Source organism: Plectropomus leopardus, chromosome 19 (assembly GCF_026936395.1).
Source record: "Plectropomus leopardus strain MGB_pleo_1.0 chromosome 19, ASM2693639v1, whole genome shotgun sequence".
In the NCBI taxonomy this organism is placed as follows: Eukaryota; Metazoa; Chordata; class Actinopteri; order Perciformes; family Serranidae; genus Plectropomus; species Plectropomus leopardus.
In genome coordinates, this window is record NC_142194.1 from 21,255,234 (window position 1) to 21,361,686 (window position 106,453).

At 39.2% G+C, this 106,453-nt stretch overlaps 3 protein-coding genes across 6 annotated transcripts; 1 reads left to right on the forward strand and 2 right to left on the reverse strand.

Moving 5' to 3' along the window:
* The first annotated feature begins 4,759 nt into the window (after window positions 1-4,759).
* LOC148186356 (uncharacterized) lies at window positions 4,760-46,536 on the forward strand. The gene is made up of 6 exons (XM_088070430.1): window positions 4,760-4,916; window positions 7,508-7,777; window positions 9,216-9,335; window positions 9,483-9,629; window positions 45,533-45,659; window positions 45,785-46,536. Exons 2-6 carry the CDS (start codon window positions 7,522-7,524, stop codon window positions 45,903-45,905), a joined length of 771 nt encoding a protein of 256 aa, XP_087926556.1. The 5' UTR covers window positions 4,760-4,916; window positions 7,508-7,521; the 3' UTR covers window positions 45,906-46,536.
* mrtfba (myocardin related transcription factor Ba) lies at window positions 46,525-83,200 on the reverse strand. 3 transcript variants are annotated; one of them, XM_042507518.2, is made up of 18 exons: window positions 83,046-83,200; window positions 74,361-74,449; window positions 70,735-70,962; window positions 66,202-66,273; window positions 63,203-63,268; window positions 62,999-63,054; window positions 62,764-62,839; window positions 61,894-62,055; window positions 61,520-61,695; window positions 61,289-61,420; window positions 59,431-59,678; window positions 58,380-58,545; window positions 55,193-56,203; window positions 54,959-55,081; window positions 53,754-53,900; window positions 53,511-53,645; window positions 53,272-53,332; window positions 46,525-52,445 (listed from the first exon to the last, which is right to left on the reverse strand). In XM_042507518.2, exons 3-18 carry the CDS (start codon window positions 70,886-70,888, stop codon window positions 51,934-51,936), a joined length of 3,297 nt encoding a protein of 1,098 aa, XP_042363452.2. In that variant the 5' UTR covers window positions 70,889-70,962; window positions 74,361-74,449; window positions 83,046-83,200; the 3' UTR covers window positions 46,525-51,933. The 3 variants fall into 3 exon arrangements, with proteins under 3 accessions (XP_042363452.2, XP_042363453.2, XP_087926555.1); XM_042507519.2 differs by lacking the exon at window positions 66,202-66,273; XM_088070429.1 differs by lacking the exons at window positions 66,202-66,273; window positions 70,735-70,962; window positions 74,361-74,449; window positions 83,046-83,200 and adding an exon at window positions 65,306-66,080.
* A 1,368-nt stretch (window positions 83,201-84,568) lies between these two features.
* Window positions 84,569-95,862, reverse strand: ercc4 (excision repair cross-complementation group 4). 2 transcript variants are annotated; one of them, XM_088069707.1, is made up of 11 exons: window positions 95,747-95,862; window positions 92,286-92,500; window positions 91,237-91,417; window positions 90,916-91,111; window positions 89,780-89,987; window positions 89,273-89,453; window positions 89,046-89,177; window positions 88,787-88,891; window positions 86,441-87,107; window positions 86,234-86,346; window positions 84,569-85,677 (listed from the first exon to the last, which is right to left on the reverse strand). In XM_088069707.1, the coding sequence occupies exons 2-11, from the start codon at window positions 92,460-92,462 to the stop codon at window positions 84,938-84,940; spliced, it is 2,700 nt and encodes an 899-aa protein (XP_087925833.1). In that variant the 5' UTR covers window positions 92,463-92,500; window positions 95,747-95,862; the 3' UTR covers window positions 84,569-84,937. The 2 variants fall into 2 exon arrangements, with proteins under 2 accessions (XP_087925833.1, XP_042363987.2); XM_042508053.2 differs by lacking the exon at window positions 95,747-95,862 and having other exon boundaries at window positions 92,286-92,833.
* Window positions 95,863-106,453: the final 10,591 nt, after the last annotated feature.

The window sequence follows — 106,453 nt, forward strand, 5'->3', positions numbered from 1 at the left end:
AGTGTCTCTGATGCAGAACTGGATCCGTCCTCCCTCGCCTGTCACTGCGGCTGCAGACATCGTTTTTCATATCAGACCTGCATGCTGGCAGCGAGCCTGACATCCTCTCTCCTCCTCTCTTTATGTTTCTCTCCTTTCTCACTTACATAAACACACTCTCTCCTCGCTTCTGATCAGCCTGAGTGCTGCAGTGATCTAGCAAGTCCCAGTTTGATGACATCATTGCTGCCACCCATGCTCGGCCAACATGTTTGAGTGGAACCGACCGCTGTGAGTGTCAGGGTGTGTGTGTATTTAAATTCTCCTCCTATTACTCAGAGTCCAGCTGCAAGCTGCTGCGCAGGAAGTGGTTGGAACAATGGTTTTGTTTAGGAGAAGAGAACAGGAACACGCACACACACACACACACACACACACACACACACACACACACACACACACACACACACACACACACACACACACACACTGCCATACCAGGCTTGTGAGTGTCCACAATGTGGCGTTCATCACAACCAGCTTCATCTGTGCCTGCCAAGTCATAACCCGAAACAAATGTCTTACTGCACTCAAAATGACAAACATCAATGTTAAGATAGTTTATGTGAGAACGAGGATTAAAAGAAAAAGATATTTCATATTGGAAACAATCAAAACTATAAATAACTTAATAAAAGACAAAAATGACGTGGACATTATGGTAAAAGTATGTTTAAATTACAATTTAAAGGTCCCATATTTTGCTCATTTTAAGGTAAATTATTGTATTTGGGGTTTCTACCAGAGTATGTTTGCATGGTTTAATATTCAAGAAAGATGTTATTTTTCATATGCTGTCTGCCTAAATATACCTGCATTCACCCTCTGTCTGAAACCAACACATTGTTATTCCAGCTCATCAAATATTGCCACTTTGTCAGTGCGATTCACGTCTAAATAGGACACGCTAGGTATCCTCCTGCATCTGCTGTTGATGTTCCTGAATGGTGTGTCAGTTTACGCCTGTTACATGCATTGAGTCTTTTCAAAATAAACTTCCAGTGTCTGCTTGTCAGATGCATACAATGTTTTTTCAAAATATACTTGCAACATCAGTAAAACACCTTATATTGACATTTATTTCTGTGTGCAACAAAAGCATGTGGTTAGCTTTAGAAAAAAACATAATTTTTTGGCTGACTTTCATATGGGAAGTGAACAGTTAGCTCCTGGGTGAAAGTCTGGGGTTTGCTGGACCCATTCACCTCATTTCCCACCTGCCTTAGAGGGACTTCCCAGCTTTTTTATTATTATTATTATGCCATTTTCTGATTTTCCATTGACAGCATCTGGTGGCATGTCATACTACCATGAAAAGTGGCTTTTGACATTGTCTGAAAACAGAATCACAAAACAAGTGACAGTATTTGACGACATGAGACCACGCTGAGGCCTCTGGATAATCTATAAAGAAGAACTGGGAAAAAATATAGTTAGGACCCCATAAGTATAGGAATACATGTACACACAGAGTAATCTGTGCATGAGATAACCCTATCAGCGACGATATGACATTATCAGTGAGTTGTCCTCTGGGAGGAAGTGACCGAGGCAAACAAGCTGGACACACTGGACAACAAAGTATGTTCAAATCCTCCATCTCTTCATTTTCTACAGTAACAGTACAGCTGGTAAACACACACTGACCTATATATCACTGAGTGGAGGTATTTTATGGTGAAGTCTGAGGGAGCAGCTCTGTGTATCAGTTATGTAACAGCTCAGTGTTCTGGCTGGGGATTATAGAGGCGGCTCCAACACAGTGTAAAGAGTTTCACTATGTCTCAGTGTTTTGTCATTCATCTTTACAATATAAGAACCTTACTTTCATTTTGAACCACATTTTTCTGTTTACAAGCTCAGGCATGAACATGCTCACCCAAAACTGACAGCTTTTAAGATCCTTTTTCTTCTTTGGTGAAAAATATAGCTTTTCTATAACCCTTTGAAGTCTGAACAAATTGGCTTGATTTCTTTCAAAAACGTTTCAAAAAAATGTATAAAATAAATAAATAGTAATAAATCAAAGGTTTTTAAAAAAGGAAAGAGAAAGAAAGTTAAAAAAAAAACCAAAAAAAAACCCACACATACACAAAAAACCAAGGCAAACAAAACCTGGAAACAATTAAATTAAAAACCAAATTTTAAAAATACATTTATGATAATTAGAAATATAGTTTTTCCCTAGCTTTTTTTTCAATTTCTTGAGTTTACTCAATGATAGAAAAGGGGTCCCTTAGGGACTGTTCATTATTATGAGAGGGGAGGGAGTTGTCCAAAAAGCAGAAGGCATATTACATACATTTTAAGCACTGAGGAAGTACTTACGCTTTTTTTCTTCAATAATTTTTGATATTTTAAAATTATTATTATTATTATTATAATTAGTAGTAGTAGTAGTAGTAGTAGTAGTAGTAGTGTTCGTATTAGTATTGTTATTGCTAATTTCATTTTATTTAATTGTTTTGGCAACTTTAAAAATGATTTCTGGTTATTGTTTTAAATTTAATTTTCTGTAGGCATTTTTGCCAGGTTTTTGTCTTTAAGTTTTTTTTGCAGATTGCTCTTTAAAAGAAAAAATCTTGTAATTTTCTTTGAAAATCACAATCATATATCGCAGCCAAAACTGTAAAAGCATAAATTTTCCTTTTTTCAAATTTCCGTCAGTGCCTGAACATATTTACATATTGCACTGAACGCTTCCCCAAGTTACTCAGTGAGGCTCAAGGAAAAGTATTTGTATCTTCACCCCCCCTCCTCTGACAAATAAAGAACAGTCCCTTAAGGAAAAAGGTTGTGAACCACTGCTGTGTATAACACGCCAGGAGGAAACAACAGTCCACGTGTTTGTCTTTGACTCTGTTACAGTGATGCTGCGGTCTGAAGATACGTGAGAAGGTTTTGTTGCTGAATAATGAAGCTCACTGACCATCAATGACTGTGTGACTAATACCCTGACAGGTGATGCACACACGCAAACTTCACTGTCATTTGATATCTGTGCATCCAACACACACACACACACACACTGGAAGAAGAGAAATGTGCAGCTTGTGTAAAACTACTGAATATTTCAGGTTGGTGGAGGTCTGCCACTGCAGGACTGGTGACGTCATTCCTGTAAACTCAGTACATAATCCTCCGGAGGCCTGCCCTGATGCTTCACTGTGAGACACTGACATCTAGTGTTCAGCTCCTACAAAGACACATTTTAAAAGTGTTTATTATCCTCATTTACACTAAAGACACCTAAAAAATGTACAAGTGTAGAATCCTGAATCTGCAATTACTCACATCAGCACAGTGACCCAGATAACCTCCATAGAAACGTGAAGAAACACTGATGACGCACCTTATCACACTGATAGGGGGTATAAAAAGGCACAATCGTAAATTAAAACAGGTCACAGGTAAGGCTTATGAAATACACTAATTATCTTTTAATGCTGTTTATAGATGGAGTGATTTTATGTGTGTAATATAGGTCAGATATTATCTGCTCCGGGCTTTATTGATGCTACAGTGGCTGCATGGCTACTGTTTTATTGGGCCACATTTCACAGTCAAACAAGCAGGTTATTTTTAGACCAATAATCGACTGTGAAAATAGTATTTATGGATAGTGTGGCCATGAGCTTTGAACTCTTAATCGCTGTAAAATCTGTCGAGTTGATTTTACTTGAAAAGTCTGGGAAACAAATTGCCTTGAAAAAGATAAGTAAATATAAGTATTTTTTTCTTTTTTCTTTTCAAATTAAAAGTACAAAGAGAAAATATTGAATAAAAAATGCGTCCATAGTAACTACTAAAGGGGAAAAATGTGCGTAATATAAATTAGCAATTTTTTTTTTTTTTTTACAATTTTCTATTTGTTTTTTATCTGTTTGTTAGGTTGCAATAGCAAGTGAAATTTACTTGTTATTTCTAAGAACTTTATCAAGTTAATTTCACTAATTTTTAAATTTGAACAACTTAACAAAATTAAGTTAGTACAAAAAAAAACATTTCTGGAATAAACATAACTATATAACATAAATAAAACCAAATACCTATGTTTACTTACTTTTATTGAGGCAATTGGTTTGATCAGCAGTTTACACTGCAGAGTAACATGTATTTTAAAACAACAACAACAACAACAACAACAACAACAACAACAACAACAAAAAACAACAACAAGCAAAAAGAAGAAGAGTAATTTTTTGACCTTCATTCATCAGGTAGACAGAAACATGAAACAAAATGAGTCTGGTGCACACCGGTAAGCATTTTTTGGTTCCAAGAACATTCCTCAAATATTCCCAGTTGGTTATGAATATGTTCCCTTTGGATGTTCCGATAACGTTTTTTACACCAAGTTTTTGAAATGTTCCCAGAATGTTCTTTCCCTAGTTAGAAGAACATTATTTGACACATTTTCTTAAAATATCAAAAGAAAACATTCCTAGAACGTTCTGATGTAACATTATTTAATTTGTTAAATTGATTAATTTATTTAAGCAAGTTTTTTTTTTTAATTGCTCTTTGAACATTATTTACCCTTGTAAGGAAAACATAATTTGAGAATTTATGTTAAATAAATCTTATCTCAAAAACATTCTGTAACCTCCCACCAAATGACAGAAAATGCGCCTCGAAGCTCGTTGCGCAGCATTTCAAATAAAACTTGTCATTCACCCCCAAAAACTGTTTTCAGCTTGAACGTGCCCCCGCTCTCTCGGCCACGCCCACGTGGACAGGTGACACCCCTGCAGTCAATCAGCTGTGACGGGAACTGCGGCTCCTACAGACTACCGACACGAAGCCGCATTGCTTTGTCTCTCACATTTACAGTGAATTTCACGATTTCTATAAAGATAACCATAAAAAAACAACGCGTGAGTACAGTTTTCCCCTCAGTTATGGACGTTTAAAAAAGAGAAAAAAAAACCTTTCTAGTTTTAAGCACCACATATGTGAACAAACTCCCACAAAACTGTGAACTGCAACTGTGATTCTCTGAAATCAAGCTGCTGCCATTTATAACACCAAACATGTCTAACAATGCACTCTTTTTTTTGTATTTGACACTTACCTTAGTCTTACTTTTGTTGTCTTTTCTCCAGCTCTTTAAGCTTTTAATTGCGTGTAAATATCCGTTCATAATGTGTTTCTTTTGCCTTTTGACTCAACGCATTTGATATTTCGTGTGTAGCATTTGTTGCCGAAATCTGCTGTATAAATAAGCTTGCTTTTGTACCTTTTTCTTTAAGCTATACTGTGCAGAGTAAACCTTAAGTTAAGGTTGTTTCTGGCAAAGCAGTGATGCACAGTGTGTGTAGTCAGATGTCTGCCTCGTCTCAGGCCTTGGCATTCACTCCATTTGTGGTTTGTGTTGTTTTTGTTGTTTGTTTGTGAGGTTTGTCTGGACTGCAGGGAGCTTTGCTACACTAAGACTCGACTGATTGTCAAGAAGTGAAATACTAGGTTTAAATAATTCCCTCTCTGTGTTAAATTATCTAGTTTAAGTGATGGTAGACTGTATCACATCCTCCTGAGCTACATACTCACCAGAGCTCCCCTGACCTCCTTCATATATTCGTTCCAAAAAACAAGGACGCTTAGTAAAATGTAAATAAAAACCAAATGCAATGATTTGCAAGTCACTTCTGACCTATAATCGATGAAATACAGTACAGAGACAAGATACTTACTGTTCAATTTGATAAACTTATGTAAAATTGTTTTTTTACATATATATCCTCATTCTGAATTTAATGGCTGCAGCATGTCATTATAAAGTTGGGACAGGAGCATGTTTACCACATTGTGACATAACATTTTCCTCAACACTCAGTAAGTGTTTGGGAAATGAGGACTCTAGTCGTTGAAGTTTTGAAAGTTAAAATCTTTCCCATTCTTGCTTGATATACGACTTCAGTGTCTCAGCAGTCTGAAGTCTCTGTTGTCATATTTGTGCTTCATAACGCTCCACACATGTTCAGTGGCAGACAGGTCAGTCTGTAGCTGCACTCTTTTATCACGAAGCCGCGCTGTTGGTGCATGTGTAGAATGTGTCTTATTGTCTCACTGGAAGAAGCAGTGTCCCTGAAAAAGAAGTAGTCTTGATGACAGCAAATGTTGCTCTAAAATGTGGTGGTACGGTGCTTTCATGGATGTGAAGTTACTCATGATGCCATGGGTACTAACGTCCTCTTCTACCATAACAGATGCTTGTTTTGAATTTTGAGCTGGTAACAATCTGGATGGTCACAGCATCCATCATTTCCAACACAAATTTAAAATGTGGACTCATCAGACCATGTTTCAACTTTGTGTCAGTCTGGCTCAGATGAGTTCAGGTCCAGAGAATTTCTGCTTTCACAGTTTCTGGCCAAACAGTGTCATTTGGATGGACTTTTAAAGAAAATAAATAATCGGCAAAATACTTTTTAAAAAATTGCCAAAACTTTTAAGAAAGAAAAACAAAAAACTTGTTTAAAGATAAAGATAAAAAAATCACCCAATTTAAAAAAAAAAGAGAATACATGCCTTACAAACCCATGGCATGTTGTTTAAAAAAATATAGATAAATCAGCCAAAAAAATATATATATATAAAAAAAAGGCCACAAAGCCAGGATCAAAAGAATCTGGACGATCTTTTAGCTCTTAAGCTTGGAAGACACAACATCCCTGATTTCCAAAACAATCTGAAATATGGACTCCTCAGACTGCAGCACAGATGAGTTCAGGTCCAGAGAGGTTGGCGGTGGTTCTGGATGTTGTTTATATCTGGCTTTCACTTCGCGTGTTAGAGTCTTAACTTGCATTTGCAGACACAGCAATGAGCTCTGTTTACTTACAGTGTTTTCCAAAGTATTTCTGAGTTCATGTAATATTATCCTTTATACAGCTATGTTGGTTTTTAATATGGTGCAGCCTAAGGGGTCAAAGGTCACGGCCATTCAGGGTGTGTTGTTTTAACCAAATAACGCTGCTTAGGAACTATATTTCCTACTGAAACATAAATCAAATCATGTCCACAGTATGAGTGCAGTCTTCCTGTTAATGTCAGCTACTGTCCATTGTCCTGCATGAGCTGTAGGCTGACAGCATTTGCATGTTTTACAGTTTCATCTGTTTGTGCACACTGTTTCGGTCCTTTTAAAGCAACCTTTGAACCACATTCAGTGACGCCTGTGTTAAAGCTTCTTTCATGAGCCGAGACGGGCCAGATGATGATAAGGGATTGTTTGGATGAGGCTGTTTGTTTTTTGGGTTGGTTTTTTTTTTTTAGAGTAATTTAGGGAATGAAATATTTGACAGCACACAGCTCTCTGTTTTTCTGTGCTGCAAATGAAAATCTAAAGTTGCCTTAGAAGGACTTGAGCCTGGATTTTGGTTTTGAACTGTTTTTGGTTCATGGTTTATTTTTAACTTGAGGACTGAGCCTGTGGTTAAAACTTTTTTAAAAATCCTTGAATCAGGTGTTCAGAGCGTGATGTCCCAGGGCCCGGTGCGTCTTAAGGTGTACAGACGGACATCAAGCGTCGGGATGAGCACAGAGCAAGAGCAGCAGGATGACTCTGAACCTGACACCCAGCCTGAATCCAGCCAGGGGATACTAGAAACAGAGAACGCACCTCCATCGCAGGCCATCGAATTCCGCATAAAGCAGCTTCACAACAGGCATTTCCTCCTGCTGAAGATGCAGCGTCTCAGAAAGAAGGTGGAGGACAACGGGACCACAGGGGAAAGTAAGTCCTCGCAACTCAGTGGTTTCCAACATATATGTATTATGTTTGACTTCTCAGATTTTCATCTGAAAGACTTCATCATAAAGCTTTGAAGCACTTTAGACTTTTACACGATTAGAAGACATAGAAATAAACAATTTTTGTTAGGGACAAATACTTTCTGTTCTCAATCCTGTTAGTCATTATTAGACAAATAGATGCATCATTGTGCTCTTGTCTCTTTTCCGTGATGGAGCGTCCTACAGACAACATGAGTTGCTGCCTGGGGCATCAAAGTCCTGTCAAATTTGTAAATAAATAGGCTGATTTATCTTTGCTATTAATATGCCTGATTTATGATCATGTATTTTTTCAGACATATTTAAATTTTTGGAAAAAAAACCCCCAAAAAACCAAACTTAAATGTATTCACCAAACACTAAGTTGGTGCCCATAAGAGTTGGTGAGCATAAGTTAGAGGAAATGAGAAGGTGCAGTAAATTCGGAAATTGCACGTATTGTATGGTACATTTGTTATTTATTATTATAAGTTCTTTATCTGTGTTGATTTCTCCTTGATTTGTGTATACTAATTACTATTTGTAATTAGTAGTAGTAATAGAAGGAGGTTCATTGTTGTGTAAACAACAACAACAAAATTTAGAATTTAATATATATATATATTTAAATTTCCACTTTAAGAACTATGGAGCTCTTAAGTGATTGAGAATTCTTCTAATGGCGATAGAAAAAGTAAAAAAAATTTTTTTATAAATCTTTATACTTTATATACCCTTTTTTAACCAATCAGTCAATAAAATAAATGACAGCTTAATTTATTCTTTTACCAGCTTTTGACTTTACCTTTTATTTTTCAATTCATACAACATTCTTGCAAGCAAACCAACAACAAAAAAAAACATCCCCCTTTGTCACTCTTAGATTCATCTTTTACTATTTCATTTTCCTTTATTTGTATACTAATGTCTTTTAGTCAGCGAGCTAAAACCAAAACTGTTAAAACTGCTAATGATAGAAGAGCTGGCGTGTTTTTCTGTCCGTCTCAGGCTCTCCAGCTCATGATCGTATAATCATTAGGAAAATAGGAGATGTAAAACCAAAATATGTAAAAGAAAGATGAACAAATTTCAGCTTTCTGTATCTTTTTAATTTATTTTAACTGACAATATTATTCATTGTTAGTTATATTTTTGGCTTTCCTTATAACTTTGTGCTAAGTTTGGGGCTCTGTCATTGTACATACTATCGTACTTACTAAAATGGAATATACGTATAGTATGTGGAAAAATGTTAAGCAATAGTACAAATTAAAAACATACATCGTACATACTATGACATTTTTGCTAGTGCAATAGTTAAAAATGTGCAACAGGTGCAGTAGTGTGCTATCCATCTGTTTCTGCCTCTCAAACTCGCTCGCCCTGTGTGTCGTCATCAGTGACCTGTGAGGACCAACTGTGTGAGCTGGAGGCCATCCAGAGGGAGCTGCAGGAGCTGCTGGTTAAAAAGGACAAGTTGCAGAAACAGGGGAAACACTCCAAACTCAGAGTGGATGAAAGCATGTCTCCCCACTTTTTCTTTTTCTTTTGATTAACATATGAGTAGTTCAGTAATGACAACCGTGACTCTGGTGAAAAGAGTCTTTTTCACATTAAGAAGTTGCTTAATGCATCTATAATGACACTGCTCTTTTTTTTTAAATCAGGTCAACAGGATGCACATCCCTCCTGCTATAAAACTGTGACACCACGTGGGGGGATCTACATGTTACCACCTCCCCAGCAGGAGGACATCACAGTGGATCAGAGAGTAAAAACAGCGGCTGAAACATCAACAAGCACTGTCATTCCAGGTAAGTTACCATCAGATATTGCTATGTTTTTGGTTAGGGTTAGCAGTCTTATGGCATATTATTTTGTCACAGCCCAGCTCAAACGTTATGACAAAAAAAATGGAGACAAAATGAACAGTCATTTATTCACAAAAAAGAGTTCATTTAAACACTAAGTGGTGAACTGCATGTGTGGGTGCATGGCAGTGCATGTGAATAGAAAAAACTTTTTTTTTCTTATCATGCAGTCATGTTTGAACTTCTACTATGACATTTTTGCAGATTGTTTTTGAAAAACTATATTAGGATGATGATGATATTTACTATATTTACTACTATACTATACTATACTATACTATACTATATACTACTATATTTACTTTTTTTCCACTACTATATGCATATTCCTTTTTTAATATTTTCTTAAATCGTACATACTATGACATTTTTACTGGCTTTTTTTGCTTGATTTACTCTACTTAGTCATTAAAAAAAATCTCAATACTTTATGTTTGTTTTTTTTAAACAAAATTGTAATACTACATTACGTTTCAACAACAATTTTGACACAATGTAATTTTTTATGCCATTAATACAACATATTATACCATGACGATTTTTTGTTAGATTTTCCAACATAGTAAATTATGATGATTTTGACTACATATTTATGATATACTATATTTATAACATCTATTCAATTTTGAAGACATTTTGAGGCCTTACTAGACCATGTTGATTTCAAAGATTTTACACTTCAACATGACTATTTTTTATTAATACTGACTGTTATTTTTTATAATTATTATTAATAACAATTATCAGAATTTTTGTTTTTTTGATAAACAATACTATAATGTTTTTGTTGACATGGTATACCATGACATATTATAGGGAACTATTGACAATTCTTTCAAAGAATTATACTATGATAGTGTGGTATGTCATTAAATCGGCTGAAAACCATGATAGTATAGTATGTCGAAAAAATCTGCTCAAAAATGCATGTTATAATATGTAATAAAAGTCAAAACATCATACCGTAGTTTGCCGATCAAATGAGCTCAAAAAGGTCGTCTCAACAGGGTCGTAATATAATATGTCGAAAAATGGGCTCAAAAACGTCATAGTGTGATATGTCAACAAAGCCTGCAAATAACATCGTAGTAAAGTATGTCGGCAAAATCGGCAAAAAATGTCATAGTATGTTCACAAAATCTGTAAGAACGTCATAGTATATAGTAGTTTGTCGAAAACTTCGGCACAAAATCGTCATAATATTTTGTGTTGAAAAAATCTACCCCTTAAATAAAGTATAATCATACTATAATATGGCATTTTCGGTTTCAACATGCTATATTATGGTGTTTTGGGCTGTTTTTAGAACAATGCCATGACATGTCTCGGCATGCTATTTTATATACTTTTCAGTGGTTTTCAGCTGTTTTGGGGACGTCATATTTCGAATTTTTTTGGCATACTATAAGCAGGGCACTTACGGTCGTTTTTTCGACATGCTATATGATGGTGTTTTGGGACGTTTTTGCAACATTCTATGCCATGACGTGTCTTGGCATGCTCTTTTATGTGGTTTTCAGCAGTTTTAAGCTGTTTTTTGGATGTCATATTTTGACATTTTTTGTGCCTTACCATATTTTTCTGTCATTTTTTCAAGATGCTATATTCAGTTGGTTTTGGCAGTTTTGCAGCATTCTATACAATGATGTGTCACGGCATGCTAACTTACTTGTTTTTCAGCTGTTTTTAGTCGTTTTTTGGGCATGTCAAATTTTGACACGTTTTGCCATACTATAGTCTTGCTTTTTCTGTAATTTTTTTTACAATGATAAATTGTGGTGTTTTGGCTGTTTGCAATATTCTATGCTATGACATTTCTCTGAGTGCAATTTATGTGTTTTTCAGCTGTTTTTAGCCGTTTTTTTGGACATGTCAAATTTTGCCATTTTTTGCTATACTATAGCTTTGCTTTCTTGGTAATTTTTTTCAAGATGCTAAATCAAGGTGTTTTTGGCCGGTTTTGCAACATTCTATGTTACGATGTGCCTCGGCATGCAATTTTATGTGTATTTTTTTAGTTTTTTAGCTGTTTTTTGGACATTATTTTTTGCCATCTTGGTCATTTTTTCAAGATAGTATATCAAGGTGTTGTTGGCCGTTTTTTCAACATTCTGTGCTATGACGTGTCTCGGCAAGCTATTTTACGTGGTTTTATGCTATTTTGAGCTGTTTTTTGGGCGTCATACATTTTATGGACATTTTATCAATAATATAGCCTTGCTTTTTTGGTAATTTTTTCAAGCTTGTATATCATGGTCTTGGTCTTTTTGGCCTTGGACATGGATTATTAGGGTGTTTTTGGCCTTTTTTGCAACATTTTATGCTACAGTGTGCCTCGGCATGCAGTTTTATGTGGTTTACAGAACATTTTAGCCATGTCAAATTTTTACATTTTTGCCATACTATAGCCTTGCCTCTTCGGTCATTTTTGGACATGCATTATTGGGGTGTTTTTGGCCATTTTTGCAACTTCTTTGATATGGATGTGACTATTGGCATGCATTTTAAACTGTTTAGAGGTGGTTTCAGCCATTTTTTGAACGTAGCATATTTTGAAATTTTTGCCATACTATAGCCTTGCTTTTTTCGGTCATTTTTTGGACATGCATTATTAGGGTGTTTTTGGCTGTTTTTGCAAAATTCTTTACTATCCCGTGACTCAGCACGCAATTTAAAGCTGTTTAGTGGCGTTTTCAGTCATTTTTGGAACGTGGCATATTTTGACATTTTTGCCTTACTATAGCCTTGCCTTTTCTGTAATTTTTTGGACATGCATAATTAGGGTGTTTTTGGCCATTTTTGTAAAGTTCTTTGCTATGGTGTGATTCAGCACACTATTTTAAGCTGTTTAGAGGCGTTTTCAGCCATTTTTGGAACGTGGCATATTTTGACATTTTTGCCATACTATAGCCTTGCTTTTTTTGGTCATTTTTTGGACATGCATTATTGGGGTGTTTTTGGCCATTTTTGTAAAATTCTTTGCTATCCCGTGACTCAGCACGCTATTGTAAGCTGTTTAGAGGTGTTTTCAACCGTTTTTGGAACGTGGCATATTTTGACATTTTTGCCATACTATAGCCTTGCCTTTTTGGTCATTTTTTGGACATGCATTATTGGGGTGTTTTTGGCCATTTTTGTAAAGTTCTTTGCTATGGTGTGATTCAGCACGCTATTTTAAGCTGTTTAGAGGTGTTTTCAGCCATTTCTGGGACGTGGCATATTTTGACATTTTTGCCATACTATAGCCTTGCCTTTTTTGGTCATTTTTTGGACATGCATTATTAAGGTGTTTTTGGCCATTTTTGTAAAGTTCTTTGCTATGGCGTGATTCAGCACGCTATTTTAAGCTGTTTAGAGGTGTTTTCAACCATTTTTGGAACGTGGCATATTTTGACATTTTTGCCATACTATAGCCTTACCTTTTCGGTCATTTTTTGGAGATGCATTATGATGGTGTTTTTGGCCATTTTTGTAAAGTTCTTTGCTATGGTGTGATTCAGCACGCTATTGTAAGCTGTTTAGAGGTGTTTTCAGCCATTTTTGGAACGTGGCATATTTTGACATTTTTGCCTTACTATAGCCTTGCCTTTTTGGTCATTTTTTGGACATGCATTATTGGGGTGTTTTTGGCCATTTTTGTAAAGTTCTTTGCTATGGTGTGATTCAGCATGCTATTTTAAGCTGTTTAGAGGTGTTTTCAGCCATTTTTGGAACGTGGCATATTTTGACATTTTTGCCATACTATAGCCTTGCCTTTTCGGTCATTTTTTGGACATGCATTATTGGGGTGTTTTTGGCCATTTTTGTAAAGTTCTTTGCTATGGCGTGATTCAGCACGCTATTTTAAGCTGTTTAGAGGTGTTTTCAGCCATTTTGGAACGTGGCATATTTTGACATTTTTGCCATACTATAGCCTTGCCTTTTCGGTCATTTTTTGGACATGCATTATTGGGGTGTTTTTGGCCATTTTTGTAAAGTTCTTTGCTATGGTGTGATTCAGCACGCTATTTTAAGCTGTTTAGAGGTGTTTTCAACCATTTTTGGAACGTGGCATATTTTGACATTTTTGCCTTACTATAGCCTTGCCTTTTCTGTCATTTTTTGGACATGCATTATTGGGGTGTTTTTGGCCATTTTTGTAAAGTTCTTTGCTATGGTGTGATTCAGCACGCTATTTTAAGTTTTTTAGAGGTGTTTTCAGCCATTTTTGGAACATGGCATATTTTGACATTTTTGCCTTACTATAGCCTTGCCTTTTTGGTCATTTTTTGGACATGCATTATTGGGGTGTTTTTGGCCATTTTTGTAAAGTTCTTTGCTATGGTGTGATTCAGCACGCTATTTTAAGCTGTTTAGAGGTGTTTTCAGCCATTTTGGAACGTGGCATATTTTGAAATTTTGCCATACTATAGCCTTGCCTTTTCTGTAATTTTTGGACATGCATTATTGGGGTGTTTTGGCCATTTTGTAAAGTTCTTTGCTATGGTGTGATTCAGCACGCTATTTTAAGCTGTTTAGAGGTGTTTTCAGCCATTTTGGAACATGGCATATTTTGACATTTTGCCTTACTATAGCCTTGCCTTTTTGGTCATTTTTGGACATGCATTATTGGGGTGTTTTTGGCCATTTTGTAAAGTTCTTTGCTATGGTGTGATTCAGCACACTATTTTAAGCTGTTTAGAGGTGTTTTCAGCCATTTTTGAACGTGGCATATTTTGTCACTTTTGCCATACTATAGCCTTGCCTTTTCTGTAATTTTTTGGACATGCATTATTGGGGTGTTTTGGCCATTTTTGTAAAGTTCTTTGTTATGGTGTGATTCAGCACGCTATTTTGAGCTGTTTATAGGTGTTTTCAGCCATTTTTGGAACGTGGCATATTTTGCGATTTTTGCCATACTATAGCCTTGCTTCTTCGGTTATTTTTTGGACATGCATTATTGGGGTGTTTTTGGCCATTTTTGTAAAGTTCTTTGCTATGGTGTGATTCAGCATGCTATTTAAAGCTGTTTAGAGGTGTTTTCAACCATTTTTGAACGTGGCATATTTTGACATTTTGCCATACTATAGCCTTGCCTTTTCGGTCATTTTTGGACATGCATTATTGGGGTGTTTTTGGCCATTTTTGTAAAGTTCTTTGTTATGGTGTGATTCAGCACGCTATTTTAAGCTGTTTAGAGGTGTTTTCAGCCATTTTTGGAACGTGGCATATTTTGACATTTTTGCCATACTATAGCCTTGCTTCTTCGGTCATTTTTTGGACATGCATTATTGGGGTGTTTTTGGCCATTTTCGTGAACTTCTTTGCTATGGTGTGATTCAGCACGCTATTTTAAGCTGTTTAGAGGTGTTTTCAGCCATTTTTGGAATGTGGCATATTTTGACACTTTCTATAGCCTTGCCTTTTCGGTCATTTTTTGGACATGCATTATTGGGGTGTTTTTGGCCATTTTTGTAAAGTTCTTTGCTATGGTGTGATTCAGCACGCTATTTTAAGCTGTTTAGAGGTGTTTTCAGCCATTTTTGGAACGTGGCATATTTTGACATTTTTGCCTTACTATAGCCTTGCCTCTTCTGTCATTTTTTGGACATGCATTATTGGGGTGTTTTTGGCCATTTTGTAAAGTTCTTTGCTATGGTGTGATTCAGCACACTATTTTAAGCTGTTTAGAGGTGTTTTAAGCCATTTTTGGAACGTGGCATATTTTGACATTTTTGCCTTACTATAGCCTTGCCTTTTCGGTCATTTTTTGGACATGCATTATTGGGGTGTTTTTGGCCGTTTTTGTAAAGTTCTTTGCTATCTCTTGACTCAGCATGCTATTTAAAGCTGTTTAGAGGTGTTTTCAGCCATTTTTGGAACGTGGCATATTTTGAAACTTTTGCCATACTATAGCCTTGCCTTTTCGGTCATTTTTGGACATGCATTATTGGGGTGTTTTTGGCCATTTTTGTAAAGTTCTTTGCTATGGTGTGATTCAGCACGCTATTTTAAGCTGTTTAGAGGTGTTTTCAGCCATTTTTGGAACGTGGCATATTTTGACATTTTTGCCTTACTATAGCCTTGCCTTTTTGGTCATTTTTTGGACATGCATTATTGGGGTGTTTTTGGCCATTTTTGTAAAGTTCTTTGCTATGGTGTGATTCAGCACACTATTTTAAGCTGTTTAGAGGTGTTTTCAGCCATTTTTGGAACGTGGCATATTTTGACATTTTTGCCGTACTATAGCCTTGCCTTTTCGGTCATTTTTTGGACATGCATTATTGGGGTGTTTTGGCCATTTTGTAAAGTTCTTTGCTATGGTGTGATTCAGTACGCTATTTTAAGCTGTTTAGAGGTGTTTTCAGCCATTTCTGGAACGTGGCATATTTTTGACATTTTTGCCTTACTATAGCCTTGCCTTTTCGGTCATTTTTTGGACATGCATTATTGGGGTGTTTTTGGCCGTTTTTGTAAAGTTCTTTGCTATCTCTTGACTCAGCATGCTATTTTAAGCTGTTTAGAGGTGTTTTCAGCCATTTTTGGAACGTGGCATATTTTGACATTTTTGCCATACTATAGCCTTGCCTTTTCTGTCATTTTTTGGACATGCATTATTGGGGTGTTTTTGGCCATTTTTGTAAAGTTCTTTGCTATGGTGTGATTCAGCACGCTATTTTAAGCTGTTTAGAGGTGTTTTCAGCCATTTTTGGAACGTGGCATATTTTGACATTTTTGCCATACTATAGCCTTGCCTTTTCTGTAATTTTTTGGACATGCATTATTGGGGTGTTTTTGGCCATTTTTGTAAAGTTCTTTGCTATGGTGTGATTCAGCACGCTATTTTAAGTTTTTTAGAGGTGTTTTCAGCCATTTTTGGAACATGGCATATTTTGACATTTTTGCCTTACTATAGCCTTGCCTTTTGGTCATTTTTGGACATGCATTATTGGGGTGTTTTTGGCCATTTTTGTAAAGTTCTTTGCTATGGTGTGACTAAACACGCCATTTTAAACTGTTTAGAGGTGTTTTCAGCCATTTTTGGAACGTGGCATATTTTGAAATTTTTGCCATACTATAGCCTTGCCTTTTCTGTAATTTTTTGGACATGCATTATTGGGGTGTTTTTGGCCATTTTTGTAAAGTTCTTTGCTATGGTGTGATTCAGTACGCTATTTAAAGCTGTTTAGAGGTGTTTTCAGCCATTTTTGGAACATGGCATATTTTGACATTTTTGCCTTACTATAGCCTTGCCTTTTTGGTCATTTTTTGGACATGCATTATTGGGGTGTTTTTGGCCATTTTTGTAAAGTTCTTTGCTATGGTGTGATTCAGCACACTATTTTAAGCTGTTTAGAGGTGTTTTCAGCCATTTTTGGAACGTGGCATATTTTGACACTTTTGCCATACTATAGCCTTGCCTTTTCTGTAATTTTTTGGACATGCATTATTGGGGTGTTTTGGCCATTTTTGTAAAGTTCTTTGTTATGGTGTGATTCAGCACGCTATTTTGAGCTGTTTATAGGTGTTTTCAGCCATTTTTGGAACGTGGCATATTTTGCGATTTTTGCCATACTATAGCCTTGCTTCTTCGGTTATTTTTTGGACATGCATTATTGGGGTGTTTTTGGCCGTTTTTGTAAAATTCTTTGCTATCCCGTGTCTCAGCATGCTATTTAAAGCTGTTTAGAGGTGTTTTCAACCGTTTTTGGAACGTGGCATATTTTGACATTTTTGCCATACTATAGCCTTGCCTTTTCGGTCATTTTTTGGACATGCATTATTGGGGTGTTTTTGGCCATTTTTGTAAAGTTCTTTGTTATGGTGTGATTCAGCACGCTATTTTAAGCTGTTTAGAGGTGTTTTCAGCCATTTTTGGAACGTGGCATATTTTGACATTTTTGCCATACTATAGCCTTGCTTCTTCGGTCATTTTTTGGACATGCATTATTGGGGTGTTTTTGGCCATTTTCGTGAACTTCTTTGCTATGGTGTGACCTAAACACGGCAATTTAAACTGTTTAGAGGTGTTTTCAGCCATTTTTGGAACGTGGCATATTTTGACATTTTTGCCATACTATAGCCTTGCCTTTTCGGTCATTTTTTGGACATGCATTATTGGGGTGTTTTTGGCCATTTTTGTAAAGTTCTTTGCTATGGTGTGATTCAGTACGCTATTTTAAGCTGTTTAGAGGTGTTTTCAGCCATTTTTGGAACGTGGCATATTTTGACATTTTTGCCATACTATAGCCTTGCCTCTTCTGTCATTTTTTGGACATGCATTATTGGGGTGTTTTTGGCCATTTTTGTAAAGGTCTTTGCTATGGTGTGATTCAGCACACTATTTTAAGCTGTTTAGAGGTGTTTTCAGCCATTTCTGGAACGTGGCATATTTTGACATTTTTGCCTTACTATAGCCTTGCCTTTTCGGTCATTTTTTGGACATGCATTATTGGGGTGTTTTGGCCATTTTGTAAAGTTCTTTGCTATCTCTTGATTCAGCATGCTATTTAAAGCTGTTTAGAGGTGTTTTCAGCCATTTTTGGAACGTGGCATATTTTGAAACTTTTGCCATACTATAGCCTTGCCTTTTCTGTAATTTTTTGGACATGCATTATTGGGGTGTTTTTGGCCATTTTTGTAAAGTTCTTTGCTATGGTGTGATTCAGCAAGCTATTTTAAGCTGTTTAGAGGTGTTTTCAGCCATTTTTGGAACGTGGCATATTTTGACATTTTTGCCTTACTATAGCCTTGCCTTTTTGGTCATTTTTTGGACATGCATTATTGGGGTGTTTTTGGCCATTTTTGTAAAGTTCTTTGCTATGGTGTGATTCAGCACACTATTTTAAGCTGTTTAGAGGTGTTTTCAGCCATTTTTGGAACGTGGCATATTTTGACATTTTTGCCATACTATAGCCTTGCCTTTTCGGTAATTTTTTGGACATGCATTATTGGGGTGTTTTTGGCCATTTTTGTAAAGTTCTTTGCTATGGTGTGATTCAGTACGCTATTTAAAGCTGTTTAGAGGTGTTTTCAGCCATTTTTGGAACGTGGCATATTTTGACATTTTGCCATACTATAGCCTTGCCTTTTGGTCATTTTTTGGACATGCATTATTGGGGTGTTTTGGCCATTTTTGTAAAGTTCTTTGCTATGGTGTGATTCAGCACGCTATTTTAAGTTTTTTAGAGGTGTTTTCAGCCATTTTTGGAACATGGCATATTTTGACATTTTTGCCTTACTATAGCCTTGCCTTTTTGGTCATTTTTTGGACATGCATTATTGGGGTGTTTTTGGCCATTTTTGTAAAGTTCTTTGCTATGGTGTGATTCAGCACACTATTTTAAGCTGTTTAGAGGTGTTTTCAGCCATTTTTGGAACGTGGCATATTTTGACATTTTGCCATACTGTAGCCTTGCCTTTTCGGTCATTTTTTGGACATGCATTATTGGGGTGTTTTTGGCCGTTTTTGTAAAGTTCTTTGCTATCTCTTGACTCAGCACGTTATTTAAAGCTGTTTAGAGGTGTTTTCAGCCATTTTTGGAACGTGGCATATTTTGAAACTTTTGCCATACTATAGCCTTGCCTTTTCGGTCATTTTTTGGACATGCATTATTGGGGTGTTTTTGGCCATTTTTGTAAAGTTCTTTGCTATGGTGTGATTCAGCACACTATTTTAAGCTGTTTAGAGGTGTTTTCAGCCATTTTTGGAACGTGGCATATTTTGACATTTTTGCCATACTATAGCCTTGCCTCTTCTGTCATTTTTTGGACATGCATTATTGGGGTGTTTTTGGCCGTTTTTGTAAAGTTCTTTGCTATGGTGTGATTCAGCACGCTATTTTAAGCTGTTTAGAGGTGTTTTCAGCCATTTTTGGAATGTGGCATATTTTGACACTTTGCCTTGCCTTTTCGGTCATTTTTTGGACATGCATTATTGGGGTGTTTTTGGCCATTTTTGTAAACTTCTTTGCTATGGTGTGATTCAGCACGCTATTTTAAGCTGTTTAGAGGCGTTTTCAGCCATTTTTGGAACGTGGCATACTTTGACATTTTTGCCATACTATAGCCTTGCCTCTTCGATAATTTTTTGGACATGCATTATTGGGGTGTTTTTGGCCATTTTTGTAAAGGTCTTTGCTATGGTGTGATTCAGCACACTATTTTAAGCTGTTTAGAGGTGTTTTCAGCCATTTCTGGAACGTGGCATATTTTGACATTTTTGCCTTACTATAGCCTTGCCTTTTCGGTCATTTTTTGGACATGCATTATTGGGGTGTTTTTGGCCGTTTTTGTAAAGTTCTTTGCTATCTCTTGACTCAGCATGCTATTTAAAGCTGTTTAGAGGTGTTTTCAGCCATTTTTGGAACGTGGCATATTTTGAAACTTTTGCCATACTATAGCCTTGCCTTTTCTGTAATTTTTTGGACATGCATTATTGGGGTGTTTTTGGCCATTTTTGTAAAGTTCTTTGCTATGGTGTGATTCAGCACGCTATTTTAAGCTGTTTAGAGGTGTTTTCAGCCATTTTTGGAACGTGGCATATTTTGACATTTTTGCCTTACTATAGCCTTGCCTTTTTGGTCATTTTTTGGACATGCATTATTGGGGTGTTTTTGGCCATTTTGTAAAGTTCTTTGCTATGGTGTGATTCAGCACGCTATTTTAAGCTGTTTAGAGGTGTTTTCAGCCATTTTTGGAACATGGCATATTTTGACATTTTGCCTTACTATAGCCTTGCCTTTTGGTCATTTTTGGACATGCATTATTGGGGTGTTTTTGGCCATTTTTGTAAAGTTCTTTGCTATGGTGTGATTCAGCACACTATTTTAAGCTGTTTAGAGGTGTTTTCAGCCATTTTTGGAACGTGGCATATTTTGACATTTTTGCCATACTATAGCCTTGCCTTTTCGGTCATTTTTTGGACATGCATTATTGGGGTGTTTTTGGCCATTTTTGTAAAGTTCTTTGCTATGGTGTGATTCAGCACGTTATTTTAAAGCTGTTTAGAGGTGTTTTCAGCCATTTTTGGAACATGGCATATTTTGACATTTTCGCCTTACTATAGCCTTGCCTTTTCGGTCATTTTTTGGACATGCATTATTGGGGTGTTTTTGGCCATTTTTGTAAAGTTCTTTGATATGGTGTGACTAAACACGCCATTTTAAACTGTTTAGAGGTGTTTTTAGCCATTTTTGGAACGTGGCATATTTTGACATTTTTGCCATACTATAGCCTTGCCTTTTCGATAATTTTTTGGACATGCATTATTGGGGTGTTTTTGGCCATTTTTGTAAAGTTCTTTGCTATGGTGCGATTCAGCACACTATTTTAAGCTGTTTAGAGGTGTTTTCAGCCATTTTTGGAACGTGGCATATTTTGACATTTTTGCCTTACTATAGCCTTGCCTTTTTGGTCATTTTTTGGACATGCATTATTGGGGTGTTTTTGGCCATTTTTGTAAAGTTCTTTGCTATGGTGTGATTCAGCACGCTATTTTAAGCTGTTTAGAGGTGTTTTCAGCCATTTTTGGAACGTGGCATATTTTGACATTTTTGCCATACTATAGCCTTGCCTTTTCGGTCATTTTTTGGACATGCATTATTGGGGTGTTTTTGGCCATTTTTGTAAAGTTCTTTGCTATGGTGTGATTCAGCACGCTATTTTAAGCTGTTTAGAGGTGTTTTCAGCCATTTTTGGAACATGGCATATTTTGACATTTTTGCCTTACTATAGCCTTGCCTTTTTGGTCATTTTTTGGACATGCATTATTGGGGTGTTTTGGCCATTTTGTAAAGTTCTTTTGCTATGGTGTGATTCAGCACACTATTTTAAGCTGTTTAGAGGTGTTTTCAGCCATTTTTGGAACGTGGCATATTTTGACATTTTGCCATACTATAGCCTTGCCTTTTCGGTCATTTTTTGGACATGCATTATTGGGGTGTTTTTGGCCGTTTTTGTAAAGTTCTTTGCTATCTCTTGACTCAGCACGTTATATAAAGCTGTTTAGAGGTGTTTTCAGCCATTTTTGGAACATGGCATATTTTGAAACTTTTGCCATACTATAGCCTTGCCTTTTCGGTCATTTTTTGGACATGCATTATTGGGGTGTTTTTGGCCATTTTTGTAAAGTTCTTTGATATGGTGTGACTAAACACGCCATTTTAAACTGTTTAGAGGTGTTTTCAGCCATTTTGGGACGGGGCATATTTTGACATTTTTGCCTTACTATAGCCTTGCCTTTTTGGTCATTTTTGGACATGCATTATTGGGGTGTTTTTGGCCATTTTTGTAAAGTTCTTTGCTATGGTGCGATTCAGCACACTATTTTAAGCTGTTTAGAGGTGTTTTCAGCCATTTTTGGAACGTGGCATATTTTGACATTTTTGCCTTACTATAGCCTTGCCTTTTTGGTCATTTTTTGGACATGCATTATTGGGGTGTTTTTGGCCATTTTGTAAAGTTCTTTGCTATGGTGTGATTCAGCACGCTATTTTAAGCTGTTTAGAGGTGTTTTCAGCCATTTTTGGAACGTGGCATATTTTGACATTTTTGCCATACTATAGCCTTGCCTTTTCGGTCATTTTTTGGACATGCATTATTGGGGTGTTTTTGGCCATTTTTGTAAAGTTCTTTGCTATGGTGTGACTAAACACGCCATTTTAAACTGTTTAGAGGTGTTTTCAGCCATTTTTGGAACGTGGCATATTTTGACATTTTTGCCATACTATAGCCTTGCCTTTTCGGGCATTTTTTGGACATGCATTATTGGGGTGTTTTTGGCCATTTTTGTAAAGTTCTTTGCTATGGTGTGATTCAGCACGCTATTTTAAGCTGTTTAGAGGTGTTTTCAGCCATTTTTGGAACGTGGCATATTTTGACATTTTTGCCATACTATAGCCTTGCCTTTTCGGTCATTTTTTGGACATGCATTATTGGGGTGTTTTTGGCCGTTTTTGTAAAGTTCTTTGCTATGGTGTGATTCAGCACACTATTTTAAGCTGTTTAGAGGTGTTTTCAGCCATTTTTGGAACGTGGAATATTTTGACATTTTTGCCTTACTATAGCCTTGCCTTTTCTGTCATTTTTTGGACATGTATTATTGGGTTGTTTTTGGCCATTTTGTAAAGTTCTTTGCTATGGTGTGACTAAACACGCCATTTTAAACTGTTTAGAGGTGTTTTCAGCCATTTTTGGAACGTGGCATATTTTGACACTTTTGCCATACTATAGCCTTGCCTTTTCTGTAATTTTTTGGACATGCATTATTGGGGTGTTTTTGGCCATTTTTGTAAAGTTCTTTGCTATGGTGTGATTCAGCACACTATTTTAAGCTGTTTAGAGGTGTTTTCAGCCATTTTTGGAACGTGGTATATTTTGACACTTTTGCCATACTATAGCCTTGCCTTTTCGGTCATTTTTTGGATATGCATTATTGGGGTGTTTTTGGCCATTTTTGTAAAGTTCTTTGCTATGGTGTGATTCAGCACGCTATTTTAAGCTGTTTAGAGGTGTTTTCAGCCATTTTTGGAACGTGGCATATTTTGACATTTTTGCCATACTATAGCCTTGCCTTTTCTGTCATTTTTTGGACATGCATTATTGGGGTGTTTTTGGCCATTTTTGTAAAGTTCTTTGCTATGGTGTGATTCAGCACGCTATTTTAAGCTGTTTAGAGGTGTTTTCAGCCATTTTTGGAACGTGGCATATTTTGACATTTTTGCCATACTATAGCCTTGCCTTTTCGGTCATTTTTTGGACATGCATTATTGGGGTGTTTTGGCCATTTTTGTAAAGTTCTTTGCTATGGTGTGATTCAGCACACTATTTAAAGCTGTTTAGAGGTGTTTTCAGCCATTTTTGGAACGTGGCATATTTTGACACTTTTGCCATACTATAGCCTTTCCTTTTCGGTCATTTTTTGGATATGCATTATTGGGGTGTTTTTGGCCATTTTTGTAAAGTTCTTTGCTATGGTGTGATTCAGCACGCTATTTTAAGCTGTTTAGAGGTGTTTTCAGCCATTTTTGGAACGTGGCACATCTTGACATTTTTGCCATACTATAGCCTTGCCTTTTCGGTAATTTTTTGGACATGCATTATTGGGGTGTTTTTGGCCATTTTTGTAAAGTTCTTTGCTATGGTGTGATTCAGCACGCTATTTTAAGCTGTTTAGAGGTGTTTTCAGCCATTTTTGGAACGTGGTATATTTTGACATTTTGGCCTTACTATAGCCTTGCCTTTTTGGTCATTTTTTGGACATGCATTATTGGGGTGTTTTTGGCCATTTTTGTAAAGTTCTTTGCTATGGTGTGATTCAGCACGCTATTTTAAGCTGTTTAGAGGTGTTTTCAGCCATTTTTGGAACGTGGCATATTTTGACATTTTTGCCATACTATAGCCTTGCCTTTTCTGTAATTTTTTGGACATGCATTATTGGGGTGTTTTTGGCCATTTTTGTAAAGTTCTTTGCTATGGTGTGATTCAGCACGCTATTTTAAACTGTTTAGAGGTGTTTTCAGCCATTTTTGAACGTGGCATATTTTGACATTTTTGCCATACTATAGCCTTGCCTTTTCGGTCATTTTTGGACATGCATTATTGGGGTGTTTTGGCCATTTTGTAAAGTTCTTTGCTATGGTGTGATTCAGCACGCTATTTTAAGCTGTTTAGAGGTGTTTTCAGCCATTTTTGGAACGTGGCATATTTTGACACTTTTGCCATACTATAGCCTTTCCTTTTCGGTCATTTTTTGGATATGCATTATTGGGGTGTTTTTGGCCATTTTTGTAAAGTTCTTTGCTATGGTGTGATTCAGCACGCTATTTTAAGCTGTTTAGAGGTGTTTTCAGCCATTTTTGGAACGTGGCACATCTTGACATTTTTGCCATACTATAGCCTTGCCTTTTCGGTAATTTTTTGGACATGCATTATTGGGGTGTTTTTGGCCATTTTTGTAAAGTTCTTTGCTATGGTGTGATTCAGCACGCTATTTTAAGCTGTTTAGAGGTGTTTTCAGCCATTTTTGGAACGTGGCATATTTTGACATTTTCGCCTTACTATAGCCTTGCCTTTTCGGTCATTTTTTGGACATGCATTATTGGGGTGTTTTTGGCCATTTTTGCAAAGTTCTTTGCTACGGTGTGATTCAGCACGCTATTTTAAGCTGTTTAGAGGTGTTTTCAGCCATTTTTGGGACGTGGCATATTTTGACATTTTTGCCATACTATAGCCTTGCCTTTTCGGTCATTTTTGGACATGCATTATTGGGGTGTTTTTGGCCGTTTTTGTAAAGTTCTTTGCTATGGTGTGACTAAACACGCCATTTTAAACTGTTTAGAGGTGTTTTCAGCCATTTTTGGAACGTGGCATATTTTGACATTTTTGCCATACTATAGCCTTGCCTTTTCGGTCATTTTTTGGACATGCATTATTGGGGTGTTTTTGGCCATTTTTGTAAAGTTCTTTGCTATGGTGTGATTCAGCACGCTATTTTAAGCTGTTTAGAGGTGTTTTCAGCCATTTTTGGAACGTGGCATATTTTGACATTTTTGCCATACTATAGCCTTGCCTTTTTGGTCATTTTTTGGACATGCATTATTGGGGTGTTTTTGGCCATTTTTGTAAAGTTCTTTGCTATGGTGTGATTCAGCACGCTATTTTAAGCTGTTTAGAGGTGTTTTCAGCCATTTTTGGAACGTGGCATATTTTGACATTTTTGCCATACTATAGACTTGCCTTTTCGGTCATTTTTGGATATGCATTATTGGGGTGTTTTTGGCCATTTTGTAAAGTTCTTTGCTATGGTGTGATTCAGCACGCCATTTTAAGCTGTTTAGAGGTGTTTTCAGCCATTTTTGGAACGTGGCATATTTTGACATTTTTGCCATACTATAGCCTTGCCTTTTTGGTCATTTTTTGGACATGCATTATTGGGGTGTTTTTGGCCATTTTTGTAAAGTTCTTTGCTATGGTGTGATTCAGCACGCTATTTTAAGCTGTTTAGAGGTGTTTTCAGCCATTTTTGGAACGTGGCATATTTTGACATTTTCGCCTTACTATAGCCTTGCCTTTTCGGTCATTTTTGGACATGCATTATTGGGGTGTTTTGGCCATTTTTGTAAAGTTCTTTGCTATGGTGTGATTCAGCACACTATTTTAAGCTGTTTAGAGGTGTTTTCAGCCATTTTTGGAACGTGGCATATTTTGACATTTTTGCCTTACTATAGCCTTGCCTTTTTGGTCATTTTTTGGACATGCATTATTGGGGTGTTTTTGGCCATTTTTGTAAAGTTCTTTGCTATGGTGTGATTCAGCACGCTATTTTAAGCTGTTTAGAGGTGTTTTCAGCCATTTTTGGAACGTGGCATATTTTGACATTTTTGCCATACTATAGCCTTGCCTTTTTGGTCATTTTTTGGAGATGCATTATTGGGGTGTTTTTGGCCATTTTTGTAAAGTTCTTTGCTATGGTGTGATTCAGCACGCTATTTTAAGCTGTTTAGAGGTGTTTTCAGCCATTTTTGGAACGTGGCATATTTTGACATTTTTGCCATACTATAGCCTTGCCTTTTCGGTCATTTTTTGGACATGCATTATTGGGGTGTTTTTGGCCACTTTTGTAAAGTTCTTTGCTATGGTGTGATTCAGCACACTATTTAAAGCTGTTTAGAGGTGTTTTCAGCCATTTTTGAACGTGGCATATTTTGACATTTTTGCCATACTATAGCCTTGCCTTTTCTGTAATTTTTGGACATGCATTATTGGGGTTGTTTTGGCCATTTTTGTAAAGTTCTTTGCTATGGTGTGATTCAGCACGCTATTTTAAGCTGTTTAGAGGTGTTTTCAGCCATTTTTGGAACGTGGCATATTTTGACATTTTTGCCATACTATAGCCTTGCCTTTTCGGTCATTTTTTGGACATGCATTATTGGGGTGTTTTTGGCCATTTTTGTAAAGTTCTTTGCTATGGTGTGATTCAGCACGCTATTTTAAGCTGTTTAGAGGTGTTTTCAACCATTTTTGAACGTGGCATATTTTGACATTTTGCCATACTATAGCCTTGCCTTTTCTGTCATTTTTTGGACATGCATTATTGGGGTGTTTTGGCCATTTTTGTAAAGTTCTTTGCTATGGTGTGATTCAGCACGCTATTTTAAGCTGTTTAGAGGTGTTTTCAGCCATTTTTGGAACGTGGCATATTTTGACATTTTTGCCATACTATAGCCTTGCCTTTTCGGTCATTTTTGGACATGCATTATTGGGGTGTTTTTGGCCATTTTGTAAAGTTCTTTGCTATGGTGTGATTCAGCACGCTATTTAAAGCTGTTTAGAGGTGTTTTCAGCCATTTTTGGAACGTGGCATATTTTGACATTTTTGCCATACTATAGCCTTGCCTTTTCGGTCATTTTTGGACATGCATTATTGGGGTGTTTTTGGCCATTTTGTAAAGTTCTTTGCTATGGTGTGACTAAACACGCCATTTTAAACGGTTTAGAGGTGTTTTCAGCCATTTTTGGAACGTGGCATATTTTGACATTTTTGCCATACTATAGCCTTGCCTTTTCTGTAATTTTTTGGACATGCATTATTAGGGTTTTTTTTGGCCATTTTTGTAAAGTTCTTTGCTATGGCGTGATTCAGCATGCTATTTTAAACTGTTTAGAGGTGTTTTCAGCCATTTTTGGAACGTGGCATATTTTGACATTTTCGCCTTACTATAGCCTTGCCTTTTTGGTCATTTTTTGGACATGCATTATTAAGGTGTTTTTGGCAATTTTTGTAAAGTTCTTTGCTATGGTGTGATTCAGCACGCTATTTTAAGCTGTTTAGAGGTGTTTTCAGCCATTTTTGGAACGTGGCATATTTTGACATTTTGCCATACTATAGCCTTGCCTTTTCGGTCATTTTTGGACATGCATTATTGGGGTGTTTTTGGCCATTTTTGTAAAGTTCTTTGCTATGGTGTGACTAAGCACGCCATTTTAAACTGTTTAGAGGTGTTTTCAGCCATTTTTGGAACGTGGCATATTTTGACATTTTGCCATACTATAGCCTTGCCTTTTCGGTCATTTTTTGGACATGCATTATTGGGGTGTTTTTGGCCATTTTGTAAAGTTCGTTGCTATGGTGTGATTCAGCACGCTATTTTAAACTGTTTAGAGGTGTTTTCAGCCATTTTTGGAACGTGGCATATTTTGACATTTTTGCCATACTATAGCCTTGCCTTTTCGGTCATTTTTTGGACATGCATTATTGGGGTGTTTTTGGCCATTTTTGTAAAGTTCTTTGCTATGGTGTGATTCAGCACGCTATTTTAAGCTGTTTAGAGGTGTTTTCAGCCATTTTTGGAACGTGGCATATTTTGACATTTTTGCCATACTATAGCCTTGCCTTTTCGGTCATTTTTGGACATGCATTATTGGGGTGTTTTTGGCCATTTTTGTAAAGTTCTTTGCTATGGTGTGATTCAGCACGCTATTTTAAGCTGTTTAGAGGTGTTTTCAGCCATTTTTGGAACGTGGCATATTTTGACATTTTTGCCATACTATAGCCTTGCCTTTTCGGTCATTTTTTGGACATGCATTATTGGGGTGTTTTTGGCCATTTTGTAAAGTTCTTTGCTATGGTGTGATTCAGCACGCCATTTCAAACTGTTTAGAGGTGTTTTCAGCCATTTTTGGAACGTGGCATATTTTGACACTTTTGCCATACTATAGCCTTGCCTTTTCGGTCATTTTTTGGACATGCATTATTGGGGTGTTTTTGGCCATTTTTGTAAAGTTCTTTGCTATGGTGTGATTCAGCACGCTATTTTAAGCTGTTTAGAGGTGTTTTCAGCCATTTTTGGAACGTGGCATATTTTGACATTTTCGCCTTACTATAGCCTTGCCTTTTCGGTCATTTTTTGGACATGCATTATTGGGGTGTTTTTGGCCATTTTTGTAAAGTTCTTTGCTATGGTGTGATTCAGCACGCTATTTTAAGCTGTTTAGAGGTGTTTTCAGCCATTTTTGGAACGTGGCATATTTTGACATTTTTGCCATACTATAGCCTTGCCTTTTCGGTCATTTTTTGGACATGCATTATTGGGGTGTTTTGGCCATTTTTGTAAAGTTCTTTGCTATGGTGTGATTCAGCACACTATTTTAAGCTGTTTAGAGGTGTTTTCAGCCATTTTTGGAACGTGGAATATTTTGACATTTTTGCCATACTATAGCCTTGCCTTTTCGGTCATTTTTTGGACATGCATTATTGGGGTGTTTTTGGCCATTTTGTAAAGTTCTTTGCTATGGTGTGATTCAGCACGCTATTTTAAACTGTTTAGAGGTGTTTTCAGCCATTTTTGGAACGTGGCATATTTTGACATTTTTGCCATACTATAGCCTTGCCTTTTCGGTCATTTTTTGGACATGCATTATTGGGGTGTTTTTGGCCATTTTTGTAAAGTTCTTTGCTATGGTGTGATTCAGCACGCTATTTTAAGCTGTTTAGAGGTGTTTTCAGCCATTTTTGGAACGTGGCATATTTTGACACTTTTGCCATACTATAGCCTTGCCTTTTCGGTCATTTTTTGGATATGCATTATTGGGGTGTTTTTGGCCATTTTTGTAAAGTTCTTTGCTATGGTGTGATTCAGCACACTATTTTAAGCTGTTTAGAGGTGTTTTCAGCCATTTTTGGAACGTGGCATATTTTGACATTTTTGCCATACTATAGCCTTGCCTTTTCGGTCATTTCTTGGACATGCATTATTGGGGTGTTTTTGGCCGTTTTTGTAAAGTTCTTTGCTATGGTGTGACTAAACACGCCATTTCAAACTGTTTAGAGGTGTTTTCAGCCATTTTTGGAACGTGGCATATTTTGACATTTTTGCCATACTATAGCCTTGCCTTTTTGGTCATTTTTGGACATGCATTATTGGGGTGTTTTTGGCCATTTTTTGTAAAGTTCTTTGCTATGGTGTGATTCAGCACGCTATTTTAAGCTGTTTAGAGGTGTTTTCAGCCATTTTTGGAACGTGGCATATTTTGACATTTTTGCCTTACTATAGCCTTGCCTTTTCGGTCATTTTTTGGACATGCATTATTGGGGTGTTTTTGGCCATTTTTGTAAAGTTCTTTGCTATGGTGTGATTCAGCACACTATTTTAAGCTGTTTAGAGGTGTTTTCAGCCATTTTTGGAACGTGGCATATTTTGACATTTTTGCCATACTATAGCCTTGCCTTTTCGGTCATTTTTTGGACATGCATTATTGGGGTGTTTTTGGCCATTTTGTAAAGTTCTTTGCTATGGTGTGATTCAGCACGCTATTTAAAGCTGTTTAGAGGTGTTTTCAGCCATTTTGGAACGTGGCATATTTTGACATTTTGCCTTACTATAGCCTTGCCTTTTTGGTCATTTTTTGGACATGCATTATTGGGGTGTTTTTGGCCATTTTTGTAAAGTTCTTTGCTATGGTGTGATTCAGCACGCTATTTTAAGCTGTTTAGAGGTGTTTTCAGCCATTTTTGGAACGTGGCATATTTTGACATTTTTGCCATACTATAGCCTTGCCTTTTCGGTCATTTTTTGGACATGCATTATTGGGGTGTTTTTGGCCGTTTTTGTAAAGTTCTTTGCTATGGTGTGACTAAACACGCCATTTTAAACTGTTTAGAGGTGTTTTCAGCCATTTTTGAACGTGGCATATTTTGACATTTTTGCCATACTATAGCCTTGCCTTTTCGGTCATTTTTGGACATGCATTATTGGGGTGTTTTTGGCCATTTTGTAAAGTTCTTTGCTATGGTGTGATTCAGCACGCTATTTTAAGCTGTTTAGAGGTGTTTTCAGCCATTTTTGGAACGTGGCATATTTTGACATTTTGCCATACTATAGCCTTGCCTTTTCGGTCATTTTTTGGACATGCATTATTGGGGTGTTTTGGCCATTTTGTAAAGTTCTTTGCTATGGTGTGATTCAACACGCCATTTTAAACTGTTTAGAGGTGTTTTCAGCCATTTTTGGAACGTGGCATATTTTGACATTTTGCCATACTATAGCCTTGCCTTTTCGGTCATTTTTTGGCCATGCATTATTGGGGTGTTTTGGCCGTTTTTGTAAAGTTCTTTGCTATGGTGTGACTAAACACGCCATTCTAAACTGTTTAGAGGTGTTTTCAGCCATTTTTGGAACGTGGCATATTTTGACATTTTTGCCATACTATAGCCTTGCCTTTTTGGTCATTTTTGGACATGCATTATTGGGGTGTTTTTGGCGTTTTGTAAAGTTCTTTGCTATGGTGTGATTCAGCACGCTATTTTAAGCTGTTTAGAGGTGTTTTCAGCCATTTTTGGAACGTGGCATATTTTGACATTTTTGCCATACTATAGCCTTGCCTTTTCGGTCATTTTTGGACATGCATTATTAGGGTGTTTTGGCCACTTTTGTAAAGTTCTTTGCTATGGTGTGATTCAGCACACTATTTAAAGCTGTTTAGAGGTGTTTTCAGCCATTTTTGGAACGTGGCATATTTTGACATTTTTGCCATACTATAGCCTTGCCTTTTCTGTAATTTTTTGGACATGCATTATTGGGGTGTTTTTGGCCATTTTTGTAAAGTTCTTTGCTATGGTGTGATTCAGCACGCTATTTTAAGCTGTTTAGAGGTGTTTTCAGCCATTTTTGGAACGTGGAATATTTTGACATTTTTGCCATACTATAGCCTTGCCTTTTCGGTCATTTTTTGGACATGCATTATTGGGGTGTTTTTGGCCGTTTTTGTAAAGTTCTTTGCTATGGTGTGGTTCAGCACGCCATTTTAAGCTGTTTAGAGGTGTTTTCAGCCATTTTTGGAACGTGGCATATTTTGACATTTTTGCCATACTATAGCCTTGCCTTTTCAGTCATTTTTGGACATGCATTATTGGGGTGTTTTGGCCGTTTTGTAAAGTTCTTTGCTATGGTGTGATTCAGCACGCTATTTTAAGCTGTTTAGAGGTGTTTTCAGCCATTTTTGGAACGTGGCATATTTTGACATTTTTGCCTTACTATAGCCTTGCCTTTTCGGTCATTTTTTGGACATGCATTATTGGGGTGTTTTTGGCCATTTTTGTAAAGTTCTTTGCTATGGTGTGATTCAGCACGCTATTTTAAGCTGTTTAGAGGTGTTTTCAGCCATTTTTGGAACGTGGCATATTTTGACATTTTTGCCATACTATAGCCTTGCCTTTTCGGTCATTTTTTGGACATGCATTATTGGGGTGTTTTTGGCCGTTTTTGTAAAGTTCTTTGCTATGGTGTGACTAAACACGCCATTTTAAACTGTTTAGAGGTGTTTTCAGCCATTTTTGGAACGTGGCATATTTTGACATTTTTGCCATACTATAGCCTTGCCTTTTCGGTCATTTTTTGGACATGCATTATTGGGGTGTTTTGGCCATTTTGTAAAGTTCTTTGCTATGGTGTGATTCAGCACGCTATTTTAAGCTGTTTAGAGGTGTTTTCAGCCATTTTTGGAACGTGGCATATTTTGACACTTTTGCCATACTATAGCCTTGCCTTTTCGGTCATTTTTTGGACATGCATTATTGGGGTGTTTTTGGCCATTTTTGTAAAGTTCTTTGCTATGGTGTGATTCAGCACACTATTTTAAGCTGTTTAGAGGTGTTTTCAGCCATTTTTGGAACGTGGCATATTTTGACATTTTTGCCATACTATAGCCTTGCCTTTTTGGTCATTTTTTGGACATGCATTATTGGGGTGTTTTTGGCCATTTTTGTAAAGTTCTTTGCTATGGTGTGATTCAGCACGCTATTTAAAGCTGTTTAGAGGTGTTTTCAGCCATTTTTGGAACGTGGCATATTTTGACATTTTGCCATACTATAGCCTTGCCTTTTCGGTCATTTTTGGACATGCATTATTGGGGTGTTTTTGGCCATTTTTGTAAAGTTCTTTGCTATGGTGTGATTCAGCACGCCATTTCAAACTGTTTAGAGGTGTTTTCAGCCATTTTGGAACGTGGCATATTTTGACATTTTTGCCATACTATAGCCTTGCCTTTTGGTCATTTTTGGACATGCATTATTGGGGTGTTTTGGCCATTTTTGTACAGTTCTTTGCTATGGCGTGATTCAGCACGCTATTTTAAGCTGTTTAGAGGTGTTTTCAGCCATTTTTGGAACGTGGCATATTTTGACATTTTTGCCTTACTATAGCCTTGCCTTTTCGGTCATTTTTTGGACATGCATTATTGGGGTGTTTTTGGCCATTTTTGTAAAGTTCTTTGCTATGGTGTGATTCAGCACGCTATTTTAAGCTGTTTAGAGGTGTTTTCAGCCATTTTTGGAACGTGGCATATTTTGACATTTTTGCCATACTATAGCCTTGCCTTTTCGGTCATTTTTGGACATGCATTATTGGGGTGTTTTTGGCCATTTTGTAAAGTTCTTTGCTATGGTGTGATTCAGCACGCTATTTTAAGCTGTTTAGAGGTGTTTTCAGCCATTTTTGGGACGTGGCATATTTTGACATTTTTGCCATACTATAGCCTTGCCTTTTCGGTCATTTTTTGGACATGCATTATTGGGGTGTTTTTGGCCACTTTTGTAAAGTTCTTTGCTATGGTGTGATTCAGCACACTATTTAAAGCTGTTTAGAGGTGTTTTCAGCCATTTTTGGAACGTGGCATATTTTGACATTTTTGCCATACTATAGCCTTGCCTTTTCGGTCATTTTTTGGACATGCATTATTGGGGTGTTTTTGGCCATTTTTGTAAAGTTCTTTGCTATGGTGTGATTCAGCACGCTATTTTAAGCTGTTTAGAGGTGTTTTCAGCCATTTTTGGAACGTGGCATATTTTGACATTTTTGCCATACTATAGCCTTGCCTTTTCGGTCATTTTTTGGACATGCATTATTGGGGTGTTTTTGGCCGTTTTTGTAAAGTTCTTTGCTATGGTGTGACTAAACACGCCATTTTAAACTGTTTAGAGGTGTTTTCAGCCATTTTTGGAACGTGGCATATTTTGACATTTTTGCCATACTATAGCCTTGCCTTTTCAGTCATTTTTTGGACATGCATTATTGGGGTGTTTTTGGCCATTTTGTAAAGTTCTTTGCTATGGTGTGATTCAGCACGCTATTTAAAGCTGTTTAGAGGTGTTTTCAGCCATTTTTGGAACGTGGCATATTTTGACATTTTTGCCATACTATAGCCTTGCCTTTTCGGTCATTTTTTGGACATGCATTATTGGGGTGTTTTTGGCCGTTTTTGTAAAGTTCTTTGCTATGGTGTGACTAAACACGCCATTTTAAACTGTTTAGAGGTGTTTTCAGCCATTTTTGGAACGTGGCATATTTTGACATTTTTGCCATACTATAGCCTTGCCTTTTCGGTCATTTTTTGGACATGCATTATTAGGGTTTTTTTTGGCCATTTTTGTAAAGTTCTTTGCTATGGTGTGATTCAGCACGCTATTTAAAGCTGTTTAGAGGTGTTTTCAGCCATTTTTGGAACGTGGCATATTTTGACATTTTTGCCATACTATAGCCTTGCCTTTTCGGTCATTTTTTGGACATGCATTATTGGGGTGTTTTTGGCCGTTTTTGTAAAGTTCTTTGCTATGGTGTGACTAAACACGCCATTTTAAACTGTTTAGAGGTGTTTTCAGCCATTTTTGGAACGTGGCATATTTTGACATTTTTGCCATACTATAGCCTTGCCTTTTCTGTAATTTTTGGACATGCATTATTGGGGTGTTTTTGGCCATTTTGTAAAGTTCTTTGCTATGGTGTGATTCAGCACGCTATTTTAAGCTGTTTAGAGGTGTTTTCAGCCATTTTTGGAAGGTGGCATATTTTGACATTTTTGCCATACTATAGCCTTGCCTTTTCGGTCATTTTTTGGACATGCATTATTGGGGTGTTTTTGGCCATTTTTGTAAAGTTCTTTGCTATGGTGTGATTCAGCACGCTATTTTAAGCTGTTTAGAGGTGTTTTCAGCCATTTTTGGAACGTGGCATATTTTGACATTTTTGCCATACTATAGCCTTGCCTTTTTGGTCATTTTTTGGACATGCATTATTGGGGTGTTTTTGGCCGTTTTTGTAAAGTTCTTTGCTATGGTGTGACTAAACACACCATTTTAAACTGTTTAGAGGTGTTTTCAGCCATTTTTGGAACGTGGCATATTTTGAAACTTTTGCCATACTATAGCCTTGCCTTTTCGGTCATTTTTTGGACATGCATTATTGGGGTGTTTTTGGCCATTTTTGTAAAGTTCTTTGCTATGGTGTGATTCAGCACGCTATTTTAAGCTGTTTAGAGGTGTTTTCAGCCATTTTTGGAACGTGGCATATTTTGACACTTTTGCCATACTATAGCCTTGCCTTTTCGGTCATTTTTTGGACATGCATTATTGGGGTGTTTTTGGCCATTTTTGTAAAGTTCTTTGCTATGGTGTGATTCAGCACACTATTTTAAGCTGTTTAGAGGTGTTTTCAGCCATTTTTGGAACGTGGCATATTTTGACATTTTTGCCATACTATAGCCTTGCCTTTTCGGTCATTTTTTGGACATGCATTATTGGGGTGTTTTTGGCCATTTTTGTAAAGTTCTTTGCTATGGTGTGACTAAACACGCCATTTCAAACTGTTTAGAGGTGTTTTCAGCCATTTTTGGAACGTAGCATATTTTGACATTTTGCCATACTATAGCCTTGCCTTTTCGGTCATTTTTTGGACATGCATTATTGGGGTGTTTTTGGCCATTTTTGTAAAGTTCTTTGCTATGGTGTGATTCAGCACGCTATTTTAAGCTGTTTAGAGGTGTTTTCAGCCATTTTTGGAACGTGGCATATTTTGACATTTTTGCCTTACTATAGCCTTGCCTTTTCGGTCATTTTTTGGACATGCATTATTAGGGGCTTTTTTGGCCATTTTTGTAAAGTTCTTTGCTATGGTGTGATTCAGCACGCTATTTAAAGCTGTTTAGAGGTGTTTTCAGCCATTTTTGGAACGTGGCATATTTTGACATTTTTGCCATACTATAGCCTTGCCTTTTCTGTAATTTTTTGGACATGCATTATTGGGGTGTTTTTGGCCATTTTTGTAAAGTTCTTTGCTATGGTGTGATTCAGCACGCTATTTTAAGCTGTTTAGAGGTGTTTTCAGCCATTTTTGGAACGTGGCATATTTTGACATTTTTGCCATACTATAGCCTTGCCTTTTCGGTCATTTTTTGGACATGCATTATTGGGGTGTTTTTGGCCATTTTTGTAAAGTTCTTTGCTATGGTGTGATTCAGCACGCTATTTTAAGCTGTTTAGAGGTGTTTTCAGCCATTTTTGGAACGTGGCATATTTTGACATTTTGCCTTACTATAGCCTTGCCTTTTTGGTCATTTTTGGACATGCATTATTGGGGTGTTTTGGCCATTTTTGTAAAGTTCTTTGCTATGGTGTGATTCAGCACACTATTTTAAGCTGTTTAGAGGTGTTTTCAGCCATTTTTGGAACGTGGCATATTTTGACATTTTTGCCATACTATAGCCTTGCCTTTTCGGTCATTTTTTGGACATGCATTATTGGGGTGTTTTTGGCCATTTTTGTAAAGTTCTTTGCTATGGTGTGATTTAGCATGCTATTTTAAGCTGTTTAGAGGTGTTTTCAGCCATTTTTGGAACGTGGCATATTTTGACATTTTTGCCATACTATAGCCTTGCCTTTTCGGTCATTTTTTGGACATGCATTATTGGGGTGTTTTGGGCATTTTGTAAAGTTCTTTGCTATGGCGTGATTCAGCACGCCATTTTAAGCTGTTTAGAGGTGTTTTAAGCCATTTTTGGAACGTGGCATATTTTGACATTTTGCCATACTATAGCCTTGCCTTTTCGGTCATTTTTGGACATGCATTATTGGGGTGTTTTGGCCATTTTTGTAAAGTTCTTTGCTATGGTGTGATTCAGCACGCTATTTTAAGCTGTTTAGAGGTGTTTTCAGCCATTTTTGGAACGTGGCATATTTTGACATTTTTGCCATACTATAGCCTTGCCTTTTCGGTCATTTTTTGGACATGCATTATTGGGGTGTTTTTGGCCGTTTTTGTAAAGTTCTTTGCTATGGTGTGACTAAACACGCCATTTTAAACTGTTTAGAGGTGTTTTCAGCCATTTTTGGAACGTGGCATATTTTGACATTTTTGCCATACTATAGCCTTGCCTTTTCGGTCATTTTTTGGACATGCATTATTGGGGTGTTTTTGGCCATTTTTGTAAAGTTCTTTGCTATGGTGTGATTCAGCACGCTATTTTAAGCTGTTTAGAGGTGTTTTCAGCCATTTTTGGAACGTGGCATATTTTGACATTTTTGCCATACTATAGCCTTGCCTTTTCGGTCATTTTTTGGACATGCATTATTGGGGTGTTTTTGGCAATTTTGTAAAGTTCTTTGCTATGGTGTGATTCAACACGCCATTTTAAACTGTTTAGAGGTGTTTTCAGCCATTTTTGAACGTGGCATATTTTGACACTTTTGCCATACTATAGCCTTGCCTTTTCGGTCATTTTTGGACATGCATTATTGGGGTGTTTTTGGCCATTTTTGTAAAGTTCTTTGCTATGGCGTGATTCAGCACGCTATTTTAAGCTGTTTAGAGGTGTTTTCAGCCATTTTTGGAACGTGGCATATTTTGACATTTTTGCCATACTATAGCCTTGCCTTTTCGGTCATTTTTTGGACATGCATTATTGGGGTGTTTTTGGCCATTTTTGTAAAGTTCTTTGCTATGGTGTGACTAAACACGCCATTTTAAACTGTTTAGAGGTGTTTTCAGCCATTTTTGGAACGTGGCATATTTTGACATTTTTGCCATACTATAGCCTTGCCTTTTTGGTCATTTTTTGGACATGCATTATTGGGGTGTTTTTGGCCATTTTTGTAAAGTTCTTTGCTATGGTGTGATTCAGCACGCTATTTTAAGCTGTTTAGAGGTGTTTTCAGCCATTTTTGGAACGTGGCATATTTTGACATTTTTGCCATACTATAGCCTTGCCTTTTCGGTCATTTTTTGGACATGCATTATTGGGGTGTTTTTGGCCGTTTTTGTAAAGTTCTTTGCTATGGTGTGACTAAACACGCCATTTTAAACTGTTTAGAGGTGTTTTCAGCCATTTTTGGAACGTGGCATATTTTGACATTTTGCCTTTCTATAGCCTTGCCTTTTCGGTCATTTTTTGGACATGCATTATTAGGGTTTTTTTTGGCCATTTTTGTAAAGTTCTTTGCTATGGCGTGATTCAGCATGCTATTTTAAACTGTTTAGAGGTGTTTTCAGCCATTTTTGGAACGTGGCATATTTTGACATTTTCGCCTTACTATAGCCTTGCCTTTTTGGTCATTTTTTGGACATGCATTATTGGGGTGTTTTTGGCCATTTTTGTAAAGTTCTTTGCTATGGTGTGATTCAGCACGCCATTTTAAGCTGTTTAGAGGTGTTTTCAGCCATTTTTGGAACGTGGCATATTTTGACATTTTTGCCATACTATAGCCTTGCCTTTTCGGTCATTTTTTGGACATGCATTATTGGGGTGTTTTTGGCCATTTTTGTAAAGTTCTTTGCTATGGTGTGATTCAGCACGCTATTTTAAGCTGTTTAGAGGTGTTTTCAGCCATTTTTGGAACGTGGCATATTTTGACATTTTTGCCATACTATAGCCTTGCCTTTTCTGTAATTTTTTGGACATGCATTATTGGGGTGTTTTTGGCCATTTTTGTAAAGTTCTTTGCTATGGTGTGATTCAGCACGCTATTTTAAGCTGTTTAGAGGTGTTTTCAGCCATTTTTGGAACGTGGCATATTTTGACATTTTTGCCATACTATAGCCTTGCCTTTTCGGTCATTTTTGGACATGCATTATTGGGGTGTTTTTGGCCATTTTGTAAAGTTCTTTGCTATGGTGTGATTCAGCACGCTATTTTAAGCTGTTTAGAGGTGTTTTCAGCCATTTTTGGAACGTGGCATATTTTGACATTTTTGCCATACTATAGCCTTGCCTTTTCGGTCATTTTTTGGACATGCATTATTGGGGTGTTTTTGGCCATTTTTGTAAAGTTCTTTGCTATGGTGTGATTCAGCACGCCATTTTAAGCTGTTTAGAGGTGTTTTCAGCCATTTTTGGAACGTGGCATATTTTGACATTTTTGCCATACTATAGCCTTGCCTTTTCGGTCATTTTTTGGACATGCATTATTGGGGTGTTTTTGGCCATTTTGTAAAGTTCTTTGCTATGGTGTGATTCAGCACGCCATTTTAAACTGTTTAGAGGTGTTTTCAGCCATTTTTGGAACGTGGCATATTTTGACATTTTTGCCATACTATAGCCTTGCCTTTTTGGTCATTTTTTGGACATGCATTATTGGGGTGTTTTTGGCCATTTTTGTAAAGTTCTTTGCTATGGTGTGATTCAGCACACTATTTTAAGCTGTTTAGAGGTGTTTTCAGCCATTTTTGGAACGTGGCATATTTTGACATTTTTGCCATACTATAGCCTTGCCTTTTCGGTCATTTTTTGGACATGCATTATTGGGGTGTTTTTGGCCGTTTTTGTAAAGTTCTTTGCTATGGTGTGACTAAACACGCCATTTTAAACTGTTTAGAGGTGTTTTCAGCCATTTTTGGAACGTGGCATATTTTGACACTTTTGCCATACTATAGCCTTGCCTTTTCGGTCATTTTTTGGACATGCATTATTGGGGTGTTTTTGGCCATTTTTGTAAAGTTCTTTGCTATGGCGTGATTCAGCACGCTATTTTAAGCTGTTTAGAGGTGTTTTCAACCATTTTGGAATGTGGAATATTTTGACATTTTGCCTTACTATAGCCTTGCCTTTTCTGTAATTTTTTGGACATGCATTATTGGGGTGTTTTGGCCGTTTTTGTAAAGTTCTTTGCTATGGTGTGACTAAACACGCCATTCTAAACTGTTTAGAGGTGTTTTCAGCCATTTTTGGAACGTGGCATATTTTGACATTTTTGCCATACTATAGCCTTGCCTTTTTGGTCATTTTTTGGACATGCATTATTGGGGTGTTTTTGGCCATTTTTGTAAAGTTCTTTGCTATGGTGTGATTCAGCACGCTATTTTAAGCTGTTTAGAGGTGTTTTCAGCCATTTTTGGAACGTGGCATATTTTGACATTTCTGCCTTACTATAGCCTTGCCTTTTCTGTAATTTTTTGGACATGCATTATTGGGGTGTTTTTGGCCATTTTTGTAAAGTTCTTTGCTATGGTGTGATTCAGCACACTATTTTAAGCTGTTTAGAAGTGTTTTCAGCCATTTTTGGAACGTGGCATATTTTGACATTTTTGCCATACTATAGCCTTGCCTTTTCGGTCATTTTTTGGACATGCATTATTGGGGTGTTTTGGCCATTTTGTAAAGTTCTTTGCTATGGTGTGATTCAACACGCCATTTTAAACTGTTTAGAGGTGTTTTCAGCCATTTTTGGAACGTGGCATATTTTGACACTTTTGCCATACTATAGCCTTGCCTTTTCTGTAATTTTTTGGACATGCATTATTGGGGTGTTTTTGGCCATTTTTGTAAAGTTCTTTGCTATGGTGTGATTCAGCACACTATTTTAAGCTGTTTAGAAGTGTTTTCAGCCATTTTTGGAACGTGGCATATTTTGACATTTTTGCCATACTATAGCCTTGCCTTTTCGGTCATTTTTTGGACATGCATTATTAGGGTGTTTTTGGCCATTTTGTAAAGTTCTTTGCTATGGTGTGACTAAACACGCCATTTTAAACTGTTTAGAGGTGTTTTCAGCCATTTTTGGAACGTGGCATATTTTGACATTTTTGCCATACTATAGCCTTGCCTTTTTGGTCATTTTTTGGACATGCATTATTGGGGTGTTTTTGGCCATTTTTGTAAAGTTCTTTGCTATGGTGTGATTCAGCACACTATTTTAAGCTGTTTAGAAGTGTTTTCAGCCATTTTTGGAACGTGGCATATTTTGACATTTTTGCCATACTATAGCCTTGCCTTTTCGGTCATTTTTTGGACATGCATTTTTAGGGTGTTTTTGGCCATTTTGTAAAGTTATTTGCTATGGTGTGATTCAGCACACTATTTTAAGCTGTTTAGAGGTGTTTTCAGCCATTTTTGGAATGTGGAATATTTTGACATTTTTGCCTTACTATAGCCTTGCCTTTTCGGTCATTTTTTGGACATGCATTATTGGGGTGTTTTGGCCGTTTTTGTAAAGTTCTTTGCTATGGTGTGACTAAACACGCCATTCTAAACTGTTTAGAGGTGTTTTCAGCCATTTTTGGAACGTGGCATATTTTGACATTTTTGCCATACTATAGCCTTGCCTTTTCGGTCATTTTTGGACATGCATTATTGGGGTGTTTTTGGCCATTTTTGTAAAGTTCTTTGCTATGGTGTGATTCAGCACGCTATTTTAAGCTGTTTAGAGGTGTTTTCAGCCATTTTTGGAACGTGGCATATTTTGACATTTTTGCCTTACTATAGCCTTGCCTTTTTGGTCATTTTTTGGACATGCATTATTGGGGTGTTTTGGCCGTTTTTGTTAAGTTTTTTGCTATGGTGTGATTCAGCACACTATTTTAAGCTGTTTAGAGGTGTTTTCAGCCATTTTTGAACGTGGCATATTTTGACATTTTGCCATACTATAGCCTTGCCTTTTCGGTCATTTTTTGGACATGCATTATTGGGGTGTTTTTGGCCGTTTTTGTAAAGTTCTTTGCTATGGTGTGATTCAGCACGCTATTTTAAGCTGTTTAGAGGTGTTTTCAGCCATTTTTGGAATGTGGCATATTTTTGACATTTTTGCCATACTATAGCCTTGCCTTTTCGGTCATTTTTTGGACATGCATTATTGGGGTGTTTTTGGCCATTTTTGTAAAGTTCTTTGCTATGGTGTGATTCAGCACGCTATTTTAAGCTGTTTAGAGGTGTTTTCAGCCATTTTGGAACGTGGCATATTTTGACATTTTGCCTTACTATAGCCTTGCCTTTTGGTCATTTTTGGACATGCATTATTGGGGTGTTTTTTGCCGTTTTTGTAAAGTTCTTTGCTATGGTGTGACTAAACACGCCATTTTAAACTGTTTAGAGGTGTTTTCAGCCATTTTTGGAACGTGGCATATTTTGACACTTTTGCCATACTATAGCCTTGCCTTTTCTGTAATTTTTGGACATGCATTATTGGGGTGTTTTTGGCCATTTTTTGTAAAGTTCTTTGCTATGGTGTGATTCAGCACGCTATTTTAAGCTGTTTAGAGGTGTTTTCAGCCATTTTTGGAACGTGGCATATTTTGACATTTTTGCCTTACTATAGCCTTGCCTTTTGGTCATTTTTGGACATGCATTATTGGGGTGTTTTTGGCCATTTTGTAAAGTTCTTTGCTATGGTGTGATTCAGCACACTATTTTAAGCTGTTTAGAGGTGTTTTCAGCCATTTTTGGAACGTGGCATATTTTGACATTTTGCCATACTATAGCCTTGCCTTTTCGGTCATTTTTGGACATGCATTATTGGGGTGTTTTTGGCCATTTTTGTAAAGTTCTTTGCTATGGTGTGATTCAGTACGCTATTTTAAGCTGTTTAGAGGTGTTTTCAGCCATTTCTGGAACGTGGCATATTTTGGACATTTTTGCCTTATTTTAGCCTTGCCTTTTCGGTCATTTTTGGACATGCATTATTGGGGTGTTTTGGCCATTTTTGTAAAGTTCTTTGCTATGGTGTGATTCAGCACGCTATTTTAAGCTGTTTAGAGGTGTTTTCAGCCATTTTTGGAACGTGGCATATTTTGACATTTTTGCCATACTATAGCCTTGCCTTTTCGGTCATTTTTTGGACATGCATTATTGGGGTGTTTTTGGCCATTTTTGTAAAGTTCTTTGCTATGGTGTGATTCAGCACGCTATTTTAAGCTGTTTAGAGGTGTTTTCAGCCATTTTTGGAACGTGGCATATTTTGACATTTTTGCCTTACTATAGCCTTGCCTTTTCGGTCATTTTTGGACATGCATTATTGGGGTGTTTTTGGCCATTTTGTAAAGTTCTTTGCTATGGTGTGATTCAGCACGCTATTTTAAAGCTGTTTAGAGGTGTTTTCAACCATTTTTGGAACATGGCATATTTTGAAATTTTTGCCATACTATAGCCTTGCCTTTTCTGTAATTTTTTGGACATGCATTATTGGGGTGTTTTTGGCCATTTTTGTAAAGTTCTTTGCTATGGTGTGATTCAGCACGCTATTTTAAGCTGTTTAGAGGTGTTTTCAGCCATTTTGGAACGTGGAATATTTTGACATTTTGCCATACTATAGCCTTGCCTTTTCGGTCATTTTTGGACATGCATTATTAGGTGTTTTTGGCCATTTTGCAAACTTCTTTGCTATGGTGTGATTCAGCATGCTATTTTAAGCTGTTTAGAGGTGTTTTCAGCCATTTTTGGAACGTGGCATATTTTTACACTTTTGCCATACTATAGCCTTACCTTTTTCGGTAATTTTTTTCATGATCTTTTAATAATTATATATATATATATATATATATATATATATATATATATATATATATATATATATATATATATATATATATATTAAAGGTTTTAAAGATTTTTTGGATGTATTTTCAACACTGTATACTATAACATGCCTTTATGTGCTATTCCACGTGGTTTTCAGCTGTTCTTTGGACATGTCGAATTTTGACTTTTGTGCCATATTATAGCCTTGCTCTTTTCGTAATTTTTTCAACATGCTTTTTAATGGGTTTTGGGGGCGTTTTTGAAAGTATTTTCAACGCTGTATACTATCACATGCCTCTACGTGCTATTCTAAGTGGTTTTCAGCTGGTTTTTGGACATGTCAAATTTTGACTTCTTTTCCATACATTAGCCTTGCTTTTTTGCCATACTATAAGCCCTGCTGTTTTGGTCATTTTTTCAAGAAGCTATTTCAAGGTGTTTTGGGCACCTGTTTACAACATTCTACACTATGATGTGTCTCAGCATGCTATTTTACGTGGTTTTCAGCTGTTTTTAGCATTTTTTTGGAAATGTCAAATTTTTACATCTTTAGCCACTCTACAGCTTTGATTTTTCGTTCATCTCTTTGAAGATGCCATAGGAAGTTGTTTTTGTCGTGTTAACATTCTATGACGTGTCTCTCGAGTTTTTTTGGACGTCATATTCTTTAATTTTTCGCCATACTATAGTATGGTATGGTTTGGCATGGTATGTCTAGGCAAGTCATGGTATAGCATTTTGAAAAAAAACAGCCAAAAACATCATAATATAGCATGTCCAAAACACAACCAAAAATGCCATACAATAGTATGGCGAAGATTTTAAAAATATGATCAAAAAACAGCTTTAAACCCCTTAAAATAGCATGTAGAGAAAGGCCATAGTATAGTATTCTGAAAAGAACAGTCAAAAACATCATAACATAATAATAGCATGTTGAAAAAATTACTGAAAGGTAATAGTATATTATGTTAAACAATGTCAAAATATAACGTTCAAAAAACTGAAAACCTCTTGAAACAGCATGTTGAGATTTGTTACAGTATAGAATGTTGAAACAAAAGCCAAAATATCATAATAAAGCATGCTGAAAACACGACCAAAGAAGCCATACCATGGAATGGTGAAAACTGTCAAAATATGACATGTCCAAATGACAGCTGATAACCACATACATTAGCAGGTTGAGACACGTCATAGTTTATAAGTTAGTAGTCTAGATAGTTGAACAAAGAGCCAAAAACATCATAATGTAGCATGTCGTAAAAATTACTGAAAACTTCATACAGTATGGCGAAACGTGACGTCCAAAATACAGCTGAAAACCACATAAAATAGCATTTGGAAACCTGTCATAGTATAGAATGTTGAAAAAACGTCCAAAAACATCATTATATAGTATGTCGAAAAATATTACTTTGTTATACCTAAAACAGCTGAAAAGCATATAAAATGTGAGTTGTCCAAAAATTGATCAAAATTTTATAGAATAGAATGTAGTCAAAAATGACCCAAAATGGCACAAAAACGTCGTGGTGTACTCTGTCATCAAAAATTACCCTTGAACTTCTTAGTGCAGTATGTTGTCAAAAATGATCCCAAAACATCATTGTACAATATGTTGTCAAAAATTGCCCAACAACGTCATGGTATAGTATGTTGTCAAAAATGACCCAAAATGGCAAAATCGTTATAGTATGGCATGTCATCAAAAATGACCCCAAAACGTCATAGTTTAGTTTGTTGTCAAAAATGAGCCAAAATGGTACAAAATCACTATCGTACAGTTTGTTGTTGAAAATGACCCCAAAATATCATAGTAAAGCATGTCGTCAAAAATGACCCCAAAACAAGGTGACCTCTAGCTCACCTGGTAGTGTGTGCCCCATATGGCTGAGGCCTCTGCAGCGGCCCTTGTTGGAGTCCAGTCCTGCCCTTTGCTGCGTGTCATTCCCCCTTCTCTCTCCCACCTTTTTTTTTTCTACAAATCTGGTAAAAAAAACTCTCTGTTAAAAGAAAATGGTTAAAAATGTTAAAGCACATACTATTTCATAAATATGTAGTCAAAAACATCATAGTGTAATATGTGCAGAAAGTGAAAACACTGAAAACATGGGCTAGCATGTGGAAAAATATAGAATATCATGTCAAAAAATGCAATCAAAAGCATCACAGTATAGTATGTTAAAAAAGAATGACAAGCTATACTGTGACATTTTCTCGACATTGCATGCTATGAAGTTTTTAAACTTCATTTTATGACACTGTATACCTAGTATGTGCATAGTAATGTGCTTTGTCTTTCTCATGTGCCAGTGGACAGTTTGGGTAAAACACCAGCATTAACCAGGTGTCCCTCCTGCGAGGAAGTCGTGCTCACGAAAACCAGCAGCAGAGTGGGCGAAGCTACGTGGGTGATTTGCTGCGTGTGCACCTTGATGGGGTATGTGTTTTTGCCATATTAGCTTTAGAGATTTTAACAACACCAGATTGCTGTTTAAAAATAGTCTTACAGAGGTGATTCAACATTAAGCAAAATGCACTTATTTGTAACTTGAACTTGCGCAGGTGTGTTGCAGGCTGCTGTCTGATCCCATTTCTCATGACCCGTGTAAAGGACATCCACCACCAGTGTCCCCAGTGCCAGGCAAACATAAACACTTACCGGCCATTTTCACATGGACGTTGACCACGACTCCTGTGCTGGAGTGTCCAGTCCCGGTGGTTTTCGAACAGGGACTCTGTCTCAGCTGTTAGACTCCACAATGTACCTGGATAACTCAAGGATAGCCTACTGTTAAGCTTTGACAACCAGAATATTTGCATAATCACAGACCTGCGTCAAGCTCTGAGCTCACAAATGTATGAGTGCCATTTAAAACCCTTATTGCCTTACTACAAGATGTTTCAGATACAAATAATGTTGCACTGATCCCTAAATGTGAAACGATCAAGGCCTTTTTGCTACTGATATTAGGACGCAGCCTTGTGGTTTGTCTGCCAATACTCTGATGACCTTTGTGACCTGTTTCTTTGGAACAGTATCAGGACAGTAAATCTGGGAATATAAATGGAAATGAATTGCTGAACATATGCAAACACAGACATGTAACCAAAACAAGAACTGTGTTCATACACTGTTAACATAGTTCCTATGTTCTTGTTTCTGTCTTGCCACACATTTGAGAAATATATCTGACTGCATATAAAAAAAGCCTTCGATCTTTAACTTACGCCTGTGGAAAATGAGAGCATAAACAAAAGTTAAAATTTTCTAGTGTAAATTACAAATGACCTCCACAGAGGCGTCCACAGAACATCAAATTTTATTGACACATAAAGGCATACAGTACTTATATACATCTTTTTGAGTATTTACAAAATAGAGAACCCATGGGTGTTACACATGTAGAAAAATATGCATTACATCTATATAAATATGTACACAATGTGCAAAACATATGGCATACAAACAACAAGAGGCATGGCATGGGAGGTGGAGATAAAGGAGGATGTGTCCCCGAAATACATTGATTATAATTATAAACGTCTTGTCTCCTCTGTTCTGAAGTTCTCCACCAATAAATGTAAAATGTTAACATGATGTTGAATGAGAACTAGCAAGACAGCTATAGAGAAGATGACTGGAACCTCCCAAAACCTCTAAATTCAGAGGGTTACTCAAACAAACCACTCAGATATTAAGTGCCTTTGAACTTAGAAACAGTATTACTCTGTGGTAAAGGTTATTATATTACTAAAATCAAGGCAGGATCCGACGTACAGTACAGTATATTGACGGAGAGCAGCCGTTATTGCTTTTAGCTGTCCCTGTCTGGCCAGTCAGCAACGCTAAAGTGGTGTCACATCGAGAATAAATCACATCTGCGTGTAGATTTACCGCCACAGAGGTTTGTCTGATATGAAAAATAAACTCAGCAAACCAAAAATATACACATGAAATCCCCTTTTTACACATTTTACATTAAAAGATTAAATGTTTTTTTTTTTCTTGTACTTTTCAACTTAAAATAAAAATGTGATAAATACAAAAAATGTGAGAAAATTAACAAAATGTGAGAATATGTTCCACTGCCTTTTTTGGCAACAAAAGATCAAATTGACAGACTTTAAAAAACACACAAAAAAACAAAACAGCATGAACTCGTCATCTGTTCTCGGCAACACATAAATCAACCTGTGATTCTTACTCTTCATTCTATGTACGCTTTAAAGGATCAGTGCAGATTTTTTTTTGGAGAAGCAGGCTGGAGTCTGACATGGAAGCGAAAAAATCTACCGCTTTGGACCGAGTCAGCCACAAAACATTTAAAAAATCTCCATCAGTTTGAGCGTATGTTATGTTGAGAGCATTTTCACAGTTTTATTTAAACATTCGACGACATGATTTGATGTGAGTCATTAATGACTTCAGTTCCTGTCGATGCTTCTCAACCACCAGACTCCATTCACAAAAACATCATTTTCGTCATTTTAGCTCGCTGAACACAGGCGTCTACTTCTCAAGGTTAGTACAAGATGCTTGAGGTGCTTTTCAGACATTTTTTAAAAACTCTGTCCTTAAAAAAAGTACTTGAATATAATTGAGAGGAGAACAGAAGGATCAATTATTAAATGTTTTAGATGAATGTTTTCAACTGGGAAGCAAAGAACGGACGTGGTTGCAATTATCTGCTTGTATCATTATGCCGTTCCAGTAAATAATCCGCACTTGCCGGAAAAACGCTCATAACGGAGCAGCGTCAGCGGTTAGAATTAGAACAAGAATTTTACGCTGAAATGAAATAAAAAGCTGATTTTCAGCCCTGGTAGCATGTTTGCTCAGTTTACGAATGCGCACAATTTCTTTGCAACAGATGGTTGTGGAGAAAACAATTTTGTCCTTGAAAAAAAAGTTTTAAAAAATTAAATTAAATTAAATTGTGATTAAAAAAATGTTCATGCACTGTTTTTCTTAATGGAGGCTGGCTTTGAAGGAAGCAGCTTAATTTTCCTGTTGAAAATCTCTGTCAGACAGAAAGATAGAGTAGGGAAAATACTGTGAATGTAGTGTACACTTTAACTGATACAGATTTCTTTAGTCAAACATTTTTTAGGTGGCTAAAATACGTTTTGTAGTTGACTCCTCAACAGCAGTAGATTGCTTAGCTAACGTGACTACCATCTACTGTATTTAATACAATGATTATGAATAAGTACCCCTTACAACCCCATTTAAAAAAATCTGGACTATCCCTTTAACACTACCAGCAATCTGGAGAAGAAGACTCGACCTGCTCACAGGTATCAGAGCGTCCAAGCACCCCGACACAACCAACGCAAAGGTCACCAGGAGGTTGAGGTCATCTCTGAACGGTTGCTTTACACGAGTTTGTTCGAAGACAGAAATACAACAAAGCGCAGGAGAGGGTCTGTGCAGTATTTGGCGCAACTCTTTGAGGTTGTTTTAGATTCGATCTGATGATAAACGTGAAACTGCAGCACCACTTTGACATAAGGGGCTCTCAGTCAGTTTGCTCAGGCCGACAAATCATTGCTGCTGAACAGCAAATCAGCATCACGCAGGCAGAAAATACACCGATTCAAAATGCAAGAAACATCTGTCCTGCTAGAAGCGACCATGAAGAACCAACAGCTGGAAGTGAAAATGTGCCAAAACAGAAGAGAGGCGGCGCCCTTTAAAGCCCACTGACATACGACAGATTTAAGTGGTTAAAATGGTCAACTGTGAGACTGCATCAATCCCAAAACAACATCCTAAACAGAGGAACTAAATCAGTAAGTTAACATTTAGATTAGGAAAGAAACAGCGAGCAGGATATGATGCAATCCGATAAAATAAAGAATTTTTAACGGCTTTAAAAGCAGCTCAGCCCTCTTCACTGCGTCTCACACCTCAAAGGTGTTTGTGCGTTTTTTAACTGTGGGACTCCGACCCAACTACAAAAACAGAAAACAGTCATCAGAAGCCTTTTGAAGGGTTTGGAACGCGTTGACCAAATAGCAAATGATTTAATAGATATTAGCAAACTTCTTCAGACGAGTTGTGGGCGACAAATAGCCCCAAGATTAAACAATCATGCACACAGAGACACAGGTGGACATGCAGAAGACAGGAAGACAAATCCACACATACACACAACATGCTTCCATGCGTCTCTCTCACACACACACGGTCAGGAAACTGCTGACAGTCCACAGCAACTGAGTTCTTTAACCAGCCAAATATTACAACTCATACAAAGTTGGGAAGTTTTGTAAAATTCAAATAAAAACAGAATGCACTGATTTATAAATCATTTTTGACCTATATTCTGTTGAATGCAGTAGAAAGAAAAAATATTCATTCAGATTTTGTAAATATAAACTCAGTCTGAATTTAATGGCTGCGATATGTTATAATAAAGGTCGAACAGGAGCAACAAAAGAAAGAAAGTTATTAAATGCTCAAAAAACACCTGTTTGAAACATTTCACAGGTTAACTGGTAAATGAAAACATCATTGAGGTATGAAAGGAGCATCTTCAAAAGACTCAGTTGTTCCCGAGCGAGACCAGTCCACTTCACAGCTGTGTAGGCACCATGAATGCTGAAAGGTATATACAGGTTTTAGAGCAACATATGCTGCCATCCAGACAATGAGACACATTCTGCACGTGTTCCAACAGCGTGACTTTGTAGTAACAGAGTGCAGGTACTACACTGGCCTGCCTACAGTCCAGACCTGTTTCCTACTGCACATGTGCGGAGCGTTAGGAAGCCCAAATAACAACAACAGAGACCCCTGGACAGTTGATACACTGAAGTCATATACTGAGCATGAGAATGGGAAAAAATCTCACTTTCAAAACTTCAACAATTAGCATCCTCAGTTCCCAAACAGTTATTTAGTGTTGTTAAAGGAAAAGGTGATGTCAAACAGGGCTAAACATGCTCCTGTCCCAACTTTGTTATAACATGTTGCAGCCATCAAATTCTGCACTGTATTCAATTAATCATAGGAAAAAAACGATTTCTCTTTCTCTTTTCATTAACACTTTACACAACTTTTCTGGAATTGGAGTTGTACTTCTTGAAAAAGTGTGATACCTCGAAATGATGACTGGTCAATGATTAACAGGCTGTCAAAGCAGACTAACTGATCAGCTGCAGGCAGCTATGATGCAGTAATTTCCTTCCCTAACACACGCATGTGCAGTCGCACGCACGCACACACACACACACACACACAAAGTGCAGAGACACTGTAGGACAGCTCGATATAAAGCTCATCTCCCCCAAAGACATCTTTCATCCTTGATATAACGCGCAACTCACACCTGTTCATGCTGCACGTCTCATAAACTGATATTTGTTCCCTTTCCACCGTTTGATGTCAGTTTACTACCAGAAGAAGAAAAAGCTGCCAACTTTGTGAGTAAAGTTTTCGAATTACATTCAAGATACTCGGACAATGACTGCAGTATCTCCGGAGCAACGATCTTCACCACAATCATGTTAACGATCACCTTGGATATGCAGAAGTCACATTTCCTTGTTCCGAGGTGAACGAGGCGTCAGATCTCTCCGCCTCTTATGTGCATAGCTCTCACACAGACGGAGGAGCTTCCTCCGCTCGTTTGTTCTTTAGGGTCATTGGTTCATCAGCTCGACCGCGGGGTCGTGATAGGCCAGAAGAAAACAGTCACATCTGAAAGGATATATCAGATAAGTCAGCAAACATGTAAAGTTCAGTATGTGATAGACTGAACCACTGTGATCAGAGGCTCTCAGTCAGGAATCCCTTTCGCTCAGAGGCAGATTCCCATTTTTCCATCAACATAGAACGAGTTCTGTTCCAGTTTCTGCATCGTTTGGAGCATTTTCACAAAAAATAAATTGGTTTCAGAACCTTAAAAGTTGGTTCCTGGCTGGAAATAAAGTTTTCCTCCACTTGAAGTCCAAGAACAGTGACCATGTTAATGGAGGAGTTATATTCTACAGGTTGGAAAAAAGGAGGAAAGTGTCTTGCAAAGTCTTCTGTCTCCTCTTGTAAGAGCTGCTTGTTTTAGATGAAAAAAAAGTCCTGTTATATCACAACAAAAGCTCAGAGTTTCCCACAAATTCATATATTTCCGGTGGCCCGTCAAGATGAAAACATATTGAGTTCAAGATTCTGTTTTGCTCGCTGCATCAGGCTGGACTCACTGCCACCCTAAACACATCTCATCAGGGCCAATCAGAAATCCCCGCTGTAGCTGACGACAGTAAAACGCAGAGTTCACACTGAGAGCCAACCGACAAAATCTCCAGGAGAAATCAACCTCTGTCCGAGAGGAAGTGAATTAGTGTGGTTTATTTACAAACAGTCCATGCTACCAGGATTCATTTGGCTCTTCGTCTGTTTGTTCGTTAAAATCGTGACATCACACGCTGCAAAAGTTTAAAATCCCTTATCACTAACACGACGGGTGATCCCCTCAGTGATGGCGTTATTTCAAAGCTGTGCAAACTCCTGCTTGTAGTTCAACTTGAATCAGTGCTCAGCCTGTACAGCATCTCTTCCTGTAGTTGAGTGGGAATATTACAGATGGTTTAGATGTGTGGCACCGACGCGTCATCCACGTCTTTGCGGTGGTCTTCTCTTCATCCATCCACTCCTGGCTCAGCTGCTCTGCCAACTCGCCAGACTTCTTTATCTGTCATTCCCACCTCCGTCAGTCCCAGTGCAGCTGCAGGTCCTGCGTATCCAGGAAGTCCGTCGGGATCCCTAGTGGTGTGAGCGCCCCAGCAGGGCCTGGCGGCATGGTGAGGTCCAGCCACTCCATGTTGTCCAGGCTGGGGTCAGACAGGCCCATGTTGAGCGAGGAGGGTGAAGACGAATCACAGAAGGACAGCTCTGACGTGTCCATGGGCGAGTACGGCTGCTGGTCCATCAGTTGAGCCTGTAGCTCCTCCATCAGACCCCGCGTGCGCGGATCTGACGCTGGTGCCGTTTCAGCCAGCGTATTCTCCAGGAAGGCCTCCAGCTGGTTGTCAGTGGCGAGGGAGGAGAGGCTGGGCAGGCTGGGGTTGGTGACCGGGTTCAGGGTCTGGGGAGGGGCTACCTGGATCTGTGGTGGCGGCCTGGAAAGAGCAGTGTTCACCGGCAGGGTGGAGATGCTTGCTGTGACTGGAAGGGTCTTTGTGAAAGAGACGTGAGGATCCTGCTGGATAAACGGAGTTATTTCTGGAAGAGGGAATAAAAACATTATAAGATTACAAGACTCTTTTAAATGAAATGTCACAGAAGATAGTTTTACAGAAAGAAAGCTTTTTAGTGTTAGCAGCTTCTAAACTCCTAACTGACAGAACAATCATGCTTCAATTAAATAACTGAAACATAAACTGAAAAAAACTGCCTGTTATTTAACACGATTACTTATATCAAAATGGACAATGTTTTAATATTGTTTTTTTTAAAAAAAACTCTCTTGGATCAGCTGGAAAATGCATCGTCACAATGCTAAAAACTGATTTGTTTCGATAAACGTGGTTCTCACAGGACAGCCACGCTATAAACACATGATGATCTCATAGACCATGATGCATTGCTGTAGATTAAACTACCCAATAGGATATAAAGGAGTAAAAATAAGCGCAACCTGAAAAATTTGCAGAAGGAAGATGACACATTTTCCTGCTGTGCTGTCGCTGTTACTTTCAATACCTTTTGATGGTAATACTTAGATACTTTTACTTAAGTAAAGTTCTGAATGCAAGACTTTTACTTGCAGTGGAGTATTTTTAGCATCTAAATGCTTCTTCCTCCGCTGCTTTTTTAAAAATTCCTTTTCATGCTCTCTGCAACAACACTTATTACATTTTTGTTCAGCTGCCAGCTTGAGAGTAACCACACATAATTTAATTGTTCATCTAAAGTGACAAATGAAGAGTCTCATGTCTTATGTGTCCCACCTGAAAACGCTGCTGCCTCCACAGCAGCTTCCTGAGACCAAAATGTTTTGAAGTTGCTCATATTAACCAGTACGTGGTGGGTTTGTACACCTCCTTACCTCCGCTCTCTATGAGGATGTCGAACAAGTCATCCATTTGCTGGCTGGTTGCTGTGGGAACCTGAAAATACAACCAACAAGGTGAGGAGACTCAAGGCTGTTCACCAGCAGACAAACATTTCCTTTCAAGGCAGAAAAACTGAAAATAGTCTCAGATGCATTTATGCTGCTCTGTGTTCTGAAGGATACTGTGTGCGTGTGCGTGTGTGTGTGTGTGTGTGTGTGTGTGTGTGTCTAACCTGTGAAACATTGTTGACGTGCAGGTTGCGGCTCTGTTTGATGGCGTCCTCATAGCGGGGAGGCTCTTTTGTCTTTGGAGGCTGAGTAACGAGGGAGGTGGGCTGGAGGATGAAGGTCGGCTGAGGAGAAGGAGACTGGAAGAAAATACAGGCAGGATAAAAAATGAAAATGGTGAATGATCTGAAAAAGTGTCCAGTAAGTGGGCCAGACTGAACTTCATTGTATTAACTCAGCACTGATACCTTATTGAGGGGTCCGTTGGAGACGTGGTTGGGTGACGCCTGTGGAGAGACCCTGTTCTCCGGGGAGCTTCTAAGGAAACACTGAGGATTGATCTCAGGCCTCGTCTGGTTCTCCACATTCGTAGTGTTATTGCACATTGTCAGAGTCTGTCGAGAGACAACAAGGTCTAATATCAGTGTTGCTTTAAGGAAGGAACTGGAGATACAGCTCATTATTTATATTTTTATAAATTAACTATTTTAATTATCTTGTGGTGCAGCTGACTCACCGGACTTCTGTTAAAATGTGAAACAACTAAATCTGAGAGTAAATACATTTTAACGAAGACATATGATCACGACTAACAGACAAGCTGATGACAGTAAACACGACACCAGGCACTGCAAAATACAGAGTTGTGGTATAGACAACATGATGTACATCTCACATGTCATACTGCTGAAATGATTAAAACATTTCTGGTAACAGATTACGTTTTTAAGTAAATTAAATATCTGTTGGTTTTGTTAGTCAGTTTGATTATGTCGGGCTTGTGTGGGGTACATAATATGTTCTGTAAGAAAACGGCAGCTGCCAGTGAAAATGTTTTTTCAACAGTAATCAATCAGTAGTTATCGATCATATTATCACAACCTAGCATTGTCGGGGGAAAAACACGCCGTGTTCCCAGGACAGTTAAGCACCATTGTCACTGACATGAGTGAATATAGCATCTGCTGTCACAGTGGACAACATCAGATAACAGTAATGTCTGTAGTAAAATCTACATATTTGTGAATCTGGATGTATTTTATGAACATTACAATACAAAAGTTATTGTCTACTGGCGGTACCTGGGAAACCTCCGTGCTGCAATAATAACATCCTAAATACAAGTTTCATTCTCAGTGGTTTCTGTGACATGAGAAATACTTGCCACTATGGTGCCTCTGTTTCAACACAAATTAGTTATTCACAATATATCATCAGTTCAAATAGTAGAGTACATCTACAGGATGCCTTAATAGTGAGTTTACTGCATCCTTTTAGATTTAATGGCTCTGGGACACAGGACTCGAACTTAGCAGCGTCAAGGGGGAGCTGTTAATCGGACCGTGATTGGTCCCCACTTTCCCCTTCTACACTTTAAGGACAACAACGTCCAACTAAGATGAAATTTGCTTTGACTCTAAAATGAGTTGTGCTGCTTTAAAAAAAAACTGACCTGCAGTAATGGGTTCTGGTTGGTTAACTGCTGGCTGGGCGCCGTCTCTCTCTTAGTGGTTTTCAGCTGAGGAACCGAAGCCTGCACCAGGCCTGGATTAGAGACCGTGGCCTGAAGAACAGACTGAGATAAAAAAGGAAATGATGTTAGAACGTTATCATGAGTCTACACATCCAGGTGTCTCATCTGTTTGCCCCTAAAGCAGGTAAACCATACATGTGATGTCACTCTGACCTGAAGGCTGACGGTGGTGCTCGGCAGCTGGATTGCAGTAGCGTTATTGGGCAGTGAGACTGGGAGGAGGATCTGAGTTCCAGCCTGACCAGTCGTGGTTAACAAGGTCTGCGGCTGCCCCAGCACCTGAGACACTCCACCGGGGTGGCTGATGAAGAACTGCTGCAGGCTGGGGGCGGCGGGCTGGGACTGGGACTGGAGATTGGGACTCCTCTGAGACTGGGAGAGCAGCTGTGGGCTGCTGGTGATCTGGGGTGGGGCTTGGGGCTGGATCTGGGTGATGAGCTGGGTTTGGGTCTGGAGCTGCAGAGGCTTGCCAGAAGAGACAGTCACATCCTCCAACTTGACCACTGTTGGGAGGGGGGAGAGAGTCTGGGAGCTCAGGATAGAGTTGGGGATTGTGGTGGCGGTGGATGAACAGTTTGAGAGGACCGTGCCCTCTATTTTTACTACGTTAGAGTTTAGGACAGTGGGAACGGGGTTCAGTTTCGGAGCTGCAGGGTCAGCGGTGCCACCCTGGCCTCTTTTCTCCACCTCCAGCTGCATCTTCAGCTCCTCCACCAGCTTCTGCTCCTGCTCCAACTTCCTCATCAACTCCACGATCTGCTGCTCCTTCTCATGGAGACGCCTGTCCTTTTCCTCCGGGACTCGGAACAACGGGAGAGGTGAAGACTGTGGGCCCGCCCAGCTGGTGTTCACCGTTTGTGTTTCAGACACAGCCTCAGACATGCTGACATCGGAGCGATCATTGGGGATGGGTGAGACCGGTGGTGTGGGGTTAATATTCTCTGGAGCAACCTGCTGGACTGGAAGCACAATGGTAGGGGTGGTGGTGGTGGTCGTGACCTCCATGGGCATGGAGGAGAGGATGGTGGTGGCGGGGGCAGGGATGGTAGCAGGGGCAGCAGTGTTGTGGTTCTCCTGGAAAGGCTTCAGTCTTTCGATCAGATCTGTCTTAGTGCCTGAAACAGGAAGCCCACGCAGCTTCAGCTCCAGTTTGAGCTCAGCCACCTGCACAAAAACGAATATATTATCAGTTCGGGACGAGAGCAAGAGGAGTGCAGATGATTTTAAAAAGACAGTGTGACATTTTGGCTTGTTTGTTAAGCTACAGCCAGTTCCTAATTAGCTTAGCATAAATAATGGAAGCAGGTAAAAACTTCTTGTCTGCCTCCGTCAAAAGTCATCTATCAAAAAATCTGCCATCCAGAAGCTCTAAATTTGACCTTTCACTACTACTACAACTATGGCTGCATTTCAAGTTTCTAGAGATATTTCCTTGCTCCTCAATTCTAAACTGAAGCAAAAAGTTGTTCTGGTGTGACATCTGTGAAAGATTTCTTATTAAAAAGACTTTTTTAAATGTTCTGTTGTTTCCCCCACTTACAATTACTGTGGAAATTATTAAAATCAGAGTGCGGCTGTCTTTAATCAAGAGTCAGTCACACGTGAGCCTGATGAATCCTGAGCATCAGTTTAATGAGTCACAGAATTTCAATTTTCCCTGAAACATAATTTAATAACACAATAATTTCGGGTGTTCAAAAGACGCCACAATCACATTCTGAGTAATTAAATAACATAGTCACAATCAGAATATCAATAAATACAAATGATGAATAAATCATAAGTATCTACAGCTGTTGAAGCCATGTTTCATTCCTCTTAAAAGATATTTCCTCCTTTCCTCTCTCCTCGAATGGAAAAGATGCAAGTAAGGGAAACGTGGATGCAATTTAAAACTGCTTCACTGAGTACTTTTGGTATAGTACCTTTAGAACCAAAGGTAACACCTACGGATATGTGCCTAGAATCTCTTTAGTGTTTCCACTGCAGACAGTACTTTTATATGTGGATGAGAGACTGAGAGACAGATGCAACTTGACTTTGCCGGTCATTCACTGGAGTGAAATCAGTGAAATAAGCAGCACCACCAAGTCTCCAGGAGGTCCCTGATTTCTGCAAAGATGTCCTGTCCATAAAACCCCAAATAAACCACAACTTTTCCACATTTTTGCACGGATTTAACAGCCAGATGCTGTTTAAGTGTGTAGAATTATTGTGTTAATTAGTTAAACTTAGCGTAGCCATGCCAACACACTGATTATATAATATGTTAATTCTACTACAGGAGGGAATCGATGTTCTCTGTAATTAGGTGAAAAAAACATATGTGCATATAACATTATCAGCACCTGCAATTGGTCAAAATGAGTTTAAAAATGTCAACATATGTAAGATGTCGGCAAAAATCAAATAACCATGCATCCCTAATGTTGATTTACAGCAGCCTCGATTGTCTTGTCTACAGCAGTTGCCGTTTTTGTTATTATTCATCATTAGTTTCGGTGCATAGCTTGACGACAGCTGAACAACAGCTCAGTCCCGCATGTGGTGCTGATTGGTTAGTTTTTATTTCTCCTGGGGCACTCATTCAAACAATGAATTTTCATTCCCTCCAGGATTTCGCGTGCTGTTTTTGTGGTTGTTGTGGCCCGAAATTGCTGATTTCACCACAGGTTTTCTAAAAAGAACTGCAAATTTTTAAGGGGGTTTATGTAAGGAAAACTGACGGGGCAAGTGAAAGCTCATTATTATGAGCATTCAGTGTTTCTCACATAATCTGAATCTATTTATGATTGTAGTTGAGGTGGATTAGACAGGTCTGTGGCAACTGATCGTTGGAGATCAGCTGTTGTTGATCAGTGCCAAGAAGTTGCACAGAATTCATAAGGGATGGACTGAATTTGCATAATCTGTTGCAATCACAACATTGTGAAATCATGGAGGGACTGGATTATTTACAGACAAACTAATATTTCATATTAAGATGTCAGAATGATTAGTCTGACACCTTAATATGAAATACTAATTGAGGAAGGGGCAATGTATTTTTAATCCACTGCAAATTAAACAATCGAACAGAGGATAAGCTATCTGAAGTAGGTTATCACGGCTCAGTGAAACTTCCTTAATGATAAGACAAAACCTTTTTTAGATCTAATGTGGGGTTATCAGATTTCTAAGAAAACTTTCTTGTATTGGCTGTGACACAGTTCAACAGCTGAGTGGGCCCAAAAGCAGGTAAATTCTCCCTTTATGCTACTTTGATTTCTGAGCTGCTGTGACATGATGCTACAAGCTACATGGGTGAGGGATTTGCTGGTACAAGTGGGTTTCCACATACCTTCATCTCCTCCAGGTTGGCAGGTAGGACTCCTGGCTTGCGGTTCGAGAGCGAGTTGTTTGGACGAGCCGGAGTCACAGGGGCAGGTGGAGGTGCAGTGGGCAGAGACATCATGATGGGGGTCGGCAAGCTGCCGGCGGTGGCGCTCTGACCCTCGGCCACGGGCCTGCAGCGAGAAAGAGACGCAAAAACATGGTCATTTCAGGAAATAACTCATACTACTTCACATGAATAAGAAACAGAAAAAGAGGAAGAGGAGGGAGAAAGACGTGAGCTGGATGAAGGAGTGTTATTGGAGAGATCACTGAAGAGAGGCAGGAAAGAGAGAGGGGAAATCTGTTCCCAATATGAACAGACTATCCTGCCTGTGTCCTGCGCCTCACTAACAAAACAAGTCAACCAAAGCACAGAGCAAGGGTTCAAAGGGAGCCGCTGGGAGGACATTTTTAAAAACAGCAGCTGGTGAAACAACATCCTGTTAGTTATTAATATGAATAGAAGCAGAACTGTTATTGGAAACTAGCTAATCGTCCTCTGGGTCATTGAAAAAAACAAGGCTTGTTTTCAAGCAATTCAGATAAGGAGTTATGGAGGTAAGCCAAACTATAAACAAAACGTGAAATACCACAATGTGAACTTGCTGTTGTTGCAAAAAAAAAAAAAAAACCTACAAATTCTGGATGCTTCAAACACATTTTTTAACCTGGCAGCACAGAGGATCTATACAGTCAACACATTTTCAAGTAGCGTCACCAATTCAGTGTCTGACCAAAAGTCTCCTCTAAATTTTGTCATAATCAGCGTAGAAATTCTTGACCTTTGACCACAAAAATGTAATCAGTTCATCCTTGAGGCCCAGTGGATGTTTGCGCCAAATTTGAAGAAATTTGCAACAGGCCTTCTTGTGATATCGTGTTCGTGAGAATGGGACAAAAGTATGGAAAATCTGAAAACATGAACCCTCTGGCCACAGCTATCACCAGCATGGAGTCATAATAATACATATATATACAATAACAATCTTTTCCTCGATAATGTTTCATACACGTACTTGAGTGGTGCCGGCAGTATCGTCTGGTAGTTGTAGTGCTGCTGTTGCTGGCTCAGGATCTGCAGCTGGAGGAACAGCTGCTGTTGCTGCAGCAGTCGGGCATAAGAAGAGTCCATGGGAGCTTCACTGGCCTCCTGCTTCTGGTCTGGGGGAACATACTGGTGGTACTTGAGCTTTTTTACCCTGGACTTGGGTTCTTTGCCCTTCTTACTGCGGCTCTTCTCTGAGGGGGACTTCTGCTGACTTTGCTGTTGTGGGAGGGAACATGAAAACATACGGTTTGTCCAGCAGCATTCAAATGTTACAGTTAGTGGTAGGCAATATGGCTTACAAATGATATCTTGATTATTCTTAGGATATGCAACAATATACAATATATATCTCAATGGTTTTAGATTTTCTGATCACTCTAGTAACTAAGCCGACTTGATGGGGAACCCAGATCCTATATGATATTTTAGTGGGCTTTACTTTTGAAATTCCACCCCAAGTCCTAATAATGTTTGACACTGTGAGAATGTCTGCGCTCATATTGAAGTGATATTGGTCTTTGGAAAAAGGAAATTGTGTGTTTTTGCCCCCTAATAACATTAATACATTCCCAAAAGAAACACGGGGGGAGCTCCCTCTGCCCCACACTGTTGACACAATTATCATGGCACAAAGAGAACTGAGAAATGGTTCTTAATCTATAAAAGTTTGCAAATTGAAAACCAACAGTACAATAGAAGACACAAATGGAACAAAAAAGAACTAAATACATAAATACATAAATTAAGAAAATCAAAAAATGTATTTTCTATTAATAATTTAACTGATTATTTGCACAACTGAAATTGATTTTTTCTTTAAAATACAATTTCTTGGTGGCAGATATTTTTAATTAACTTGAATGTTTTTCTAATTTCATATTTATTAATCATTATTATTGTATGAAAGTAAAATTGCCTGTGACATTCATCAGAAGGTGGCTTTTACTTTGAAGTCAGCTCTGACAAGCTTTTACCATAATGCCTGAGATATGCACATCATGCAAAACAACGCAGGGGCCAGTTTGACCGTCTTTTAGAAGACAAGGCTGCAGTGGTCTGCACTAGAGAGTGTTTTAAGTAATGTAACAGATTTGTAGTACTGCTACCTATAGCATCAAATGGTTTGTGGCATATTCTGCAGAGGATAATAGTCAAGACAATGATTGACAATAAACTGCAGGGCATCGTGGACGAGTTGTTCTCCTTCTTTCTGTGAAAGACCAGCATGAGTATGCATGTAAACATGGTCTGCATTTAATGCATAAATAAATCACTAGAATGTGAGAGGAACATTTTGATATGACGATATGATCATCTGCCAAAATGATATTTGAATATATACATTACCTACCCCATTTCAAAGTAATGCCTGGGTCACACTACCTGCATGAGCAACACACGTGCACCGCAGAACCTGATGGTTTTTTACTTTGGCACCCAATGTTAACAGGCCACACTTTCACTATAATTTCAATGTCTGTATCTGTCACAGACATGAATTCAATTTTAACTCAACATTTCCTGTTTCCGTTTTAAAGATGAAAGCCCTTTCATAACATTTCTGTTGACAGAATCCCTTTATTTGCTAAAAGGCTTTTTATTGTGAAATCTTTGCATGACCGTGTCAATGACGATGCAATGTCTGCAGGGCTCTATAAATGAATGGAGTACCGGCTTTTAATTGTGGAAATACTGCCGGCAGCTCTGAAGCAGCTCCGCAGCAATGACACTGTCAGCAAAGTAGCTGTCACGCGCTGCTTGTGCAGGCAGTATGTCTCAAGCATAAGAGTTTATATTATATTCAAAACGGAAGGAAACGTTCTTACTTTGACCAGTGTTGGCCCTGGTTTTGATGGAGCAGCTGTGGTGACTGGCAGTGCAGGAGCGACAGCTGGGCGGCCGGCGGCCGAGATCACTTTCACAAAGTCTGTTGTGGGTTGTGTGGCGACTGGGAAGGCCTTAAGAAACAAAGAACGCTCAGAGCTGCAAAGTAAACGCTGCAAAATCCAATATCAAGGTTATGAAATGCAGACAGTATTTTGAGCTGTGTGTCTGACCTGCAGGATTGTGTTGGGTACTGGTGGTGGTGCTGGAGCTGGAGAGGGCGTCTCTGGGACTTTGCTCTCTGCAGGAGACGGGACAGAGCTCTGAGACTCCTGGCTGGCCGGCTGCTCTGGGGACAGGGCATCGCTGCTGTCTTCATCCAACACTTTGGGATAATTCACTTGACCCACTGAGAGACAAAAGTTCAGCATTTAAACACTAAGTTTTTATCTCTTTGGCAGTAATACAAAACATTTCTCATCATTTTCCTCCAATACACACACAGCTGATCAAACATGACTTCTTCCAGGTAGCGTCTATTAAACAGAGATACTCTAAAAGCATTAATACTGCAACATTAGTCATTTTATCATTCCCGGTTTCTCACCAATGATGGCCTGTTTGACGCTGGAATCCACCGGCAGGATGTTTTTCTCAACCAGCTCCATTGGGCCGGGTCTCTGGGCGATCTTCTCGTTCAGGTTGTCGGCCAGACGCGCCCTCTTCAGCTTCATCTGGGTGGCCTGTAGCGACGGTTCTGCTCCGGTCTCTGAGGAACAGAAAAAAAGTCGCATACACTATATATCATGCCAAATATGTCAGCTTGTAGATTTCATGTTTACGTTGCCAGTTTGAGAAATATTTGTTCATAGTAATGTGCCAATCTAAATTCTTTACTGTTTAACCCTCAGAGAACCACCAGGTTGCCAGCAATTCTGGGCAACATTCCTGTCTTAAAGGCTGTAGCGATATGAGTTTTCATATGAGTCAGGGTTTCCACACATTTTTACCAATGAATTTCCAAAACATTTCCATAACTTTGAGATAATATTTTACCCTGTTTCCATGACTTTATCTAAGAAGTTTAAAAATGGTTGGCCTATTTAGCGATATTGTATTATGGGCATGTCTTAAAATTATTTTGCGACTTTGCCTAAACCTGAGGGTTCATGATAGCTGTTAGTGTTGATTGCTACATGTCCCATCAGTCGTCCCCTGTCCAAGTGGATCAGTGACCCAGCACAGTGGCCGGACATTGCTTATCCAGACATATATACATGTATAGTTTTATGACTAGAAAAACTTGAGCTGCATCTCAAATTAATCTAATTAATCAGGTTACAGCTTTCATATATCATTTCTTTGTGGTTTCTACTGTTGACCAGTTATGTCCACCTTAAGATCCCCTGTTCCCCCTAAAAAAAAGACTAGATAAAACAAGAAATGTTTGTAGTGAGAATTTGGGAACCAGCGGTACCTTGCAGAATGTGCATCCTGACCAGCTCTGCTCTCTCAGGACGACTGCGAATCTTGTGCTTGAGGAAATTCTCAGTCTAATGAGAAACAGAGAAACTCAGTCAATCATCTACATTTTTCATGCTCTGTTCTGCTTCTACTGCACTGAGCAACACAACAGTCCAGGAGTAGATTATTTCATCTGCTTCTCAAGTCCACAGTTAGCTTTATCTCCAGACTGAGTCTGAGGGTCTTACCCTGGCTCTCTCCAAACTGCGGATCTGTCCGTGGAAAGCTGCCGGGCTCTTCAGAGCTGCAACACATCACATTTTCATCAAGTCTGAGCACAATTTTAAGGACAAATGTTTATTATCTTATCTATCAGGGTCCTGGCTTGTTATTGTACACCCTCCCTCACCATATCAGCTTTGCAGTAAATGATGGACGGTGCTGATACTCACGTGGCATGATGCCCTGGTCCACCAGCTGCTCCCGGGTTCGCCTCTGCTGGAGCCTCAACTGCAAGACTGAAAACGGAGAAGAAAAAAAAAGTTAGAAAAGAAAAACATGTTGATTGTAATGTTCAGTTGAAAAACGTGGAAAAACATTAAAAGCAGACAAAGGATTAAACAGATCAGGTACATAAAAATAAAAAGGGAAGAAAGAAAGACATGAAGCAGAGAAGGTAACCACATACTAACCTCTCCCCTCCCCCTGACACATCACTCACATCCTGCTCTCAGTCATTAAGCTGACAACATGTGATAACGTCATTCTGTGAGGAACATTTTGCACTCAGGAGTGAGTTATCCAGCCAGTTGACCACATTTATAAACAGTGGTTACACACAGAAGTGCATGGCAGTGTGGTGGAATTTTACCAACTATTCCTGAGCTGGCACTAAAAGCCTGCAGAGGAGACTTTAGACTTGTGGGATTTTTTTTTAATAGCTCCTGAGAACAGGGTCAGAAATACAAGCGATCTACAGGAAACTCAGCCCCCCCCCCGAAAAAGACATGAGCTCGCCAGAAGTCAAATTAATGGGCGGAAAAGATTTTTTTTTTTGGCATTAAAGCCTTTATTAGATAAGACAGCTCAATAATGTGAAGGGGGGAGAGAGAGGTGGGCAACACACAGCAAAGGGGCTTGAGTGGGAGTTGAACCCAAGGCTGCTGCAGCAAGGACAGTGCCTTTATTCATGGGGCACCTGCTTTATCCATTCAGCCACTGATGCCCTGCTTTTTTTCTTGCATCAATGTATATTTTCTTTTACTCGAAATTAAAAAAATAAAAAAAATAAACAGCTAATAGTAAAGCACTTGTCAACAAGTGTTTATTCGGGCTTAGCAATTTCCAGTAATTTACGTCTACTTAACAAACACAATGCCATCTATTCCTGCTGTATACATGAATGGGGACACACTCAACCCACAGTACCGTACATTGTCAACATTTGAGGCTGATGTAGTGTTGCCAACTTTGCTGCTATATTCAGCAACTTTTCAGACCCTCTTAGCAACAGCTTGAAATTTAGTGACTTATTTAGAACATTATCAAAAAGGAGAGGAATGTGTTATATTGTCATTCATTCCCTGCATGCTGCTCAGAGAAAATGCTGTCCTTGGCTGTTTCGCCATCAGCGCAAGGTCACTCCCTCTCTCCTTTGAACCATGCAGCAGGTGTGTGACCAGCAGGAGGAGAGGGGACAGACCTGCCATTGGAGTTCAATTTATTGTGACTTTCTATGGTTGTGTTTAAGCTCTCATTTTCTGGATAAGGAGAGCAAGAAAGTGGTGCACTATAGTGTATGTGCCATAGCTCTCATTTATTTATTTTTGTTGGGGGGGCTGGAGTCTATTCAAGATGACAAGAAGCAGAGGGGAAGAGGCAGGGTGCACCCTGGACAGTTCTTCAGACTCTCACAGGGCTGACACAGATACAACCAACCTTTCACACTCACATTCACACCTATAGAAGATTTAGAGTCACCAATTAACCTGCACGTCTTTGGACTGTAAGAGGAAGCTGGAGCTGACACAGGGACAACATGCAAACCCCGCAAAGAAGAGTCACCCCAGCCTGGATTTGAACCAGGGACCCTCTGGCTATGAGGCAACAATGCTAAACACTGCACCACCATGCCACCCACCACAGATCTCATGAAAATCCCATAAACTGTTCTGTTGAGGATTTAAGGGTTTAAGGTCAATAAATTTGAGTAAATCAGTCCAACTACACAAAAGAGCCGCTAACATCTGGCTTTTCAATGCAATGGTAAAGAGTATCAAGCATTCACCCCCAGTTCGAATGACTCAGCAGAAGTTATGGCCATTTATCGCCCCCGGTTATGATCAGCAGTGATGGAAACATAACACCCAGGTGAATGTGCTAATTTCAGTTCCTTAACTGGCAAACGCAATAAGGTGCTGTCTCTAATTACGATCCGTCTCCTCCTATGCAGCCCTAAAACTTTGTTCAAAATTAGTCTGCACTGAGTTTGAAAGAGAGACTGAATAAGTGGGAGATATAAAAAGAATAGTAACCACTGTAAAGGTTTCACAGACCTCTGGTCCATGCTGCTTCCTACAGTTGACCTGGTATACGGCCTGCCTGTGACATCAAGCAGACAAACCAAAACAACCAAAACATACACAGAGAAAGGCATAGTTGTCTGCTGCAGATTAATGTACATAGCTCTACTCTTCTGGCAATGAGAAAGCACTCTATAGCCTGTTTTAGAAAGTTCACCTGTGCTGTGTTGAGTATTTTGGACTTTGTTCATTCTATGCAAATGCACAGCAAAGGGTACATACTTTGGGATAGGATGGGGGGGTGAGGTCCCCAAGTAAAATTAGTTCTGCGTGAATAGGATTTTGGCATTTTTATTCATTAGAGTGATTACCAAAAAACACTGCACTGGTAAATACTTTCTATATGTTGTTGTCCTAGGCTAAAAAAAAAAATCCTATATGCATTGGAATGTATCGGCCGTATATTTTTTGGCAAGTATTTTGGCGCATTTATGTATGTGCATGCATGTGCACCGTATCCTTAACCTCCTATCTCAAAAGTGAGGCTACCCCAAAAATAGGGCTATCCCATGAGCCAGTGTAATTCTAACACTGCCATAGAGCTACCTAGTGCAACGTCCTCAGTCGCTGTTTGAGGACAGGATGGTGTTTCATTCTGTTTCCACATAATCCTCTCTTTACCAGGGTATGACATTTCACAGGCTGTTATTATGTGCTCACAATCCTGCTGCTTTAAGGTTTGGACCACTGCCACCCGCAAACAAAATAATGCAACAAAGCAAGCACAGGGGAGAAAAGACGGACATCCACCACCAAAATACTGGATATATAAAAGATATTTTATTAAGCCACAACACCTCCAGAACTCCAGGACAAGCTGGAAACACCATGAGCCCACTAACCTACACCAACAAAGAAGAGGAGCTCACCTTCTCTGAACCCAGTGCAGCAGTCACTGGGGGTCTCGACCTCCACACAAGCCATTGTCTGAGAGTCCTGGCCTACAGAGCAGTCGGAAATACAGCTGAGTGATTAAGCCATTTCATCCTACAGCATATTAAAGCCCAAATCTGTAGCTTAGAGTCATATCCAAGCTGCTGTGTTGTGACACTTCTAAGAATTACAGAGGCAGCATTGGGCCCGTCCTCTATCCCTCCCTCTTACAGCAGGGCCAAAACCCCCTCCTACCTTTCCACACTAACTTCCCTCCCTCACTTAACCAGTTTGGGACTCCTTATTTGCCGGCTGCTGGCGTCCCAGCACAGCCTGATGTGAAGTCTCCTGGTAACTACCAAGGAACACGCAAGAGTCTGAGTCAGCACTGACTCAGGACATCCACATCTTCAAGCTGAAGTGTTTTATAGCTTTATTGTTATGTTGTTAGTGGGGGAAGAACATAAAGAGGAGGTGTATATTTGCACGAATTGAATACTGACAACGGACAGTTCCCCATTCACAGGAAAGGATGCGTCAAAACTTGCAGGGAAATACAACCTGCCTTTGTCCAACAGGAAACAGCTGGCCTCGCTAACATTTAATGTCTCTCTCATGTTTTTTGGTAATAAATTCACATTGCAACACCTGGAGTGTTTATTCCAACTAGAGCTTTGGTGAAACTTTTACAGAAATCTGTGTTGCAGAGCTTGTTGGAAAGACGCCTAACATCCCTGAAAGAAATGAACAATTCCGATTTCGACTACAGCATGGTATGTAGTGGGGACATGTTTCTTTATGGTGATATAAATAGACTTCCAGTCAGTGTTTTGTCCTCAGTTCCTTCGGGAAATGCCGCCCAGCCTGACGAACACATGTTGACCTGTGACCTCAGCAGAGTGAGGCAAAAGGTGACTGAGCCGTTATACACGCGGAGACAGGCAAGCGATCAGCAGGTCAAAGGAGGAGACACAGGCGAGCAGAAAAATGTGTCACCTGCAGTTAAAACGTTTTTAGTATTATCTAGTGGTTGATTTAAAACCTGATCAACAACCACAATATAACACAAGCCGACTACAAACAGCTGATGAAATGTGGGAAACTAACACGTTGTGGTATAAAAAGAAGTAGAAATGACATGAATGTAGACATTGTGCATATAATAAAGGAATAGTCTGACATTTTTTGTTTACTTGTTGAGAGTCAATTCGGATGTTTGACTGTTTATTATGAAGCTGAAGCCTGCAGTCAGTTAGCTTTGCCCTGTCTCCATAGCTTAGCATGATGACTGGAAACAGAAGGAAACAGCTAGCATAGCTCAAATGTAACAAAATCTGCCTACCAGCACCTCTTTAGATCACTTATTAACATGCTAAATCTCCTTTGTTTAATCAGTACCAAAAAAAGTGTAAAAACATGACTGAGGTTTCCAGGAAACCAGTAAAGCCTCCAGGACACTCAGACAAGAAATAATCCCGCACATAACCTCCTGTTAAAGCAATTTCACACCAAGCATCTATTTAAATATGAAAGATTTGTACAAAAACTTATAAAAACAGGGTTCTTATGTGGGTTCTTATGAATGCTTGTGCACCGCAGCAAAATATTTGTGTGGGGTAAACTATACACAGGACGGGCCTCAATTCAGCAGGAAATATATGTTCGACCAATGAAATCTGATGTCATACCTCAGGTCTCAGCTAACTTGATGCAAAAATGGGAGAACGTCTCTTCAGTTTGGTTTCTGCTTCACCTGGGATACAATGAATATGGTAATGTAGCTGATAAGCACTTTAAATTATAGAAATGATTTAATATTATTTCAAGTACAAATGAAACTTTTGGCAGCCTGATGTTGCTCCGGTAAACATGACTGAAGGGAAATCAACAGACTGAGAAAACTTTATCTTATTACATAAAACAGATGTTTTAGTTGAAGTTTTCCTTTGGGGATATAATTGGCAAATGAAAACAGGTAATACATGGCAATATACATCATCCCAATACTGAGCATATTATTATTATTATTATTATTATTATTATTATTATTATATTGTGAAGTAGGTATTGTGATAACTTGCATTGTGGGGCCTCTGGTGATTCCCATCCCTGATGTTTAGCCAGGTGATGATGGTGTGCTAAACTCACTCTCTAGCTTGATATTTAATGGACAGATATGAGGGTGGTAACAGTCTCCTCATCTAACACACAGCAACAAAGCAAATAAGTACAATCTCAAAATGTCGCACTATGCCTTTAAAGCAGCCTGATAAAAGTACAAAGTGAGAAACAAAACCGACACCACTGTCTTCATTATTTTTCTCTCTATTAACAAAATAAACAATCTAACCAAATTACAATCAGACAACCAGAGACTCACAGTCAGTCAGTCTGTGATGTGTGTTCATGTGTTTTATGTGTTTGTGATGTTCTAATGAAGACTGACAGTTGAAACTTGAAAACACTGAGTGCACCTCCCCATGACATGGCCTATTTTTGAACATCTGACTAAATTCCAAAAATAAATCAAATAGTACAGCTGTGACGAACTTCCTGTGCAACAGAGAAAGCAGTTAAACAATTTTCTATAAAGAGTGAGAGTTAATGACAGACAACATTCACTATTTATAAACGTCTATAAATGCTCTGGATGTGAGTTTGCATTCTACTTTGGGGAGCAGCGGATTATCATCCTATTTTAGTCTGAAACTTTGGACTATCTTGTGTTTCTAGCTGTGCACTCCTCTCAGCAGGCCTATCAGTAACCTTATTGATTTCACAGAAAGGGCTACCTCTTCCTCCTGTCACAACAAACTCACAGCCCCGAGTCTGCTGACAGAGCAGTCCTCTCTTCCCACATAGCTGAAGTGAAGTCAGACACTCAGGCCTGTCATGATGGCAGACAGATTAACACCTGCATGTTAAAACCAGTATGCGAGCGGGGACTCTGCGGTTGGCGAAATGCTGCGGATGGCTCAGAGGGTGGAAAGTATGAGGTGTGTGTTCTCACTGGAAGGGAAATGACAAAAGCCCAGATGATGAGTGGGTGCTACTACTGTTGTTGACATTCCAGAAAAATGTTCCACCTTCAGTCGAGACGTTTTACGACGCTCTCCTGCAGACAGCCACCGCGTACGAAAATCCTACAATTATCCAAAAACGTGGTTAATCCACAGCTCCTGTTGACTGTATCTGACAAATTAGATTTTTCTGAGCGCGGAGATCAATATCACTGATCTCCCTACACCATCGAAAGCCATGATTATGAACTGGCACAGGCAGCAGTGGATCTAGCCCACTCCTAAAGCCTGGTAATCACATATCCATCCATCAGTGTCTGAGTCAGACCATGTGGCTGCCAAAACAACACCGACATCGTGAGGGTAATGACAAGCTAATGTGCAGGCGGGCTCGCATGGCGAAGATTATTTTGTTGTGCTGATGGAAGCTTCATTCACTTTTATAGCCTGTTTTGAACTTAACAGTGAATTCATGCAGTACATGCCTGTGTGCATGTATGCATGCATTAACAGCGTGTCAGCCATCTATGCATAAAGATGCATAAAGGCTGAACAGGGCTGTTTTTTGGGGTTTTTTTTAGAGATTATTTTTTGGGGCTTTTGTTGCCTTTAATTAACAGGACTGTGTGAGCATGAAAGGGGGAGGAGGAGAGAGAGAGGGGGAGACATGCAGCAAAGGGCTGAGGCCAGATTTGAACATGCGGCTGCTGTGATGAGGACACAGCCTCCATACATGGGGTGCCGCTCTATCCACTGAGCCACCAGGCACCCCTGAACAGGGCTGTTTTAAGTGAGGAGTTGCAACAAATGCAAAGAGCAAAATGTTATTATACAGAGTAGCTGTTGAGTTGGAGTTTAAAGGTTAACTTTGGTATTTTTCAAACTGGCCTCTATTTTTCCACGTTTTTGTATCTAAGTGAGAAATGGAGACAACTGGTCTAGTGATGACAGAGAGCACTGCAGGCTTCAGAAGTGTTTGTTTTTGTCACTGACAGGCTCAGACTGTTATTCTAAGTGTCTGACAACATTATGGAAAGGATTCCCGAAGAGTTGTTAAAGAGTAAAAACTGTTATTCTCAAGCTGATTTCAGTTGCTGAATCGGCCAACAAGGGTTCGGCAATGCAAACACACAGCAAATACTATTGCGACAGATGCTCACTCGCAGCCAACATTGACCAATGGCCAGCCATCAGCTTGGTGTGTCGGGGTCTTTAGCATTTAGAAGACTTTTGAAAGATTGATTTAAGACATTTTAATACAAATTAAGACCTTATTTTTAGATTAATGAATTCAAAGATTTTTATGGGTCCAAGGGAACCCTGTTTAAATACACTTTGCTGATGATATTTACATACATGCTGCCAAGCAGCACCTCCTTAGAATTCAGCAGAAATAAGTGGTGATTATATAAATCATTTTGATCACTTTTTTATCATGAGGGCCTTTTAAACATGCCCTCTGTCCTAACATGTTATAACAGGCCTGTGTGCACGGCAGGATGTTCTCACCATTTTTGCGTTCATTGAGCGGAGGCAACGGCTGCAAGGACAGTTCCTCCATTTCATGGGTCATCGCCTCGCTCTGAGGACTGGGCAACAGCAGGCTTGACATCTCACAGTCCCCCTCTGCTCCCAGCTGCCCGTGAGACGCCTGGATCTCCATGCTGCCTCAGGAGAGAAAGGCAAGCAACAGGAGGGGAGGGGTCACCGTCCCTTTGGTTTGTGTCTTGCTGCTACCTGTGTGGACACAAGACGAAGAGAGAGTGAGGAGGGACATCTAGTTACTGCTTTGCTCTTTACCAGGAGGACTGCGTCACTCACGAACATCAGTAATTCAGAACAGCCATCATCCTGTTGGTATGATGCCTTCACCCAACTGGTGAAATGCTTCGGGTGGCATTTCATTTGGGCCATCTGGAAGAGCTCAGTGGCAGCCCAAATTATTCATTAAATGAGCTAGGTTGGCTATTACACCAAATAATCGCCTCAAACCGACGCTCGTGAGAAACGTCTGTGCATGAATGTTCTCTCTGTTCATGATCTGGAATATGACGTCGCTGCAGCGGTTTCAAAAGGGGGGAACGGAAACATTTTGGGGAGCAAAACAAACAGTTTAGTATCCATGGCTTCCTAACAGCCTCTTACCCTGCACATGACAGAGTGCTGAACATGCATGCTATTTATCGCTCTTCAGCAGCACCCACATCTCGCCATTCCAGGACCGAAGCGCTCCTTACTAACCACCCTGATGTGTTGCTCTTGGCTGGCGACCGCTGAGTTCTTATGACTGCTTTTATTTCTCCCTGTCGGTCTTTAAAGTGCCAAGGGCATCAGACGGCACAGGGAGACCATGAGAGATTGGTTGATGAATGCTGATGTCATGTTTCCAAACACAACAAACCCTAAACCCAATGTTTCATCTTTTGATCGGCTTTTAAAGATTGTATCACCATCTATAGTAAATACTCCTCTGCTCATTGCAAGTAAAATATATCAATTTCATTCAAGGAGGCTTTATTGGCATGACCATAGTGAAACAGTATTGCCAAATATATCCTTACATACATTCAATTTTTGCTGTTTTTCATCATTCAGCTCTTAATTTTTCTGCTTTATTACTTTCTAGTTTAGACTAGGGCTGTCAGCATTAATGCGCTAACTGCGATGAAGTTCAGGTCTTTTTTTTTTTAAAAAAATTGCCTTAATCGCATGCTGTTATTTTGACCCTTCGATTCACCCTTACTTGTAGTCAACTGCTGCAGAGACTTCCTGATTCCTGCTGCTGAGCAATGCAAAAATAAAAGTATTTTCTGCTATTATCCTTATGAGCCTGCATTATATTACCTGCTCTGTGGCCAAGATTATAACCACTCCAGTCCTTTTTGCCTCCTTTTGCCTGTTGAAATACCTTTGAAGAGCCAATACAACACATACAAACCTACCAAAAAGTGATCGCAGCTCCTATCTTGTCATTGAAAGGTTGTTTCTGCCTCAAAATCATGATTTATTTGACAGATTATAGCTCACCTAGTCCTTTTTACATGTGTAAATACCTTTAAAGGGTCAATGTAATGCATAAAATGCAATTTCTTACTTGCCAAAAAGTGATTGCAGCTGTTATCTTGTTACTGAAAGGTTGCTTCTGACTCAAAATCACTTGATTTCATTTATAGTGATTATATTTGACAGACTGTAGCTCAGCAGTCTTTTTTCACCTGTGTAAATACCTTTAAAAGACCATTTCAATGCATAAAATGTAATTTCTTACTTGCCAAATAGTGACTACAGTGCCTATCTTGCCACTGACAGGCTGTGTCTGCCTCAAAATGACTTGATTTCATTCAGTGATTTATTTGATAGATTATAGGTCACCCAGTCCCTTTTTACCTCTGTAAATACCTTTAAAACACCAATGCAACAAATAAAATGCAATTTTACATTAAAGTTTCACAAAGACATACCTATGCTCTTACGACGGACATAAGGATATGTGTATTTATATGCTACGACTGTTTGATCCATGTGAGAGCAGCTGAAGACGTGAATATTGGGCAATACAGTTTAATAGGCTGTGCACGCTCACAGGGGCGGCAATCAGTTTCTGCCCGATCATCACGTTTTGCTAGACCCCAGTCGAAGTTTGCGATCAGCCATCTACATTGGGTTTCTCCATAGACTGTCTGTGCAGGTGCTGCACTTCCACAGTTCTGAGTTCTGCCTTTTTCGTTCCGTCAATATTACGTAAGAAAAATCGTGTTCTGGCATTTGTCGATTGATTCAGAAACATCTTGGTACGCATCATAATGCATCTAGGAATCAAATTTTCCCCCAACCCCCTGGAATCCAGCAGACGGCAGACCAGTGACACCGTCTGAGCAGCAAGGGAAAAAAAGCAATAACAAAAAAGAAAAAATAATAATATTATTTCATGTCTGTTATTTTACGTATTTCACAGTCAGAGTTTTAGATTTGTTGCCTCTTTGCTTTAACATTTTCTGGTGTACTTAAACTGTTACCTGCTTTATTTGAGACATTTTAGAGTGTGCATTCAGCTCCACCAATCAGACATCAAGTATTAACATAGAGTCAATCCCAGTTCACTTTGCATTTACTGGTAATCTGAGTTGGTGCATGCTGAATCTGACAATGGCTGTAAAAGTACCCCAGTCAGTAAACGGCTTCTGACTTCTGGACCCTTAATGATGATGAAGTGTCACTGAAACATGACGATGTAGACATTTTTTCAGGCCTTGATGTTGAACCTCAATGGTTTTCTGTGACGGAGCTGTAGTCACAGCATTATGTGTGATTAAGCAGTCTGTGAGTACTTTCTATAGATTACAACCAAACTGTGCATCCCATGCTGTTTGGCCTTTTGCTTTGAATTTTCTGAGTCAAAGCTGTTAAAAAGGAAACTCTACATGCACTGACTCTGGTAAAAGTGCTGTTCATCTCTCTCAGGTTATCTTTCAGTGGGAATAGGACTTCATTAAGGAATAAAATTTAACATACATTAGCGAGGTACTGCAGAATAATCCTCATCCCTCTCAGTTTCTCAGGGAATTGGATAACAAGTTGCGACTGAAGGATACATAGCACTTAAGTCCCTTTATAAGAATCCAGCCCTTCATGCAGAACTTATATCTACATATTACCTAATGCTTTATATAAATACGCACATTTGTTTTCTTTGTTATTGGTCACCAAACAGATCATGGCTCTATGCAGCAGCTGCATCTCAGCCCTTATTTGGTCCAAGATACGTTACACTGTGACACGTAAACAAACAGGGCAGGAAAACAAATGGTCATGCAAGTCTCGCACTGACTCAGCACCCTTTCTACTTTTAGATTTTCCTTGGTAGTTAAGGCTGCATTACAGTAAAGTGATGTAATTTTCTAAATGTAACAGACTGTTATAGATGTTTCATTATTTGCCTTTATGCACGCAGTCATCACATTTACATTACCTATGATTACTTCTAAAAAGAATATAATTGTGTAAATACATTGTGAAACCATCTACAATATAAATAACAATAACAATCAAGGTATTTTGTCAAAAATAGCACTTTATTTTGATTCTCTCCATATGGCCAGTTCTAAATCATTGTCTGTTGTTATGTTCATGCCTACCTGTAGTGGAAGAGGATGGTAAGGGGGAGAGGACAGAGACGTCCGGGCTAAGTTTTGTCAAAAGTCACGCTTAAGCCATGGAGTCAAACCTGCAAGAGACAGAAAGGAGCAAACATGAACAAACATATCATGCATGAAACTCAAAGAGGGTTCAGCAGGATCCCAACTCTAACCTGCAGACTCAAAATATAGCAGTTAAATATTATGTTCAGTTCAAAAGTGAGTTTTTGTAGGCAGCCGTCTCTTGTCAATAAAAATTCAAAACAAAATTGTAGCCCCAAAACACGATCAACAGCATTTTCTGAGGGCATGCACTACAAAACGGATACAATTTAAAGAGTGGAGATGAAGTAACATAACTAATGCAATAGTATGAATGAAAATCCATTCAGAAATGATCAAATGAAAACACACACAGTGCTGAAGCAGACACGGCTGTTGCTTGAATAGGTGTGTTTGAAGATAAGTGCAGAATAAAACAGATGATAAGCACCACTTAAAGATGCCTGAATATAACTAGCCAACACTCAAGGCTGCATCAGAGTCTGAGATCTGATGTTCACAGGTTGCTAGGAAAACCTGCAGCAGTCTCTATGACAATGGAAGAGGATCCTTCATGCAGAGACAATGGAAACAGTTGATCCAGACGACTGAAGAGCTGTAATGGAGCGTCATGCTGCAGTCTGAGAGAAGACACTCTCAGAATAACAAGAAGCTTTCAGGACTCTTAGTATAAAAACTAGAAAACTAGATTAGAGCGTAACTGATGCATCAATTTACTGACACTGGGCAGATAATGGTCTTCTACAACACATCTGATGTTTGCAAGATATGTTTGTTAATGTAGATCCCCCTGTGACCACAGCATCTGAAAAACTGCAATGAATTTTTGCTTCTTTTCTGGCTACTTTTTGTTTGTTTATTGGCTAAGAACCCCATTAGCTGCACTCTAATGCACAGCTACTCTTCCTGGGGTCCCAGGGCGATGATTTCTTTACACACTGAAGTGAAAGCAGTGCTCTGTTAAGGGGTCGACAGATTATTGGCCTGGCTGATTATCAAGGCAGATATTTGGCATTGCACCAATAAAATTAATTCATGAAAAAGTGTGTGTATTAAACTCAACCAACAGCAGTAAGGCAGTCTGCAATACATGCAAAGCAAGTGTCAGCATGGGAGGAACTTTTACTTTGTAAAACCTCAGAAAGCTATTTTTGTTTATTCATTTTTTTAAATTCAAATTTTCACTGAACTTTATGGAAAAAAGTTGCAGGGATGTTGCTTAATATGATGTTGAGAGTTTTAGTATTGATTTCACATTTGCTAAAGGCATTTTAACAAAGTTTTATGTAGGAGTTTGTTATATTCCAAATTCTAAATTTCGACAGAAATATTTACATTTTTACTGTAAACGCATATCGGTTCCAGACATTGGTTACTGGCCTCATTAAGTACTAATAATCACTACTGGTAATGGCTCTAAAAAACAATATCAGTCAACCCCTTCTCTGTTTATTTGAGTATTAAGGTGCAAAAAAGATATAATCTGTCCCTAAAAAAAGAATAATTATGATTAATAACCATTACTTCAATATTAATCAAAATGATTGTGATTATTATTTTGGGCATAACCATGCAGCACTTGTTTGGTGTTATGTTTTCACCACAAATCTTGTGTCGGGATAAAAAAAAAAAAAATCACATACCAGCATAAAAAAAGCATGTATCAGATGACAAAAGCCCAAAATATAATTTAATAGAAAAAGGATCTCTATTGGCCAGAAGAAAACACACAAGACAGGAAGTGACGGCAGGCTTCCAACAGAGTGCCACATGCTGTGTGCGTTGGGGGGAACTGAGGGTGGGTGAACGAGTGCGAGAGAGAAAGGGGGCTGTGAAAAGGAACAAACAACTGTCATGGCTGACAGGGCGCTGTGGGATAAACATCGGAGCTGCCCTGGCAGAATCAAAGAGCGGATCCAGATGGCAGGCGCTGCGTGTTGCTCTGCCCTCCACCGCTCTTTTAATGGCACGAGGCAACAAGTACCATGTGTTTCATCAAAGGGTAGCGCAGACACACACATTCCAGCAAACACATGACGAGAGTCAGGGGTGTGCTCAACGGTATAAAGAGGTTTGGGTGAGTTGGAGCAGTAGTACAGTATTCTGCTTTGGCTTAACGTCAATCATCATCATTGTAGTTTGCAGCCACAATTAATATGAACAAGTGTACTCCTCCCTTCCTTATCAGCACATAACCCGCTTTGTTGCTAAACGTGTTGCCAACAACCTGTGATCTCGTCTGCTATCATGTTATAAACAAATGATTAACAAAGTCATGTTGGTCGAGAAACTAACGCCATCAGGGACAAACAGCTCTTTAATTGCAATTATTAATCTTGAAACAAAACCACACTGGTATGAGGAATAAATACCCTCTTTAACACTGCCTGTTGAGGGCAGGGATATATCACTGTTATGCCACCTTGCTGTTCTCTATAAAAAGTACGATCATGAAATGAGGGGATAAGAGTTGTCTCCCCTTTAAGCCCTCATAGGAGGTGTAACAGTACCAAAACAGTGTCTGCAGAAAAGTCACAGCCAGCGGGTCAGGACCATGGATTGGACAGGTGTGACATTTTGATGGAGTGTTATGTGTGTAACCTACTGCAAGAGACTTAAAAACCAGCTAGCAGCAGTAAGCAGCAAACTCAAAGAAGAAGAATGGGGGCCATAAGGGTCCACAAGTAGTGAAGACAATGAGGTCCAGGAGGTGCTTATACATCGGCTAAGATGATAAGCCGGCGTATAATGAGGGCGCTAAATGACTAAATGATTGTTATTGACATGTTATTGTTGTTGTTTAGAAAGCACTGCTGACTTGTATATTATATGTCACAATACACAATACTGTTGTGTTCAATGTCACACACATCGCGGCTCTTTTGCTACCACAATGCCAGCATGCTATTCAAAATCACACATTGGAGCAACTTGTTATCAACCGCCTTTTTTAAGATATTTATTTTTTTAAGATAGATATTTTATTTTATTTTGAATCATTTACAGGATGGGGTTGTCAGCTGTGCAGGAGCTTGTATAAGTTCATAAATAAGTGGACTATGTGCTTATAAATATGAAAATACAGCACTCATATCTGCAGGCAGCAGTATGCCTTAAGGCCCAGTTAAGGCTGGACTATTTTGATGTAGAAAGATTGTACTAGTTATAATTATTTCTGTCAGAGAAAAGTTATAGTGTTATTCAAATTGCACTAATTTTACTGTAAGATGTTTTGTTGGACTGCTAGCTTTGAGGTTTGTTGCTGTAACAAAGAGTAACTGTTTTGTTAGGTGACTTGAATTTTACTTTGATTTATTTTTTTTGCTGTTGGATTGCTAAATGTAGATTGCACTACATTCCTTTTACTTGAATGGAACAAATGCTTGCATCAATTTTATTTTGAAGAGACTTTATATCAGACCGTAAAACACAGATTACCATTTAAGACTGGGCTATTTTTTGTTGGAGAATAATGCCCTGCTGACAAGTTTTAAAATGTTATTTTCAGTAAATTCGTTGGGATATTAATCGAGTTATTAAAAAAATAATCGATAAATTAATCGATTTATCGAAAAAATTATCAATAGATTAATCGATTTATTGAAAAAATGATCGATAGATTAATTAATTAAAATATCGTTTGGTGCAGCCCTATATTTGACGATTAATTTTGTTTTTCCTTATCAAGTTTTACAGTATGAACCGGCTCATTGGGATGTTTAGTTTAACAGTGACATTCATGTGATATAGTAAAAAAGTAAAGCTAACAGTACCTACAACAGATTGTAAATGCGCAATATTTTTGCCGACACTTGATATCAAACAAAAGCCAGAGACTGTGTTGTCTTTTGTTGCTCTGAGCTGCAAATTCACCACATCTAAGCAATAGAGAGAAGATACTGTAATTTATGATTCTTACAATGCTTAAAGTCACTTCCTCTGTGCAGCTGTGCACAGAACACCAACTAGTAAAAACAACCCAACATAAACACTGCTCGACTTGATCGACTTAGGGGTCACCAACTGATGATTTGACTCCCCGACTCTAAGGGGGCAGCAATATTAAGAATTAAATTGAACACGTGAAATTTAATTGATTATTAATAGCCTATGCAGTGCTGTCACAGTATATGCAATATGGTTCTGTGAGCTTTGGTTGAGGAGAACACGCATTTGGTATTGTTTTTGTTTTTACAAAAAATAATGATTAATTGATTAATTGCTCGTTAATTTTTACCAATAATCGATTAAGGAAAGTGCTTACGATTTGCAACCCTAGTTTGAATATTCCTCCAAATCACCGAGGCTGACTGTGGAGCTCAATGTTAGCACATCAAACTAAGCAAAAATCACCAGGGTGGATTGTATGATCAATAAAAACCAAAACTGGTTTTGGGTTTCACCTGTGTTTTATTATCTGCTGCACGAGAAGATCAGAGTTCATTAGGTAATCATTTGTGTCGACACATTCTGGTAGTATGACGACAGTATCTGGGTGTGTCTGCCCCCCAAGGCTGTTTATTCTCTCTCACTGCCATATAAAGACATGTGCAGCACAGGTGAGACACTTTATGACCTTCTACCGCAAACATCTTTCTGATTATTCTAATCATTGGCTGGGACTGAACTAAAAACATACAAGCCACAACCAATGTGGGTGTGGATTCACAATGTGAAACATTATGCAATCGCCTATGTCACTATTTCAGCAAAACAATAACAAAAACAATCTTTTTTGCTGCCACTTAGCAGAAGAGGATTGAGATAGCTGTGTAACCACAACAGTAACAAACACAGAGATACCTCCACTTCCCAACCTGTGCACTGGGTCAGGGGTCAGCTTTACTACAAACAGGCCTGGCGCGCGCACACACACACACACACACACACACACACACACACACACACACACACACAGAGACACACACACACACACACACACACACACACACACAGACACACACTCACTCACTCACTCACTCACTCACTCACTCACTTAGCTGACAGCATGAGATAACTGCAAACTGCAGCTTCGGTCCAAGAGCTTATAAACTGTAAACCGTCGAGGAGGTCTGGTCTCTATTCAAGGACATAAACACACCAACCAAGCAATCAGCAGTTGGTGAGTGTCTGTTACCCTAGTCAGATATATAATACCACTTTTCCACCAAAATTAGCGCATGTACACAGGTTTTCTTAACATGGGTAAACCCACTTAAAATAGGGGATAGGCTCAATTCCCATTGCCAGTAGAGCAGAGCTGTGTATACGGCTCTGCACAGACAAGTATGCCTTTGTTTGTGTGTGTGTGTGTGTGTGTGTGTGTGTGTGTGTGTGTGTGTGTGGTATTACACAACTATTGTCAACAACAGTTGTGACCCTTGAAGGAATGAAAGCAGAAGGATGACAATTGGTTGAACAAACATTTTATGACTATGGTTAAAACTTAAGACAAATTTTTTTAAATGGGTGCATGTTCTAAATGTTTTCCTTTTTAAAATTACGAAAAACAGTGACACTCTGTCCAATTCTTTTTTTTTTTTTGCAGTGTTGTAATTAAGCAAATTTATAAGTATGATAGCTATCATCTTTCCTATCACAACATACCTTGAAACTGGTATACCACTGCAACTCTAGCACACACACATTAGAAACCCAGATGTTAGCAGGTGTAAATGGGTTTTTTGTGCAGTGAAACGGGTCATAAAGTCTGATCCTTTCTTTAGCCATTGAGCTCTTAAACTGAAATGTTTCCTGATGGTTTGAGTTGTACGGAGGTATGCTTTGTTCTTCTAACATTAAATTGTGTTGTCAATATGATAATTGGCTAACTAAAATCAGGACACTCTTCCCGTTTCCCTTTTTGAATGAAGATTACAGACAACTGCCATCTGCTGGTACGGAAAGTAATTTCCTCTCACACAGGCGGAGAGTGTATGTACTGACCGTCTGTTGGCTGTGATGTTTGTGGTATGTTCATGTGCAACTTTTTGGCCAAGACACAGATGACATGAGGCATCACAGGCAGCTGGTGATAGCTTTTTAATGTCTGTTTGGTGTGTTTGAAGCTTTAAAGGACATAAACACACCACTGACTATTGTCTATAAAAAAGGATAACGCTGTAGTGAAATACTGACACAGCAGAAAATTCTTTGTCTAAAAGACAGATATCTTATTTCACGGATGAATGAGAATCTTCTTAGAAAAGCCTGCTGATTAACATCTCAAAAGGAAATCTGAACCTAACAGGGGAATACTGAGGAAAAACTGGTTGATTATAAGTTTCATCATGTAGTTCCAGGGGAAGAACGCTACATTATCTAACAAGATTTAGCTTTTTATGTTGTGTAACAAGGCTACACATAAAAATAAATAATGTTGGCATTATTAGCCTTCATACTGCTTGTATCAACTATCTCTATATGCCTTTCATCCTGTGAGAGATACTAAACAAATGTACCAAGCACACACACACACACACACACACACACACACACACACACACACACACACACACACACACACACACAAAGCCCGCAGCATGAGAACTACTCGATGCCAAACTGCAGTTTGAGTCTGCAGTTTTCTGGTCCTGAAATAGACCTTGTCTGGGTCCAACAATAACGTCTTCTTTTATCCCGAGATAAGACAGAGATGATGTCATCACTGTGGCTCATTCAGTGAAGTCACCGTTCTGCTCTGTTCCCACAGACACACACGTGGTGTCATTTCCTTCCTGTGGCTGCCTTTGTGGACTTTGCTGAAAAGATTTTTCTTTCAAAAGGATCACACAGCATGGGACTGTCTCACCTATGGAAAGAAGGACCACTACAGCCACTACAAAAGCTGCCTTTCTCCCAAAACATTCTGTATGTTTAGGACAAAAAGTATGGGAGGGATAGTTCAGATATTTTGAAGTGGGGTTGTAAAGGGTATTTATCTATTATAAGTATATCATATACAGTAGATATCAGTGGGCACAGCCCCCAGTTTGGAGAAGCAGGTTTAAATGCAAAGCAATCTCCTGCTGTGAATGAAGTAGTAACAAAACATATTTTAGACACCTAAAAAACATCCCACCTACAAAAATTTAACAACAGTTTAATTGTATGGTGTATTGAGAGTGTTTTCACTGCTTTACCTCAATGTCATACAGCAATTTCCAAAAGGAAAATTATACTGTTATTTTGCTCTCTTTAAAACCAGATTACATTAAGAAAAACAGTAATTAAACAAAGGAGCTGCTGGTCTCCCGCTGACTCAATCAGGTAGTTGGTTTGTGTTATTGTGTGACTTTGCCGTTTAAAGAGGTTGGTTTGGATTTACCACAAGTCACATGACAACTCTAACTAACTAACCAGCAGAGCAGTACTAGATCAGCAGCTCCTGTCATCAGTGAGTCAAAATGACTGTTTTTGTCATTGGAGTCTGGTGGCTTCGATGATAGCATAGATGGGGGCCTGAAGCAGTCAATGGCTTCCCTGTTAGAATGGGACGTCTGACAGAAGGATACAGCAGTGAAGACCCACTGCTTTTCTTTAACCTCTGAATTATCATTATGGCGACATTTGATTGTGCGATACTATTTTTATGTTATGAATTGCGAATATATTGTTTGTCCGTTCTTTACCCTTACATTATATTCACTTTAGACTTTTTTCTTGCTCTATTATTTTACCCATTTACTCTTCGCTGGCAACTGGACATGGTTATTACATTACATTCAGTTTCTGCCAATGCACACTAAATCCTACACTCTGGACATTTAATTCACCACAGGAAGAGACATGGAAACCCTGGTCTGAGGGGAACTGAGCGGACAATCTCCCTGCAAACTAATACTTCACTGGGGGGCTGAAATAGGCGATACACACAGGGATACATGGCTTACAGGCTTGGGGTAATTACTTTCCCATCCAACCTCAACCTTAGTGTTTAAGCTAATAATTCACACTTTTCGGAGACAGACTGTGACTGGATGAATCTACCATATCCTGTCTGTCTGTATGTATGACTCACACAGACCTGTTTGGGTTTGCTGCAGCACAGTTACCTTACTTTGCTCGCTTCAATCGATTGGAGGGCGATAAGATAACATCATCGGGTTTGTGCAAGCGCGTGGGGCCTCATTACACCATTGTAATTGGATTGTATTACCTGAGTTATAGAGCTGACAACTCACAATGACACTGGATGCCATGCACCAGCTGTCGGGGAGCATGCGATAAACGTGCAGCGCACAAACTCTGACAAACAATGGCTTGACAACAACATGGTTTAAACAGCAATAACACATTTTGCTATATAATCATCAGCTACTGCTCTGGAGGAGGGTGGGTGTGGGTGAAGCTAACGCCGCTAGCTACTTTAAATCTGACAGGTGAGTGCAGACAGCGCCAACCACCAATGACAACGAAGCGCCATAAAGTCTACGGCTAAAATACATTTCGAAAGATTAGTAGTAGTCAAACCGTCGCTGTCTTACCGAGTCTCGCCTCCCGCCTCTGCCCCACAGCTCCCCAACAACAACCTCCTCACAGTTTGGCTAGTTAGCTCCCTTTAGCTAACACATGCTAACATGCTAAAAACATGATGGCGCCGAACCGGCCCTGAGGTCTTACCGTATTACGAAGAGTTGAGACCGGGATGTGTCCGAGCTCCGGTTCATGCTGAGATATCCATGGATGTCAGCCGAGTTAAGTTGAGTGTTTTTCCTCTGGCTGTGGGATTGAAGTTTATTTCACGGAGTAAAATGGCTGCGACTGGTCTGGTTTCGGATGCAGTGACGTCATGACGCTGGAAGGTCTGGGGGGCGTGGCGGAGAAGAGCTGTCCTGCGGGCAGCGCGTATAAACTAAAAATCGCATCACAAAACCAACACTGATTTATAATCGATAACATTTTTCGACGTCTGGTTTTATTCTCACATATAATGTATAATGTTTCGTAACTTTCCAATCTGAAGCTCGTTCAAAATGAACGACAAACCTCATTTTCTCACACACTTTACTTTGTATCTAGGACCTGGGCAGTGATACTCAATTTACGGCCCGCAGACCAAATCTGGTCCTCTATAGGATGCCAAAGGGTCCCCAAACATTTTTCTAATTCACAATAAAAAAATAAAGTGACTCACACTAGGAATTGCCATTGTACTGTAAGTCTACATAAGGTGCCAGAGTGCAGAAAACAGCACTAAAACAGAGCTTGTTTATTAAAAAAAAATTGGAGGATCCCTCACACCCCCAGACAGAAGACTGAGCTAAGACCCAAACGTCCTGAAATCCTAGAAATGTCCTCAAATCTTAGAAATGTCCCAAAATCCTAGAAAAAGGTCCTGTAATCCTAGATATGTTCTAAAAGCCTAGAAACATCTTAACATCCAAGAAATGTCCTAAAGTCCTGGAAATGTCCTGAAATCCCAGAAACGTCCTAAAATCCTAGAAATGTTCTAAAATCAAGGAAACATCCTAAAATCCTAGAAATGTCCAGAAATCCCAGAAATGTCATGAAATCCTAGAATTGTTCTAAAATTCTAGAAACATCCTTTCCTTGAGAATAGTTCAAATCTTTTATAATAGTAAGGTTATAGAAATTATATAATAATGAATGACTGAATGAATACATGGATTTAATTATTCAAAAAACAACCAAACATGGCTGTCCCATTTTACCTTTAGATGTCATCGGCGTGAGGTCGGGGCTCTACTGCTGGAAAATTTTGGGAGGGGTGGAACACTGTATTTTCTGCATTCTTGTGCAGGAAAGGTGATATTTTTGTGCACCAGTGCATTTTCTGTTTCAATTTATAATGTAATTGTCTTTAATTTTGTCATTTTGTAGCTTCTTATAAGATTATAAGTGATTATGTATGTCACATGCACATGTTGATGTGGATAATATGATTGTATGTGTTTGTCTTTTTGTTGTGTCTGGATATGTTTGGTTTTCTCTCTCTGAGATCTTAATCTCAGTGAAGTTAGATGATTAAATAAAGGTTGTATACTGCATATGAAGTGCTATTCATTTGTGGTATTTGAGCAATATTTCCACAGATGAATAACACACTGCTAAAATAAATTATACTGCCACACTTGTCTCTTTTTTCATTTCAAAATTGATAAGCAACACCTCCATCCACTCACTCTGTAATCCATTTCTTTATTTCGGAAGAAAGATTATACAAAACAATTATAAAAAAATAAGAACTTTATTTATTTTCATCATAATTTAAAAATGTTCCATTCAGAGTAGTTTATAAAATACAATAGAAAAAGCAACATTATTCAAATTCATTCTGTACATTAATACAATATAAATGTAACTTTTAAAGGCAAAGACTCATCCTGTCCAAATGTACCATATGAATTCACTCTGCACTGTTGTACATTAATGCCACTGTCATCTAAATTTACAAAAACTAAATCTAATCCTAAAAATGTGAAGAAATATATTTATATACATAAGAGATGAAGACTACAAAATTAATCAGTCTCTCTGAGGTCAGTTAAATTTCATGTCTGTTTGGCTTTCTGCACAGGAGCAGGGACATCAGCAACATTATGCAGAAATTCATACAGCAGCTTAGCGTTGTTGACATTCTCGAGTATCTCTGCCAGCTTGTCCTGGTTGAGTTTGGCTAAATCTGCCAGGCTGTCTGCGTTTTTTATCAGCGCCCTGTAGTTCTTTGTGTTCACCCCGGGCATTTTCAACAGGAAGTCGTACGGTCCGGGGTTGTAGAGGTCTGCTGATTCGGTCACTGTGTCGGACTCGGCGGTGACCGCCTGAGCTGCTGCAGCGTCGGGCTCAGAGCGACCTTGCTTCAGTTCAAGGAAGAGCTCGGCTGTAGCGTGCGGGGAGGGGCACCATAGAATACGGAGGCGAGGGAAATGCAAAGTGAGTAAGGTGAGTTTTGAAGAAATGTCATTGGACGATATCTCATGTCGAAAATCTGACCGGGCCATTAAGGAAAACGGTTTGGCTGGGTCAAACTCGATGAGAAGCACTGGTTTTTTGTAGTAGCGGGTCATGGAGAGGCACTGGGTGTAGAGGCGGCCGCTCTGCAATGAGCCAATCAGATCGCTGACGCTCTTGCGCTCTACGCATGTTTCTGGGGTCAGGATGTAGTCGCCCACTTCGAGGGTGACGGGCTCGATGTCCAGTCCACGCCGGTGCAGCAAGGACGGCAGCTCACTACGGAACTCTCGCATGTCCACGATGACTCGTGACGGCTCTTTGGGCTGCTCCTGACCACCTGGTTATTGGACAGGAAGTAGAAATACAAAACAATGAGACAGTTATTCAAGAAACATTTGGAAGAAAACCGAATTTGCTCCCCTTCTGTTCCAGAGTTATGTCTTTGAGGACTAAACAGAGAACATGATGCTGCTGCAGTGAGACTTTTTGGATATAAAATGTCATCACTTCATCAGTTTGTCCTATAAGACGTGAAATTTTGTCATAATTACAAATTCTTGAGTTAAGGCCCAAAAACATATTGTCAGGCCACACTGACCTTTGACCTCTAAATTCTAATCAGTTAATTGTTGAGTCCAAACAGATGTTTGTGCCAAATTTGAGAAAATTCCCTCAAGTTGTTTTCAAGATGCTGTATTCACAACAATGTAGCAGAAAAGGTCACACTGACCTTTGACCTATGACCACCCAATTCCGATCACTTGTTCCTTGAATCCCAGTGTACGTTTGTGCCAATTTTGAGAAAATAAAATGTGGCTCCCGGCCACAGCTACAGCCAGCGTAAAAAGCAGGAGCAAATCTAAACCTTTTAAAAATGACTAAAATAGACATGCCTGCTTTGCAGGTGTTGACGGTGGCATTGGCAGGCTCTAAATTTCTAGCAAGGTCCAGGTTGGTGTCTTCTCGCCCCTCCCTCTCCTCTGGGATGACCATAGTCGCCTTTTCCCTGCAGAGAAACCCAAATACAAGCACCAATGAGAGGCTGATATACACATCAACAGAGACTCGGAGGTGCTTGAAGAGACAGAAGTCCCTCTGACCTGATCAAGTGTTCAAAGGCTTTCTTTTCTTTGGACAGCGCCGTCAGGTACTTCTGCTCTTCTGTCGAGCCTCCATAGATGACGAAATACACCCTCAGCGCCTTTCCTGGCCGGCTGGCTTTGTAGATCTCCAGCTGGCGGACGAAACTGACCTCAGCGTCGTACAGCACCACGAAGCTGGGCTCCACCTCATGCAGCACCCGAGTCAGGCTGTGGGGGTCAGTGAGGCCTTTCAGTGGGTGGATGACAGTCAGCGGCTCCTTCAGGACACCGTAGTAAGCATCTGATGACAAATCCAGCTTCAGCTCCTCCTCCTCCTCTTCATCCTCATCCATCAGTTCATCCTCGTCTCCACTGCTACCCATCACTGCGGCGTCACCTGTCTCCTCTCTCCCCACCATCTGGGTTAGAGTCAGAGACGGCCTCTTTTTACTCTTAGTCATCTTCTTCTTCTGTGCAGGCTCCTTCCCTTTGGCCCCTTTTTTAGGCCAGCCGTTGCCCTTTTTGTGCGAGCCGAGCTCAAATGCAGCGGATGCGGCTGCGGAAGAGTCCCGTTTACCGATTGTCCGGGCGTACAGTCGGTTCAGCATCCAGTCAGAGCCGTGCTTGATGTACTGCTGCAGCTGGGCACACGTCCTGTCATCACTGGCACAGATCAGCACCCGACCTGGAGGACACACGTTAGATACACACAGCAGAGTCAGAGGAGTGCGTCCTTATATAACATTGGGACTTATCAAACCAAGGTATCACTAAAAACATTAATAATGTGGCCGCAATCCATTTGTTGGTGTTTTTCTTTCCATAGAGGTCCAGGCTCTGTTGTTTATTAGGGGTCAACAGATTATTGGGACCGATATTTGGCATTTTGCAAGTTATCTGAATCAGTATTTTAATATAATGATCTCCAATAAAATTAATTAATTAAAAAGTGCAAAGAATGTTTAGCATGGGAGGGATGTTTACTTAATAAAACCTCTGAGTTCTTTTTATTTAATCGTTTTTTTTTTTATTTAAATTTTCACTTTTATCTTTTTTTTCTCTAGTCATGTTGCACCAATTTGAAGAATATTTGCGTGTTTCTACTGCAGAGACAGACTGGCATTACATCAGTGAAATACTATTTGTATTTTTTGTATATTCACCCAATTGAGGGGAGCTAGATACCTTCACTGTGCACACTGCAAGTACATGTGTTATTTATTTTATTTCACCAGGAAGTCCCATTGAGATAAAAAAAAAAAAAAAAAATGTATAACAGAGACCTAGCCGAGGTAGCAGCTGTACATAATAACAACATATTAAAATCAACATACAACATAATATACAAAAACTTTCTAATTTTAGATCTTGCACGTGTATATGCACATGTAACGTGCATGATGAAGTCTAAAAAGCAGTAGCACACGGCAGAAGATCAGAGCAAACCAGAAACACACCCTGAGGACAACTTTGTGAAATGTCAGCTGTGTTAAGACCAGAGACTCTACTGGTTTTAAATTTAAAATGTGTGGATGTGTACTTCTGTGTTTTTCCCTTATGGATTGAGGTTACTTCAATAGATGACAAAACCACCTTTTGGGTACAAAAAGGAAACTTCCGAAAAACACCTTTTGCATGTGGGAGGGATTGTACAAATGCATGCATTTTGTGTACTTTATATTCTATTTTGTCATTTTATATATTTAAATCGCTTCTATGTTATCTATCTTATGTCCTGTTCTATTTAAATTCACTGTTTTTATTTTGTCCTTTATGTTAATTGTTTTGCAACAAAACACATAGTCACATTCCTTGTATATATTAATGTACTTGGCAAAAAAAATCTGATTCTGATTCTGATTTAAATTCTGTAAACTCCTTGAAACCTGAGCAAATTGGCTTGATTTCTTTCATAAGCATGGGAAGAAGGGTTAGAGCAATAAAAGAAATGACCCAAAAATTATAGCAAAAAGTAAAAAGTACAAGAAAATAACCAGAACATTGAGTAAAAATTTACAAAAAAAATAAATATATAATTATAGTAACTATAAATATAGTTTTTACCCCAAGACATTTTTCACAACTGTTTGAAAATAATTTTCTAAATCTACTTATTACTTCAATTTGTGGCACATTTCTTACAAATTTGCTCATTGCCTTCTTTTCCAAGTTTTTGAATGAAAATGCACCAATTTGCTCAGGATTCTAAGGTTTAAATACTTGTGAAAGGAATCTGTAAGCCACACAAGAAAAGAGAAGTCCCTCCAGGTTTCAAAGGGTTAATTTAGTGCATCATATGTAAATCCATAGAATAGAAATGACACACTCTGTTGGCACAGCGCTTTAACAGAAGTGAGCTCTGACCTAGTTCGTGTTGAGAGCTCTTGTTCTCCCTCTCGATCTCCTGCAGGACCTCAGTCAGAGCCTCCCACTTTGGGCTCTTCTCCAGCACCAGCTCCCGCTTCACCTCTGTAAAACACACACACACACACACACACACACACACACACACACACACACACACACACACACACACACAGACATTGAGCCTTTAGTCATTATAATGAACATATGATGCTGATATCTACTCTGAAGACCACAATATCAGAGATCTGTTTGTTACCTGAAGCAGCGGATGGCTTCTGTTTCTCTGCCTCTGCTCCCACTTTGAGCTTCTTCCTGCTCTCTGGGATGCGGTACACTCGACCCCGAGCGTTCATGAACATGGATGTGCTGGAGTCGAGGAACAACCACCCTGATGATCACAACGACAGCCGCAATGCAATCAAACACAGGTAAAAGTGGTTAACCATGAAGATCTTTATTCACCCTGAGTAAGCTGTAGTTTACCTGAATTGGATCCGAAGAGCTTCTGGCTGGAGCGCAGCGACTCGAGCAGATTAAGGAAGGTGACACAGTCGTACTGGGTGAGGTAGAGGAGGAGAACCCTCAGCACCTTCAGGTCCTGGACCAAGGCTTTGGTCTTTGCTCCCAGCTGGTGCCACAATGGGTCCAGGTAGTGACGGATCGTCTGGATGGGGAAAAAGGCAAAACACAACCTTAACAATAAGCAGCAGTTAGCAGCTAACTCAAAGAAGCAGAAAAGCAAGATCGGCGACTATATAATAGAGATGATAATGACTGTTATTCACATTTTATGTCATTGTTATTGTTTAGAAAGCCCTACTGATGCATATACTGTATTATATGTCACACTAAAGGCCAACGCTGTTTTGTTGCGGCTCTTTTGTTTCCACAATGCCAGCATGATGACTAAAATTACACACGCAATGGTTTGGTTTGCCACTTGGTAGTTGCTCTAACGCCATCTCTGTGTGAAAAGGACTACTGACAGACCTTTTCAAAGGCGTTCCCCAGTGTGTTCTCCAGAGAGAGGTCCTCAGCCTCCAGGGTGGGGTTGTAGCGTTTCAGCTCCTTAAGACAGGCGCTCATGATGTCCAGGATGGAGCTCTGGATGGCCCTCATTGCCGGCGTCAGTGACACGTGGAGCTCCACCACCTCCGGCTTGTGCCTGTCCAGCACTGAGTTCACTGACGCTTGAAACCTGTTGAGGCAGGTAATGAAGGGTGAGGGAAGAATCAGGCTTCCAAAATATTTTTATTAACAAAATTTAAAAACTTTTCCAGGACTTTTCAAGGATTCAAAATACATGATTTTCTTGCCCAATATTGTTTTCCTTGCCCCACATGCCTGGGGATTTTGAAACATAAGAGACAATGTAAGCGTCCCCAATGATGTGCTCAAGCACTGTTGGAAATTTGGAAATCCAACAATAATTTCTGTTTTTACACCTTTGGCTGTGATGAGCAGTTAAAGAAAACATGCCTTCAAACCCCCGGGTTTCTTTGCTTTTTTTTCCCTAAAAAAAAGAAAAAGAAAATTGCCATTTTATTTCCATAAAAAAATATTTAAAGAAAAAAGAATTAGCCATAATTTTTAAAGAAAATAACAAAGTGCCAAATATTAAAAAAGAAGAAGAAAACTGCTAATCTTTTCTTTTTTTAAAAAAGGAAAACATCTTTTTTTTTAAATTGGCGGTAAATTAAATACCATATACTGCCATCTAAGACGAAAGTGATTAAAAACGATTTGACATGCCTCATGGGCATACGTGAAGTGAGAGACAAACTCAGGGAGAAAATGAAAAAAAAAAGAAACTTTTGTGGTTCAATAAATGAAAACAACCAAAATGTTTCCATAGGTCGACACAAATTAAAGCTACATTGTGTCATCAGCTACAAAAAATAAACTCACCGTTTTGTTCCATTAATGTAATTTAATTTATCACACACAACAAATTTCAATGATTTTTACCAGTGTCCCATTACTTTTCCTGGCCTAAAAAATATGATTTTGAAATCTCATGACTTTTCCATGTTTTCCATGACCGTGGGAACCCTGAAGAATAACACGTGTGCTCATCTGCAGTGACTAAATGTCTGCTGTGACAGCTCTGTTATGTTGGGTCATACCTGGGCCACAGGTAGAGCTTCTTGACGAAGAGGTTCCTCATCACGCGCTCCACCTGGCAGAAGCCCGAGGAGAAGGACGTGGCCTTGTCAGTGAAGGCTTTGATGAAGCCCGTCTTGTTCTTCTGCCTGAACAGACGCAGGATGAAGGCCTCCTGACATGACTCAATGATTTTATGAGCGCGATACACCAGGATGCCTGAGGGGGCGGTGCAGAGGGACAGTCTGTGCATGTTAGCAAATTCATTCTTGGTGATAAATAGCGTAACAAACTAACAAAACACGGCTCTCATTTTAGCAGCCGAAATCAGGCAGCAGTCTGACCTGATATAAGATGAGCTGGGATGCGGTCCGTGAGGAAGTCGACCACCAGGATCCGGCTGGTGACGAATAGTACGCCTCCTTCAGTGTAAACATTATAGCGCTCGGTGCTGTGGACGTCGCTGGTCACTGTCCTGGGCAGGTGGGTCACGCCCTCTACTCGCAACTGCTCCGTGAAATACTCCTGGGGAGGGAGGACCAGACAGAAAGTATTTTGTTAAACCTGCTCTGAGTATCTTTGCACAGCAGATAAAAAGATAAATAAAATGCTAATGTAATAAGTTCCATCTGTGATTTTCCAGCTTCAATAAGTCAAAATAACAACAACAAAAACAAATAATAATAACAATAAAATGACAACAACAAAAACTAATAATAACAATAATAATAATAATAATTATAGTAATTATTTCAATGAGGTGCTTTTCAAAACAAGCTTTACGAAATATAAGAAATGGCAGATGAAAAGGTTTAAAAGTTACATTGGGCAAAAGGTATGTTTGAGAAAGCGAAACTAAAATAAAACAGTGTAAAAGGCATAAATAAAAGGTAAGAGACACCCTCCACACATTTACTCTACTATAAACTTTTGCACATCCTGATTAATATTTTTTGCACACCCTGCACAAAGGTGTAAAGCTCTCTTTCTGAAACAGCTAATATTCTCAATGTAGTACTTTTTAAAATTTATTTTTGTCATTTATTTTATTGTGATTTTTGTATTTTATATTGATGTTGGAGTGATGCAGCTCTTTGCTTTATTTTCCTTATAATGTGCTTATTGTGCAAATTCCTTGGAAGTGAAAAAAATTATTCTGATATAAATTAAAAATAAATATTTTAAGAGGTGATTTATAGATTAAAGTTGTGTCTGCTGTGTAAACAGTGCATTGTCCCCTTTATGTTAGTAGGACCTGGTGGTTCTGGATTATTTAGACACATTTCTGAAATCAATACCATCTACATAACTCTGTTCTCTACACTCGAGTTACACTTTAGATTTACGCTTTCAGCCACCTTCCCGCCACAAGTCTTCAACACGTGTCCCTCACCTGTTCAGGTGTGGTGGTGTTGAGCAGAAGCACCAGGCTGTCCTGCTCCGAGTAGACCCGCATGAACTGCAGCAGGATGCGGTCTATCCCCATCCCCTCCGCCGCCACCAGCAGCCCGTCACAGCCGAACAGCCCCAGAAACATCTCCGTCTCAAACTCCAGCAGCGGACCCGCCATGTTGGAGGCTCGCGGACACCGAAAACAGCAACTTGTGTCTGACAAACAGCGATAAAATTAGATTAAACAGTGAAAAATCATGCTGATAGAGACAACGCAAAGGTACCGGCTTCTGCCATTCAATGTTTTGAAGTTGCACATCCGGTCACGTGACTATAAAAACAAAGGAGAATGTGAGCGCGAGCGTGACATTTAAGACTAAGATCGCCACCCAGTGGCACGGAGGACTGACAGTTAAAACCCTGTCAGGTATTTATTTTTTATCTAATTGTGTCATTTTTATGACATGACATTACTACACTGAGCAAATTCGCTTGATTTTTCGCAAAAACATGGGGAGAAGGCAATGAGCAACTCAACTAGAAATGGCCCCAAAGAGCAAGAATTTAGTAAAAGTTACAAAATAATATATATATATATATATATGTAGTTATATAGAGTTGGGTTTTTTCTCATTTTTTTTCTTCATTTCTTTCATTCAATATAAAGATAAATTTAAAAAATGAATAAAAAAAGACAATTAGATTAAAAAAAAATAAAGAAAGAAAGAAAGAAAGAAAATTCTAATACAACTTTAAACATAGTTTTTCTGGACATTTTTTAAAAAATAATATCTAATAATCCCCCCCAGCTACTTTTCAGGTCATTTCTCCATCACCTTTTACTAAGTTTTTGCAACTTGTAGGACATTTTTGCTAAACTGCCCATTGTCGCCCAAGTTTTTTTAAAACATTTTTTAAGTCAAGTCAACCATAAAGTCATCAAATTGGTGACTTGAGTCTGACTTGAGTCCAAGTCATTTGACACGAGTCCACGCCTCTGCTGTATACATGATTCATTTTGTTTAAGTATACACACCAAGCATCTAAATTATCCTGACAAGGAGAATTCTTTGTCATCAAACACCACATTGTAGGGTCTATCATATGTGGTTATGACCTGCCAAAATATGTAATGATATCAGTATCAATTGTCAAAAAACTCGCACCAGTCAAACACTGATCCACATTTACATAACTGCAGCAATAAGTAACAATCATCAAACCATAAAATGGGCCAAGAAAAGCAGCAAACAGAGCCGGTAGCTGTTTTAGTGACAGTATTAACATGTCTTCTGGTGGATTATTCCTGTAATGCAGCGACAGGAACAGAGCTCACATAACAAAGCCTGTTGCCAGCTGGGCCTTTGTAAAACTCACTGTAGTGTCAACCCAGAGCAGGTCGACAGCAGAGGAGCAGGGGGATACCGAGACACCAACACACACACACACACACACACACACACACACACACACACACACACACACAGACTCGCAGAGCGGCACAGACGTGACTCAGCACAGGTCTGGGACTCGATTTGAGCCATTTGATGTTTACATGTGTCACTCATCGCTGTGATGTTTGGAGTCCGTGTGGAGCCAGATTATATAAAACAACACCCTGAGAGGGACTCTTCATAATCTGAACTATTTTCTTCACTCCCTCCGACTCTGCAAAGTTAGTTCAAGTTCTCCTTGAAGTGACTCTGAGTGTGTGTGTGTGTGTGTGTGTGTGTGTGTGTGTGTTAAGACCGTCGACTGAATCTGTCAGGAAAACTAATTTCTTTTAATATCCTGATTTTTTTAACCAATGAAGGATGAAGGGCTGTTGCAGAAATTATTAAGTAATTAAAACTCAAATTTTGGTGACTCCTCTATCACTAATCGATTTCATTAATGCTGTCAACAAGTGCATGGATATGGAACGTCTTATATAGCTAAGTATACTGTAATTACTACACAGTCAAAGATACACGGCCTGTCCTCAACCCTGTCCAACACCTCTGGGATGAACTGAAAAGCTGACTAAAAATTCACTCACTCTGAAATGAGACATTTAACATACAACAAAAGTGTCTTAGTCAGGTGTCCATTTACTTTTGGCCATGAAGTGGACTGTAATATTTCTTGTCCAGTCATTTCGAGTCACAGTGAAATTTCTCAGCAACAGCACGTGAGCTGACAACAGAGAGAAAGTTGAAAACAGCTCACACTGACATCAAAGGTGACCCTGAAGGGAGCAGGAGACGCACAGAGGAACCCACACTGACTCGCCTGCAGAGCGCAACGCGACCAGGGAAGTTTAAAGGTGCCTTGAGCTGAAACAGAGAACCTGATGGAAGTGAGGGGAGAGCTGGAGGAAGAACAGCATGAAAAATAAAATGAGACTCTGAGACTGAGGTTGATGCCTGAAAATACGAGAGTAGAAGTTTTAGAAGGAGAAGAAGGATTTTATTTCAAATGTAAAATCCCAGAAAACACAGAATCACAGAAAATTTTAATGAAAACAAAAATAGCCTAGATTTTTTTGAGGAAAAAAAAATCACAAAAAGTTTGCAAGAACGACCACAAAATATCAAAGGGGAAAAAAAGCATCAACATTTTTAAAAGACAAAAAACAAACAAACACCTATTTATTTATTTATTTTTTAAAAAAACATGCCTTCCAAATCTTCAGCCCAGTGATTCAAAATCACCCTAAAAAATTTAAGAAAAAATCTTTTTAAAAGCCTTTTAAACCCGTGGGTATGTTTTCATTTTTAAAACAAACACAAGATGCAGCCATATAAAGTTGGACACCCCTCCCATAAGCAAAAATAAAACAGTGCTTTAAGAATTATTTGACATGCCTACTCCTTTTTGCACCCCCCCATGATAACAAACAGTCCCTAATACTGATGAAAAATACCCCAGATCTATTAATCTGTCATTATGTCCATACTTACACTGTACTAAATGTACTTAGTTTGACTCCACCATTTTTTTTACAAAAATACATACTAGCTTTCCAGCTGTAGTCAGTACATTTTTAATGATAGCAGTTAAGTATTCTGTTTCTACTCAGTACTAATTGCTAACAACTACTAGTATTTTTAACACCACAATGCATAATTAAAGTTAAAAAAGTTGGGGTTTTTTTACGATAAATAAGGTGCCGGAGTGCAAAAAAACCCCACAAAGTAGAGCTTGTTCATCAAAAATGAGGATCCCCACGGACCCCCCCTACAGACGTATGGCCTAAGCCCCCAATGTCCTCAAATTCTAGAAATGCCCCTGCTGCATGGGTTAGTGTCATTTTTCCAACAGCACGAAAATATTGGAAAGTGGAATGCACAGAAATGACTCCTGCAGGACTGAAGTAATGCACCGTCATGAACACGCCTACAGAGAGCAGTGGAGCGCTGCGCGCTGCGCTCTGCACAAACACATTCAGAGGGTTTTCACTATAACACATCCATGGTTTACCTCTGGGGTGATCTGTCTGTGAGAGCGTTTCCTGTCCGTCCTCTGCTGCAGCTTAACGTCAGGATGAAAACATGAAGCAGGCGGTCGGGCTTGGAGCGGTAACACGGCACCATCAGGACTGACAAGAGAAGCGAAAAGCAGCATAATTGATTTTGCCATTATTACAGTTTTATGGTTCATGAAATTGAATGAAATGATGCATAAATGTGCTCGGAGGAAGCAGCGTGGTTCCCACAGAGAGGGCGTCAGGTTGGTTGGCACATGTGAAGGATTGAAAACTGTTCATGCGCTCCCGTCTGCACCGAGAGAGATGAGTCAAAGGTTTGGCAGCCGATGTGCGTCCTAATATCGCGGATGGTAAATGAGAGGGGAACATCTTGAAAGTGATGGCAGGCCGGAGGATAAAATAAGACGAGATGTTAAACACAGTCGGCCTGACTGCAGCGGATCTGCATCCCTCCAGCCCTCATTAGGAAGAGAGAGGAGCAGCAGGCTTTGGTTGCAGATGGAGGGCGAAAGCCTGAGAGCTGGAGAGGCTCTGAGGGCCAAACTCCATTCCTCTGGAGGTTAACATACACACACCCTTTAAAAGAAGAGCTTGACACTGGGAACTGGGCTAATTCGCTTTCTTGCTGAGAGTTAAATTAGAGGGTCCACACCCCTCTAATGTTTAATATGAAGCTACAGCCAGTTAGCTTAGCTTGGCACAAAGACTGTAAAGCCTGGCTCTGTCCAAATGTAACAAAATACACCTAACACCACCTGTAAAGTTCACTAATTAACCTGCGAAGGAGTATAAACCACACTAAAACACTAGAGTAAAAAAAGTTTTGTCATAGTTTTATATTTTCTGGACAAACTTAACTACCTCACACAGAATAAACAGCAAATCTACAATTTCATGGGCTGGTTTTGTGATTGTGGCAGCCTGAAATGTCTGATTTCATTTTTTTTTTATTATTGTGATGCATGTTGAAATGTTTGTAGGCGTTTTTAAAAGGAAATTACGGAGTCAACTGAAAATTGAAAAAAAATAGCCCAGTTGTGATGCTGTCTTCAATTTAGAGCTTATTAAATCAGGGTTTCATGGACAAAATGTCAAGTTTCTCATGATTTTTCAAGGAACCATTATATGTATTTTTATTCTTTTCCCACTTGCCCAGCACTTTTCAGATGTATCAGATTTAAACTTTATTCAGACATAATTTCAGCTAGCCGGCATACATGAAAGGAGAGACAGAAACGTACGATTTAAGAATGTCATCAACAACAAAATTCCATGACTTTTCCTAAACTTTTAATGATTTTTATGGATTCCATGACTTATCCAGGCTTGAAAAATGTAGTTGCGAAATTCCATGACTTTTCCAGGTTTTCCATGACCGTGGGTACCTCGTATTATCATAAGCATTCAGTGTTTCTCACAGAACTAGACTATTTGTGATTTGCTGCCAATCAGCTACTGCTGTGCTGAACGACAGTCTCGGTGAGTCGCTCTCCTGCTCGCTCTACCTGGTTAGCACGATCTAACACAGCACAACGTGATCTCAGCACAACGTTCATGTTTTGCCGCATAGGCTGAAGTCTTGCAGCAGCAGTTAACATCCTAAACTGAGGCCTTAACACCAACATCAGCAGTCACATTACCAACATAGAGAGAGAGAGAGGCTGGGTGGATCAATACACTGCACATAGCTCTGAAATAAAATTAGATTTTACCCATTTTAAATTGTCAAATTTACTGTGAAGTTGCTGTCATTGGACAAAATTTCAAGATCTTGCGCAATTCATGGAATTGGTTTAATCTATGTCAATGGTTGCATTTGCAACTTAGCAAAATCCTAAAGGGACTGAAATAGTCCCACGCTCAACCCCCCAATAAAACCCCAACCGATCATTTTTACAATGTTAATTAGTGAGTATCAGAGGTCCTGATGGACTATGTTACTTTTGGACAGAGCCAGGCTAGCTGTTTCCCTGTTTCCAGTTGGAATGCATGTTTCATGAAAGTCTCATGACATGTTTTAACCTTTATTTTCCTTTTTTGTAAGGGCTTTTGGAATACGGTTTTGTAATAAATGTAAAAGCCTCCATTTGCGCCTCAAAGGACTATTTTATAAATACTGTAATATCAGATATACATGTCTGTAATTAGGGTGCAAAGGGCTGAAAGCTGTCAGACTGCACCTCAGGTTGAGCCAACCAACTCACAGTCAAACTGAAAAAATCTGACTCACCGAAAGGCTTTTAGCACTGAGAGCAGTCGCAAATATAGAAAACTGTGCATGCTAAATATCAGTGGAGATGATGGAAAAAATGGCTGCTGCATGGATAGCATTTCAGGCTGTCCTGACCCTCGTTACTCCAACACCTCAGTGGAATGGGACTAAAGATTACCGCGCTTGGAAATGGCAGAGTGGTGCCTGCATGTTCACAAATTGGGATTATTACAGAGCACCCTCGGCGCACTGAAATATGGATGAGATAGGAGCATTTTGGCACTCTGAGCTGGGTCAAGCAGCACCAGTCAAGCAGCCCCTGCAATGCTCAACCACAAAGTAATTTCTTTGTTTATGGTGGGAAGCTGATTACGAAAAGCAAAGAGACTTACGCATTTCCAGGGCTGCAATTTGCATATATTATCAGAGACAAAACAAGGTAATAAACATCAGAGCGGTGCAGAAAAGACTCTCTCTCATGGTCAGACATGCAAAAGAAGCAGAAGGAATGAGATGAGAAAAATTCTATTGAAGCAAATGTATGGCTTTCATAAGAGGCATGAACAAGGCTTGCTGCCTGTCACATCCACTTTAGCAAATCACTGTGACAGCGGACGCCAATAAACGGGAGTGGAACGTGGCATTTGTGAGAAAAGATGAGGGAAAAAAACAATAACAGTAAGTGAAAGAGTGAGACATAGAGAGACAGATAAACAAATTTTTCTTGCCTGTAATGTTTGGCGAACCAGCGCAACGGCTGGCTTTTGTCAAACGGGCATATTAGATGAATAATTCAGGGCGGCTGGCAGACTGGAGATTTGGAGGATGGTGTCAGGAGGTGACAGGGGAGACACGTTACAGGCTGGAGTGGATGTCAGTGACGCACGTGTGAGTGTGTGTGACAATGTTTAGTGGGAATATGATAAGCGAAGAGGGATAGTGTGTTTGTGACGAAGCAACAGAGAGATCCCACATTGCAGAGGGACTCACATGCAGAGTTTTCAGGATCCATCAGCACATCTAACTCAGTCCCTTTTATGAGCGATCAACTGTTTTGATGGAACTTTTATGCCTGCAAACAAGCTGATTTCTTCAAATTTGGCACAAACATCAACTTGGACATAACCTGACTAGTTTTGGTGGTCATAGGTCAAGGTCAAAGTGACACTGCACCCATCAATGTCACTTGACCTTGACCTTGTGAATGCAATATCTCATGATCACCTTGAGGGAATTTCTTACGGGCACAAACGTCAACTTAGTCCAAGAATAAACTAATAGGAATAAACTAATAGGAATTTTATAATCAAAGGTCAAGGTCACTGTGACCCCATCCATTCTTGTGAATACACTACATCAAGAATGCCTTGAGGGAATTTCTTCAAATTTGGCACAATGTCCACTTGGACTCAACAATGAAATAATTAGATTTTGGTCATAGGTCAAAGGTCACTGTGACTTTCTCTGTCTTATTTCCATGAACACGATATCTCAAGTTCACCTTTAAGCAAAGGCAAATGGATTGGAATTTGCTGATCAAAGACCAAGGTCAATGTGATCTTGCATCCATCTCATTCTCCTAAATAGAGTATCCCAAGAAGACCTTAAGGGATTTTCATCATATTTGGCACTAACTTTAACTTGGACTCAATGAAATTATTAGAATTTGGTCAAAGGTCAAGGTCACTGTGACCACACCAGTCTCATTCTTGTAAACACAATATCTCAAGAGGGCCTTAAAGGATTTTCTTAAAATTTGGCACAAATGTCCACTTGGACTAAGATGATAAACTGATAAGCTTTAAGTGGTTGAAAGTCACTGGAACATTTAATTCATCTCATTCACTTTAACTTTTTGTCTCAAGAACACCCTGAGAGAAAGTACTTTGAATCAAAAGTGAACTGATTGGAATTTGGTGGTAGAGGCTCAAAGGTCAAGGACACTGTGGAAACTGTGCTGATAGATCTTTTGTGCTGTCAAGTGGAAAATGTGTGTGAAGCATTCATCTTTTCCACAGACTTGGATGTAAACTGTAAGTGCAACGCAAGGCAGTAATTCTAGTTTTCCCCAGCTCTCTGTCTGATGTTGCGGACACACTGTTTCTCTGTCTATAATCCAATAAACCCTAAATCCTGACAGGATCCAAGGCCCGTTATCGAGCCGCAGACCTCAAAATCCACAGTACCGCACCTCTGGACCAAAGGTAGGGAGGCGAGGAAGAACAAGAGAGAACCAAAGTAGAAAAACAGAGATCAAGGCAGCTCAAAGGCTGATCTGATCTCTACCAGCGACGTCCTGGAGAGGCGAACCTCCACTCTCTGTGTGGAGGGTGTGTGAAGTGGAGATGGTGCTCGTGTTGAATTTAAAGCATTGGTATAGGCATTTATGTTTTCACATTAACAGCATCTTGACATTGAGGGAATTGAAAGCTACAATATTGAACTTATTGCCTTGAAGCAGAGAATCCTCCTCCACCTCAGAATACTGCAATATTGCAGCCTTAAAAGGATTTATAACAATTTTAACTCTGTGGTCGTTCAGTCCAGTCGCCAGAGAAACATGTTTGCACTGTACATTTCTGCAAACAACAGATATGCGTGCATTTGTACGTTTCATTTGTAGCATATCAACATTTCTAAAGTGACATAGTATATGAGCTGACTTTTCATCTGGAAGTGAAATCGTTGAGGGATGGCGTGAAACCAAGGCAAGATGGCTACCATGCTGCAGAGTCTGTAGCTGCACAGCAGTTCATACTTTGTTTCAGGCAACATGTGTGCTATTTGCTATCATTAGGTGCTATTAGCTGCTAGTGTTAGCTGCTAGCAATGCTCTGCAGTGGCTTGTTCCTTGTTGGCGGACGTGTGTGCTTTGTGGCAAAGTTAGTTGCTAATAGCTGCTAACGGGAGTCTGTAGCTGGGTGGCGGCTTATTCCTCAGGCATTTTCCAACATTTATAAGAATATAATAATAAAAAAATACAGATTTTGCTTTACCCAAAATGTATCTTTCATTCATTGACATGTAATGACCTTGGAATCAGCAGGTGTGCGAATTACCATTAGTACATAGACCTGCAGTATATGGCTGATTTGGATTCAGGTCAGCTAGACTAACAAGGTACCGGAGAAAACGTAAGCTACGTACTGTTTTATGTGATTATCAAGACTCAAGTTCTTTGTTGTCGGAGTCCCAAAGGAGATGAGAGACCGGGTCAAAGTTGACAAAGAAAACACTTGATCTATCGCTGCTCTGGAATACGAAAAGGACAGGCGTGATGCAAGGTGTGGATGAAGCTGATGTATTCACGGAGAGTCAGCAAAGATGCTAGCACGCGTTTGTGCAGCATAAACACTAATTCAGATCCACACACTTCTCCCTCTAAAAGGTAGCTGTCAAGCGTCTCATGCAGTAAGTCAATGAAGGATTTCAAACCTTCCTCCGTAATTCCTCCTAATCCAAACACTAACACAACAGTAGGAAGTTCAATCTAATTGAGGAGCGGATGAAAGCCAAGGATGTCCTGTGTGGGAAAAGATATCTGGATTAATTAGTATTGTTGTATGTGTGCGTTTGATTGTACAGCTACGTGTGTGTAGCGGTGTATGTGTGTGTGTTTGCCAGTATATGTGAGAGGGTAATTGTTACTGCATTATATCCTATATGTGGAGCCGCCACCTCATCAGTGAATGTTCACTGACATAAGAAGCATGTGTGATTGGATTTTCCTGTTTTAATCGCTCTGCCTCTATTTTTGCTTATGGTGTTGGGGCCCGTCTAATTACAAGGACGGATTAAATTTGAATGTCAACATGTTAAAGGCATGCAATCACGGCCATAAGCACACAGAAAGGAAATCTGGAAGCATCACATGTGAGTGCTTGTGCGTGTGCTTGTATCCCTATGATGCGTTGTGTTTACTTATATCCTTGTGAGGACCGTGTTCATGTGAGTGCATAAATATCAACATGTTCTTCTGGCGGACATTAAAAACTAGAATAACTGCCTCACAGTTGTATGCCTCTGTGCACCAGTCAAGTTGCAGTTACGGTTTACATTCATGTCTGTGAAAACATGGATACTTCACAACCATCTTCCCCCTGGTACAATATAAGATCTATACAAATAAGAGTCATAATTTCAGTATCTGACTGAGTGTCTACCCTTCTGACGTTAATGGCCAGAAAACATGACAATGTCATTAAGGGTCAGTAAATACATCTGGGATCGATGGCTCAAACACTGCCGTGACGCACTGCAAAGGGTCAATAATTTGCAAAAAATATGCAAGAAAATTTGCAGTTGCTATGCATTTTTGCAGGTATATACAGAGTTAAATAATTTTGATTTTAATTATTTTTATAATTAATGTTAATTATGTGTATAGCAGTGTTAATTTTGATAACAAAAACGACTACGAAAATTATTGTCAGCGACCTTTTTTCCTTGATGAAGACGAGACGTTGATGAGCTGAAAAACTTGATCTTTGACAAAATTTAGCCTGAATGTGGAGCTTATTTATCTCAATTCCCCACAAGCTAGCAAAACATGGTTGCTACCAGTAATGTCTTTGTTCAGGGAAACTCAACTTGTTTGATTTTAGGACATCTCTAGGGTTTCAGGATGTTTCCAGGATTTTAGGACATTTCTAGGATTTTAGAAAGCTTCTAAAATTTTAGGACATTAGGAGCTTAACTTTGACCTCTGGCAGGGGTTGAATCCTCCACTGGTATTTTTTGGATAGATAAGCTCTGTTTAATGCTGTTTAATGCACTCTGGCACCTTATGTATACTAAAAGTACGAAAACAATTCTCAGTCTGCTATTTTTATTGTGAATAAGAAAATGGTTCAGGGGGCCAGACTTGGCCTAAGTTGAGTATTAGGTTGTCTAGTTGAAAACACACTTAAAGTTTAAAAAAAAAATACTGCACCACAGCCTCTTAAAAACAGTTACATTGGCCTCCAGAAATTTTCACCATGCCCCACTCTTGGATTCACCCCCGTCTGTTGCTGGTTCAAGGCATTAAAATTATTAAAACAAATCGAAATCTCCCCAATAGCAACTGGAACCATCCTGAACTGGACAGTACATTGTGGCTTTGCACTATATGTTTGCAACATGTAGATGCTTTGTGTTCTGTAATATATTATTTAATTGTGTGAGTGAATGTAAAAGCAAAGATAGTTCCGCCCTGTTTATTTGTTGGGTAATGCTCTATAGGAGGACAAGTGTGACTGACTGAGTTTCATCTTTACATTAAGCCTCAGCCCTCCTCTTCATCTCTTCATCCTCTTCTGAGAAACTACAGAATATTAATATTTAGAGTGATTTTTGCATCGCCTCGGCCTGGAGGCGCTCTCAGTGATGCGCAGCACGTTGGCAGCCGTCAGTTTAGTGTGTTGTTAGACTGCATCTTGGGCGCTAATGTTCCCCTGCAGTTTATTGCTCGGCGAAATGGCTCCATTAGCGTCGAAACCCACAGTAATGGCATGCAGATGGGCTGTCATGTGCTGGGGCACGCTAAGAGTTGTGAGAGGGGATGTTGACTGACAGGTAGAAGAAGAAAATCTCTGTGTGTGTTTATGAAGAACATGCTTCATATTTGCAGGTATGTATGCGCACACATGTCTCAGAGTGTGTGTGTGCTAGCTGTGTGAGGGTATGTACCTGCATTAGAGAGAGAATAAGTGTGTGTTTGTGTGTACGGTTTCCTCTCGGGGATAGCAGGCGCTTCAGAGACGTTGTTACACTCTGCTGCTCCTCGGGGGTCTTATGGAGGCGACACAGCAGCGAGGGGAGTATGTTGTGATGACAGTGGGAAACGGCTGCTCTGCCACACTGCAAATTGCTCTGCTGGCTAAAAGAAACTTTAAGTTGGTTAGCGTTGGCCCGCAGGAGCTCTGAACTTTCAGACTTGGTGGGAATATTCCAACGACCACAGTGTGAAATACACCTGACTCTGCTGACGCTGCAGGTTGATGGAAGGAGACACAGAGAGGAGGAAATAGCATGTCTCTGGCTAATGATGCGATTCTTCTTCTGAGGGACTGAGGGACAAATACAGTATGTTTATGATCTGTCCCACTGATGTTTTTTTTTCTTTTTAATCATTTTGCTTTTTACTTTTATTGACACATTTGAAAATGAACTAAATCTAAAATGCACATTGTTCACATAATACTATGAATATTCAAGGTATAGGGAATAGGCAATGCAATAGGTGCAGTGCATTCTGGGCATTCTTCAGGGCAAAGAAATCTATCATGGTGTATGGCGGTATGCACCTAAAAGTTCATTAACAATCTGCCAAAAAATGCATTATGAAGTCTCAGAGCCAGTGAAACTGAAAAAGGAAGTAAAGGACTGCTTTAAAAAATTAAAGGAATTTAAACAGCCTTGATCCGAATGAACACAAAGAGTGGTTGGTGTTTTTTATACCTTGTTTGTGAAGTGAGCGCCTACACTTTCAAAATGTAAGAAAATGCATGAAAAACAACATATTTGTCTAGTTTCCGTCAAGGTGATTAACGTTAGCTGTAAACATGTAGGGCTGGTTTCTTTTTAAATGCCAGAAACAATCAAAGAAAGATTAACATAAAACATCAACTACATGACTATTAAACTTGTTTGTATTTAACTTACCTGTGTGAAGATGCTGTGAACACACTAACATTTGATGTGATGTTTGTTCGTCTTACAACAGCTACCATCGGCATGTGACGCCTCTTCATTAAGATGGGGACCTGACATCCATTGTTTTGCTTCCAAGCTGGAAAGCTAAAAAATAAAAATAAAAAATCAAACTCTATTAGTGAAAACAGTTTATCAGTTGATAACACAGAAAACTTTCACCATCTCTGTTTGTTTTCAAACTGGAAAAACAGAATAACTGCTTTAATTTAACCACATTCGCTGTAGAAAACCCCTGTAATGAGTCCTAAAACCCTGAAATGAAATAACATTTCAGCACCCCCCATTCCCTCATCTCAAAGTCAGTGGGTTAGAAGCCTGAAATAAAGTCTGTGGTTAACACCATCTGAAGAGACTTTCACATTTTGTTCTACAACATAAAGAACATCAGCAAACACCCCAGTCGCAATAGTTGAAGCTTTAATGCGTCTTAAAAGGGACAGTTTCTAACAAGTGGTTTCATGAGACTACAAAATGTCATCACGCCAAACTGCACTAAACATGAGTTTACAGCCTCGTAGCGGTAACGACACGTCCAGTAGTGTAGTTCATTTTAGCCTCGCAATAGCTTTTTACATCTGGGGATTACATTTAGGCTTCAAAACTCCTCAAAGTGGTGTTCATTTGAGAAGATTATCTAACTGAACAATTTTGTTACTGCACTGCCTATTTCTTGCCTAAAATGTTTTCAGAAATGTATTTTAATGCCCCGTTTCACCATAATGGGCAAGAGTTTGTGAACAGGAAGTGGCCATCATACTGCCTCCCTCACAGTGAAAACAGAGGCTGGAATCAAACAGTTAAAATAAGCAGCGCTAATAACATATACGATTCTGTTATGGCGTTGTCAAATGTTTTCAGAAAGATGTTTTAGCTTACTGTTGAACTGTAACACGAGTTCCAGGCAGCAGTAAATGTGTCGAATGGACGAGGTCGCATTTCGTCACCTACCACTGTATTGGTCAGATGCATTGTGGTAGTTGTAGGTTTTCTACCTCTTCAGCAAAAGTGAATGTCACACTCCTTTATCTCTGTTTTCTCTGGTCATGTTGCAGCAATTTCAAAAGTATTTGTGTCTTTCTACTGCAGACACAGACCAGCTTTACTAAAAAGACTATCTTTCCAGTTTTTGAGGAATGTTCCAGTGTGTCATCAGGAACTCACACTGGTCCGGGTTCTCTTTAGGTGATCTTATTACAACAGTGATGCATAAATGGTTTGATTGTTTTTTGGTTCCAGTCTTGGCTTTTTACACTGCAACTTGAGTGCTTACAGCTATACGTTGGAAAAAAACAAGCTTCCTGAAAGCTTCTTTTGTTCATGTTCATTTAAACACTTCAATGTGTGAAAACATTTAACATGGCTTCGATAGCTCTACAGCAGGTGGCAACTAAAGTAACTTTAATATAATTGTGGTGTTGTGATCACAGGAATCACAGGAGGCCACGTGAAGTTTACACATCAGATGGGCGCAAAGTACGTAAAAGTTTTGCACAATGGGCATAATACTATAGAGCCAAAAATACTCCCGGTGTATGATGCTCTGCAAACTTTGATTTAAAGGTTGAACTCTGGTGTTCAGTTTGAAAAAATGTGCACTAGTCTTCCAGCAGTTTTTACTCCTGCAGTGTAGGCACACTTTCGCCCTCGCTGCGTCCTCACAAACATATTTTTTATGTGCGCGCGCACACGCGGTGGTGTGCTGCGTGGTGGGCGCAGGTGCTCCTCGTGGTCCTGATGAACCTCTCCTGTCTCTCTCCGCCTCTCAGCCACTACATCCACATCCTGTGAGCTG

Bases quoted from the DNA above. Each gene is read 5' to 3' on its own strand.
- LOC148186356 (XM_088070430.1), top strand. From the start codon at position 7,522: ATGTCCCAGGGCCCGGTGCGTCTTAAGGTGTACAGACGGACATCAAGC. The intron at 9,630-45,532 runs GTAAGTTACCAT...CTCATGTGCCAG, and splicing joins AACAAGCACTGTCATTCCAG to TGGACAGTTTGGGTAAAACA. The intron at 45,660-45,784 runs GTATGTGTTTTT...GAACTTGCGCAG, and splicing joins TGCGTGTGCACCTTGATGGG to GTGTGTTGCAGGCTGCTGTC.
- mrtfba (XM_042507518.2), bottom strand. From the start codon at position 70,888: ATGGAGATCCAGGCGTCTCACGGGCAGCTGGGAGCAGAGGGGGACTGT. The intron at 63,269-66,201 runs GTGAGCTCCTCT...CTCCGTTTTCAG, and splicing joins CTGCACTGGGTTCAGAGAAG to TCTTGCAGTTGAGGCTCCAG. The intron at 56,204-58,379 runs GTATGTGGAAAC...GTTTTTGTGCAG, and splicing joins CCAACCTGGAGGAGATGAAG to GTGGCTGAGCTCAAACTGGA.
- ercc4 (XM_088069707.1), bottom strand. From the start codon at position 92,462: ATGGCGGGTCCGCTGCTGGAGTTTGAGACGGAGATGTTTCTGGGGCTG. The intron at 89,988-90,915 runs GTATGACCCAAC...CTGCCTCAACAG, and splicing joins AAGCTCTACCTGTGGCCCAG to GTTTCAAGCGTCAGTGAACT. The intron at 89,454-89,779 runs GTCTGTCAGTAG...TTCCCCATCCAG, and splicing joins TGGGGAACGCCTTTGAAAAG to ACGATCCGTCACTACCTGGA.